This window comes from Mchenga conophoros, linkage group LG2 (genome assembly GCF_057382185.1).
Source record: "Mchenga conophoros isolate Kocher_MC1m ecotype Shallow Benthic linkage group LG2, M_conophoros_male_GT1.1, whole genome shotgun sequence".
NCBI lineage: Eukaryota > Metazoa > Chordata > Actinopteri > Cichliformes > Cichlidae > Mchenga > Mchenga conophoros.
The window spans coordinates 24,905,155-25,049,333 of record NC_140527.1 but is presented as its reverse complement, the minus strand read 5'-3'; the positions used below and the strand labels follow the sequence as shown (position 1 = coordinate 25,049,333).

The 144,179-nt window shown below is 40.5% G+C and overlaps 1 protein-coding gene across 3 annotated transcripts; it reads left to right on the top strand.

Moving 5' to 3' along the window:
* The first annotated feature begins 53,751 nt into the window (after positions 1–53,751).
* On the top strand, positions 53,752–134,972 carry gria1a (glutamate receptor, ionotropic, AMPA 1a). 3 transcript variants are annotated; one of them, XM_085289734.1, is made up of 16 exons: positions 53,752–54,227; positions 54,380–54,514; positions 76,095–76,334; positions 81,461–81,645; positions 86,218–86,271; positions 89,542–89,700; positions 89,998–90,165; positions 91,084–91,188; positions 91,948–92,055; positions 99,661–99,867; positions 100,560–101,005; positions 116,551–116,749; positions 117,471–117,718; positions 121,439–121,553; positions 128,341–128,475; positions 130,338–134,972. In XM_085289734.1, the coding sequence occupies exons 1-16, from the start codon at positions 54,140–54,142 to the stop codon at positions 130,503–130,505; spliced, it is 2,760 nt and encodes a 919-aa protein (XP_085145860.1). In that variant the 5' UTR covers positions 53,752–54,139; the 3' UTR covers positions 130,506–134,972. The 3 variants fall into 3 exon arrangements, with proteins under 3 accessions (XP_085145860.1, XP_085145851.1, XP_085145869.1); XM_085289725.1 differs by lacking the exon at positions 121,439–121,553 and adding an exon at positions 120,594–120,708 and having other exon boundaries at positions 53,753–54,227; positions 130,338–134,971; XM_085289743.1 differs by lacking the exon at positions 121,439–121,553 and adding an exon at positions 120,594–120,708 and having other exon boundaries at positions 53,753–54,227; positions 128,341–128,630; positions 130,338–130,473.
* Positions 134,973–144,179: the final 9,207 nt, after the last annotated feature.

Here is a 144,179-nt window from a genome sequence, read left to right as displayed (position 1 = left end):
GTTGATTATTTTGGTATCATCATAGTAAAACATGAAGAAATATCTGGTTTGTAATAGCTTAACAGTGAATCCTATATTTAGAATTTCACCTTAATTGCTGTGACTAGCCGGTGACCACAGCTAACCCCATCAGTTGCTTTCCTTAGATCTTGCTGCTTTACTCCTTGGCATTTGTCATACGCCCTAATGATTCTTCTCAACCCAGCAGTTACAATCCCACCTCTTCTGTCACTCCTTTCTAACTGACAGTGACCACATGTTGTCAGCCAGCAAGGGACTGTTAATGAACAAACTCCTGTTAGACCAATAACTATGCTAAACTAGCTCACCGCTTGGGAAGTGGTGAAAGGCAGGAATCTGCGAGTTGTTTCCCTCCCAGCCAATATCCCTCCTGGGGTGGGAGCCAGGGCTTTCATCGCATCCCAGGCTTCCTGCCAACCAAACAGTGAATAATTCACCACCTTCTGGAGGGATCAACTGTAACAAACTCTCTGCCTATACAAGCCATTGATGTCAACATATGACAAAACATCTCCATATTTTTAAATTCTTACTAGTTTCCACAACATTAAAAAAATATATGCATTTAATTCATCATTATTTGCAGACTTTCAGTTTTTTAACACTAAAACCTTAATTGTTATTAAGCTATCTGTGCCGACATTTGCTCACACTTCTTTCAGTGAGTAAAAGATACCATTAGTTCATTCAACAGAGCTTAAAAACCTTGACTGTATTTAGTCAGTCCTGAAGCTACATAATTTTAACATTAGCTGTTTTTGACATGAACTTGCGACATAAGCCCATTTCATGTTGGATAACATAGAAGTCGACACATACAAAAAAAGCTGTGAGAGAAAATAAAAGATGGGGGGGGGGGGGGGGAATATATATAATTACTATGTCAGCACATAACCATATGCTCCTTGGCAGCATAAGGATGACATGCCAGAGATCTAGCGAGAAGAGAGTCAACACTGTGAGCCTCAGCAGTTGTGGCTGCAGGCAGTGGATGCAAACTTCTCTCTGTAAAGAACTCAGTGACCTTGCTGACTGTGGCTATAGTTTGGATTAAGAGTGGGCAAAAAAAATGGAAGGAAGTTAGGATGCCAGAATCAAACTACATAAAGTGACACAGCATTGTGAAAATCCTCCACACAGACAGATTTCATAGGAGCGCTGGGTGTAACATGATGAATGGGTTATGGATTACTGTTTTAGCAATGATCAATTCTGAGCTAGCATTCAACAAAAGAAAGATAAATGGAACTGAGAAAAAAGTAGCAGTACAAGAAAATAAGAGTCAAGACCCTTGTGCTGAATAACATTATGACAGAGCTGTGTTGTAGGGGTTGGTGGTCCTGCAGGTGCTATTCACCATTCCTGTTTAACCACAATTCTTCATGTTTAAAAATAATGTTTTGCGCATTGTTGCGAGATAGCTGACATGTCTAAATACCGAGGCATAGATCCTTAGCAAGACTGTAAGAAACTCAGCAAATATATGTTTAATTTTCAGTCATTTTCTTCACTGAACAACAATATTATAATTGCCATACTTAACTACACAGCTTGGATTAAGTGGGAACTGCTGGTAGTGGAAATCTTCCCCACTTCATAATGTTATTTTATAAGTTTGTCTTGAAAACATTAGTAGCTGAAAGTCCTGTGAATTATGGCTCTGCCACTTCTCAAACCTCTTTATGCAAACTGGGAACACTTTGAAATTGTATTTTAGGAAATCAAAAGCCTTGAGTGAATTAAAAAATGTCCTCCCTTGGCTTTGCAACTAGGTCCTTCATTTATTTTTTATTATTGTGTGGGTTTTTATTTTTCACTTACATAAAAATAGACAATTAATGGCCAGCGGTGTAGTCAACACAAACAAATATACACCACTGAAAAGGCACAATATCTTTAAATGTAATTTTTAAATGGTATACTTGACAATGTTTCACTATAAAATTCCAGTAAAGAAATGAAGGACTTAAAATTGTTACGGGAAGTAATTAGCATGAGTTTGTTTATCATTCTAGCTCGGTTGCTACGGCGTGGTTTTATTTTTCTTCATAAAAAATACCATAAAAATACCATAAAAAAACCTGTGTTAGCACAGAAATTACTCTGATTTTCAGAGTAATTCTCTGCCTTTTGTTTTAAATAATGCCTCGTGCAGAAAATCTGTAACACTTTAATCTTTAGAAAGAGTAAGTTACCACTTGCAACTACACAGACGGTTCAAAATTATTTTTGTACCTGCCAATATTATTAATACAAGAAAAAAGCTTGATCGCTAACTGGAAAATGTAAGCAAGGGTATGTTTACTTATGTTTGGAAAAACATTAAATAGAAGACATCTAACTTGATCTACATTATAATCTGATATAAAAATGGCTATTAATTCTTCTAAGTTCACTGAGTAGATTTTGTATCAGTGCACAAAGTAAATTGAATTAGGTAGATCATATTATAAGTTTTCTTAAAAGCACACTCTTTAGCTTACCCTTGCCATTAGTGGTGCATTTTAGTTTCCTGTTGTCTGGATGCACTTTAGGATCCATGGCTGACTTCTTCCTGCACATTAATTTGTACCCCAGACTTTAATCTTAGAATCAAACATCTCCTGATGTAGTTGCTCATCCTTTATTACTGATGATTCAGCCCGGGGCTATTTGTGTCCATCCTGTCCAACAATAAGTCATCTCTTATTGTCTATGCAGAAAACGAACCAGGGGTGCTTTAAATAAGTCCTTCCTTTCATAACGTAAGCACCATCATTCTGCTTGTTGAAACTGTCGCATAAACCATCAACCCCTTCATGCTCAACCCCCAAAAAAGAAACAATTTGTGTCCATTTCATACTTCTCACAATGCTAGACAGGGGAGGGTTCGATAACATCACATCTGTCCATGAACAGTGGTGAGGACCTTATAAACCTGAGCCAGACTCCCAGATAAATCAGCACCTAAATGTCAATATGGCCTTTGGAACATAGTATTTATAGCCAAGCTACGTCACAGGACCCACTCATACTCTGTCTGCAGCTGGCTCTCTGACCTTACTTTTCTCTGAACTTCATGGAAGCATTAGCAACGTGAACCCAGTTGTACGTAAAGACTCTTGTTTTCTTCTTTGTTATTCAAGCACCTTGATTTGTTGAGTGGAAAAAGGAAAAATGCCCTGCTAGCTCTCCATTTTCATGTGAATAAAAAAAATCTGTAAGCCTTAACTAGCAATGATCAATTCTCCAGTTATTAACTAGGATGAACTATTTCTTTCTTAATTTTTTTTACTGTTTTTAAGGAGGTGCTGACTTTTGCAGTGATCCAAAGATCTGCTCACAAGTTGCTAATACTTTATATGGTCTAATGCAAGGGCCAATCCATGGAGACCTCTAATGAGGGGATGGGGGAACTCCAGGCTTCAAGAACCAGTGTCCTGCAGGTTTTAGATATCACTTTGGGTCAAAACACCTGAATCAAATGATTAGTTCATTACCGGGCCTCTGGAGAACTTAGAGCCTTTTAAATTTAGAGCCTATTGCATCAAGCTTTACATATAATTATAAAGCCTTTCTGTGATTGTTGTAGCTTAGGTTACATGATGGCTTGCTGTTTGCTTCCTTGGCTAATCTTAGGAGAGGAATGTGATTTTGTCAAAGTGTGAATGGACTACAGGTCATAAACAGCAGGTTTGAAACAGATCAGACGACAACTTTGAACCCTAAAACAGATTGAAAGGCCAATAAAGGTCAGAGCCATGTCTTTGTGTACTGAAAACAAATTATGTGTTTACCTCAGCTGTTTTACCACAGCTGGTTAAATTGTTTCCATGGTTAAGATTTTTTGAAAACAACATAATGTGGCCAAATTTGAGTGTGTGCTTGAAGAGCTTTGGCTGATCTAAACAGACCCCAGGGCCAACAGAAGTTTTCCCAGATGGGCTGCCTAAGGCTAAGAAAGAAAAGAGACGCTGCCTTGGCCAAGATGACCACAGAAACAAGCAAGGAGATTCATCATGCGTATGTGAGCAACATGATAAGTGTAGCAAAGTGACACAGTCCTCCTAAAATATCTTTGTGACTCTGTGTAATATTGAGGGGGGCTTATCAGGAGTAAATCTAGACTTATATTTTTGCCCCTGAAAGTGTTATCGATACGTTTGTTTTATTGTAGTATACATAAGGGAAATGGAAATTTAACAATGAGCTGTTTCTCTTCTTTGCCATATTTTCCCTTACCATCATTCTAATACAGGTTCAATTTTATTTGTCTAAAGATTTTTCATATTCAGAACTGGCAAGACTATTTTTAATATTTGGCTTTATTGCTCTTGAGTGTAAGCAGTGTTTTGCATCTTTCACCTTTCTAGGTTCCCACTCATGAAAAGGTCTCCTCATCGTTGACTCTGATGATAACACACCTACTTCGTTAAGAGTGAGGCTATGGCACTGCTTGTCAGTCAGTTATTTTGACCCTATGAAAATGGGAGCAATGTATAAAAATGGTCGTAATTCCTAATGCATTATTTTTGTTAAACCCCTTGTATTAAAGATGAAAACTTGCCCTTAAATCACATCTTGATTGATTGATTCAGATCCACTCAGGTGGTGAAGAAGGGCAAAAATTACAAAAATCGTGGCACTGCCAGATACTTTGACGTCACTGTATACAGTACAGACTTGATAGGTTTATGTATGTAGGTTTGAAATGTCTGAAACTGTAATAAAATTAAATGAAAATAGATATGATTTTTTTCACCACCATTGGTCTTTGTCCACTGCGGAGCAAACACTGCACCTGACCCCTATGACACGTCCTGTGAGTTGTGGGCCTACAGGAGGATAGGCCAACGTTCCTTCTTCGGGCTGTGCCTGGTCAGGCCCCATGGGCTAAGGTCAAGCCACCAGGCCCTCATCCTCCCCAGGCCTACCCAGGGCGGGGGCCCGGTAACCCTATCCCAGGAAGGTTAAACTGTTCCCTTATGTTGTATTCATGGGGCCATTCTGAATTGCTCTTTGTCTGGTCCCTCATCCAAGACCAATTTGCCATGGGAGACCCTACCAGGAGGCAAAAAGCCCCCTGAAAACATAGCCCCTTGGATCCCTGGAACACACAAACCCCTCCACACAAACCAGGGTAGCAATTCATGGAGGGAATACAAGGAGCGGAAAGGATGGCTGGCCTCTTCTTTAGAGATAGGTTGAGAAGCTCAGCCATTCGGGAGGGGCTCAGAGTAGAGCTGCTACTCCTCCACATCGAAAGGAGCCATTTGAGGTGGTTTGGGCATCTGATAAGGATGCTTCCTAGGCACCTCCTGGGGGAGATGTTACGAGCATGTCCCACTGGGAGGAGGCCTCAGAGCAGACCCAGGTCATGCTGGAGAGATTATATCTCTCGGTTGGTCTTGAAACACCCAGAAAAGCAAGAGGAGGTGACTGAGGAGAGGGAGGTCTGGGCTTCTGGGCTTCTGTGCTGCTGCCCCAGTGACCTGGCCCCGGATAAGTGGAAGAAAATGGATGGATATGTTTAGGTTGAGTTAACATTACATCATAGACAAAAAGAAAAGACGAAACAAGGATGAGTGTAAATGACAAACTAGAAATAAGCATATTATGGAATGGAGTCAGTATTGATAAACCAACAGAAGATTGCATTATAAAAGCCTGATGGCTAACATGCCTCTCAGAGAAAATAGTGAAATGAGTAATAACCTAAAAAGAGAGGACATCCTTCATTTTAGTCCCTTGGCACGCGGAGATAGGAGATAAATCTTGTTAATGTTTCAGTATTCACTCAGGTTCAACATCTGTCTTGTGAGAAGCCCTATTCCCTGGGGAAATTGTATTCATATAGAAGTAGCTAGAGCACTGTGTTGATTTAGAAGAAGAAAGACATAGTTTGAGCTTGGACTTTTAAATACTCTTTTGTTCTAAACACAGAAAAAATTGTCAAAGAAAGAAAATCAAAGATCATGTACATTCAGACTCACAGTAGTTAATGAAAAAAATTTTTTTTTCATGTTCATGGACACAAATTGTGTGTGTGTGTGTCAGCGAACATACATTTGTAAGGAATGCATTTCAGCAGGAAAAACATTTCATATCATGAGCACATCATTTTTGGAGACAAAATTACTTAAACTTCGGTCTCTGTCATTAATGTGTGAAGCTTTTGTGTCTTTTAATCACCTACATATGAGAATGATGAATTGTTGTGTTCAGGGACAAAAAAAAATCTATTTTGAGAAAGTTGGAAAAGACCCTGGAAATCCATATGCAGTTAGTATAATCATTAAATTAAACTTTGTTTCCAGTCTCGGGCAGGTTTGATTTACTTTAAAAAGTACTTTTCATTTTTACATCACAAAATTATTCAATCAAGTGAGATTTAAATTAAACATGGTTATAATTTTAAGTGTGCAGTATTAAAATATTTGTTCTTTCTTCATTTCTTTGAATTTCTCACTTTATATCCAATGCTCAGAGTAACATAGTGGAATTACACACAAATGTAGTTTAACTGGTTGACTGATTATTTACTCTTGTACAAAGAAAATCAAATCTTTTGCCCGAGTAAAAGCTCTGTGTTTTGAAGTGAGTTGCCAGAAGCAACGTATTTAATAAGCGCTAAACTAAATAAATACACAAAAAGCCAAAATAATGAACTCTTATTAATAATTAATAATGCTTACACAGCCACACACATTCCAACAGTATCTGGTTAAAGACCACCCTTGATGAGTCTGACTCATAAAAAGGGCTAATTATTTACCTTGAACTCTGACTTACTGCATTGCTGGCTCTTGAATTGACAATAATGCAATTTAAAACCCCTTCAAAAGGTTATCTCACTTAACCCTGAAAAAAAAAATCCACATTAGCTATCATTACAGTATATCAGCTTCACATAAAATTCTAACTGGTTGCTACTGACAGAAAATAAAATTGCAGTATGATACTGAGTAATATTCACAAACACTACAAAACAACGCTCTGGAAAAAATGTCAATTTCTTTCTCTCTATTTTCAGCTTTTGCTTCACCTTTGTTTCTTCTTTGTTGTGCCATTTCAATCTGATGGTATTTGGCTTTTTTTTTTTTTTTTTTTTTTGCTGTAATCAAACACACAGATTCATCTCTGTCATCCTCAGACATGACCTAAATCAATTTCCCAGCACTCTCACATCATGGAGGGTCGCTGTCAGGGATGGCACCTTACAGCTGAGACACACCTATATCGATACACCTACACAGACACTTTCCATTTCATTCACATTCACCCACACGGTTGTTAAAGTACAGAGACGGGTACCTATCTATCCACATACACGCCACACACACACTCATACTGGTGATTCACCACATCACTGTTCTCTAATGTCTTACTTGCTTCATCTTTGCAACTTCCATTTGTCACTGCTGACAGGTCCTGGCAGCAACATCTATCCATCCTACCTTTATCCTTACTCTGTCAGCCCACACTGTTTCTCTCCACCGTGACCTCAGTTTCTTTCTTAACTTGGAGGAAGAATTGAGGCTAGTACACAAATGCCACACTGATGCAAGGCCAGAGTGGTGATACCAGTCATTGTGTTTAATCCCAACACGGGGCTTTGTGTTGAGCTGTAAGCCAAGCGTCCAGTCGGCTGTGATCAGTGGCGCAGAGGAAAGCGTGTGATGCATTAGCAAGGAGGACTCAGCATAGGATGGCACCTTGTTGAGAATCACTTAGACATGGTACCATGATTTGTGTCCGTGTGTGTAAGTGTGGTTTATAAGGGGCTATTGTGGCGCTTACAATACTGTGCAAAAGTATCGAGCCACCTCTCATTTCTGCATATTCTGCTAAGAAAACGGGGAAATAAAAGATTTATTGAAAAGTACAAACATTAATGCAAATATAGTAAATCATTCAGAGTTCAATTCAGTTCTAATGAGCTTGAAGTCAATACTTGGTACAACTACCTTTATTCTTCAACACAGCTTGAACTCTCTTAGGAAAGCTTTCATGTCATTTTTTGAATATTTCTCCAGGTTTTTCTATCCAAGTATGCTTTTATTGTATTGGCTGTGTGTTGGGGATCATTGCCATCCTGAAAAATTACACTGTTGCCAACCAGAAGCTTTCCAGACAGTTTTACATGGTAGCTCAACATCTGATGGTACTTTGCTGTGTTCATAATTCCACCAATTTTGGCAAGATCGTCAACAACACTGACTAAGATGCAGCACAAACCATAGCAGAGATTTACAGATGTCTGTAGACAGTTGCATTTCTTTCCGGCGCACCTGCAGAAAGCAAAGATTTCAAATTTGCTTTCATCACTACAGAACACCTTTTACGGCTGATTTTTAATCTACTTCTTGCGTAATCATTTCCCTTCCTTAAGATATGGTTCTTGACAGAAACCCTTACCCTGAGACCATTTCTGATGAGGCTTTGGGAAATGGAAGGGCCAGCGGCCTCTCTCAGGTCCTGTACCAGGTCTTTTTTCCAATTTCTTCTGGAAGTGACTTTGATACTGTTCACCTGCTGTAGATATCTAGCAATTCTATTGTCCTCCACCTGTTTGGTTTCCTTAAATTTATGAAAAATAGTTCCCCAAGGAAACACGTTGTTAGTGTAAAACCACTCTTTTATAACTCTGTTGTCATTGGTTATCTTTCATAGATTCAACTATAGAGAAATGGGAACAAATTGTATGTTTACCAAACAAACTGCAAGTAACAAAGTGCCTAAAATACAGTTTAAAATTAATTTTCCACTAAGTTTACTTTTATGTGTAGACACAACACTGGTTTGTCCCTTAGGATTAAGACATTCCTCTGAAAATGGTAAAAGGACTGGACTGAAAATGAAATAAGAAAGCAGCAAACGCCCACGAAAAAAGAAAAGAACTGGAATTTGCAATCAACTCTGTCAATAGGTCACATTTAGAGGTGAGTTTTTAAATAGGCCGCCATCTTTTTCTAGACAGGAAATGCAGATCTGATGAATCATGACATTTTATACCAACATTCATAATCTAAAATGAGGAATCTAGTTGCATATTCATATTCCCTTTAGGTTAAGCAGTACCTTAACCCTTTAAACCGTAACTCGTCGCCAGTGATGGGTTAGAGTTTAAAGCACGGGCGAGCAACAGGCCTCGAGGGCCGGTGTCCTGCAGGTTTTAGATCTCACTCTGGGTCAACACACCTGAATCAAATGATTAGTTCATTACCAGGCCTCTGGAGAACTTCAAGACATGTTGAGGAGGTAATTAGGCCATTCAAATCAGCTGTGTTGGATCAAGGACACATCTAAAACCTGCAGGACACCGGCCCTCGAGGCCTGGAGTTGCCGACTCCTGCTTTAAATGGTAAATTAGGTTGGGGTTTAAAGGGTTAAATGATTTATTTGCTTTTAATCTACTACACATCATGAAAGCCATCATTTTACTTTGTCCCTTACGTCAGTCTCTGAATAACAAAACAGGACCTTTACTCTGTGTTAAGATTTAATTTTCAAATATTAGCACATTAAATGGATATGGTATCATTAGAATTGTCCTAAAGCATGGCAGGCCAACTCCAGGCCTCGAGTGCCAGTGTCCTGCAGGTTTTAGATGTGTCCTCGATCCAACACAGCTGATGAAATTTGCTAAACGACCTCCTCAACATGTCCTGAAGGTCTCCAAAAGGTAATAAACTAATCATTTGATTCAGGTGTGTTGACCCAGGGTGAGATCTAAAACCTGCAGGACACCGGCCCTCGAGGCCTGGACTTGGACACCCCTGATTTAGATCAAGCGTAGTAACTTTCAGGTGTGATGCAATCCAAGCAGTATGTCCATGTGCTTATGGCAACACAACAACAAGCACACGCCATGCTTTAGAGCAGAAAACATAACCACCCACTGCATGAACTGTTTTCAGAGCAGCTAGATAAATGAATTTGCATTTTAATGGGGGTACAATTATTTTTTTAAATGACTTTCAGCGCTTTAAAATACAAAGTTTTAATTTATAGATCCCATGAGTTGTACAAAGTCATTAAAGTATTTGTTAATTAATGCATTGTATGGCTAAATGAATGACCTTATTACCATAGCTGATTAGGTATAATATATCATGCTGATTATGCCCGCACATTAATAAGATCAAAATACCTTGTTAGGTTCATGTACAGGAGGTGCATGATCCTGGAGAAAATACTGTAAGCAGAAAGGGATTGTGTGAACAGATAGTGAAAGATGTTCAGTTATCTGCAGTCTGGACCAAAAGAGTAGTCCCTCTCTGCCAGCTCATCTATCTCTTCCTAGTTCTTCTGTTGTTTGCCCGACACTGCCACAAACAGTGTGTGTGTTTGTGGGAGTGTGTGTTTGTGTGTGTGTGTGTGTGTGTCTCCACTGATCCAGCTAGACTTCTTATAATCAAATATTGATCTGCAGATCAAAAGCAGAAGGAGGTAAAGTTATGGCTTTACCTATACTCATTCCATAAGTCAGCATCATGGGCAAATAAAAAATGTAATAGTTCCTTTTTACTTTTTCCTAGTCAGCAAGATAACAGATGCTGTATTTTCCTTTCAAGTTTTAATTCCATGTTCAGGCCTTTCTTGGCTTTTGGGTCTCATCTTTATTGATGTATGTTTGATTATTTACTGCTCTCCATGGTTCTTTGCAAAGCTGGTGACAGTTGCTTTGTCTTGTGCCTTGCTAAGGTCCTTTTAAGTATACATGGAGGCAGTGTTGTGGTTATAGTTGCCCTCACAGCTTTGAACAGTTTCAAATGTGTGGCATCAAAATTCACTTCAGTAAGCCAGTGAGTCATCAGTGTGTGCTGAATGAAATCTGTCTACATGGCTTTTCAATTCTGCTCACGGTCATAATACTTGTCAACAGTGGGGCATTTAACAAAGGAGCCTTGCCTCTTTCTGACAGCAGGAACAACAACAGGGTACTATCTAGTCTTTCTGAACACACTGCCAGCCTGCTATGCAAATCAAATATATCATTTTTATATGAGAGCTGCTGCTTTTCAAATATATATGTCAGAGTTTTCATGTTGATTTGGATCGGACTGTATGGCGTATAAAGGAAAAAGAAAAGCAAACATGTATTTAACCTGTCGAGGGATAGGCCACATGCAATGCAAAGTAGCGGCCAGTTATTGTGGTAATCGTGTTGACAGTTATTGATAGCGATGTGTTGAGGCATAGAAAAATCCATCAATCACATGTGACAGTAGTCATGGAGCATGGCTGAAAAACGCACAAGAATGAATGCATCTCATATCTTCAGATGCTGTTGGGCAGTGTGCTGTTTACCCTCTTTATTGCAAAATTGATCCTGTGACCCATGGAAGCTTTTTGGTACCAATCAACAGGAATCTCAGTTCTTGTTTTTTTGTGCTGATAGCCAGAAGTCTTGTAGCTCTGATGTCAAAAGTCTGTATTCTTTAGTGTCAACAAGAGAAAGGCATCGTGAAGAGAGCACAATTCAGATTCAAATTGATGATTCATCCCGATGTTTTTTTCCTCGTTGGCAAAGAGGCTGGCAATTTAAGTAAGCACATATTTGTACTTATTGTTTGTGTTTACAAACCTCAGATGGCTGGCAGATGAATTTCTCTCTGTGTGTATAGAGTCTCCTGTGTGGGAGAAGGATACACTTTTATCCTTGTTGTTAATGTAACAACAAGATTATCAAGAAGCGCTGTAGCATACTCGTGGCTCAGGCTGCCAATGCGGTCTGTCCCTCCACGTATGCTTTAAGATAAAAAAAAGTCACCAAACTCTATTCTACCTCACAATCCTCTCATCCCCTGTAAAGCTGTGCTCTGGAACAGTGATCAAGATAAGTCTGGCAATTTTACACAGCAACACTCCAGCAGAGCCACAGGAGGATACATTTTTACATGTTGTCTGACCAATGTTCTCCAAGGACTGAGAGCTGAGGAAACTAAAAGACATCTGTGAATTAAGTATGCAGTTCTCTTTAACTTATTAGCTGAGGTTCAGGTCTAGGTTTTTATACAACAATAATATAAAGCACACAAAGAGCTTTTGTGGTGTGAGTGATAGCTCTCAGAGCTATATTTGTAGTGGTGACCTTGATGTGAGACTATTATTCTCTATTGTGACTGGAGTATTTTAAAGGGCTCCAAAAGTTTTAATGCCTTAACATGCAACTGGTGCATGAAACCTTTCTCTTCAAAACCAGATGATGTGAAAATGCTGCCTCTTTATTATCAGCTTCTCCATTCATGGAATGGGACTTGTGTGCCTCATTGTATTGCATGGCAATAGACGTTCATGGGTAATTTCACACACTCATAAAAATGTTAATCTACAATGATAATACTGCAAATGGAGCTCAATAATTTGATGTGGCACAGTAAAACATCTTTGTCTGCTCAGCCTTCCCTTCTGTCAGTTGGTGCACTCCATTGCTGGTTGCGGTCTTTTTCTCTCCTGTTGTTATGTTCCCTTAAAAGAATGTTAAGGAAAATGTGTGAGGTTAATGTTTCCGGGTCCTGAACTGAGTCCCACCCCTCCCTGCTAATGGTGGCTGGTGTCCCTGTGTTTCATGTCACTGGCTGAAGTCTGAGTGTGGCAGCCAGTGGTTGCGCTCCAAGGCCTGTATAAGTTGCTTGAAGATACACTTTGGGGCCTTTGGCCATTTTTGTGTTTGTTAGAATGTCACATGTTTCTGGGGGCGCTGATAGCCTTGCTTTGTTTGCCTGTCTTTTTTCATTAGGCTTATGTTTCTGGCTAGCTTGATTTTGGTTGTACCCCACTTTGATTTGTCATTTGTTCTCTACCCTCTACGCTCCAGATTCATCAAATGGAAGCTTTTATGCAGAGTAACTTTAGGGGTTATTTAAGCTGTATATACAGGTTAGCCAGGCTCTAAACATTTGGCTTACAAGGGATGATGATCATAGAGAAATACTGTAAACACTTGAGGGCAGTCAAATAAATAAAATATTGTTTTCTACTAGTACATGCCTATGCTACAGACATTTAATCACAATGAGAAAAGTGTGAAACAATGCTTGATATATGTTGTTTATACGCTAAAAATCATCAATCAGGTCATTTTAGCCTGTTGCTAGATAGTTGCTTGGGAAGTTTCATCCAGCTTTTGTGAATATAAATTAGATGCGGTTGCTCTGAAATTTAAACTATATGACTCTCTTATAAGTTGCTAAATAAATAAAGGCACAAAACAGGTCATTTTAGTACATTGCCAGTCAAGTCAAGTCACTTTTTATATAGCACATTGAAACACAACAGGCTTTGATTAAAGTGCTGCACAATGAGTAAAATCTTTAAAAAAAACAAACAAAAAAACAATGCAAATGATTGAAGAACAAATGTGCGAAGTTTGGATACTGAAGTCCTGATGGTCTAGGAGACATTTGTGGGTAAAGAAATAAAGACACAGACAGAGACACCGTGTAATATGATAAAAAAAAAAAAGTCCTTTATATTTGGATAATTTTTTAGAGACATTGAAAAGTCAGTGGACGATTATTGCATCGTTCATAGAGCAGTACAATGTACCTTTATGTGCAACATCTGCGATGTGGAATGTTCCGTGTCAAAGGGACCTAATGCTTTACTTCATCCAAAAGAAACAGTTCTCAAGCCCACCATATAAATATATGAGGGAAATAAAAACATGCAGCCATTTAATTTAGTTACACAGTTTCTACTGCATTAAGTTCCAGGTTACCCAGTGTAGTATATTTTTGGGCTACATCCAAATGTCATAATATATCTTAAATTTGGTCCATATAAGAGGTACCAGTGGCTAAGTGATATTAACTTACTGTAGATTCACCTGGAGTTAATGTCATCAGTCAAAACCATATGTAGCCCAAACACTTGTATCTGAGTACTGTGTTTGAAGCTAGGTCAGTGGACCGATAGGGTATTCTGCATTATTTGTTCCTTTAGTGAGTTAATTCATTGTGACTCACAGCCAATGGCATCAAGTGAACAGCTCTATTGATTTACTTCCACAGAATAGCTTGACATAACTGAATTACCTAAGAGAATATGTCCTCCCACTTTTAGACATTAGCAAGCACTGTTGTTTATGTTGAGCACACGGACAGCACAAGGCAGCAGCACATTATGTGGTGTAATAGACAATGAATTGGCCCACCAACAACATGCTTTCATTCCCTGTGTTTGTGTCTGTAGATGAGTCAAATAGACATAAAGTTCTGCAGAGACTGAAGGCTGAGAAGCACATCCAGTCTATCCAAATAATTTGGCATTGTTTTTAGTCACAAAGCAAAACAACAGAGGTAAACCGCACCTCTTTGGATTACACAGTAATGAGCTAATCAGGTTTTCTCTTAATTAATTATTTATTGTGCTTTTTTGACATCTATGCAGAGATTTATTTTCATGACATTGCTGTCACAGTCAGTTATTCATTTAAATCACTGGTCCGTAAATGATAAATGAGCACAGGAACATACTGTAGAGCTACAAGTGAAAGAAAAGAAAAATGATGCTTCTCTGGTGATCTTGACTGCCACATTAGATGACAGAAGGTAAGTATTTACTATTGCTGAACATTAAAGGCAGCAAGAAGGTCTTGGGTTCAATTCTAGGAAGGGGTCATTGTGTGTTGAGGTTTCATGCACTCCCCGTGTCTGTGTGTTCTCTGTCTTCCTCCAAAGACATGCATGAGGTTAAGTTAACTCGTCATTTTAAATTGGCTGTAGCTGTAAATGTGATCGTGAATGGTTGTCTTTCTCAATGTGTTAGTCCTGCGACACATTAGTGACCTGTCCATCTGTACTGGGTATAACCCGCCTCTCACCCTATGAAAGCTGGAAAAAGCTCCAAGAATATGACCCAAGAATAGTTTTGCTATTCTTGGATCATATGGTTCATCCATAAACTATGGACATGGATGAAGTCATTAGTCAGTGAGAAACTTTGAACTAGACAGTTGTGATACTGAAGAGATTATAAAGGGGGGAAGATGTTAGATGTTTTTCTGAATACCAAATTTTAATTTGACTCGGGGAATTATAGAAGTTGTATAGAAGGACGCACTATGACTAAGTTTAGCCACAGAGTTGGCAGTCTCGTCATTTGTATCTTTTTTAAGTTCTCATGCATTACTGTGGGTGAGCCCTCATGTCTGAGATTGACTGAATTGAAATCTTTTCGTCTGGCCAAATATTGTATGACATACTAAGATTGGCTGTGAGTCACCAAGCTGTCTTTCTTCCTGAGAGGTTGGATTGCATTGCTTAATGAAAGCTTCTCCAGAACTCGGTGTCTAGAGCAGCAGCATGCCATAGAGTCACAGGTGTGTGACCCTGGCATACAGCGGACTTGTAACTTTGGCTTTCAAAAGGAAGAAATTAAGACTCATTTTCTCAAGACAAAAGAGGAGACGTGTAAAAAGAAACAAAAATACAAAAGTCAAGAATTGGAAATATTTTGCAAGAGATGATTGATGAGAGAAAGGATGAAGGACAGACAATATAAATTTTATCTCCTTCAGTCTGCCAGTGGCTTGCAGAAGAGAAGTGAAGCTACAGGGTTAAAGAGGTGAGAAGTCTCCCATTGTGACAAGAGTGCGGCTATTATCACGCAACAGCCATGGGTATTAAATTGAGTTATTTCTACCACGTCCAGCTGCCAGCTGGAGATAAGCACTGTTTGGATGAACCTGTGAACTCACCAGCAACTCTTGGAACCTGTTCTTACCATGTTAATTGATGTATCCACCTTCAGCACTGCTGCCTCATAATAATGCAACAAAAGCGAATGGGCAAAATGTGATTTAAAGTCAAAGTGAATTACTGTAATGTATTGGTAATGCATATTAGGATGCACTGAGAATTTAAAAAATACAGACACAAGGAAAGAATCAGGCCTCCAAGCATTTTTGTGTGGCAAAATTGAAGATAATTGAAGGGTTTTTATTACTCTTGGAAAAATCCATGTACTTTATATCTACAGTGGGGCAAAAAAGTATTTAGTCAGCCACCGATTGTGCAAGTTTCCCCACTTAAAATGATGACAGAGGTCAGTAATTTGCACCAGAGGTACACTTCAACTGTGAGAGACAGAATGTGAAAAAAAAAATCCATGAATTCACATGGTAGGATTTGTAAAGAATTTATTCGTAAATTAGGGTGGAAAATAAGTATTTGGTCACCTCAAACAAGGAAAATCTCTGGCCCTCACAGACCTGTAACGTCTTCTGTAAGACGCTTTTCTGTCCCCCACTCGTTACCTGTATGAATGGCACCTGTTTGAACTCATCATCTGTATAAAAGACACCTGTCCACAGCCTCAAACAGTCAGACTCCAAACTCCGCCATGGCCAAGACCAAAGAGCTTTCGAAGGACACCAGGAAAAGTATTGTAGACCTGCACCAGACTGGGAAGAGTGAATCTACAATAGGCAAGCAGCTTGGTGTGAAAAAATCAACTGTGGGAGCAATCATCAGAAAATGGAAGACATACAAGACCACTGATAATCTCCCTCGATCTGGGGCTCCACGCAAGATCTCATCCCGTGGGGTCAAAATGATCATGAGAACGGTGAGCAAAGATCCCAGAACCACACGGGGGGACCTGGTGAATGACCTGCAGAGAGCTGGGACCAAAGTAACAAAGGTCACCATCAGTAACACACTACAACGGCAGGGAATCAAATCCCGCAGTGCCAGACGTGTTCCACTGCTGAAGCCAGTGCATGTCCAGGCCCGTCTGAAGTTTGCCAGAGAGCACATGGATGATACAGCAGAGGATTGGGAGAATGTCATGTGGTCAGATGAAACCAAAGTAGAACTTTTTGGTATAAACTCAACTCGTCGTGTTTGGAGGAAGAAGAATACTGAGTTGCATCCCAAGAACACCATACCTAGTGTGAAGCATGGGGGTGGAAACATCATGCTATGGGGCTGTTTTTCTGCCAAGGGGACAGGACGACTGATCCGTGTTAAGGACAGAATGAATGGGGCCATGTATCGTGAGATTTTGAGCCAAAACCTCCTTCCATCAGTGAGAACTTTGAAGATGAAACGAGGCTGGGTCTTCCAACATGACAATGATCCAAAACACACCGCCCGGGCAACAAAGGAGTGGCTCCATAAGAAGCATTTGAAAGTCCTGGAGTGGCCTAGCCAGTCTCCAAACCTCAACCCCATAGAAAATCTGTGGCGGGAGTTGAAAGTCCGTGTTGCTCGGCGACAGCCCCAAAACATCACTGCTCTCGAGAAGATCTGCATGGAGGAATGGGCCAAAATACCAGCTACTGTGTGTGCAAACCTGGTAAAGACCTATAGTAAACGTTTGACCTCTGTTATTGCCAACAAAGGTTATGTTACAAAGTATTGAGTTGTATTTTTGTTATTGACCAAATACTTATTTTTCACCTTGATTTACGAATAAATTCTTTACAAATCCTACCATGTGGATTCATGGATTTTTTTTTCACATTCTGTCTCTCACAGTTGAAGTGTACCTCTGGTGCAAATTACTGACCTCTGTCATCATTTTAGGTGGGGGAACTTGCACAATCGGTGGCTGACTAAATACTTTTTTGCCCCACTGTACTTAGTTGATGGGGCTGCTTACGGATTATATGTTTGCTAAAAGAGTATAATATATATACTCCTATATAAAAAGGATCAAAGGCAAGTCTGTGTTTTAACTGTTTAAACTGCAGATTCTGTTATTACATGATGTTGAACAAAATGTATACATACATGCTCATATTTAACACATTAAAGTGAGTTATACTGTCTTTATGTTAATTATGCTATGTGGAAATTTAAATTTTTTTACTCCATAAAAACATGCCAACAAATAAGTATCGTGCAAAAGTCTTGAGGCACACATCAATCGTTTATAGTTTGCTTCAAAGGAGGGGGGGGGGGGGGGGGGGGGGGTATTTAAGCACTCAACATTGACCCAAGCATAAAAAAGAAACCTAACTCAAGGGATGGACCACATAACAGGCAACTTAGCAAAGAACTAATTTTAAATTGTATCTTTCAGCAGTATGTTAGAAGTGGACTGTCACAAAAACATATAATTTGTCCCCATTTCTCTAGCTGAATCCATGAAAAATGCCAAAGATAACACAGTTTGACAAGCATAAAACATAATTTTCAACCAACAAAGTGATTCCCAAAGAGCTATTAGCCAAAAACTTGGCATATCTTAGGAAGGTGTGCAGCGTATCCTTAAAATTGAGGAAACTGGACAAAACTGAAGAAAAGTAGAATAAAAGCTTACATGGATAGAAAAGCACGCGATGGTCATGGATTGGCCTCCCCAGCTCCAAATTATTGATGCATTGTGGGAAGCCAACATCCATCGATCCAACTATTCCTGAGGACTACTTAAAGAAATTATAAGAAAGCTTTGACTGTGTTGAAGAATAATTTTGGTAATACCAAATATTACCTTTCAATAGAATTTGAGAAACTCTGTTTTTGCCCTATATGTTATAAATTGGAACATGTTTCAATAAATCCCCGCACCTATTTCCCATTTCCCTACAAAAATATCGACACATTTAATTTTTTCGTTTAATACTGTATAAACAACAGTGTCTCCCTAATGCAGCTTGGGTAGTCTGTAAAAAAGATTTAATGAAAAATGTATGGTCAAAGTTACATTACTCATTACTATAGCAATGAATGACAGGACTGAATGATTTAGGTGCTAAATTCCAACAATATCAACACTGGGGCTGAGTCAACACAAGAATTGTGATACTGAACCATCTATAATCTCAATAGCAATATCGAATTTTCAGTTAATTTTTTTTAAATCTACTTTATATCCATCCAAAAGGTTTCGTATACTTGTGTTTACTAAGCTCTAAAGCATCACAGTTGATCTGCTAAACAGAGATGGGCAGTAACGCGTAATCCGATTACTTTTTTCAAGTAACGAGTAAAGTAAGGGATTATTATTGCAAAAACGGTAATTAGATTACTTTCCCGTAGGAACGCTGCGTTACTGCGTTACTAAAACCGTGATTTTTTTGCGAGAATGTCTCATGACAGTGACGTAAGCGAGTGCGACGTTCGTGACAACAGCTGTGTGCAGATCAACAATGGATAATATATTGAGTGCGGGAGAGAGTATGAGGTGCAGCGTTTAAAGCGTGGAAGTACTGACCTTACTTTGAGTTTGATTCCATAAAAAGTGACAAAAACATTAGCGTCCATTGTGCGTGGGAAGAAAACTTCTTTTTACAGCGAAAAAAAACCCCTAAACTTCCAAGCAAGCACCGAGAGCGCTACGACGTAATGGGAAATTCACAGAGGAACTCTCAGATTCTTCAACTGACCGCTGCGGCACACCTGCACCAGGGTAAACCTCCGCCTACCCTACTCCTGCTTTACAGGTGAAAATAGAGCAACAGGACCGCTGAGTCTTTGACTTTATTTATTTTCTGCTGTGTTTTACTTGCATCTATTTGAAAGACTGAGTGTAAACACACACAAAAAAAAAATCTTTTATGTGCTGGAATGTGCAGAAAATAGGTTTAAATATTAAACAAATTTCTTCCAGTCAGAGAATGTTGCATATAATTAAATTTTTGCTTGATGCATGAAGTTAAACGATTAAAACTAATAAAACAAGTGTTAAAAAGAGACTTTTCCATTTGATTACATTTTGTATGATGGATTATGCAGAAAAAGTAGAATTGGGCTGAAATATCTATTGCTTTATCACCTATTCAGGTTGTAAATCGTGTTTTTAAAAAGTAACTAAGTAACAAAGTAATTAATTACTTTTTAAAATAAGTAATCAGTAAAATAACGGGATTACGTTTTTGTGGAAGTAATCAGTAACTAATTACTGATTACTTTTTCAAGTAACTTGACCAACACTGCTGCTAAATACACTATATGTTACATGTGCAGTGTTTCCATCTCTTAATTTTTTGGGATAATGGTGTGCTACTGCCTACTGCGCTCACTTCTCAGAGTTACTGGCCTGTAGCAAGCAATGTGGATTAACTTAGTCATTACATTTTACAGATATGGTTCAGTGGAGAGTCCTGCGCTTCATGATACAGAGAATATAAACTCAGTTGTAAGTAAATTTACATCTAATTAAGGGGGATTGATTGATTGATTAATAGTTAGTTAATACATGTAACAGTGTATGCACTTATGTTTGTGATTATCGATTATTAAACGCCATAAAAATAGAAAAGTAAGTGGTTTCATATATCAAAGTAACACTATTTTAGTAAAATCCCTTTGGCCTCCACCTCAGAACGTATCCTTGAGTGTCTGTTACTTTAAAGGCTACATGGCTTTTTAAAATGTAATGAGGCATTTATCCTTTCTGCCCTGATTGGTGTTATATTTCCTTGAGTTAGGCTGCACTTGATTTTCAAACAGCCCCTTGTTAAAACGCTACACTCACTGGGTTATAACCTTCACTCCCTGCTGTCAGCCTTAGAAGACAGACATCAAAGTAACAGTTTTGTTTTTAATTTCCATTCTATTAAACACCCTCTTGATTGGCCCTGTACAACCAGCAATTACAGCCATGGCTTCAAATACTATTAACTATTTCATACTTGGTTAAGCCACAGGGAATAGGAATTTGTGAATATAGTTGGTAAGTAAAACAATTTAGGTCTCAGATCTGTAATGTGTGCATGTTTGAAATTATTCTTAAAATGGTTTGAGGAACAATGTTGCTTTTGAGGTTTGAGGCCAAGGCTAAGCCTCGGGATAAGCCAAGTCTAGATTGAGGATTTTCTTGAAAGCAAGCATAGCTATGAAGTTAGTAACCAAGGCTAGTTCAAATTAGAAGAGAGCAATTAGAAGCTAAAAATAAGACTCTAATGATTATAAGGTTGAGTTTCAGCACTAGCAACATTAAACTTATTTATGGGCCGTCATCAGAAACACTACAGGGCCTAATAATATTTGGCAGTGATTTTTTGGCCTAAATGCTTGTTTTCTTGTTTTCCTCTGCACTTGAATAATATGCCAATAAAATGGTGTAAGTGTTGCTAAGCAATCTCTTGACCTTGATAAGGCAATGAGCCATGATGAGGGGCTAGAGGGGATTAAAACATCAGCTTATCTCAACAACTCACTACTGATGGTTTTCACAGAGCTAAGAAAGGAGGAAACAGAGAAAGGAACGCAAAAATAAACAAAAAAGTGTAAAAGGAAGCATAAAAAAATAAAAAAGAACACATCTGTGCATTTAAAAAGACAATGGAAAAACAAAGTCTGTGTCACTGCAAACGCTTCTTAGCAGTGTATTACACTTGCAATGTGCGATGTCAAACTTTGGGGAAAAAATAGAAGAGAAACAAAGAGAAAAGACTGAGGTATGCCAAATCACATAAAAAATAAACCGAGAATCAATGGCAACAGCTCTTCTGGAGTGACAATCCAAATTAGAATAAAAAAATAAAATGTGTCAATATGTATAGAGCGAATCAGAAAAGAAGTAAAACAGTGAGCATCTTCAGTCATGTGTAGGGGGCTGCAAAAGTTTGATGAATGTAATACCACATGAAATACAACTGACCCACATCTGATCTGATGATCACCAACACTCTGCCAGTGCAGTATACATACTGTATATCTGGATAGAAAAACACACAATGGAACATTATGAGTTATGGACTGGCCTCACCAGAGTCCAGATTTCAACATTATTAAAACAGAGTGGGATAATCTTGACAAAACAGAATAAAAGGCATGTAACATCCACAAAGAGCTTTAACTGTCCTTAGAATTGTTAGAATTGTACAAACTCTGTGTAATCCTAGTCATGACATGTAACACTTGTGGTGCTTGAGATTTGTTTTTATTTATACTGAACAGAGTTTTGTCTTCGCCGACGCTGTGGAGCAGCTTTCCAGCAGACTCCACACACATCTCTTGCTCCAGGCCCCGGTGTCACTGAAGGGGTAAGAGTGTGATTACTGGATGCAATGCAGCTGTCCTACCACCCTCCCTGGCACTGCCCCTCAAGCCTGCTGCACCACCCCTCCCCTGCAGTGGAGTAATAGACTACACCTCATACCTTATTTACTGTTTTTCCATTTATGTTTGCACATTTCAATAAATCACTGCACTCCTTTCCCCCATTTTCTTAGCACAGTATAAAGAAACGTGGGGTAACTCAACATGTTTGCACACTACTCTGTGTAATAGCATTAATACATAATCGTTTTTAAGAGTTCATTTGAAGTTATTTATTTTGTTTTTTGTTTGTATATGTTTGCACGTTTCAATAAATTTCTGCAAGTATATCTCATTTTTCTAGCAGAGTATGAAAATGAGGGGTGCTCAAGGCTATTGCACAGCACTGTATGTGTGAAAGTGATTTTCAGGAGTGTCTTCCTAAGGCATTCAGCATGGGCATTTTCTGGGTTGAAGTCTAAAACCTTTTCATGGCTCTTTTTCTTAGGTATGAAAAATATATATTTATTGGATTGTGTTATTATGTATTATGTACTATTATGCAAGAAGGTCCTGAGTTCAATTCCACCATCAGGCCGGAGTCTTTCTGTGTGGAGTTTGCATGTTCACCCCATGTTTGCGTGGGTTTCTTCCGGGTACTCTGGCTTCCTCCCACCGTCCAAAGACATGTAGTTTGTGGGGATAGGTTAATTGATTAATCCAAATTGCCCATAGGTGTGAATGTCTCTGCGTGTTAGCCCTGTGACAGACTGGTGACCTGTCCAGGATGTACTCCGCCTCTCGCCCCATGACAGCTGGGATAGGCTCCAGCGCCCCCTGCGACCCTGAAAATGATAAGCAGAAGAGCTGAAAAGGATGGATGGATGGATTATGTTAATTAGCATCAGTGTATAGTAGTTGAATTTCCAGTAAAATGGCACCTAATTTATCAACATGAGAATTTCTGGGAATACAAGAAGACTAGGAATCTAGAACTGAAAACTCTTATATATCCTTCTTTATTACCAATTCCAGTGGCTTAGACACTGAAAGCACAAAAGAGACTAGATTTAAATGAAGTGTAATACACCTATACAAGCGACCAATGACCCTTTCAAGCTTGAGTGGCCTTCTGCTTTAGTAGCACTGTAGAAAAAGGAGTGGACTGAGGGCTGTTGGCGGACAAATTGATCTCTGTAGGAGGGAGAGAAGCTGTAGCTTTTTTTCATTCAAGCTGTAAATTAAATGTTCAGAATATTAGGACTGTTTATCTGCTCAAGGGCTGAACACTCGACATAAGAACCTTCAGATTTAAAAGAAATAGATGTACTGAGAATTATTTAAATGTACTGACACTTTCTGGTGGTTTATAGTTAAACTACAGGGTGGGCCATTTATATGGATACCCCTTTATAAAATGGGAATGGTTGGTGATATTAAAGTCCTGTTTGTGGCACATTAGTATATGTGAGGGGGCAAACTCCTCAAGATGGGTGGTGACCGTGGTGGCCATTTAGAAGTCGGCCATCTTGGATACAACTTTTGTTTTTTTAATAGGAAGAGGGCCATGTGACACACCAAACTTATTGGTAATGTCACAAGAAAAACAATGGTGTGCTTGGTTTCAACGTAACTTTATTCTTTCATGAGTTATTTACAAGTTTCTCTTTGTTCACAGCCATTGACATGTCGAAGAGGTTAACACGTGAGGAGCAGATCGAAATTGTGTTGATATCTGGTGAATGCAGTAACCGGGTCATTGCAGCAGATTTCAATGCAAGACACCCTACGAGACCACCCATCTCCCATGCTACAGTCAGCAAACTGCTTGCTAAGTTTCGTGAAACTGGTTCAGCGTTGGATATGCCAAAATGTGGACGCAAGAAAACTGTCACTAATGAAGAAACATCAGTGGCTGTCCTAGCTTCATTCAGCAAGAGCCCACAGCGTAGCACTCGCCGCATGTCACTGGGGAGTGGCATTAGTGGAACATCCCTTCAGCGGATATTAGCTACTCACAAATGGCACCCTTACAAACTCCAGCTACTGCAGCATCTCAACGAGGATGACCCAGATCGGCGCACAGAATTTGCCGAATGGGCAAAACAAAAACTGGAACAGGACCCTCAGCTCACGCAGAAGATTTTGTTCAGTGATGAGGCAAACTTTTATGTGAATGGTGAAGTTAATAAACAAAACCACCGCTATTGTTCTGACACTAATCCACATTGGATGGATCCCTCCAAGACTGTTGGAACAACAAAAGTGATGGTTTGGTGTGGTATATGGGGTACAATGATAGTGGGTCCATTCTTCATCAATGGAAACCTCAAAGCCACTGGATATTTGAAATGGCTACATGATGATGTGTTTCCCTCTTTATGCACTGACGCTGGCACGTTCCCTGAGTTTTCCAGCAAGATGGTGCACCACCACATTAAGATAAGATAAGATAAGATAAGATAGAACTTTATTAATCCCTCGGGTGGGTTCCTCTGGGAAATTCGACTTCCAAAAAGCACAGCAACGACCGAAGTTACAGTTACAGAATTGTTATATATATATATATATATATATATATATATATATATATATATATATATATATATATACACACACACACACACACACACACATATATAAATACAGAGACAAATATAAATAAAATATACAAAGGGGATAAATAGAATAAATAGGTCCGAGCATTCCTAGATGAACAGTTTCCTGGAAAGTGGATTGGTCGTCGTGGGCCAGTTGAATGGCCCCCAAGGTCTTGGACTTTTATCTTTGGGGTCATCTGAAGGCAATTGTCTATGGTGTGAAGATACGAGATGTGCATCACCTGAAACTACGGATACTGGATGCCTGTGCTGGCATTTCTCCTGCGGTGTTGCTTTCAGTGTGTGAAGAGTGGGAGAAGAGGATTGCATTGACAATCCAACACAATGGGCAGCACATTGAACACATTTTATAAGTGGTCAGAAACTTGTAAATAATTCATGAAAGAATAAAGTGACATTGAAACCAAGCACACCATTGTTTTTCTTGTGACATTACCTGTCACGGGCTGAAAGCAGGGACTCAAGCGCAGAGCAGGTTGATGTCTCAGAACACGATTTATTTACACACCCGTGCAATAATATATACAGTGACGGGAAATTCAGGGTTCCAGGGGATTAGGGGAAGGCACTCTCTCTCTCACGCTCGCTCACGTCCTCACACACGTTCGTACCGCGGGGAGGTCACAGGTCCGGGAAGATAAGCTGGAACAGGGAAAGGGAGAAATCACTCACAAATCACGAAGGCATAAAGGTGTAAGACCACGGGAGCTGGAAAGGTAGACTAACGTCAGTAGCGCAATCATCCCGCGATGAGAGGATCTGTGACCCAGCCTCAAATAGAAGACGGATAATCAGCTGATCGCCAACAGCTGTGAGAGCCAAGGGCGGGAGCCAGTTGTGAGCTCCGTCCAGGCAGAGAGATAGGGGGAGAAAGAGAAAAAAAACACAAGTGTAGCCTTGTGAGGCCGGCTGGGCAGGCACGGGGACCATGACAGTACCCCCCCTCAACGGGAGCCTCCCGGCGACCCACCAGGCTTACCTGGATGCCTGCGATGGAAGTCCCGAAGCATATTCCTGTCCAGAATAGCCGCCCGAGGCACCCAGGAACGTTCCTCTAGCCCGTAGCCCTCCCAATCCACCAGGTACTGAAAACCCCTGCCCCGGCGCCGGGAGTCCATGATGCGGGAGATGTCATAGACCAGCTGACCACCCACAAGCCGGGGGGGCGGCGGGGGCCTGGCAGGAGGACACAGCGGGCTGGAGAGCACCGGCTTGACCTGGGACACGTGGAAAACATTGTGAATCCGCATGGTACGAGGCAGCTTGAGGCGAACGGACACAGGGTTGACAATGGAGTCTATGGAAAAGGGGCCAATGAACTGAGGTGACAGCTTCTTAGACTCCGTCCGCAACGGCACAAAACGGGTAGACAGCCATACCTGTTGACCGATGGAGTATTCAGGGGCCGGTGTCCGGTGACGGTCAGCGAGGGCTTTGTTGCGCTCCTTAGTGCGGCCCGAGTAACACGCCAGGCCCGGCGGCACCTGCGGAGGTGAGCCTGAACAGAGGGGACAGAGTGCGCACCTTCGACAGCTGGGAGCAGGGGTGGTTGGTAGCCCAGGGATGCCTCAAAGGGTGACCTGCCCGTGGCGGCGGAGGCGTGGCTGTTGTGGGCGTACTCGATCCATGGCAGCTGTTCACTCCAGGTTGATTGATTGTGGGAGGCAACACACCGGAGGGCAGCTTCCAACTCCTGGTTAGCCCGTTCGGACTGTCCGTTGCTCTGTGGGTGGAAACCGGAAGAGAGGCTGACCTTGGCCCCCAATGCGGTGCAAAACTCCTTCCATACTCGGGAAGTGAACTGTGGTCCCCTGTCCGAGACGATGTCCTCGGGGATCCCGTGGAGCCTGAACACATGTGAGGCGAGGAGCCGAGCCGTCTCCAGAGCCGTAGGGAGTTTAGGAAGGGCGACAAAGTGTGCGGCCTTAGAGAAACGGTCGATGATAGTTAGTATGGCGGTGTAACCTGCAGAAGGAGGCAGTCCAGTGATGAAGTCCAGCGCGATGTGTGACCATGGTCGAGCCGGCGTAGGGAGAGGTAGAAGATGGCCCGACGGAGGTTGGTTTGACCGCTTGTTCTGGGCGCAGGCGGGGCAGGCGGTCACAAACTCCCTGGCGTCCCTCGCCATGGTGGGCCACCAGAAGTAGCGTCGAAGGAAGGACAGGGTACGGAAGACCCTGGGGTGGCATGAGAAACGGGCAGTGTGAGCCCACTGGAGTACCTGGGAGCGGACCGCCGAGGGGACGAAGAGGCGGCCCGTTGGGCCGGTCCCAGGATCCGGTTCAGTCTCTTGTGCCTCCTGAATGAGGGATTCAATCTCCCAGGAAACGGCTCCAACCACCCAGGCCGCCGGCAGAACTGGTTCGGGTACCGACTCCTCCTCCGTGGTGGAAAACTGCCGGGACAGGGCATCCGGTTTCACGTTGCGAGATCCGGGCCTGTAGGTGATGGTGAAATCAAAGCGAGCGAAGAACAATGCCCACCTGGCTTGCCGAGAACTGAGGCGTCTGGCCGAACGGATGTACTCCAGGTTCTTGTGATCCGTCCAAACAATGAATGGGTGAGCAGCCCCCTCCAGCCAATGTCTCCATTCCTCCAAGGCGAGTTTTATGGCCAAGAGTTCCCGATCCCCGACGTTGTAATTGCTTTCTGCGGGTGAGAGACGGCGAGAGAAGAAAGCACACGGGTGAAGCTTACCGTCCTCCTGTTGTGAGAGAACCGCCCCCACCCCGGAGTCAGAAGCGTCGACCTCCACCACGAACTGCCTTGTGAGGTCCGGCTGCCGGAGGATGGGCGCTGAGGAAAACCTCTCCTTGAGCTGGACGAAGGCTCGCTGAGCGGCAGGGTCCCACAGAAAAGGAACCTTCGGAGAGGTGAGTCTAGTGAGAGGGAGAGAGATCTTACTGAAATCGCGAATGAATCTCCTGTAGAAATTAGCGAATCCCAGAAAACGTTGCAGTTGGCGGCGATTAGGAGGGACTGGCCATTCAACCACCGCACGCACCTTCTCAGGGTCGGTACGTAGATTTCCGTTCTCAACTATATAGCCCAGGAAAGCCACCGCAGGCGCGTGGAACACACACTTCTCCCCCTTCACAAACAGCCGGTTCTCCAAGAGGCGTTGCAGGACCTGTCTCACATGCACCTGATGCTCCGCGAGTGACTTAGAAAAAATGAGAATATCATCCAAGTACACAAAGACACAGCGATTAACAAAGTCACGAAGCACCTCGTTCACCATGGTCTGAAAAACAGCGGGAGCGTTGGTGAGGCCGAAGGGCATAACAAGGTACTCAAAGTGCCCCTGGTGAGTATTGAAGGCCGTCTTCCACTCATCCCCCTCCCGGATGCGAACCAGGTGGTAGGCGTTGCACAGGTCCAGCTTAGTAAAAACAGTCATGCCCTGGAGCAGCTCAAAAGCAGAGGAAAGCAGCGGCAAAGGATACTTGTTCTTGACAGTGATCAGGTTAAGGCCCCGAAAGTCGATACACGGGCGCAACGAACCGTCCTTCTTGTCCACGAAGAAGAACCCAGCCGCAACCGGGGAGGAGGAGGGACGGATCAAGCCCGTAGCGAGCGACTCAGAGATGTAACGCTCCATAGCGACCCGCTCCGGCTGGGAGAGGCTGTACAGGCGGCTAGACGGCAACGGAGCCCCCGGAAGGAGATGGATAGCGCAGTCATACGGGCGGTGGGGGGGAAGGGACCGCGCCCGATCCTTGCAGAACACGCCACGCAAGTCATGATAGACCCGCGGAACCGCCGAAAGATCTGGGGGGTCAGACGGCGAACCAGAGGGCAGAAGCGGAATGGGCGCCGTGGCCGCCCGAAGGCAGGACATGTGACAATTAACACTCCAACCCAGGACGTCACCCTTCTCCCAGTCAATGTGCGGGTTATGGAGCACAAGCCAGGGGTGACCGAGAACCAGCGGAGTGAGTGGAGCCGTGAATGCAAAAAAACAAATCCTCTCCGTGTGATTGCCCGAGAGAGACAACGAAAGGAATTCCGAGACATGAGTGATATCGGGCAGGCGGTGACCAGAGAGCGCGTGCACGCGGAGAGGGCGTGACAAAGGCTCCAAAGCGATGTTCAGCTTGGCGGCGAGCGAGGTGTCAATAAAGTTCTGCTCAGCCCCAGAGTCAATGAGTACTGAAAGCGAGTGAAAAACAGATTGTACTTGAAGTTTGGCCGGTAAGAGAAGTCTGGGGAGAGGGTTTTTACTAGACAGATCGCCCACCAGCACCCTCTCAATCACTGGCGAGCGCGCCCTTTTGCCAGCGTCGGGCACGAGGAGACAGAGTTACCCTTACGGCCACAATAGACGCACTCACCGGCGGCCAGACGGCGCTGGCGCTCTGCAGGCGTTAGCCGCGAGTGTCCAAGCTGCATGGGCTCCTCCTCATCACCGGCGTCAGAGTCGCGCGGCCCGCGGCCGGCTGGAGAGGCCCCGTGATAATCCAGTGATTCCTGTCCCGTCCGTGTGTGCGCGCTCCGGTGTGCACGTACTCTGTCATCCAGCCGAACGCACAGGGTCATAAGCGCGTCTAGGGAAGAAGGCAGTTCACGAAGCATCAGTTCTTTCTTTATGTCTTCGTTAACATTAGAAAGCAAAGTACTCTTTAAAGCCTCCTCCCCCCACTCTGTCTGTTCAGCTAAGGTGAAGAAGTCAATAGAGAAATCAGCCAAACTCCGCTTGCCTTGTTTGAGCGCGAGCAGGCGCTGGCCGGCTGTGAGCGTGGTGGATTTTCTATCGAAGACGCCTTTGAACTTATCCAAAAAGTCAGAATACGTTATGTCAGGGTTGGCGTGAAGCACAGCTTGAGCCCAAATCAGAGCCCGATCCTGGAGTAGTTGAACTATATATGCAATCTTAGCACCATCGTTAGCAAAAGCTTGCGGTTGCTGACGAAACTGAAGGGCACATTGAGTGAGGAAGCCAGCACATTTATCAATTTCTCCGGAGAAAGCTTTCGGTGTGGGTAGAAATCTGTTAGCTTGGGTAAGTGAAGAAGCAGGAGGTGTGGCACTCACTGCTGAGGCCGAGGCTTCCTGGAGAGGAGCGGCGGCAGGTGGAATTGCCGGCAGGGGTGTTCGTTGGGCCACAGCCTGCGTGAGAGCAGCGAGCTCGCCACGGAGATGAACAAACATCTGTTCGTGTCGCTCCAGCATTGCGGCCAGGGTGGCGAGAGTGGGAGTGGAGGCCGCCGAGTCTGCTGAGTCCATTTCCTGGCGGGATGATTCTGTCACGGGCTGAAAGCAGGGACTCAAGCGCAGAGCAGGTTGATGTCTCAGAACACGATTTATTTACACACCTGTGCAATAATATATACAGTGACGGGAAATTCAGGGTTCCAGGGGATTAGGGGAAGGCACTCTCTCTCTCACGCTCGCTCACGTCCTCACACACGTTCGTACCGCGGGGAGGTCACAGGTCCGGGAAGATAAGCTGGAACAGGGAAAGGGAGAAATCACTCACAAATCACGAAGGCATAAAGGTGTAAGACCACGGGAGCTGGAAAGGTAGACTAACGTCAGTAGCGCAATCATCCCGCGATGAGAGGATCTGTGACCCAGCCTCAAATAGAAGACGGATAATCAGCTGATCGCCAACAGCTGTGAGAGCCAAGGGCGGGAGCCAGCTGTGAGCTCCGCCCAGGCAGAGAGATAGGGGGAGAAAGAGAAAAAAAACACAAGTGTAGCCTTGTGAGGCCGGCTGGGCAGGCACGGGGACCATGACATTACCAATAAGTTTGATGTGTCACATGTCCCTCTTCCTATTGAAAAAACAAAAGTTGTATCCAAGATGGCCGACTTCTAAATGGCCACCACGGTCACCACCCATCTTGAGGAGTTTGCCCACTCACATATACTAATGTGCCACAAACAGGACTTTAATATCACCAACCATTCCCATGTTATTACGGTGTATCCATATAAATGGCCCACCCTGTATACTAAACTTAGCAGTATAAATAGGGAATGAAGAAATCCTTCATACAGCTAAGTATCAGCATCATTACTCTACAACCAATGATTTAGAGAATTGTGCAATATTAGTAGGCATCATAAGCCAGGAGCATTCCACAAACAGGACACCAAAACAATCATATTAAACACTTTACCGCTGCTGAGACTAAAGCTGACCAAATATCATAAGCTCTTATAAAAAAATGCAATAATCTATGACTGCCATATCATAATAAACTAAAAGGTTATCCTACACCAAATAAAATGAATTGGAAATCAATTTTTAACTATTACTCCAATTTCCCTCATCTGCTAAATACGTCAGGGCTTTGGTAGGTAATTTGAATTAAACCTCCAATACTCTGTGAGACTGTGTAGGTTCTGAACATGCACATGGCTAAAAGTAACCAGTATACAGCTTGTGCAAGTGTGTAAAATATTTGACAGTCATGGAGTAAAGCAAGAAACTAAACTGATGTACTGTGAAGTTAAATTAAGAATAAATGCACATTTCTTGTTGCTTTCCCTTAAAATCATGTCCACATTACCACAAAACATTCATCCATCACTCTAGGAGGTGGTTGCGTATCAACAGAATGCTTGTGGTTGGCAAATGAAATAAAAGTGTAATTGATGAGTTTGCTGAGAGACAGTGGCGCAGGAATCTACAACATTTGCTCTTACAAACCCGCTGATAACATCTCTTGACTATTATCATATAACTGTGAGACCATCAGTTTTATTCAAGCAACAGTGTTTTGTAGCTTCAAGACACAAACCATGAAAGATTTCTAGATGAAAATGGTTGTTGCACACTAAGTTATCTTTATGTCATCTGATGGGGACATACCTTAATTGACAATTTCTGCATATGTGGATTCATCTTATATACACGTATGGACACATTCAGCATTTCCTTATGTATGAAATGCTGTGTTTTTAATCCCATATTCTGCTTATACGTCCTCCCCTGGTTTGTGATTCTTTTCCTCTGAGGCCCAGTGATATTATCCATCAATAGTGTTCTTTATCCAAACTATACATGTAATGGTAGCACCAACCCCCAAGAGAAAAGGCAATGAAACAACCCCCCTCTGCAGCTTAAAAGAGAACTGTAGTTTCCATAGGAACAGCTATAAAAGCAATTAAATGCGATGTGCAAAAAAAGAGCTTGATGAGCCATCATTTAGGAATGGCCCTCAAAATTCCATCTGAGATGCACCAAATCCTACGCATCACTCCCCACCTTTAATTTCCCCCTCTTCACTATTCGTGTCTCCTTTCCTCTCTTCAACAGATGATAGTTTAAAGCACGCTTTCTGCAATGAATCTCATCTTTACATCATAAGAGGCCCTATTCATCTTTTGATCAGCCAGTTTGCCTGAAGAAGAGATCGATGACACAATCTCGCTTTCCGAAAAGGAGAATGGGAAGATTAGGATGGGCCGGAGAGGCAAACACAAGGATGTGTTTAGGTGGAGGTTAGGAAGCAAAGGAGAAAATTGAAAGAGATAGTGGGAAGGGAAGGTCACAAGCAAATTGGACAATGAGGCGGACAGAGAAAGAGTGGGATCGCTGGAAGAGGAAAAAGGAGAAAGAGGGGAGATGTGTTGATCGGTGACCCTATTAGGGCTGTAGTCCTGGGCCCATTGCAGCTCATCTCCATAATGTTCCTCCTGGCCTCATTAAAGATGAGTAGAGGTGCTGGGAACATTCTGCCAGGCAATACAAGCGATACAATCTCCTCCTCCTTTCCTTCACCCTCTCACCTTATTCCACCGCTGCCTTCTATCTTCGATTCTCGGCTCTCGCACCCTCCAACCTCCCTCCAATCTGCGTATCAAAAACGCATAAGAGAGAGAAAGGAAACATCTGACAGTCTGCAGTCCTCTGCACCTCTCATCCATCATACATAAATGCTTCCCTCCCCTCCTTTCCACCACCGAGCTGCCACCCCCTCCTCATTTGTTAGTACATGTTCTGCCTCCCTTTCTCTCCCCTTCAGCATATCTCTGCCTGCTTTGGGCTAAAGCATGACTGCATGTCATCCACAGTTTAAAATACTACACATCTTTTCAGGAAGAAATAAATGGATTGCATCTCTATTTTTTGCCTATGTCAGTCGCTCTTCCTGATTGGCATAACGCAGCACGACAACAGCTCTGGCACCAGCCTTAAAGGCCATCGCTAAATGGATAGCAAGTTGAAAAGAAATTCAATTAAAAAATCATTATTAACAAAAAAAATTGTGGACACCATCCAACAGCCTCCAGTCGGCGAAAATCTGTATCGCATCAAACACCAACCATCACGCTCCTCTCCTTTATTTCCTTTAGTCTCTTGACTTAGAGAATAATGGCTGCTGTGGCAATCAATAGATTTCCTCACAACTAATGTCACTCTCTGTTCTGTTCTCTCCCACACACCTCCTCACTTGTTGAGGCTGGAAAGCGCAGCACAGATTTTTTTCTCATTTTCCGCTCACACACTCCATTTGTTTTTACATCTTTGTACTTCTCCCCATCTCTGGTCCTTTTTTTTGCTCTCTCCAATTATGTTGCCCCCTCCCCTTCTTTCTCTGCTTCCCTCTCTATCTGTGACAGCTGTTGTTGCTTTGCTGTGTTTGCAGCCTACGCCTTATCTGGGCATGAATTCATTTAGCTGCCATTAGATGCCTCCCTGCCCAGAGCTCTTCTAAAGGGGGGGAACCCATTTAAACAGCATAATTCATAACACAGAGAACAGTGGTACAGATGGAGGAGTAATGTGCTTTAATGCTGTCTACTGTGAGTCGACAAATAGCTGGTCGTTAACATCCATATCAGTGCACGAGGGGGGGAAAGTAGATGCTTCAGTATTGTTATCATTTACATATAATGTTTTACAGTAAGCGCTGTGTTTCTGACATCAAAGTGTTCCCCCAGCAAAATGACACATTTCACTGGATTTGTGCTGAAATGTTGGGTCTTATTTTGCACCCACTGCCTACATATGCAAATTTTACTCAACTTTTAAACCTTTTATCCAACTTCCCTGGATTCTCTGGCTCTCATGCATGCTGTCAGCACATTTCTCAAATCACCTATCCAGCTTTGTGCACCATATGTCCTGAAATCTGCATGCCTTTTTCTAGACTCACCCCCATTATTTCTCCACCTTCTCCTCCCTTTTGTTCTTTCTTCCACCATATTAAAAGAGAGACAAGGAAAGTGGGTGAGACTACATACCCCAGTGATCGTGTTAGATGGAGAGGAACTTTTTCATGGCAATCAAGTGTTTAAAAGTTGCATGCAGAATTTCCCAAGGCTCAGTTTTTGGGCATCTTCTGTTTAACATTTGCATGTTCTGAGTGACTTAGATTGGGTATAGCCGCTAAATATTTTACTATATTTATCACCAGCATCTGTAGTTAAACAAAGATGAAACAAATAACACATTTTATGATTAACTGTAGTCAAATCAGTAAAAAAAATCAAATCAATAGTATTCATTCATGCCTTCACACATTTCATGAGTAAGCTGTTATTTGTATTTCCCTCCTTTATCTTATTCTCTTGTTTTTATCCCCAGTAGGGATAACATTTGATCCCCAAACCCCTTCTGATTTTTAGTGCTGCATCTTGAAAGAGTCTACAGTGCAAAAACAATCAAATCATAAAATGGCTTTTACTTTCAATGCTGCAATCCTATGACAATAGAGATGACACCGTGTAGGGGGTGTTGATCAGGATCTGTTCTACTCCAACTTTCATTAAGCCACCGTGCCAGACTGAAAACTACTGTTATCGAAATAAAGGAGAAATCACAGTTTTTTCATAGCAGACCCATAATACAAATGTTTCAGCAAGTTGCCTCATTGTTGAAAACTCCATACAAAGGTGAGTTATGCAGCTCTTTCTTTCAAGTTGTTGAACTGCAGTTATGCACCAGGGCTGTCTGTGGTGGCGTGCTGCTTTTAGAAACTCTTCCTATGAAGGATGTCTCTGAAAAATTACATGCACGGTTTGTTGACTTTGCAAGCAATGATGCAGCTGCTGTTTTGGGATGATAGAAAGAAGCAGCAATATACCCCTAACTATAAAGGGAGACTGTGTGGCAAGGGTGGCAGACTTTCATTTTTTGGGAGTCCACATGGAGGAGAACTTGTCCTGGAGCATAAATACCTCTGAGTTACTGAAGAAGGCCCAAAAGCGACTGTACTTCCTGAGAATTCTCAGGAAGAGTAATATCACACAAAGACTGATGGTGTCCTTCTACAGAGCTACCATTGAGAGTGTACTAACTTATGGCATAGGCATTTGTTACGGCAGCTCAGAGGAAAGCACTCCAAGGGGTTTTTAACACCGACCAAAAGATCAATGGCTGCCCTCTCCCAATGCTGAAGGATTTACATGAAAGCCGTTGCTTGAAAAAAATTCAGAACATCATTAAAGACACTTCTCACCCCGGCCATTCCCTGTTGAAACTGCTGCCCTCAGGCAGACGGTATAGGATTGTATAGGACAATCAAATGTTTCCTCATTTTTCCGAACTCGTAATATAGGGACGTGTTGGGTGGCCGAAAGCGTAATATACTGATGATTTGTCACCTAGCATAAAATGTTATGCTTTGGTAGCAGTGTTGGTCAAGTTACTTGAAAAAAGTAATCAGTAACTAATTACTGATTACTTCCACAAAAAAGTAATCCCGTTACTTTACTGATTACTTATTTTCAAAAGTAATTAATTACTTAGTTACTTTTTAAAAACACGATTTACAACCTGAAGAGGTGATAAAGCGATAGATCTTTCAGCCCAATTCTACTTTTTCTACATAATCCATCATACAAAATGTAATCAAATGGAAAAGTCTCTTTTTTTTAACTTGTTTTATCAGTTTTAATCTTTTAACTTCATGCATCAAGCAAAAATGTAATTATATGCAACATTCTCTGACTTGAATAAATTAGTTTAACATTTAAACCTATTTTCTGCACATTCCAGCACATAAAATATTTTTTTTGTGTGTGTTTACACTCAGTCTTTCAAATAGATGCAAGTAAAACACAGCAGAACATAAATAAAGTCAAAGACTCAGCAGTCCTGTTGCTCTATTTTCACCTGTAAAGCAGGACTGGGGTAGGCGGAGGTTTACGCTGGTGCAGGTGTGCCACAGCGGTCAGTTGAAGAATCCGCGAGTTTCTCTGTGAATTTCCCATTAAGTCGTTGCGCTCTCGGTGCTTGCTCGGAAGTTTAGCAGTTTTTTTTCGCTGTAAAAAGAAGTTTTCTTCCCACGCACAATGGACGCTAATGTTTTTGTCACTTTTTATGGAATCAAACTCAAAGTAAGGTCAGTACTTCCACGCTTTAAACGCTGCACGCTCATACTCTCTCCCACAATCGATATGTGATCCATTGTTGATCTGCACACAGCTGTTGCCACGAATGTCGCACTCGCTTACGTCACTGTCGTGAGACATTCTCGCAAAAAAATCACGGTTTTAGTAACGCAGTAACACAGCGTTCCTACGGGAAAGTAACTGTAATCTAATTACCGTTTTTGCAATAATAATCCCTTACTTTACTCATTACTTGAAAAAAGTAATCAGATTACAGTAACGCGGCGTTACTGCCCATCTCTGTTTGGTAGTGAGAACGTGGTGTGAAGTTAAACGGCACAGCAGGCCGAATAAGTGGAATGGGGATTTAATTCTGATGCATTAAACCATTTGTATTGTTGCTTTTCATTGCATCACCTGTGTCTGAAGAGAAAAACATGAAACCTAGAATACTGCATCTTATAACTTTTTTAAGTATATCATTAATATATTAAATATTCTTGGAAATGCTGCGTTTAAGTTCTGAACTTTACTTGAAGTTCATGTTTAATCCATTAACGTTACACTGACAGCAGTAATGACTACTCTAACAGGCATCAGGTTTTAATTTGACAAACTGCTTAGTGTCTTGGTCGCTAAATGTTCATCCATGAGAACGTCTCTCCTTTCACATGGCGCTCTTCCACCCAGCTGCCAGAGACATAAAACCCTTTTGTCATATAAAATAACAGTTAAATGGACATACAACTTTCTATGTCATTCCCAACCCAAATCATGTTGTTCAAGAGCACTGTAGAAATAAACTTGACTTACCTCACCTTTTTCCTTGATCTTCAGTATCACTGGTGAAACCATTAATAGTATGGTCACTTCCCATTTAAACCGAGTCATCTGATAACTTTGTCATCTCTGCTCAGCTCCTTTAATGTGTCTTCATATCATCTCAGGTCGACTCATACATATTAATTGGAAATCAAATTGAAGAAGCTCCTCTGATCCCCCTGTCACTTTTGCAGAGGTATTAATGGAAGCCATTAACCTGTTAACGACCAGCACGCTGTATTCATCATTTGCATTTTTTTTCCTAAATTGTGTTTGAGAGTTGGTGCATTGCCATTTTTTTAAATGAAAAGGGAGGCTTTTCATTTGCAAAAATGCTGATATTGTTATTTGTAATTTATTGTGAGTTACAAGTATAATCTGAGAATGCATCTGTATGTGGGTGTGGGATGTGTGTCTTGACAAAACCCTACACTTTTCTTTCTAGCAGGGAGGAAAAAAACGAAGCTGTTCTCCTCGGAGATTTGGCCCTAGTTGCTGTTGTCATCACTTCAAACTGCCGGGTCATTACTGCACCACAAGCAGCTTGCCTTAATGTCTTTTGACTTAACGCTAATGACTGGCTCCGCATCTGTCCCTGCGGGTAGGAGGGGAGACGGGAATGCTATGAAAAGTCATGCTAACTCTTATTTGCGACAATTAAGGCAGTAATTCACATTTCATCAGTTTTCTTAAAGTGCTTCCATGATGATAGTTTGGTTTTCATAATGAAAAAAAATTATGCCCCATTAGAGGGGAAGAGAGAAGACCTGAGGAGAAGAAAGTGAAGGAAACAAAAGGGACAAGGAATTAAAGGAACAAGGAAGTAGGGGAATGGAAGTGGGAATTTCAGCTGTAGAACTTTAACAGACCAACCAGATGAGAGGAGAGGTGAAGAGCAGAAAGGCGATGAGAGGGGAGAAAAGGAAAAGACAGGATTTTTTTCAATCGTCTCCCTTCCTTACGTTCCTTTGTTCTCTCCTCCTCCTTTTTCCCCACTGTCACTCCTTTTCTCTTCTACTCCTTTTCCCCCACTCTATGTATGGTGTTGGATTATCCATGCATATTTAACATAGCTGCATCTTCAAAGCTATGAACTTATTCATTAGCATTTATAGTGCTAATGAAAGCGTGCAGAGTGCTAGTACCCTCGCTGTTTCCCTGCACTTATTCTCAGCTCTCTTCATCCAACCATACACCACCCTCTGCATATTGCCACCCTCCCACAGCACCTTTCTAAGACCCCTCTGTCTCCCTGTGTCTCTCTTTTTCATTGTTTTCAACACAAAATTCTATTACAGAAGGGACAGACTTAAAAAGTTTAAACAGGAAGATGTGGGAGAGGTAGAAAAATCCCACAGGGTTTTTCTTCCTTCATCACCCACTACCACTACTTCCACTCAGCATTGCTCTATTCATATTTCACCCTTCTCTTTCTCTCCTCTTTCCTTTTGGTGCTTGTCTGGCCTGATGTGGAGGGAGGAGGAGATGCAAGGAGTTCCCAAGGGTCAGGAATGTGTGTTCTTTCACATGTCCTCATTCTCACAGTCTCTTTTCTAATTCTTTCTTTCTCTTTTATCCTCTTGCTACACTTTCACAAAAAAGACAGCAAGTGAAAAGTCACTTGGCTAATTGGACAAAAAAAGAAAAAACAGTGGCCCTATCCATGTAAATCGCGCATGCACAACATTCTCAAATAAGCAATTTATCAATATTTTTGTCCCAAAACATATTTGCAACAAATTTGTATATTACAGCTGATCATCCGTATAAAGAAATGAACGCCTGGTTGTCTCAAATGTAAACACGAGTCTTTAAAATGATTACTACTGCTACTAATTATTATTTGTATTATTATTTACAGTTTCCCCAAACACAATATGGCACAAAATCATATGACACAAAATGATCAGAATCACAATTAAATAAAAATAAAAAAAACTACATTTAAAGAAAACAAAATATAAATGAAAATTGTTCCTTAAATGTATTCCTTATGTCTTAGATTATGTCATCTTTCTCTAAAAATGACTTATTGTTGGATGGATATCACTTACAGTTTAATTTCTTAGCATCAGCACAGCTGTTGGAGAATCTGGGTTCTTTTTTTCATTGCAGTGAGTTTCTCGTCTCATCTGACAGATCACATGCACACGTTTTTTCTTTTTTTTTTCTTTTTCTTGTAGTCTGTTTGTTTCTTTTGTATCAGTTTTGATTGTTGTTTTACTACAGTTAGATTTTTTTATTACTCCACCAGAAACACTTTACAAAGCTGCACCCCTTTCCTGGCTTCCTCTTTGGAAACAATTGCATTTCTCCTGGTTTCTTGTCTCAGAGGTTCAAGCTTCTCTTTTGGAACACTGGCACTACTTTTTCCATGCACCATGAAGCAAACATGTTTCCTTATATAGAAAAATAAAGGCATGTCATCATGCAGATTGTATACAGATTGCACAAGCCTTCTTCATTTCATTCATTTCATTTATTTATTCATTTTCAGGCACAACAAATACCTATATTGAACATAAAATACACAAAACAAAAAACAAAACTTGCCTGAAAAAGGAGTGGGACGAAGAAAACTTATTAAATCCCACCCCTATACTCTGGCTCAGAATATTCTAATTTACAGTGGCAAGAGCAAAATAGGCCGGTGTTGCATAAATCTGATGGTAATTTTATGTTTATACTTGTTTTTCTGTATAGGGTAAAACATTTCCACACACATATTAATAAATGAGAGCAATATTCTCCTAATCCATTCCCTCCCACTCACTGAATGAAGTGAAAAGTGGGCGCCTTTTTCTCAGGGCCAAAACCAGCTCCTGGCTTTGTCTTTTCTCAGCCTCTGGTCTCAGTCTTGGTCTGTCTCCTCAGTGTGTTCCTTGCATAGGCCTTACCTGAATAAAGAAGCTTTAAAGACCAAGGCTATTGACTCAAAATGGGGGTGCATCTCTACACCGCCTCCAGCTACAGATCCATCACTCTCCCACACAAATCCACAGCAGCCCATGTAGGTCTCTGATTGACAGAGAGCAAGAGAAAGACCGAGAGTATACAGAAGCAATAAGGCCGGAACTGGAGAGAGTGATGAAGCCGCGGAGAGGAGGGAGAGAGAGGCAGACGCTGGAGATAGTGGGTGTTTTGGTGAAAAGACGGAGCCTGGAATGAGAGAGTTAATCTGCAGAGGAACAGATTGGCTTCCCGGGCCTCCTTCCTTGTCCTTCAAAGCAAAGCACAAATTCTGCAGTCTGATATACACACATACACACGTGCGCGTGCATACACACAAATACACACTCACAAACCACGCACAAAAGGAAAGAACTCCACATGGTGAACACTCAAGCATGCAGCTCATGCTGTGACTGTGTGGATGCAAAATTTACAGAGATGCAAATAGTAAGAGAAAATGATCGAATTCCACTCTTATGGATAGGTACGGATGTGGAGCTGCATACTGCCATTCAGTGGTCCATTTCTGGCCCTCAGACACTTGGAGTTGACCAGAGAATAGGGTTGGCAACTTGAAAGATATGGGTCAATAAAACACAAGGGACATTTTAGCTGAAAAGGAAATTGATTTCTCAGCAGCCAGAATGTGCTGTGACCTTCACAAACCTTTTTCTCATGACTTTATGAGGACTGAGCTTCATTTTGTCCTTGTTTGTTTCAAACAGGTCTGACTGCTGCAGCCGTGGCTCCATCAGCATTTCAGAGTACATTACATCAATATTCTAGACTCATAACCTTATTGAGGAGCTAAAATTGTTTCGACTGAAGTTAAAAACATGGCATTTGTATGCGTAGCCAGATAATCATGGACTTGATTTACTTACAGTAACCAACTAGTAAGAAACCCATGATCATTAATAATTCAAAAGATTTCAGTTAGAATTTTTATGTGGAAAATATATTCATGATTTGAAATGAATGTTATGTTTCAACAGCTTAACGCAGGACACAGGAGGCAGGTTGCACGATATCCAAATGATAGAACAAAAATATAGGAACAGATCTAAGCAAACTGAGAACACTGGAAGCATGATGCAAGCAAGAAAGGTGAACTGAAAAGACACAAGTGGAAACAGTGTGAATTAACAATGGAAGCATGGTCAAGAACAGGTGAAAATAGTCAGGCACACACATAGGCTGGACAGTAAGCAGAGTTTTTATGTTACTCATAGTTTACTGTGTGACATCAGGAAATATGCTCTATAATAATCACTGTAAAGCTTTGTAATTTGTGCCGTGCTCGTGGGCTAAGCTCACATGCTGTCTTACAGTGACACCCTTCTTGTTGTGCATTCACCCTTGGCCTGGGGGATGCCCGATACTATGCCAGCTGTGTACCGTTGGTCACAGTGTTTGTTGCGATGGTGTTAGTTTTAATTAAAATATGACGTTTGGAAAATAAAGATTTGAACATGGCTCCTAAAAGCTTCTTTTTTTCAGCCTTATAGTCAACAAATACTCTAAATTATTATAATTGCTATATTTTATACTATGTTTACATCATATCCAGTGCTGTCACCTTAGTTGGCACTCAAAAAGTCATGTTGCAGTGTTTATTTTGTTTTTTTGTTTGCAAGACATTAATCAGTTTTGGAAACTTTTAATTTACAGTAGAATATTTAAAAAAGAAAGCATTTTTCATTCTGTTGTGGAATATAAGCATTTACACCATGTAACTGCATTACACCATGTTAAAAATTTGTTATGTTACCTTATAGCATGACCTTCACAGAAAACGGACCATATTGCATATCTGTAATATTTATGCAAAGACTAAGACCCTACATAGTTAATCATGATATGTTTAACTATGTAGAGCATCCATAGTCACATCAAGTACACTCTACATATCTCATACACCCAAATTAAATGCAGATTAGCTTAGAGGAGCAATGTCTTGTGATCTCAAAGATGAAGTTGAATATTGTGTGAGCAAGCAATTGGCAACAGTGGAAAGGAAAAACTCATTTTTAACAGGAAGAATCCTCCAGCAGAACCAGGCTCAGAGAAAGGCAGTTGTTCGCCATGACTGGCTGGGGAAGGTCAAGAAAAGGTAAATATACTCGCTAAGCGTACCTACAACCTTCATTATTAACGCTGTTTTACCCAGATCTTTCAATCTAACGTTTAATCTTTGAAAGGGACGACAAATAGCTTGCCTGAGTTTATAATAAAGGAAATGATCAGTGAGCTACAGTACAGGTTATTCTTAGCTGTGGGAGTCACAAGAAAGAGGACATCCCAGTCCGCTTGTATTTGTAAATGCACTAGGTGCGTCAATGTGTGTGACCTGGTTTGCTGACCCAGTAACTGTGGGCACATTCACCTGTATTACTCACACTTCTCTGATTTCCACGTCTCGCGCTGCCCAACACCAGGCGGCTATCTATCGGGCTCACTACTGAATCATAACTCTGCATCCAAGCTGCAGGACACCTGGGAGCAAATGCTCTTTGACTATTGCTGTCAACAGTTCTGCAATGTGATCAAAGCAGAGCGATGCGCACTGCCAGAGAGTGGTTTCAGTGTTTAACAGGCAACAAGCAAATGTGATTTCTTTTTCCATGTGATTTCACTAAGAGTCAGGTTGTGGAGAATGTTGCTTCATAAAGTTTTCAGCTGAGAATAGGAGTGCTAAAGGTATGCGCCAGAGTTCAGACTTCATGAAATTCCTTTAGTTCTTCAGTTTTATTTACTGTGTTAAATCTCCTTTAGTCTCATCCACAACATCAGATCTGCCCTTTCCACCTTTGCTCCTCTTTCCAGTTTCCTCTGCGATAATAATGTCAGTCAGACTGCATCAGGTTGCCTTGGAGATCATTAGAGCTGCTGATTTAACATCTCGCAGCAACTTATGCAGAGGTACCATTAAAGGTTACGTTACTAACCTACACACACTAACAAATGTTCACACTGATTAGACTGGCACTGATTTCCCTGGACAAATATGCAATGCATGATTACTTTCACAGGAAGGCGATGCCATCTCTGTTGCCTGCAATGTATACTGAAACACGTGAGTCATGATATTAAACTTCGTGTCTGTATCCATGTGCGTATGAGACAGAGAGAAAGAAGGGAGCAGAGTGCTTATTCAAATGAACCTCAAAGGTTTCAAGGGGATTTCATGATTAGAAAATTAATTTAACTGCATTCAAATTCTTCCCATTTTTTAAAGATTTTTGAGGGCCTTGGTGAATGCAACTACTTAACATTCAGACCACTGATTCGGCAGCATGTAATAATAACGGTCAACTGTTAAAAAAAATAATTTAACATTTTCAAGACTGTATTCGCCCACCGGCTAAGTGACCACTAAAATTAACACATGCACTCATTTTAGCCTGAAATGGCTATCCTATTAAAGGAGTTCACTATGAAACACAAGCTACTAAGCTTAAGATTGACTCAAGGCCCGTTAAGCATTCATTCTTCTTTAACTGTGCCTTTGAGTGTGTCCAATCTCATTTGAGCTGACCCTGGTAGCTGCTCAGAACATTAATTTGTTTTGATGGATCCTAAATGCTTATTAGCAAAGGCAGAATATTCACACAGAGACAGCAGCCTTGATATTCTAAATTATTAGGTAGTGAGGTAGTTACGTAACATATCCATTTGCGCTGTACAAATTTACTGCTGTTCGTAGACATTCACCTGAAACATATCTGCCGTCATTAAAATAATGTGCAGTAAACAGCTCTGTTTATTGATTTTTTTACTAATTAGTGTACCAGCAGATGGTGGAGTAAAAGGTATTAGTTTCTTCAGGTAGTGTGCAGTTAAGCAGTGTCTTTGTGTAAAGTTCCTAACTAGTTTGTGATATACATGTTTGGAGATTAAATAATGAGCCGTCTTTCTTTCTTGTCAGTATAACATACTGACAACATACTGCACATACAATGTGTAAACCCGACATTCATGTTCCTGATATTGTGCCAAATCTACTCAGGCTTAATCCCAACTGGAGACATTATAAGAGGGAATCATGGAATCAAACATAGAGCTGTTGTTCTGTGTCTCCAAACAAAAAGCCAGTCAACAACTGAACCAGGAAACATATACAGTCATGTGGAATATAAAGTATGTGTTTTGGCAGTGAGGTTAATGTACGCCTCATGAGGAATGATAAATAGCTGGTTTAGACTAGTGTGACTGATATACCAGCAGGGCAGATATATTAGCCAATATTAGCTGTTTGCTGATATATTGATATCTGCATTTAGAATGACAGGAGAAACACCCATTAACCATGTTATGAGTGTCAGTGTTATTTAGTTTGTCTACCAGACAGCACTCTGTTGTGTTGGCAACACACAGTCAGCTGATACAGGCATAGCATAAACCAGTAATCCACAACTTGTTAAGTAAAATAAATTACTATTTAAAATGTATTGTCATTTGATCTCATCAAGTACTCATAAATAACTAATAATAGATATTTAAAAAATCTGTTTATGCATCAAATGTCTAAAAGAAAAAAAGATACCGGCCGATGTGTCAGGGTTTAAAATTTAAAATCCAAAATCTGTTGGGTCTCCAGTTAAATTAATGAAAAAATCTGTGTTTGTTATTTCGCTTCATTTCCTTGTTTTGTACACACAGCACTCATCATCCATATTTCTTTATATAGAGTTTCTTCTGCAAAAGAAGAAAGCTGTAAAAAAAACAACAGATTTTTGGCTTTGATGGTTTTTCAACTCTAGAACATAGTTTGTCGAGAACCTTTTTAGTGGCCACTCAACACACTTGCTGCATATTAAATATCATATCTTAAGAGAAAACATTCTGGTTCTCACTCATTTCTAAGCTCTGTCTCTGTCCTTGGCAGGTTTTTAACTGACGTAAATGCAAGTCCAAACATTAGCACTGTGGCAGGACATTGAGACTCACAAGCATCAATGAACTCAAGCAACAAAAACTATTAAATCATATGGAAAATGATTCGTTCAACTTATTGCTGCTAAAACTGGTTCTATAAGCTACTGAATCATGGGGTGCACTCAGTTTTTCACACACAGCTTCTGCATTTTTGTTTCGTTTTTGTTAAATAAATTATGACACTGTTTAATGTGTCACGTGTGAGTGTGAATTTACCTCATTTTAGAACCAGGTAAATACCGGTTGATTTTTTTATATTGTCCTGATCTTCTTTTGAAACATGTCTGTAAGCTCCTCTAGTTGGGAGTGGGAAGTGAATGTATTTATTTATTGTTTTTCTTATTCATAATTTGAGTTAGCACAGTTCTTGTTCAGTACTCTGTTGAATGAGCTGTACAAAAAAAAACCCATTAAAAACAAACAGAAGAAGCATCTCGGATGAGAGGTGAAACGTTTTCGAGCAACTTAAAAAAGTCCAGGCCTGGATGACTGAGAACCTTCACAGACAAACAGAAGTAATGCCGTGCAATTCTTTGTAAGTCTTACTCGGAGACAAAGTGACCAACCTTTCAAGATTCTGCTAATCCTCCTTGGTAAATAACTAGCCATAGAAGTTATCAAGATGGTTGCTCATTGTCATGAACTTTGCCACCACTCACAAAACCCAAAACTGATGTGATTCCAACACCCTGTTGCCAGAAACCACAAGACAGTCCCATAATTCCCGTTATCCACCATTGCCCTATAATATTAATAACTTGATATTGGCATCTTATGCAACAATCCAACATTAGTCATGCTTTAATATCTTATTTAAGTTTCTTCACATGTAAACAAACTTGTATTTAGGTGATTCTGCAGTGTTCTTTATTTACTACACATTACTCTCTTTAATCTACTTTCTGGGTTGTGTGATGTAAGTGATCAAGCTGTAAATGGATGTAGTAGAGATAACATGGACACACCATTTTTATGCTGAATTACTTCTGTGACCGTGATAACAATCCATAACTATTCTTTTTCCTCAAAGCTCACACTGAGCTCCTGTAAATCAAGAAGAGAACGCAGAGAGTGAAAATGATTTCTTAGCTAATCATAATGCAAAAAATCTGAATTTAAAATCTGTCTGATTAATCATCTGATAACTCCTTCGAGCATTGTTCGGCAGCCCCAACCATGAATTTCCTCGTCGTCATCCTTCCTCCCGTCTGTACAGCTAGACAATGGTTACAAAAGCGCCTGGAGTCTGGTCTTATTGTAGAGCTCTATGTCCTCTATGAGTTCGTAGGTATTCACAATATTTCCATTTCCCCAGAGGGGATAAATCATGATGCGGGCTATTATAATTTGTTCCTCGAAATTTGTCATGTCTGTGTGTGGCGATGCTCGATGTTCTGGAACCGCACAAGTATCGACTCCATCAATCAGTATTACCACGGTAACGTTGTGAGAGCTCCACTTCCCCTGCGGCCAGTGGAGGGGAAAGGCAATTATGCAGGTACCATATGAGAGCGAGGGAGCTAGAGACAAAGTTAGTGAGAGAGAGCAAGAGAGCACCTGAATAGCAATAAACAGCAAAACAGGAGTGCATGTTTATTTCCCACACCACTTAATGTTTTTTCTCTTTGCACTGTATGCCTGATTGATAATTGGCATTATCTGATTGACTGTGTTCTTTTTGCATAAACAGCCTCTCTGGGTATACGAGGCTGAATGTTTCCAGTATTAAGCGTGGCCATCTGCAGTTCCTTTCCATAGTTTGGTAACTGAAAACTGCACTGGGGAAGGTATTAAAGCAGCACACTACTTTCTCCGTGGTGCAGCTCACTGACCACAATACACCTTGTTCCTGTGTGTTTATGTTGTCTTAGTGCAACCATTAGGTATCAGTGTGATACCTAATGCTTTTATTTTATTTCCTTAATTGCTGTTTAATGATGTCAGCTGTTATGAGAATGTATCTTAGAAACGTTAATATCATGAAAATGAATGAAAAGGTGTGTCTTTAAATATGACAGGTAACCTTGATCTTAGGTAAAATGTGTAAGTTCTGAGAAAATGTGCCCCAATATATGGAGTGTGAACATTTTCACCAATCTTCTCCTGTTAGAAAAGGCACGCTTCGTCTTTGGCATCCCTGGTAAATAAATTACCAGGGCAAGTAATTAAGCTACATGTCAATAACTCATGCCAATTAAAGTACAGAGCAGAAATCAGGTATGCATTGAGTCCAGGACAGTTTTCTTCCTATTGATTCTGTACTAATGCCAGGCAGTCGTCCAAGGCTGGTGTAGTTCCACAGTGTCTGTCAGTCAACAAGTGCCAAGCAAAAACCATTGGAATGCATTACTGTGTTCTGCGTGTGACGTGAGGTCCAATCAGTGTTTCACAACTGTTAGAATTCATTGGGAGAGACAATTTTCACATTAGCACTTTGTGAATTCTGTTCTACTGTGATTTTTTTTTAAAGGAAACAATCACACGCTTTATTTGTTTGCCTATTACGGATCTGTTTAATGTTTTCAAAGGCAAATAGGATGAAACATCTTGTGGGATTCATAAATGTCTTATGATAATCTAGATGTGCCTAAATTCATCTTCCTGTCTTTGCATACAGATGAGACCAGACGACTGGATTAACTGTTAAATCTTTATTTTGTTTATTTACAAAAAGAAAATATTCTACAGTTTTTGCCTCATGGAAATGTAAAATATGTTATGTTACTTATAAAATCCCACAATGTTTAAAAAATACTGTTTTTCAACATTAATTGTTAGACCATGTCAGGGACCAAGCAGTAAAGCATAAAGGACACAGGTGGTTTTAATTCAAAAAATGGGTTTTATTGACCCAAAAATATGAAAATATATTTAACAAAGCCAAAACTTAAACAGGCAGACCAATAAAAGAGGTCAACTCAATAGACTAAACTCAAGATAATAATTAACAGAACCTCAAACAACCATATGACAAACTGACCTGCTGAAATGACACACACGGGGGGAAACAAGATGGCTGCCATATAACCAACTAATACAAAACATTTAAACAAACATGAAACACCCCCCAGGCAATGAAGCATGTGGTGCAATCCAATTAGGCTGTCAGCAGTACTTCAGGTCTCCCAGCCCTTTGCCACACAGGAGGAGACACCAACCCCCAGGTAACTCAAACAAAGAAAGATGTATTAATATAACATAAAACAGAACTTTGACCTTGCAAGGTTAATATGTGTGCACGCCATATAAACATTGGAAGGTGTGATGGAAAAATGAATACATTTAATAAAGAAACAATATTGAACAATAAGTAGAATATTTTAAAGTAGTGACTGTAAATTAAACTAAAGTGAACAGTGGGTGGTGAGGTGTGGAGCTTACCATGTGTGGCATGCCATCACAGACCAATAAAAATGAAGAAACTGAAAACCCCACGTGTCTCATCATTTGTCAGCAAGACAAATGCTGTGATACAGAAACGCAGCACAACTGTTTTTATATATTAGATATTTTTTCTTTTGATTAAGAAAAGAAAAGTTTTGTTTAGTTCAAATAACAATAGCAACACAAAGTGCTTAAGAATGATTGAAGAAACATCAAAAATGTGGGCATGAATCAAGAATCAAATGAGGATGATGTCATTTGTTTATAAATAATAAGATAAAGTAATAAATAGGTTTGATATCAACAAAGTCCCATGCAGCACAATCGTCCCAGGCTTTCTTTGTATTTTGCATCCAAGAGCTTGCTTTCTTTCTTTCTTTCTTTCTTTCTTTCTTTCTTTCTTTCTTTCTTTCTTTCTTTCTTTCTTTCTTTCTTACTTTCTTTCTTTCTTTCTTTAAGCCACTTAGAACTGACCTATGAATCATTCAAACATACAATTGGTACCTAACCCAACAGACAACTTAGCAAAGAAGTAATTTTAAATGATATTTTAGACACTTGGTTACTAGCAGCCTGTTGCCAAAATCCATCATTTATTCCTTCTTTAGTGGAATCTACAAATTCTTTTTTGAAGATCACAGAGTTTGACAGGAATAAAACAGTATTTATACAAACACACACACAAACTAACTACAGCAAATGAACAGCATCTGAAAGTCATGCCCTTAAGAAATGAAAAAAAAAAATCCAGCAAAGACCTGACATATGACTTGAGAGATGCATGTGGCCCTTAAGGTGATCCACATACTCCTCCCTGAAGCCAAGGAGGGCCTCAGTGGAAGGGTGGCTGTCAAGAAGCCATTGTTAAGGAAGAAAAACAGGGAGAAAAGGATGAGGTATGCCACATTACACAAGAACTGGACTGAAAGTCAGCTGCAACAGGTCTTATGGAGTGATGAGTCCAATTTTGAAATTTTTGCTTCAAATTGTCAAAGTGTAGAGAGGATGTCAGGAGAGAGGTGACTATAGCTGCTGCATTGCAGCCAGTGGTCTTGTGGATCCTGTCAAAACTGATGAACTTATGAACTTTATTATTAATCCATCACACAACATCATCTGGAAACCTCTTGATTTCACCATGACAATGATCCCAAACACACTGCCAGTGCAGAAAATTCAAACATAATATCACCAGAACTCAAAATTATTAAAGCAGTGTGAGATCATCTTGACAAAATCCAGAGCAAAGGGCAGCCGACATCCAAAGAAGAGCTTTGAATTACCTTCAAGAAGCCTGGAGAACTATTCCGGAAGTCTACTTAAACAAATGACAAGCTTGCATTAGAAAGTTCAGGCTGTGTTGAAGAATAACGGTGGTGTTAGAATTGTAAAGACTCCGTTTTTGCCTTTTTGTACTGCATTACCATTTATGGTTGCATATTTTAGTAAATCACTGCAGTCATTTCTCCATTTTCCTAATGCAATATAAAGAAATGAGAGGTAACTCAAGATTTTTGCACATAATAGCATAATAGGTTTTGAGATTTCATTTAAAGTTATTTATTGTATCTAGTGTAATAATCTCATTTGGATAGCTGTTAGAGATGCCAATAATACAGAGTCAGTATCTCTAAATGTCTTCGTTCTACTCTTTATTTAATATTTTAAAAAAAAACAAAGTTAGAGGATCTCAGGAATCTAGGCTGAGCAGACTAACCAATGTGCTAATAACTGCTAACACTAATCTGAAGGTAGGTAGCATGCAATGCTTTACCTTGGGTCTGCTGATGAGAACTGCCTTTGGAGAGCGGTGAAAACTTTAATCATCGTGAAAATGTGAAAAAGCTTTGGCCAAAAAAAGTCACCCAAAATAGAAAGAAAGTTTTTTCAAGCACTTTAACAAGACTTAGAAAAACACAAATATTGATTTGAGTTGAGTAGGTATTTATACACTGGCATTTATACAGCCAGTGATAAAATTATTATAGGAATATAATAGTCTGGCCATTTACTTTCTCATACCTTACCGGTGTTTTTGCCCTCACTATCATTGGGTTCTGTGGTACCAGGAGAGAAGCAGGAGGTTGGCATTTTGATTGCTAACAACTACTCTTCAGCTCATTTGATATATTTGTTCCCTTATCTTTTCTGCAACATTACGTTTTATAGTTTTGCCAGCAGCCGTGTGACGCACACAAGTTCTCAACAGCACAAGAGTGGTAGCTCAATTATAGGAATAACATGCAGGGAATTTTTCCTTTTTTCTCTCTCTCCCTCCACACTCAAACTGGAGTGGAACCAGCAGATTTTGACAGATTAGGCCCATTATACTCTTCACATAGATTTCGATTAAAACCCTCCAGACAGACGCTCACATTATGATCTATGGTGAAGACGTCCTTAGGAACAAAAAAGACAGCGTATGTCCTTTTTTCTGTTACACAGACTCTGTCGAATGGTAATATTTTTAACCTCGAACAACAAGCGATTCCATCTGCGATAGTTACTCCTCTACTTAGCACCATAGAATATTTAGCCATTGCTTATAATGCTTTTTTAAGATCTCTTTGTATTACTTAAAAAAAGACTGCCTGGCACTGATCACACTCGGGGCACCGCAGGCAAACACATTCACACAAAGAGAACAGAAACACTGACATGAACACTGTGATGCAAGATGAATATTGTGCATAAATCAGGCATCTTCTTGGTCATACCCAGAGTTAAAAAAAAAAAAAAAAAAAGTAGTGGAATGAATGCCTGCACAACCATCTATGTTTGAGGTAACCCCTTATCATTTTGATCAAAGACAAGGAAAATCAGCCATTCTGCCTGTATCTATATACAATTTATCACTCAGAAATTAGATAACCTTTCACTTCCTGCAATTCTATTTCTCAAGTGTTTCAAGCACAGCCAGAAGTAGTCAGCCACAGTCTTTTAAATAGAAAATGTTTCTCCTCAAATGGAAACACTGGAAATCTAATTCAAGCAAGCTTCTAATCTTCTAAATATAATTTTCTGGGAGCGATATGCCTGCTATTGTTATGGAAACAATAAGTAGCAAAATTGAGTTTAACTTAAGAAAGTATAGCTGTACTTAGTGTGATAAATGGATACCTAATTTGCATAATTTGCCAAGAAAAAACACTTCATTTTCTAAACTACTGCCAGGGCATCACAGCATAATATGATTTACAATCCATCTCATGAGAACATTCCCAGTGTTGGTTAATATTTCAGTGTGTACAAAACAATACCTGACTTTAACAATGCATGGTCAAAGTCATAACCACTGTTGTACCAGTCCTGCACTATGTGTGTGTAAGTGTACTAGTGAATATTTCACACTCATTTATTTGTTATTAATAATAAACAGCACATCCTACTAACTACTCATTCATTATCGAATACTTGAACATTAGTTTCACTTTTTTGCTCCGTGTAGTAAAGAAAGTATCATACAAAGTGCCCAATATGTAATTCTTCATTTCTTCTGGAATACTTTACCTTTTATTTTTGTTCTTTATGTCCTGAAGTAAAGTGAGACAATTATTCTTCATAATTGTCACAAACATTTGCATTACCGTAAATGTGAGAAGCATTGACAGCTATGCTATGACAGCTAGCAAAGAATCTAGTGGTTAAGAAGATAGATTGGAGACTGGAGAATGGATAATCATCAATAAAATATCCATAATATACATAAAAACATTAACATTGCAATACAGTAATAATATCCTAATATACTAAAACATCAGCCAGTCAGTGTATAAAAATTCTAATACCATCTAGCAGGTCATCACATTGTTAGCAAAATATTACTCTGCTGTTACTAATTGTTTTGCCTCATAGGTATATGTTTGTTTACACATTTGTACCCCTAGTCTGTAGTCTGATTTTACCCAGTTACATGACTTTTAGTGTAATATTACTCAACTATAACTAATGTTAACACAATATGATTACTTGTACATTATCTTGGTAATTAAGTAATAATAGCTAGCCATATAACTTTGTATATAATTATATTATCATTCCCCCCTTGTCTCCAGCTTATTACCCCACTATTATCACAGTATTACCTGGCTGTAATAGAAAGTACTACCCATAAATGTTTGCATTCATTGTTTAACATTTGGGATGCAGGTGACTTGTGATGCAATGCGCGTATCTTAAGCTAAAAGATTTGATGTTTGATCGTTTTATCATAATATTGTTTGAATTTGGATTTTATTGTTTAAAAGTATTATATTTTGGTTATAATATAATGTAACATATTATAATATTAACTATTCATACATGAACTAAACTGGGTTTTATTACACACACAAACACACAAAAAAGAACTAATGTTGAAATAATCAATAATGAATGTGTAATTACTGCTTTGTGCTGCTCTGTGTTTGGATCACCTTAACTAGGAATGACTCACAAAGAAAGTTGCAGTATGAATAATTTATGGATAATAATGAACTAACCATTAGGTTACCTAATGATTCACTTATCTCTCAGCTGGTTCTTTTGCGAGATGTCATTGTCTATTGTATGGTCCTGGATAGGGAAGTAAGTGATGCTAAAAAAAAAAGAGTGTGTATTGTATATGTGAAAAGTTAATTAATCCTAAATTACCAACCAAGCAAAGTTGACTCACCTCACTTTCAAACCTCTAATTGTTCCTCCTCCAAATGTCAGCGTTTTATTATAATGGTTTACAGTAACATGGTAATCAATGACAGCAAACGTCAGAGACTGTAATATGCTTCTGTAATTCTAACTATAGCCTACAGACAACATTGCTCCAGCTGAAAAAACACTTGTTAGCTGCATTGTCTTAGTACCCCATCAAAACACATATTATACACTAATACAGTGTCATCTTGTATTCATAACTGTACATACTGTAGAGCAGGCATGAAGTGATTTAACACGACTTCTTTAACAAAGTAAGGCTGTCAAAATAAAATGAAGTGCAAACAATGCTGAAAATGTCCTTTGTGGTTTTACGGAATATCATTTACAGAGTATCTTATAGAGTTATTATATGGCGAAGAAGATGAGAAAACAGCCTCACCAAAGTGTTCATTAGCAGCAGGACTTCTTTACCATGCCACATGAGCTTGATCAGTGCAAGGACTTAACACTGTTTTACGATGTTACATGCTGAAATATCTTTTAAATTTAGGGACTTAAGGAATAACCAGTCATGTCATTTTGGGCTTCCTTTCCTTGTTAGACTGTATTCTTTAAAAAGCAGACAGATATCAAATAAACTTAATTCTTGTTCGCATTCACCCAATTTAAACTTCATTTCTTAAATCTTTGAAATACGCTTGTTTTTAGATGTTATATGGGTTATACATTTACTTTTTAATGTAAATCTACAGACACAAAAATTATTACAAAATAAAAGTGACATTACAAAAACACTGTCTTGTCAGTGTTGATATATTTGCTCCACAACGAAACGAACGAATGTCTAAACCCCGTGCGTGTCTTGGGGGACCTGTGTGTGCGCTCCAAAGGCGCACACTGCAAAAAATATTTACCCGCAGGTCATTAGTCAAATAATGAGTGTGAAAATTTCCATTTTCTTTTCCAGCTGTAACATCCTCCTATCGAGTGACACATTGCTACTTGTTTCCTGTCCAAAGCAGCCTTTTTTAAGTAATGCTCGCTTCTGTCCTTGTGTCATTTCCTTTACTATTGCGCGCTGCCCAGACTTGTTGCAGTGACACTTGCTCTCGAAATATTTCTTTGAAAAGCCAAAATTTGCTCTATATATCAAATAACTGAAGTTATCTCGCTATATCGTGGAGGGGGGAAATCCTTGTTTAGGGTAAAAGGCAATTAAAATTGTCTTTAGGTTCAACAGTTTTTTAGGTTGTTGTTTTTTTTCCCAAAACGGGTTTATTTTTTGCAGTGCGGCTAATGCTGAAGTCATTCTCCGTCTCATACAGCAGCAACCAAGGACAAGAGAGCATCAGCAGTGAGAGGGAAAAGAAGAGAGAGAAAGGTGCCTCCTCTCGCCATTGCGATAATTGTCTCGCTGTTGAATCGATGTCGGTGCAAATGCTGCTCTAAGGGGAGGCAATAGGAGTGGAGGAGAAGCGGGGGGATTTAACTTCACACACGGACAAAACCTATGCTTGGATTTCGGCTCTTTTTCCCTTCGCCAATGCAAAAGGAAATATGCAGCGAAGCTTCACCATCCTCTACACCAGTTTACTGGGGATGTGCTTGGGTTCAAGCTCAAGTTTTCCAAGTAACATCAATATAGGTGAGAATGGCGCACACACATCGTCACCTTTTGTCTGAGAGAAAAAAACATCAACCTCTGATTCAACTTAAGTCGGTGTCTCTTTTTAAATTTTTTTCCTTTTCGTGTCCACTGTGTACTACATTAACTCCTCATTCTTTGCTTCTCAACAGGAGGATTGTTCCCAAGCGGATCCCACGAATATGAGGTTTTTCGGTTCGCCCTCTCTCACCACCAGGACATCCCCAAACTGGTGCCGCAGGTGGATATGGTCATGATGGGGAACAGCTTCTCCATGACATATGCCTGTAAGTATCTCAGTGGAAACTGATTACATACTAGTCCATGTAGTCCACCTATTGAACCTAAATCTTTAAATCCGTTTATTGACTTTGTAAAGAGCGCTTGCAACTCCATTTGTAAGAGAAGAGAAGAAGGAGGAAAAAAGCCTGTGTAGGCTGTAATTGCTTTTAATACAGGCCTACTGCAAAGCGTGTGTTCGTAGGTTATCTTATTAACTGTTGCGTGGGACCGCAAAGGACTTGTTTCCTCTACATGATTGCAGCGTGGTTTGCGCTCTGGGGAAGCCGCGGGGATTCGAAAGCAACCTATGCGACAGCGACAGCTTTCCTTCAGTCATGTAACAACAGGTTTTTTGTTTTTATGGCTCCTCGTATATGATTTTTAAAACGGCTGCCAATGATCCCAGAGCGCCTTATGCTTCTTTTATAAAGAAAACAAGGAGTCAGCGCAGATCATGGCTCTCCAAACAATGAGGAGGGTAAAAAAAAATACTCCAAATGCATTTCTAATTAGCCACGGATCACAATCCGATTATCTTTTCCTGGCAGAACACAGACTATTAAACCCTCCCACCCTGAAAGCTTCACAAACACCAGCACACAAAATAAACGTTTTAACTTTTGGGACTTCACCCTCCTCCTTCTTTGTATTAATATGGATCTGGAACAGGCAGACGTATCCTCGGCTAACTCAAGTGAGAAACTGTGCCAGATTCTCTGACAATGGGATGCAGGATTTATGGTCATCAAGCAAGTTTAAAAGTCCTGCTGGTGAAACCCAATAGTCAGAGCAGTGTGAATGCTATTCTCCTGTTGGTGATAATGTGTGTCATTATGCCAGCACCAACAATTGCTCCGTGTCTGAGCTGTGCAAAAGAAATGTCAGTCTAAATTGTTTCATCTTTGTTAGCCCTGCTCTCATCCTTCCTTTGTATTCTGACACGATTTTGTCACCCTTGAGGCTCTTCAGCTGTGTTTTTCTCATTTCATCCTCGACTCCTCTGAATTTGCCCATGGCTCACTCGCACTCTCTGTAGTGAAGTCGCACACTTCCAGGAGATACCCTTTGACAACCCTGTCTGTCTGTCTGGCAGGTGTGTGATACTGCTTCATCCACAGACATTTACTCCTACTCCCACTTTGAGTCGTTGCTTTTTCACTCTGAACCCTCCCCGCGATTCAAAAACCGGTCTTTATGACTTCCCTGCCGGAATGTATGCAGCAATGATATAAGTGAAGAGAAATTAATGTTGATTTATAAAGACACGAAATGCAAGTGTAATGGTATTCTGACTCAGAGTTTTAATGTAATGTGGTTGTAGTCGTTCTTATGAGATTCGGTTATGAGCTTAAAATTGGATTGGAAATAAAGCATTACTTGCAGCGGCACTCATGTAGATTTATAGACATCAGGTGCTGGCTGCTGCTGAAAGCTGAACACAACCACTGAAAGGACATTTACCCTCATCTGTCAGAGTCTAACAAAATATATCATTAAGCTTCATGCTGTGACTTGTTCTCAAGACCACACGCTTTATGAATCACAACCTATACAGAGACATCCATCTGCAGCGTGTCTTGTGGGAAATACTGCAAAACCTGCAAAGTCCACAGCAGATATTTCAACCATCATCCCCCTGAACTTCCCCCACCCTTCAGCCATTTAGGCCACAGAGCCAGGGAGCGCTGTGTAATGAAATGTAAACACACCCAAGATGCCCTCATTAAAGAGACTGTCCTCTGCTCAGAAGGGAGCGTGATGTAAAATATAGGAGGCAGGCTGCTGTTGAATGTTTGCAGATTTCTCCAGTGGATCAAACATGGATCCTATCGCAGTAGGGAGGCTGCTGCTGCTGGTGGTGGTGGTGTGGTACATTAACGTCTTTGTCACCGCGTGCAGCCAGTGGCGAGACATCAGCACAAAGAACAACTCAGATGGCTCTCGCCTGCCTTTTTTCTTAGATTTTCTCAGTCTTTTTTTTTGACTATTTTTGCCAGAATTGCTTCCAGAAACCATTTGATTATACATATTTTCTTAAAAAAATATATATCTTAGATATCCACAGACATCCTACCAAGCAACACACATACCCAGAGCTTAACGTTTTTGGTAATTTGGTGCTAATAATTCAGTCAAGGGTCATTGCTATTATCCAACTTTTCCCAGAGGTTGATTAGATCTATTCTCTTTTAGCTGCAGATGATGCAAACAGACTTTCCTTTTCTTTTCTATCTACCCATCCTGTCCTGTCTTTGATGTTTAAATTTGACCCCCCTCCCACCTCCCATGTCATGCACATCATTGCAGTCCATGGGTATGATGATGGGCTACGGTACAAGCGTGTCAGAAAGATTTGCAGTGGAAGGAGATGACAAAAATGAAAATGACACCTCTTCCTGCTGTGTGTCACTTGCTCTCAAAAGTGTTTGGATGTGAAGGCTATAGAGACATGTTTGAGAAGAAAAAGGAAAGGCTCCGGGGCTTGTTTATAATGAGTCAGATGAGAAACGCAGCCTATTCCTGGATTTCCATTTTGTGTGGTAACGTGGAGGAATTTTGTTTGCGTGAATCTACATCTGGGTGCCCTTTCTATTTAGGATGTCTCGGGTGACTGACAGTTCACCTCTGTAAGCGTGCGACTGTGGGAATGTGCCCGGGGCTCTTGGGGTCCGTGAGTGTGAAAAGCAGAAGGGTGAATGGGCCCTTGTGCACGGGGATGAATGGAGCTCCGGATGAGGGTGATGCTCATCAGCTGGCTCTTATGACCAGCCACTTCCTCCAGAAGCAAGTCTACACAGCATCCACAAACACATGCTCTCTCTCTCTCACTCACACACACACACACGCACACACACGCACACACACGCACACACACACACACACACACACACACACACACACACACACACACACACACTCGCTGGCACCTGCCTAAAGAGCAAAGGAATAGGGGCGGGTGGCTGGAAGTAGGGCAAAGGTGACAGAGAAAATGAGAAGAGATAAAGAAAGCCATAAAACGCTGAATGTTATGGGCAAAGTGGTTCATTTTATTTCCTGCATGTGGAGTCATCGGGGTAGTAATAATAACGATGGCATCACTGTCTGCATAATGTGAGGCTAATTTGCATTTCTCTCCTCTTCCATCTTACGTTGACAGGCAAAAGCGAGTCAAAAAGTAACAGAATTAGCAATATTGCCTTTTTACTGCTGTGTTTTCACATTTCCAGTAAAAGTGCTTGCTGGACTGTTTCCTTGTATACGTTTGCATCGTTTAAAATAGCTGCCAGGGATGCTCAGCATAGATAGAGAATGTTAGTCACCCAACAGTTAGATATCACATTACCATAATCTGCTACTGGTTTATAATGCAGATGTCTCTGATTCACTAGCTTCATGTCAAAGTCTCTGCAGGCTCCCGCCTGTATGCTCTGTTTCTCACTTTGATGTGCGGTAAGACTTACAACTAATCTTTGGCTATTTTTGGTTAAAAATGTAAAAAGAAAAAAGAGGGCAAAAAATCAAATAAAAAATAAATGAATTAAAAACATTGCACTTAGCAGCAAAGCTAGACTGTGGAATTTCCAATAATATATGTTTTGCTTCAGCAGCACCTAACTTACATTTGATTTTGTGTCACGTTCAGCCATCTTGACAATAAACCTTTCTTTAGGACTAATTAGTGTTCATGGAAAACACGATATGCGTTGACAGTGTGATGTAGATAGCAGTATTTTCCCCAGCTCTCTGAGGGTCAGTTAAAAACCTAAAGAGAGTGTGAGTGTGAGGCGGCAATGATCAATGAAGTGAGCGCTCTGTGGTAGCCTGCCTAGCTGATCAATAGAGCGTAGATGGGGGTGTGGGTTTGGGGTGGTGGTGGTGGTTGAGAGAGGGGGGGGGGGGACTGGTCGTGTGCTGCTTGTAAATCACATAGTATCACATAGACAGTAAGGAGGTGAGGATATGAGTTATGGGAAGAAACTAAACAGGTACTATACCGACATGGGTCGTGGAGTAACAGTCTGACATGTACATAATAAGGACTTACCAAACAAGCAAGTTTTAATTAACTGTAGCAACCACTCCTCAGAAAAAAAACATCAAAAATTGGTGATTTATTGTTTCTTTTATTGACTATTATTAGTTTATCCATAATCACTGGCTCCTCCACACCATTTCTTTGCCCTGTCTTTCTCCTATCACCCCGAACTGGTCATGGCAGGTGACTGCACCTCCCTGAGCATGGTTTGCTGGATGTTTCTTCCTGTTAAAAGGGAGTTTTTCCTTTCCACTTTTACCATTTGCTGGCTTAGAGGGGGTCATCTGATTGTTAGGGTTTCTCTGTATTGTTGCCTTACGATATAGTCGCACAACTGTTTATAGCTGTTGCTGTGACTTGGCACTATATCAATAAAATTGAACTAAAGTGGACTAAAACAAAAAGGAGGGCTGTTTTTGACTTCGTCTGGATAATTTCTTTTTATATGCCATAAGAAGTGAAAGCTTGTGAAATTTGTCACTATAGGAGCTTTAATGGAAGTGAGGCTGAGAGGTCTGGCATGGGAGGAAATATAGGGTGTCTGTCAGCCATAAAGAAAGCACGTCAAGGAAAACAAAAAGGAGAACTCTGAGTGTAGTAACCACTTCTAGTCACTGATTGAAATTTAGTGTGTGGTTTCACCGTTGTGCAGGTAAACATTTTTTGCCTCAGTGCAAAATGCAAAATATGGAAATGTAGATCAATATCTACCAAACATTTTGGCTTGTGACCCCTAAACTAAAAAAGCAAATTAAAAGAATTAAAGTCTAACATGTGATCCAGAACACTGGGGCTACAATCCCATGTCAAACCGCTTATATCAATAGGAGTTACGTTCCAGTAACCAAACTGGTGGACAAAATCCTTTACCTTGAGATAACTTTTGCCATCATGTTGTGTTTTCTCATGTGTATGCGCTGCCACATTTACATGGCTCAAGTTTTCCCCATCAGTGTAGTACCATGGTCTGACTATAAAAAAGAAATGTGTGCGAGCATGTGAGACTGCTTTCTGAAATCCTCTGTTCACACCCTTGCGCGCACACACAATAGCTAACAAGAGACAGAGCTTGAACAGATGCATTTAATGTATTATTCAATGCAGCACATCCAAAGCTATCACTCCGTGGAGTTATAAGCATAAATATGTAATAATAAGCCGACAGAAAAAAGAGAATTCAACCAACTCTGTTAAACACTATAATGCTTAGAAATGTTCAGCTTTCCATAGGAGAAACTTCAAAAAAGAAAAAGATGTCATCCTTTATTCTTTTCCATTTCTAGGTGCAAACCGACATGTTTCAGTTGGGGTGAAAGCAATGAGTGGAAGAGGGTGGTGGTGGGGGTGTAGGGAGTTAAGCTGCAATTTCAAGCCCGGTGGCTGGTGTCAGTGAAACTCTGGCTGGTTGTATTTGGGGTTGTTTTTTTTTCCTGTTGTAGCAATTGTATCAGTCGTTGAGGTCCATCTGTGGTGACTGACTTCCACAGTGCATGCATGTTCAGAGGGATTACAGAGTATTCAATTTGCTATTGAAAATGGCAGACAAAAAGCAGATCACTGCTCCCTTCTGACTGTTTGGGACATTACAGTTATTTGTCAAGAAGAAAACAAAAGGAAAACAAATAAGAAAAAAAACTTGTGGCAGTTCTCTTGGGCTAGAGTCTGGCAGGTGCTGGTTTGATGAATGAGAAGACTCCGTTTTTTTGTTTTTTTTTCTTGCTACAGAGCACCAGGGATAGAGAAAGACCCATAGCAATCAATGCAGATCAGCCAAAACCTCTCCCAGAGCAGCAGACTGATAGGATGCAGAGCAGGAGGGGGGTAGATTTTTTTCCCCATGTTCTGTGCGTGTGTGTGTGCGCTTTTGTTGCTTTGTACAAGGAAGACAGAGGGAATGTACACATGGGGCAGGGAGGGAAGAAGAGAGTAATGGCTGCGAAACAGAAAATAAGCAACTTGTCATTTAATATCTTCGCCCTCATGTGACTTTTTCTAAGAAAGACTTGCCACATGAAAGTGAACTGACCAGCCAGTTCTGTTGTGAAGACAAGACCACAGCCTTTATCACACATCTTATTTAGCCCAGAAACGCACACACATTACTGATGATTGTGTCCACTCTGTTTCAGTTTGTCCCCCTCATTGTCTTTCAAAACCAACTCCAAATCCTCCTCTGTATTCATGCAAGCTCACCAAGTATTTAAAAAAATCTGTCGCCTCTGGAGGTAATGGGAGCTGGGACGTGGAGGTCTGAGCTGAGACATCTGGGGCTGGCAATTAGAAAACAATGTGTTCGCGGATGAGGACCAGGATTTGTGTTGCAGGGTGGAGGGACGAGCGCCTGATGATGGCAGCTGTCATGTTTTTGCAGCAAAGACAGAAGCGGAGTCCCTCTTTTGTCATACAGTGCATTATAGGAGCCTCTGTGTACTGTAATGAGGAACAAAGCCTACAAGCATATTAAGCAGTGTCACACAATACAACTGCTGTTGTTGTTGGCACAGTTGCACAGATTACACAAAAGTGACACAAGAACTGCAACAGTTGTTAAAAGTCGCAGAAGCAGAAAAGGCAAGAAATGAAACAGAAAATCATGCATCATCACATATTTTGCCTTACAGCTTAGACTGTTGTGTATATTTCCTTATGTGTAGTCGCATTAACTTGTGTGGCTGAAGTGTTATAAATCAGACAGATAAATGCATTGCAATACTAGATTTAACTTTTTGCTAGCATAAATTAGCATTATAACTGATACCTGGATGGTCATCATGCCTGTCAGTCTTGGCTGTCAAACTTAGCCAAGCGTGAAAAACCCACAAGATAATGTAATTATAATTACGTATTAACATTACTAATTTTGATACTATGGATGTCAAACTTGATACTAAAATAAGTATCTAAATAAACAAATGACTCTAATAATTGCTACTGAAAATTACTGTTGGAATGGATATGCATTTGCAACATTATTGATGCAAGTATTGATATCCACACTGTCTTTGTCTCTTCCAGTTGACACACAGCTTTACACAGCAGACGGGCAGGCACATAGCCCCTCCCCTCACTAGCAGCTAAACACATAAAATGTGGTTGATATTCACAACGCTATTAACTATTAGCAATTATCCGATACAAATAACCATCTGTTATCATTATGTAGCAGCTAGCAGCTGTGATCAATAATAAGATTGTAACGGTAATGCTGGAGCTAGCGTTATATGTCCTGCACATCTGTAACATTACAGTGTTAATTTAAAAGGATAAAAAAATTTGTGTATCTATCTATGTTTCTGTTAAAGTCTGAGATTTAATTCTGAGAAAAGACTACCAGCAATTAAATAGAAACATCTGCAGCACCATCTCAGAAAACATAGATAGATAGATGTGTAGAAGAGCATCATGAGAGATAGGTCCTTGATGAATAAGAACAACATGATACCACTATTAATATTGATATAAACGAGCCTCTAGAAACTGCCAAACAAAGGCTCACAGCTCAAGCCAGTAGGCTGAAGAGATATAGCAAGAGAAACAGAGGCCAAGAAAATAAATGCCTTGTTCTCCAAAGATCCGTTCAGGATGTACTCTCGCAGAGCTAGGTGGGTCTGCCTGCGTACTGCTGGAAGAACATCTGGGAGGAAAAGGTTCCATAATATCAAGTGACTAGTGGACCTAAGAGCACACCATGAAAGCCTGGCAGCACAAATAAGGGACTTGCTAACAGCAGGTACTCATCCACTACTGGCTAACACAGGGCAAAACAATCCCCACAAGCATACAGTATCGTCAAACTACTGTCCAATTACCTGTCTCGCCACAACATGGAAGATCCTCTCAGGCATCATAATATCCAAGCTGAGTGAAGACATGAGCACAGCTCAGAACAGCATTGGGAATAATACCAGAGGGTCAAAGCAGAAGCTGATGGTTGACAGAGCAGTACACCAGCCAAACTAACCTGAGCACCACATGGCTACACATAATCCTATAACTCTTGCCCCACACATGGATACAGGAGTGCTTTGGAGTATACAAGGCTAATAGTGTAATAATAGTGTAATAATAATGTAACATTCATCTAGAACTGTAAAGTGTGAATGATCATAATGTGTGGAATATACCAAGGTGATACGCTGTCCCCACTGCCATTTTGTCTTCAACCCCTTAAGTGAGCTCCTCACTAAGAGTTGATACAGATATACAGGGAGTGCAGAATTATTAGGCAAATGAGTATTTTGTCCACATCATCCTCTTCATGCATGTCGTCTTACTCCAAGCTGTATAGGCTCGAAAGCCTACTACTAATTAAGCATATTAGCTGATGTGCATCTCTGTAATGAGAAGGGGTGTGGTCTAATGACATCAACACCCTATATCAGGTGTGCATAATTATTAGGCAACGTCCTTTCCTTTGGCATGGTGGGTCAAAAGAAGGACTTGACAGGCTCAGAAAAGTCAAAAATAGTGAGATATCTTGCAGAGGGATGCAGCAGTCTCAAAATTGCAAAGCTTCTGAAGCGTGATCATCGAACAATCAAGCGTTTAATTCAAAATAGTCAACAGGGTCGCAAGAAGCGTGTGGAAAAACCAAGGCGCAAAATAACTGCCCATGAACTGAGAAAAGTCAAGCGTGCAGCTGCCAAGATGCCACTTGCCACCAGTTTGGCCATATTTCAGAGCTGCAACATCACTGGAGTGCCCAAAAGCACAAGGTGTGCAATACTCAGAGACATGGCCAAGGTAAGAAAGGCTGAAAGACGACCACCACTGAACAAGATGCACAAGCTGAAACGTCAAGACTGGGCCAAGAAATATCTCAAGACTGGTTTTTCTAAGGTTTTATGGACTGATGAAATGAGAGTAAGTCTTGATGGGCCAGATGGATGGGCCCGTGGCTGGATTGGTAAAGGCAGAGAGCTCCAATCCGACTCAGACGCCAGCAAGGTGGAGGTGGAGTACTGGTTTGGGCTGGTATCGTCAAAGATGAGCTTGTGGGGCCTTTTTGGGTTGAGGATGGAGTCAAGCTCAACTCTCAGTCTTACTGCCAGTTTCTGGAAGACACCTTCTTCAAGCAGTGGTACAGGAAGAAGTCTGCATCCTTCAAGAAAAACATGATTTTCATGCAGGACAATGCTCCATCACACGCGTCCAAGTACTCCACAGCGTGGCTGGCAAGAAAGGGTATAAAAGAAGAAAAACTAATGACATGGCCACCTTGTTCATCTGATCTGAACCCCATTGAGAACCTGTGGTCCATCATCAAATGTGAGATTTACAAGGAGGGAAAACAGTATTTAGTATTTATTTATTTATTGTCATTGTCAAGAACAATGAAATTGCGTTTGGGGCTTCCATACAACCCAAAAAAAAGAAGAAAATAATAAATACCCCTTAAAACCCAAGTGTACATATTTAACCCAGTGTGACTCCAATGCAATAAGACAATCCTTAGCAATAATGTTCGTAGAAATTCAGACAAAGACCTGAGAAACATGACAAAATACAACAATGCAACCCATTCAATATTATTGTACTGTGAGATATGATATCAGATATGATAGTTATCTATTTAAGAAAGAGGGGGGGGGGGGCAGGAGGGGGAAGAGAATAAAGATATGATGCACCAATGCAGACCAGTTCATTGCTATTAAGAAGTTGGATATGGTTATTGTCCGTGAGAGGGGGGCAGAGAGTTCAGGAGCCTCACAGCCTGTGGATACAGGCTGTTGGCCAGTCTGGATGTTCTGGCCTGTATAGACCTGTACCTTCTCCCTGAGGGCAGCAGATGGAAAAGGTGGCACGCAGGGTGATGTTGGTCCCGCAGGATACTGTGCACCCTCCTCAGACAGCGAGTGGGGAAGATATCCTCTCTGAACAGTGTCTGGGAGGCTGTGGTTGCTGCTGCACGCAATGTTGATGGTGAACAGATCAAAACACTGACAGAATCCATGGATGGCAGGCTTTTGAGTGTCCTTGCAAAGAAAGGTGGCTATATTGGTCGCTGATTTGTTTTTGTTTTGTTTTTGAATGTCAGAAATGTATATTTGTGAATGTGGAGATGTTATATTGGTTTCACTGGTAAAAATAAATAATTGAAATGGGTATATATTTGTTTTTTGTTAAGTTGCCTAATAATTATGCACAGTAATAGTCACCTGCACACACAGATATCCCCCTAAAATAGCTAAAACTAAAAACAAACTAAAAACTACTTCCAAAAACATTCAGCTTTGATATTAATGACTTTTTTGGGTTCATTGAGAACATGGTTGTTGTTCAATAATAAAATTATTCCTCAAAAATACAACTTGCCTAATAATTCTGCACTCCCTGTAGAGTCAAGAGTGGAGTAGCCATAACCCACCTCCCGTACATGGATGACATCAAGCTGTAGGTGCAGTGCTGTCCTGGTAACAGCAAAGATACTGTGAAATACTCTCAAATTCCCAGGTGAGTTTGAGGAACACACATACCAACCTCTCAAGGAAAGTGAAAGGGAGATTTATATGTATCTCACCCATCTATCCATCAATGGAAATTGATGGATAGATGGGCGAACTCCCAACTCTTGAGCCACAATCGCCCCATGGTATCAAATTTGAAGTATTTTCCTGAGTATCTGTTGCAAGTTTAAAATTCCAATATTGTGACTAACACACACAACCACAACTTTATATTTCGACAGTAATGACGTTACTTTATTTTTGTTAAGCACTGGAGTATCTCTAAATACTCGCGCATGAGCTGTCTAGCCTATACAAGCTCAAATTGCCATTTTACACAGGATTCACATGGTAACATCAGACACAGCCACCACAATTTCTAAAAAAAAACATTCAGGGACATTTTAAAAGTAATAACCAACACAACACCTTACTCTGTGTAACTCTGCAATGCCTCCGTTTGAGATGATGGAATGAGTTTTGAGGTGTTCGAAATTCTTCTGATGCCTGTTACTAGTCCTCAACCCCCCCACACACACTCAAATGCAAACGATCTCCTTATATTGCTCATGTTCAGCTGATTCCTTTTTACACTTTCAAATTAATTCCTTGTGCTTTTGCTTTTGTATTCTTGTGTTAATGATAGAACTCATCTGTCAAACCTGTGAGCCGCATACATTCTGTAGTGTAACTGCATGTGTACACAGTTCCTCAAACGCCTGAGACTAATCCACTCTACGGAGTTATCGATATCAAGATTTAAATACATCAGGGTAGCGGATTTAATCCATGAATTATCCATAGGTGCCTTGTCCTGTACTGTTATTGATTGTCTCTAGTATCTGCAAGTTGGAGTCAATGGCTCAATTAGTTAGCTGAGAAAAAACTGGCTATAACATTATTCATTTATCAAGCACTAACAGTCAAATGTTTGCTAGGTGTGTTTTTTTTTTTCAAATAAATACATTTTCTACTTTTGCAGCCCTAGATAGAAATGATTTTTTGCAGCGCTCATAAATTCTGCTCAGTAACCACAATCATTTCCCACGAGCTCGGCTGGAATCTGTTGAAGAAGGTTTTTAATTCATACAGAGGTTCCTAGTGAATTAGCTTGCAGGTTGTGAGTTTGGCTCTCCTTGCCCCTCATATCCACTTCCATCACTTCCCCTGTCAGAGAAATGAAAGCGTGTGAGCGGGACTGTCCCTCTGCACCTGTCGACACTGATACGCAGATGGGGAGATAATTGCGAAGGGATAATTGTTAAGGAGATAATTGGAGTTTCCATACCCCCTGACAGGAGCTGGTCTGGGCTATGTTTCTGACCCGTTGCCCAGGTAAGCATTTGTTCAGCAGGCGGCAGGGCTCCGCAGCAAACCAGATTGGAGACGTGGTGAGAAACAGTAAGAAGGAGAGACAATAGCTTGGCGTGAAAGGGTTAGAGAGTGAGACACCAGAAGAGAGAGAGATGTTCGGAGCGGAGGGGAGTGCTTTCACACCCTCGATTACCCATTTAATGAGGCGATGCGGTGCCATTGTTTTATTACTTAGAGGAAATAGGAGAGATCTAGATTTCACTGTGTGGTCCCTTTATTTCCCACTGCTAGGCTGGCATCTGTTCTCTTTGTTCGCAGCATTCTCCTTATCATTTCCTCTCACAGACACCCGTGCTTCTCTTTCTTTGCCTTCTGTCTGCTGTCACCTACATTTTCAAGACTCACTTCATTTTTTGCTCATCCTTATTAACCTTCCGTGGCCCCGTTTTCAACTAATATAAACTCTCATGAGTATCCAGTGCGCCCTGACTTACAGTCTAAGTCCTGTTTGGTTGTTCAACTGTTGGTCCCACATCTCCCCCAGAGTTCAGTGTCTTCCTCTCTGGATTTAGTCGATATTTTCCTTATTTTGCCCCCTTTCTTACTCCTTCAGCCACTCTTTTTTATCCTCTATCTCAATTTTCCCTTTTTCTTTGTTGCAAAACACAATTTTATTGCTTTTGTTGAGGAAGTACATCTCTTTTGAGCTTGGGAAGGTAACGCTGTTTAACCTGGGAAACAACAAATCGCTGGAGCAACAAATTGCCGTCTGTCAAAAAACCAACGCCCTTTTTAAAACCTCTTGAACCAGTTTTGACTCCCTTAACTCTTAAGTATCGATTTTCTGGAACATACATGGATCAAAGAATTACCACTACAATGCGCTATGACTAAAAATACTCGTTGGCAGATTTTTCAGGATTTTTAAGGCGATGCAACTGAAAACTGCTTTGACAGCGAAACCCTCCTACGCAGTCATGTCTGGAGACTTTCATGCAGATCTGGGTTGGTGCTGTGTTTTGGTCCCCTGGGTCCCTGTCCTCTGCGCAGAAGGAGATTGATTGCACTGTGTGAGTCATGCTGTGTTGGAGGGCTCGCAGAGTAGGCCACCTCCACCCCATCACCTGGGGGGTTCTTTACAAGCACGATCTGTGTGTGATACGCTGTCTTGTCAAACCCAGTGAGACATTATTGTTATTTTTTATTTTTTTTATTGAAATATTTTTGAGCTAGCGCTTAACGTTTATGAAGGGGTATTGTTTTTTACCCTTAAAAGAAAAATCAGGTCTGAATGCTTGCATACAAATGTGCGGTCTGATTGAATCGGTTATTGACTTCTTTTGCTCGTCCTTTCATTAACATAGCTGATTAGCTCTCCTGAAGATGGATGAGACCAGAGGGACCACAACATGCTCTCTGTTTTTATTACATACATTATCTGGCAGTTATTAGCCATGGGTGGCTGAGTGGAGGATAACTGTGCGCCGAGCAGTGTCTGGTGTCAGATGTGTTTATCTCCCCTCAAAGTGCTCTGTGGTTGATTGAGTGACCCTTCACCCTTGTGAAGGTGGTGTATTTTGCTGCCTCATGTGACAGCTGCCTTCCTGCTGGTGTCATTCCACTCATGTTTCCAAAGGATACTTTAAACTAAGTGCAGAAAAGTACCAAACCCTAGGATTACCAGTGTAAGCCAGCAAAGAAAAGGAAGTTTACTTTTCTGAAAACAAAAAATTTAAAATGTTTTTTATATAGATTTTTCGTTATTTTGTGAGGAATTTAAGGCTTTCATTACAGAACCAGGTGCAGAAAAACGGGAAATGGTATCCAACTAGCCTCTCTGTTGCTTTAGCTACTAGGTTCATACCTACACTGCAACCAATACATTCACTTCTAAAAGGAAATGTTTGACAGCCTAGTGGATTGCTGCTGATTTTGTCCCCCCCTAAATTTTATATGAAGGCCTATAAAATCTATTACATGACAGTTCAAGAATCAAAAAAGTATCTTCGCTTCCAGTAATAAACAGTGTAAGAAAGATAAGAAAGACATCAACCTGCTAGAATCATTTGGGTAGTGACTGTGCAATGCTGTACATATCTCAACACTAGTTTTACCGCAGCCTAACACCTGCTGTTAGAAATGATAGAACTGGGATATTTGGTATTTCGTACTAAACAAAAAGTCCACAGGACAGTGATAAATTGTGCAGGTGCTTAGCAGGATTAGAACCTATTGTGGACACTGAAACTATACTTGAGGTTTTCAGTTATGTGATGTTGTTTTTACCTGACATAAATAGGACTATTGACAGATCATTCCACTGTCTCGAGTGTTGAGAACCACTTTGTATCACTTGGAAAAATAGGCCAAATAAGCAGTGTGTCCCAGGGCTAATTATAAAAGCGTCTCATTATCATCATCAGGATTTTATGTATAAAGACATTTTAAATGAAAATATATTTAAATATAAATGATCTGAGGATTTGATTTTGTGTTGATATGAACGATACATGTAGGAATCTTACCCGTAGTTGTCATTTTGGGGGGCAGGATTGGAAGCATAAGATCCACAAGAAACTTGACTTACCTTGAATTTTGCGTACCGTTTCTATAAAATGGTGCTACAGGTTCACAGCCGCTGGTCACTGTGCATTCATTCCTTTATAAAATGTAACTGTGCTGATTAATCAATCAAACCTTAATAGCTTCATTGGAACTACAGGAAATCTCTGCAGTTTTATATCCGTGCAGTAGTTTCGGAGCTCTTTTGTAACAGATCTCGATGTTCATCCCTTGATTTTATGATGTTGCTCCAGGGTTGTGAGGGGAAAAAATTAGACAGGACCTTTAAATTTCTCACACTGGGCATTTTTTGTTTCCTAATTTCTTATTTTTTTAATTTCCTTTTTCAAGAATTCATGAATAATTGAATAATGTGTTTGGTTTTCCTCTTTCTATAGGCTGAAAAGGGACTAGTTGGAAAATCGTGATGACGTAAAGGTGTAGGATTGGATGAGATGACTTTATGAATCAGTCTAGCAACAGTATGCTGAGCTAGAAGAAAGCTGGATTTAGCAGCTTGCAGCGCTCAGTCTTAGTCTAGTGATGCCCGCAGGAAAAATTCATGATTTCATAGCATTTGAAACAGATTTCTTTGAAGTTTCACAGTAAATAATTCACCAAACTGAGAACGGTATACAGTCGACCAGAGGATAAGATGAGCAACCAAATCGGATGTCCTATTTTATGGAGTCATCTGGCATGTCACTTCTCAGTAGTGAGGCTCTATCAAAAAAAAACGATCTTTATGGATGACTGAACAAGAACTCTCCAATCAGTATGCTCCCTCCAGCTAAACCCAGCTTCCTGTTGCTGTGAAATTTCCTGTCTACCGCTGACCTTAATGTTGCACATTATAATAGCATGTATAACCCAAGGGAGGAAAATAGTAGATACGTGTGTCCCTCCTGTGTGTGTCTGCGTGTGTTTGTGATTCTGATACACATATCAGAATTTGTGGTTTGTCTATGGTCTCCGTAAACCTGTGAGTCCAGATTACATCAATTACTGATTTAGCATTAGGCACAGCACTCAAATGACATTTGTTATACAGTATTGATTCTTTCAAACCTGTTTGTGTGAAGCCCTAAAAATACATTTGTGAGGGCTCTTGGTACAATTCAATTCAGCTGCATTGATTTTTTTTTTCTTATTTATTTCTTTTTGGCATGTCAAGCAAACCCGGACTATTGAAAAAAAGAATCACATACACCCACACAAAGAAGCAATTTTTTAATACCGCGTTTCTGTACACAGGTTAGGGAACAGCTGATGTGGAGCTGCTGGGAGGCAGGCATGTGCAAGGGCACCTTGACACCTCTGACTATATATATATATATTAGGGCTGAACGATTATGGAAAATAATCTAATTGCGATTTTTTGCCCCAATATTGCGATTGCGATGTGATATGCGATTATTTTTTAAGGTATTTGTCTTCTGTATTATTAAACAAAGACAAGCAATACATCATATAGTATGGCCAATACTATATTACATTAATTTTAAACTGTTCTTTCCTGGAAGACAGACCTCTGTTATGATGACATGAGGTGATGCATGAATTGATGACTGACATTTTTATTTAACTTCTTCAATCACAACAGTATATTTGAACATACACAATAGTTTATTTTTAGCTTACAAACATCTGAGCATAAAGTGCTGACAAGGAACCCTGGTGTAAACATTAAAATGAAAGTCAGTACAATGTGCAGATTGCAGAAATATACATAAACAAAATCAGTGGCTTTACCACACTCAGTTTTTCGACATCTGTGAACTACTAGACAGTCATTCAATTAAAAAGTAATATTAAATAAATAAAACTAATAAATAAAAAATACACACATCTTACTGATCTCTGCAGTCAGTAACATTACACATAAAGTGCAAACATAATAGCAATTGTATAAACACACACACAAACACGCCTTTAAAGTTTAAAGGCGTGAAATTGGACGGTCTAGTTCTGATTAGCTAATCAGAAGGCTAGTTCTGATTAGCGTCACCGCTGTCTCGGTGGAGTTTAATAAACTCGGCCGTCTGCTTCTTGCTATCTAAAATATAACCAGACACTGGTGTAAATTCTCGACTGTCTCATACTTCTGTTTAATAAGTTTTCTGTTTGACGTTAGTCAGCTGTGTGAAAACCAAGGAGGAACCCACCCGGGGGATTAATAAAGTTTTATTTTATCTAATCTAATAACTTTAATCTCAGCCAAACCGATTTACTCACGAACAAACAAAACACTGAAAAAAGCCCAACAATAACATTTTTAGGTTGTCTAAGTGACTTATATATTACGTTTAACCCGAGCAGCGAAACTCCGCGGTGATCTGAAAATGATGTGCCGGGAGTTGTGCCGTTCTCGGCCGCATCAGTAACCCTCGAGCTCCCGGCTAGCTGTCGAGCTGGTGGGTAGCAGACGCCTCTGAAAACGTCGAAGCACTTTTGCAAATATGGGATATCTTGATAAACCGAGCAGATATTTGATGTTTACACAACTACTTTCTCGCCTGAAAATATGTTAAAAGTTTATTTTGTGACCCAGAAAGATTAGTATGAGTAATTTTAAAACTTAGTAGCGGCCGCCATTGCTGGAAACTGGAGTTTGGCTGGGCCGCGCTATGAATTCTGGGATATGGTAGTAATTTGGACAGCCTTCGGCGCGTCGCTGTGACGTAATCGGTCTACAAATGTGGCCTCAGGAGGATGCAGCCCATGAATTGTATAATATAATCGCAGTATAATCGCAGCCTTTGCGGTTAGAAAATTGTACTTGATCATGTCGCGATATTATCGCAAATGCGATATATCGTTCAGCCCTAATATATATATATATATATATGTATATATGTATATATTTCCGGCGAATACTGGCATATCCTTAAATGAATTTCTTTTGTTTTCCCAAAAATCTGTCGAATATATTTTTTTCCTATCCATCAAAACTAACAGGATGCTGTTTTAATACTTAAAGTGTACTTTTTTTAGCCATCAAGTCGTCTATCCATATTTCTATCGTAAACCGTTATGGTCACTATTAAGGAGGCACCTTTTCCAAACACCGGCCCAATAGCCCGTCAGATGCAGGAGCAACTGTCACAAACATCCCTCTTTCATGCAGCCAGCATAGACACGTCTGTCATTTAAAATTTGGCTCATGCTAAGCAGAAGAACAGCTGCAGGGCATAGGAAACAGAGAACAGGGAAGACGTGAGTGCGTGAGTTGTTTCTGACAGTTCCTCCTGTTGCGTGAGTATCAGCCCCTTTAGGAATTGAGTTTCTCTCACTCTCTTTCTCTCTTTCTTTCTCTCCTTTTTTCTGCCGCCCAAAGCTCTTTGGCCACAACAAATGCAAATCAACATCTTGTTCATTCATAAGAAAAGCCTGGTATGGATAAAAATGTCAGCTCGGTTCCAATGAGCTTTCCTGCAGCTGTATGCAGTAAACAATTAGTTGCTGACTTTTTGGACATTGTTATGGGTAATTGGTGGTAATGCATTTAAACTTAACTTTGTGGGGTTCTCACATATTTTTTTACAGTGCTGCCATCTTAGGGAGGAGCCACCAAAACAGGCAAATGATAGTCACTCATAATAATCAGGTTGATGAATTACATTCATTTAAAATGAAGCACAGTTACAGATAGGCACCATTAGACAATGTTAAGATTTCGATAGTAAACACACACAGGCCTAACTGTAAGAGTTAAGAGGTTAGTAATGAAACTCTCAGAGACTGATTGCAATCCGCTGTGTGTATGAGTTTATCAAATATCTGCTAACTCCCACATTTATCATTTATTTATCCCACAAAAAGAGAAAGTATAAAGAAATCACCAAGGCTGCTATCATACACCGCAGGTAATTTGTCACAGTTTTACAGTTAAATCATTTGTTACATGGATGCTTGGCTTATACACGGCTGTTGAAATATTATAATTTTAGCGTTTAGTGGTGGGCAGCCGATCAGGAGCACAGAGCTTTAAATTCTTTTAAACAGTTAACTTCACGAGCAAAAAGTCACAGATATTTCTCACTCGCATAGTATGATCCTTGGCACACAGGAGCTCACTGTCTAACTGCTTTTATGCCGACAAGGCCAAAATGGATGAAAAGGAAAGATGAAGCAGAGAGAAAAGTATCCTTTAGTGTTTTTGTTTTTTGTAGTTTAGTTACTTTTTCCAGATGTACCATCCTTCACAGTAAAAATTTTTACCATACCAGCCCCAGTGAAGATGACTGTGTAGCTCAGCCAGGGAGATTCAGAGAGACTAGTTTTTTAAAACGGGCACTGACAAAGTTATGAGTAAACACAAATCATTGTGATATCTGCTAGCTAAACTCACACACTGGTGGCCACTGACAGCTCAGAAAAAGCAATGGCTAGCTTTTATTGTGGCTAAAGAGTTCAGTCTCTTATTGGTGATGTGGTGGAGGAAATGCTACCAGTGTCAGCTTGATATGAAACGGGTTAAAGTTAATACATGGCATAGATGATAGGATATTCAATACTCTGACTGAAACTGCAAAACCTGATGTAAACAGTGTTCATTTTTGATAAGGCAAAAATATGTTAATGAGTAATTCTCTGTAGGTAAGGCTGTAATGTTTATTATCATTTGCAGTTGATTTTTAATGGCAGTAAACTTGTAAATTAACAAATTCCATTTTAATGACAATAATTTTCTGTTATTACAAGTTCATTTCTAATGGACCTCATAATGTAACAAGATCCATTTCAATAACAGTAAACTCTTCTTGTTTCATGCTTATTTTTAATGGCATAAATGTTTTAATGTTACAAATTTCCTTTTAATGGCAGTAATTTTGCAATTTTGGATGTTTTTTAATGTTATAATGTCACAAAACACTTCTAAAAGTAACATTATTATAAGGAAGTGTAACAAGTAGAACCTGAATTCTGGGTGCTGGTGTTTCTAAATTGCTCCCCCCGGCATTAATTTGTATGTATAGAGAGCCTGAGCTGAGCTAAGCTGGAGATGTTGGAACTGGGGTTATTTATATAATCAATAATAACAACCTTAAAAAAGGATAAATAGCTTCTAAATGAGAATCAGCAGAGCTTTACCTCGCAGTTATAGCAAGTCAGAATTTGTTGGGCATTATCCCTTTCTCGTTTTAAGTGATAATAAAAATGGGATGCAGTGAAGCCCTACTGTCTTTCATTATTTCAGAAATTATCTAAGGATTTTTCAAAACCAAGTCACTTTTGCAAATTTGCTAATTCCTCGAGGTGAAAACCCTAATTATGACAAAATGTCCAAACACTCCACAATTCCCACTCCATCTTACGAAAGTCCTTTAGCAGCTCTGAGCTACTGTAATCCCTGCCAGAGAAACAGACTGTTGCCAGGGCAACCCCAGTCCTGCCACCATGGCAGCTGTAACTGTGGCGAGGAGATACGCAGTGCCAGAGTGGACAGGTGTTGCCGGGGTCTTTGAGATCAGTTTAGGTCTCTCAGCCCTGCGTCCAGTGCCGTTACACATGTGGAGCAACACTAACGAGCTGCTCACACACAAACAGACTCAACATGCTACCGGTGTGTACTGCTATCAAGACTCGGACTGCTGAGCTACGCTAATGCTTATGTCGAATTAGACAGGCGCATGGTTGTCTTGCCAACTCGGAGCAGGAGGTCTCTGTCGCATGGTTTTTGTGTTTTTTTTTCCAAACGCACACACTGAAGTGATGAGAAATGACTCATATTCTGTGAAACATTGTAACCTGCTGTAGGGCAGAGTAATGGGGCACTGCACAAAAAGTCAAACAAGCTCCCGTTACCTTTTATTCAAGCAGAACATGGAGGACACCGCATCAAATTGGTCCTAGAAAATTGTAAGGGGATATATATAATGTGTGCTAGTGGAAAGCAGTAGCTGAGAGAGTGTCCATTTATTAGCAAGAGCATGAAGAAAAGATAGTTCTGTTACTGAGTCAGTGTGGCGAGGCGCAAAATGTCTATTTCAGGGCTTGCTTTAAGTAGGGTGACTCACCAGGCTTTGGAGCACTAGAGGCTGCATATGTGTGTGCGTGTTCATGGCGTGTACGCGCGTGTATTTTTCTGTGATATCCCTGTTTTTTCTCCCACTCTCGGTTCCTCACTCTCCCTCTATCTCCGTCACACACACGTGCCTGACCGGAGGGTGCAGGTCTGTGACAGGTTAGGCATTTTGGGTATGGGCCATCCTCGCTCTCTGTCTTTCCCTCAGCTCCTAGCTGCAAGCTGGCCTTCGTGTGGGTACAGGCACCGTCTTCAATCTGTTTGGTAAATACTGAGATAAGTAAGGCCCACCCATCGCCATAGCAGAAAATAGCCCAGACCAGACCTGGAAGTGCAAAGATACCATGCTCTACTGAGAGCACGGTGAGGATATAAAGTGCCGAGAGAAGATCACGAACATAAATTAGCTATTTTAAGAATTTAGGGGGTGTGAAAGAAATCAGAGTGACAGACAGACAATGAGAGAGAGAAAAATGAAGGGACTGAGGGAGAAAGGCAAATGAGAGCTGGAAACCGCCTCCTGCTGCTAGTAAAATGTCAGTGGAACCCTGGGGATGCATTGATTAACCTCTCTACACCTAATCTGCCTCCACCACCTCCACCTTTCACTGAAGGCAAAACACACAGATTAATGCTATGCAGCTGGACCAGCAGATGAGCCCTGCATAAACATGCTATTGAGTACTAGTTAATAGCTCAGGCTCTAAAGACTTCACAGCACCCGGCATGCCACAGATATTTATTTCCTCTTTCTCTCTATCCTCCCACTTTAAAAACCAAAATTTAATCCAAACCATGGATTCAATTGATTTTAATTCAGACAAAATTCTGTTGTGGGATGTGATTAGTTCAGTTTGACTAACCACATCCAGTGAAATGATTATTTTTTTCGATTAGCCTGATCATTTCTCAATTTCCTGGATATTCATCTTACTATAACCTTAGACTCAGAAAAGCTTCAGACCTGCACACGATAGCTCTACAGGCTAATTACGATAATTGCCTATTGGACCATATCACTCTTATCCTACTAGCAAATGTAGGCAGGATGGCGACAAAGTTTAATTTGTCGCTTAATAGACGCTGTGTAACAGCAATGAAAAGATAATTGGATTGATGTTTTTGCTGATTTCATTGTTCAAAGGTTTAAAGACTAACACCCTGTATATCTGCTTGTTTTTCTGTTCTGTCCCTTGCAGTTTGCTCCCAGTTCTCCAAAGGTGTGTATGCCATCATTGGCCTGTATGACAGGAAGACAGTCAACATGCTCATGTCCTTCTGTGGAGCACTGCACGTCTGCTTTGTGACACCATCCTTCCCCATTGAAACAGCCAACCAATTTGTGATCCAGCTCAGGCCCGAGCTCCAGGATGCGCTGGTGGGAGTTATCGAACACTATGGATGGTCCAAGTTTGTCTACATGTACAGTTCCAACTCAGGTAGGAAAGCTGCTGGCTCTCTGTTTGACTTGATGTTTAGGCTTGCCTCCATCGTTACAAAAAAGAAGGATGTCAGAATCTGACGGTGGAATTTCTCTCATGAAAACGAGCATGCGTGCAGACGAAGACAGCCAGTACCAGTAGTTAGACCAGCCACCAGTTGTCATCTTTATATTGCCATGGCGACAGCAGCAGTGTCAATTTTAGCCATTGTGCAGCAACAAGCAGTCATCAGAACGCTTATTTTAGACCACCACTTTTTTACAGACAGGGAGCACCGAATAGAAATATTGACCTGCACTGACTATCAGATAAATCGCACAATGGTACGAAAGATTAAGCTTTTTATTGAGCGCTCCTCAACAGAGACCAGGGTTGCTGCAGTTCCTTTGTCCGTCCGATGAAAGAAAAAAAGGAGTGCTGTAGCATTTAAATTGAACATTTTAATGACACTCCTGCATAGTCAGACAAGAATAAAGTGGCACACCTGTCAGCCTCCTGCTTCTTCCTCTCCATCTCCCCCAGAGCCAAACAGCTATAGCTTTCCCCATAATGCCAGGCCATCTGTCCCAGGTGTTGTGGGTTTTGGAGCATGACCATGATTTGTGTATTTTTTGTGTATGCCCAAAAGCAGGCGCACTTCAATACATTTAGGCTGTATGACAGCGTATTGCAGCTTGTATCTGCTTATGTGTTTGACTTGTGTGTGACAAATAGCAGATTTAAGTCAGCTTTAAAAGACAGATGCCATTATGTCATTCCACACAGCACACAATCAAGCAGTGACAGTAGAGATTTCACAGCAGTCTTTGGCCTGTCAATGCATGATGACCGTAGCGGCCACACATGCCCCTCAGATTATTATTATTTTTTATCTTCTGTGATCCATTTATTAACTACTCACGAATTCTGCGTATGCCTGTGTGTGTGTGTATATTTGTGTCTGAGAGGGTCACCCCTGTGAGTAGTGGGATGGAGCCAGCAGAATCCATATCAGTCGTCTCTGTTGCTTGGATACTATACTGCAGTCACTCTTCCTACATGGTTATTTAAAGCCTTTAAAAGAAATCGTATTTAGTTTGATCAGTTTGTGTAGTATGGTATAGAGCAGCTGTGTTTGCCTCTTCTAAATGTTTCATCAAACTATGTTTTATTAGGTACACTGCATCAGTTAAGTTGACAGTGCCTTCAGGAGATGTTGTGAATTGGCACTATATAAATAAAACTATATTGAATTGAACTGAATTGAATTTTCTAGCATGAAACTCTCGTACACTCTACAGTGTATCTCTTGTAAGTTACAACAACATATTATGGTACAGTACAATTTAAAGTATAAGGTTTACCATAACCATACAAAACTATTTGTCATCATTTGTCTGTACTCTGTCTTAAAATTCATTATGAGGAACAAAGTGCAACCATATGTCGATAGTCTATGGACCCTAAACTCCGTGTCCTTTTTTTTTGGAACTATAACAAGATCTCAGCTTTTGTAGGAATGTCCTCTACATGAAACAACACTGAGTATGAACACTGGCCAGAACCTTTACTTTGTTTCAGGAGCTTTGGCCACTTCTAGCTAAAGATTAACATAGCTTAACAGGGCTAGCCATCATAGCATAGGCTGTAGCGGTGAGCACTGTGTGTGAACTTTCTGTGAGGAGGAGCCACAGTGCATTTATTTCTGTGATTTTCTCTTATGACAACAAACAAACAAACAAACAAACAAAAATGCTAGATTATTGTTGCCTACAATGACCCAGGACACAAAAACAAATTTTGTGAAGTTTCACTTCCTGGTTTAAAAAAGTCCAGTTATTGGCAAGGAATCAAAGTTTAAACACAGCATAGCTAAACATTAACATTTTAACACTATTAAATTGAGAATTTAAAAAAATACAGTATTTTACTGTAAAATTGGTGTGTTGCTCACTTAGTAGATGTACTTTCAGACCAGACTGTTACTGTGTAAACCTGCATTTTTCTGATTTAAAAGACCAAAAGCTCTCTAATTTCTAGTCTAATACATTCATATTCAATGTCTACCTATGTTAGCATTTTTCCAGTGTTTAATCCATTATCCAAAGCAGTCAAGGACATACAAATATATCACATGCATTATCACTCTCCTGCCACCTGAGAGGCTTTAGTATTTCCCCCCTTTTCTATTACCATTTGTCTTGCTCTCTTACAGCATCCCCTAATAAATGTGCCTATCATTTTTATTTTCAGAAGCCAAGAATGGGAAAACAAATTTGATAGCCCATTAAACCTATCATAAACAATATTCAGGAAATAGTTTGCTAAAGTGTTATTTTCTCTGTTCTTGATTGTCTGTTGCCCTGGTCGCCCATGTACTGCCTCTGGCCAAAAGGGTGCTTACGACAGCCAGATTCCATTATGATATCATTCTCTCTCAGTATGCCTTTGAGGGAACATTTTTGTGAGTTCTCCTGTCAGACTGACTTTGATTTAGAGGAGTGCATCAAGCACATTTAAAAATGCGAGAGGATATTTGAGGTAAATCAGTCGGTCAGTGAGGCAAGCAATCAATACATCTGTAACAAAACAAATGAAAAATAAAGAAAACATTAGAATCCATTAATGAGATTCAAACACTAATTTTAGCACACCTTAACTGCTAACCAGCTGTATTCCAAGGTAAAATCAGATTAAGAGCTAAATAAGTATATTAGGTTTTTAAAAGAAATAGAAGAATTTAAAATAAATAGCAAAAGAATGAAAAGATGAAAATCAATTAACTTCTGGGTTCAATGTGTCCCAGTACTAAAAGTAGCTGCTAATGAAAATAATGAGTAAATTCACAGAGTTTCTCTTAAAGTCAGGATTATACAAAGATTTTACACAGTGGCTGTATGGAAATAGGTAAAGCTAGAAATGGTGTGACTTTTGGAGCTAGTGTAACTAAGTATTTAAATTTCCCACCATAATAACAGTGACTGCATAATAATAATAATAATAAATTGTGCATTTGCATGTGTGTCAACTCCAAATGCTGAGCTAAGATAATGTTTGTGGTCGATCTCATTTAAAATTCACTCACATCTTCCAGCCAACGCAATAACACTGAACTGAAAAAAAAGAAAAAGAGCACAGCAGTGCAGCAGTGCAGCAGTGATGAGTTTGGTCGGTCCAGCTTTCATCAGCTGAGTGATCACACAAACAATTACAGCTCTTCCACGGTCTCGTATTATGATTCAGTTCATTTTATTTTTCACATCTCAGACTTGCAAAAGCATTCACAGACATGGCGAACTTCCCGGCGTTGTAGGTGTAATTTGTAAAAGCTGAATAATTTTCACTGTTAATAATTAAGCGCAAAGTATGCCAACATAATAAACTGGTAGGTCCGTGTTTTCAAATATTTCATAGACTAAAGTATGGCTTCAGATTTATGCAACTAACTTATTTATTACAATTTTATATTCATGTTTAAACCATTTCCAGAGTAAATTATATGATTAGGTCTGCCGATTTTGCCCATCATTTTCACTGAACCAAGCACAACCTTTGAGAGAATGAGTTATACCTGGCGACAGGGTCACCACCTTTCTGTCTTTTGAGCTGACTCAGTCTTAAGCTGGAACTCTTTGCTTATAGTTTTATTTACAGTTTTCTTTATAGTTTTTGATGAGCTCTCTGGGAGGATTATCATATTTGGGAACACGGGTCCTGGTTACAATGAGTGGTGCTGTCCATGGTGCTGAAACACTTACTACAGCTCGACTCCATTAAAGTACAGCCGGCCTTGTGACTTTATTCACAGCTCACTATCTCCTGTCTCCCCGTGCTCATCACTCTATCGTTCATCTTTCTGTTAAATGCGTCGGCACCATGAGGTAAAAAGGAATAGCCATGTACCAACCCCTCTGTATCAGTTCCATTCAGCATTCTCACATTCGTCTGGTTCCCTAATTTATTTACATGTGCTATATTGTGGTCATATATAGAGGTGAAACACCATCCATCTTTTTATTTCTTAATGACCTGTTGTCAAAAAAAGCAGCGTGAATTGCCTGGAGAGCAGCTGGTGCGCATTCTAATAAGACCAAGCAATCATCTTTCAGAGGCTGTGACTTCATTTCTCATTCTTCTTTTGACAGGGTCTGTGTTGTTGCTGCTGTTGCTGTTGTTGTGGGAAAGCCAGTATTTGCGTGCATTTATCGTAGAATATATGTGAACCGCGTGATGTGCGGAACGAAGGAGTCTTTAACAGCGCTTGCCAGCTAAGTAACATAGAAGCAAACACAACTACGTCGTGTATCAGTTTGCAATTCTAAATTTTGTGATTGCTATAATTCATTTGGGTAATGGCTGCCAGTCTGCCGTGGGTGAAATTACTTTATTTACTCTGTGGAACAACTGCGGCTGCCAGCTTGAGAGGAATCTGATTGGTCTGCTGCCAGCAGCAAAGAAGTACAACAGTGACTCAGGTTGTAAATCAGAGCTCAAGATCAATGTGTTCCATAATCACCTTTTATATCCTGTCTTAGCATGAGCCTTTAGCTTTTTGGCTGCTCTACCTGCTTCTCTGTGATGCTCGAATGAGTCAGCAGGGTATTGGTGACAGTGTAATTGAGTAGAGCCACCTGTAATTGGGGCTTGGAGGACTTAAAGCTTACTGTGAGTGTGTCGTCTAGCTGATTGTTTGTTACCATGAAAATGGTGATTATTTAGCCCGGCGGTGTGCGAGTTGGAAATGTGCACCTGTATATGTCAGTGTGCTTAATGGACTATCGCATTCGTTACACTTTATCACCAGAGCTACAAGGGAGATTCTGATGGATAAGCTTATCAGGGGCAGTTTGGGTTTCTGTGCAGCTTCTGTTTGGCTCACAAGTTGTCTTAATTTATCTTGCAGTTCATAATATAACTACACAAAGCATGAGGTTACCCCGCATGTAATTTATTTCGCATGCTGTCTAATAAGATGTAGACACTGTTGGATTGCTCCCAGTAGATGAATACCAACTAGTCATTCATCATCTTTGCAGAAGTTCTGTTACAGGTGCCCACACAGTTACCTCCAGAGCTTTCTTTGCGTATTTCAGTTATTCCGTACACTTGGCAAAAACACATGTTCTCATTTGCTTGTCTTCCAGGTCTGTCTGTGCTGCAGAAGGTTCTTGACACGGCAGCAGAGAGGAATTGGCTGGTGACCTCAGTCAATGTGGAGACCATATCGAGTAATGCCTTTGCGAAGGTGTTCCAGGATTTGGACAAGCGAAAGGAGGGCCAGATTATCATTGACTGTGAGACTGAGAGACTCAACAACATACTGCAAATGGTAAAAACATTCACTCTTTTTTATGTTTTCACAATGTATAATCAAATTTTAGCATAAAAACGTGGCCTCATAGCACAACAAAAGCATACAGCTGTTCTTTTAGACAGATGTCAAGCTAAGTATTAGTTATGTATGTGGCTTAAGTTTAAAAGAATTCGTCGGACATACAAAAAAGGCACAAACATTTCAGGACAAATTTATACACATTTTTATCAGATAAAGAAAGGAGGGGATATAAATTTAATGTGGTGGTTGGCTGTTGGTCTATTGTGATGTCTCGTCTGCTGGAGCATCAAGGACAGTAAAAGATAAATAACGCAGCTTTGGCATTTGAAGCCAGCAGTTCTCCCATGATAGGATCATCACTTTCTCACCTCCGCATTGTTAAAAGGAAAAGGATCCTATCATCGCAATTGACTGTTCACAGCCCCTTCCATCAAACACAGACTGTCCAACCATAGCTTAGCAACTGTAACTAGGCAGAGCAGGTCCCTTGAACTCCAGATTATATCACGAAGGCGGTGTCTCTTTGTTGTTACCTTTATAAAGGGTTATTAAAAACACAACAGGGAGATAATATGAAGAAAATGGTTCTGACTAATTATTCACAAAAACAGTAGTTTGGCTAAAGGAAGATATCACAGTAACCACCGCAGTTTACACATGATCCAGTACTAGGATGTTATGTTGGCAGTTTCCTTAGCAACTGCTAAAAATAGTGTTTAAAAATATGAAAAGTGAATGTTTATACGCTTGTAAGAATATTGTGATGGACACACACACTGTGTCATCACCCACTGGTTTTTGAAATGGCGTTTTTTGCAATTAGGTTGTTTGGAGCCATAAATGAATATAGCTGGATGAGAGGGAACAGCGCTACATTATGGGCTAATGCTAGCTAGCTTTATTAGCAAAGTCCACAGACAGCTGTATGGGTGCATTTCACCGACAGTAGCTACAGTTTGTTTTTCTCTTGTTTAAATCACTAATTTGTTAGTCGTGTAACCAAGAGAAAAAAGTTAGACTAGTGTAAAAGATCCTAAGAAAACATTTAAACTGAGTCCACATTACAGCAAATATGTTATGTGTGTTACAGGAGCAATATGAAATTGTCAATCGTGTTCCTTGTTCAATATTATTTGGAAGCCGCTGAAATGTGGGCCATTTTTTGTCCTTTATAAAGTTACAAACACACAGCATCAGATTAGATGGCAGAGTATGTCTAACCTTTGTGATACTAACAGCAGCCGCGTTGGTTTACGCTTGCTAGCATTCACATCCAGAACATGATTACACCTGGCTATGGATGCTTGGTTATGTTCCTGTTATTCTCCAGGTTTTATACATCAGTGCTAGTTAGGACAGCTGTCATCAGTTTATTTTTCCCCAGCTTGTTTCCACTGGTAGAAAGAACGTGAGTAGGGTGCTGGCTGTGTGTCAGGGCTGTAGCCCCAGGTAGTCGCCAGTGGTGTCATCTTTGAACCATCTTTGAGCGAGTAACTGCCTTTCTGCATTAATTAAAGAAAAATAATCCATTAAACAGACTATTATTTCTGACACAGACTAGCAAATTTGGCAAACATTCAAACATCTAGCTCATAGGTGTCAAACTCTGGCCCGCGGGCCACATTTGGCCCGCAGCCTGATTACATTTGGCCCGCGAAGCCATACCAAATTACTATTAGAGCTGGCCTACTGGTATTATACAGCTAATATATATATTGTTTAGTATTAAGCTTCCAGTTTTGAATTTTGGCCCACTGTGTATTTGAGTTTGACACCCCTGATCTAGCTGACTAGTCAGGCTCATCCCTCATTTGGTTATTGGAATTAGCTCAAATGCAGCCTAGCAGACTGTGAACAGGCTTCCATAACAATGTTAATTCAACTCAATGTAGTTTTAGCTTTATAACGCCAAGTCAGTGGTGCTGTGAAGGTGCTGTTATGGTGTACAGTGTTTTACATTCAGCATTGTTAAAATCTGCTAAAAAGACCAGAACAGAACATTTTTATGCTGTATAGTTTCAAATTTTAATACTGAAGGGGATTAGTTGCTTTTGGAGACAGCCTCAGGTGACAGTTTAGCTCTTGAGATTTTAAGGGCAGATTATTAAGTGTTGTTAATAAGAAGCAGTAGATACATTAAACCAATAATTTAGGATACAACATCTACACTTTATTACTAAACTGTTACATTTCTACTATTTATTAGTCTTCCACATTAAACGTCACCTCTGTGGATGCCCTGCCACGGACAGTCTTTTATCATGCACATTATCATGAATGAAGTACTTAGGTTCAAGAGACCCTTTTCACAGGGTTCTCAGTTTAAAATGAGCAAACTGGAAACATTAAAATATATTTTTCATCTAACTCATGTACAGTTCCCGAGTTTAATTACCAGGCTGCTAAGAAAAGCTGTCTTTCAATCAGCAAAATCAGTGGTTGCTGACTCAAAATGAGCTGCTTTTATTCAACCGCTGTCTGAAACCAAGAACCCGTTATTTCAAAAACTTTTGTTCACTTTGTTGTTTTTTGTGGGGGGGGGGGGGTTTACTGCCTTTTACAAGCAGGCATTCTGGCATAATATGAAGGCACCAAGGTGTAATTTGTTTTGCTTGCTGATTCCACGCATGTTATCAGTCTGACTGTCATAGTTCTTTATGTTTGTTCCAGAGAAGAAAAAAAAGTGCACACACATCCCCATCTGTATTTGTAGGCTATCACTGCTCTGTGTGAATGTTATTGATGGCCTGGTGTCTACAGTTAAGGTTATTGCATCAGTTCTCACCAGTTTACAGAAGCTGAGCCCGAGAAGTTCTCCATTCAGACAGCCACCATCAATCACCGACATCTGCTCCCTGCCTCCACGCTGCCCTGCCTGTGCACCCATCCAGCGAGAAACACATATATACACAACACCTCTGCTTGGTTTGCCCTTTAAACTCACAACTGATCGCATCTAATTCATCTCATACCGTACAGATATTGTCTTACAATACAGCCACTGACAGTATATCACACAAACCGAGTGTAGAGGCAGTTTCATAGAAAAGCCACCGCAGAGATGTTTCAGTGGGTTTGCCAACTGAGAGACAAAAAGGGTGACCTGCTCTTTTTGGGCTGAACTCTGAATGACTCTTAAAATCTGCATGCATTAAAAAAAGCTACTCAAAGCCAAAACTTTTCCATTTGACAGTCCAGTGTGGCTGTGTGTTTCCCCCTGTTGTACGGTGTATTGGTGTCAGTACTGGTTCGTGTCTCTCCTCCCTCCTTCTTGTTTTTCCTTGCCTGAGGCTTGGCCGCAGGGCTCCCCTCGTGTTGAGGTCATCATTAATAACAAATGCCACCTTCTGTCATGACCTACGGCATCATTAGACGCACACGCGAACACCACACAAACAAATGAGTGCACTTTGCACTGTATACACAAAGCAAAATGCTTGCAAAGAGAAAGGAAAAACCATGTTTACCACACTGCCTGCATGGAGAGCATGAAGCAAACTTCATATCCACCGGGTTAAGGCTGTTATTAAGCTTTAAATTAATGCTGCTCACTTGACCTTATTTTATGCGACTGTTGTCAGGACACACACACACACACAACCAAATTTGCTGTAGCTATACACAACAGCAGACTCGTTATTTAGCCAAGAAAAAAAAATAATTTAGCCACCAGCTAAGCATGACATTTTTTTCTTTTTAATCATATACTTAATCTACATTTAGATTTAAGTAAAAGTGACGCTCGGTTTACCTGCTCCACTCATAATATAAATAAACCATCTCTTAAAGTGTCCTGGCCCTTTGTGATTGGCCGACCTGCGACGCCTGCAGTGAAAGAATTATGACAGCGCAGGCAGGACAGAGATGCAGAGTGTAAGCGTGGGAGAAGGGCTGGCACAGTTCATCACTAACAGCCTGCATTATTTCATGGTATTGTTAGACCTTGATGGAGCTCCAGGGAAGTAGAACTCTGTAAAATATTTAAATATCAGATCAAAGATCAAACCAGAGCTCACAAGGGAACAATACTGAGAGCAGAGAGAAGACTAGTAGGATTAGGAAGAGTCTGCCTCATGTCTTAAACTGTGTATATTTCTCCGTCTTTGCTTCTTTTTTTTAATATTTAATTTTTAAGTTGTTCCCTCTTCGGGTTATGTATCAAAATTTTCTGTTGATACATTTTGCTTGGTAGATATTGTGCCATTTTCTTTGGAACAAATATCTGCATAAAGACAGCAGTGCTGTAAGAACACTTCTTCCATAGCAGAACCATTCATCACTGGCAGGAAAGGGAGGAAAGGACATTCTTTGACTCCAGAACTGTCATTTTCTCAAAGCCAACATGTTCAAAGGCCAGTCCCTTTGCTCTGATTTCCTGTTAACCTACTTTCTGCCTGTCCTGCACAAGATCAAATGCTTTACACTGTCCTGTCTGTGGTGTGATGCCGAGAGAGTGTCATATCCTTCCTCGCACTTTCTCACACATGAATATATTCGAAACAACCTTGTGTGCTCGTGTGTGTGGCACGCATTTTATTTTATGTCTCTTTTGTTCTTATCTTTCAGATTGTAGATCAAGGAAAGAATGCAAAGAGCTACCACTATATTCTGGCTAATCTGGTAAGAAAGACTATTTTCATTTTTTTAAATTTCTTAATAACCACCAATAACCAATTATATTTTGCTTCCAAGAAGCCAGATGTTCTTGTAATTTTTTAAGACGTCTTGAGCAATAGTTCTCTAGCATTTCCGAAGTTCTTTGGTTGCTTTTTCACCCATTTTCAGTCCACTTCCTGTACCTGACCATTTCCAAATATTTTTTTTAAGCCACAGTTAGCGCTTACCTATGAATCATCTAATCATATGTGCTGACACATAACAGACACTTTAGCAAAGAATCTATTTTAAATCAAGTCTTTCAACAGTTTATTACTAGCAGTCTGTCACAAAAACATGTCATTTGTTTCCATTTCTTTAGTTGAATCTACAAAAAATGCCAAAGATAAAACACTTTGACAAGCATAAAATAGTATTTTTCCTCCAACATGTTGATTCTTAAAGACTTACTAACTGAAAACTATCTGGACACTGTTTACTTTAAAAAGTTGAGGACAACAGAAGAAGTGGCGGGTCTTAAAAAATACTAACTATAGCAAATGAGCGGTATCCATTTCCTTAAAAAAACAGGGGAACAAAACCAACAAAGACCTGACACAAGACCTGAGAGATGCCTTAGTTGGTCCATTTACTGTTCAATGGAGATTGATTGGAAATTATTTAAGTAGACGGGTTAACAACCATCCGTAAAACACAGTGGAAGCTCTATCATGATTTGGGGCTCCATTATAAATGCAGAAAAGTACCGTCAGATTTTGATGTAATATTATTTGGAAAGCATATGACTGGAAACAACGTAACATTTCAGCACAACAATGATCCCAAACACACTGCCAATGCAGTAAATCATACTTGGATATAAAAATACAGAATGGAATACAATCAGGCATGAAGACCACTTAAAATAAAGTTAAAAGAAAGCTTGTGTTAAAGAGTTCAGGTTCTGTTGAAGAATAAATGTTCATATATGTTGGCAGATTTCAGTAACTCACTGTGCCTATTTCTCATTTTCTAAGAGAAAGAGAGAAATCAGGGGTGGCTCAGGACTTTTTGCACGGCACTATTCTTCTCTGCATTCACACTTTATTTGAATTTATATAAATGTATGTAAATTGTATCTTTTGTCTTATATTTCATTTCATAACTGGATTCCAAACTTTCAGTAGTTTATTGCCAATTCAATAGTTGTGTTTACCCAATAGAATTGTCTGGTTTTACCCTCATTCCATCTGCAGCTCAGCTAAGTCAAATATCCTTTCACTGCCACAGCTATAGAAATCACAGCAACACAAGTGGGAGACTTGCGACAGTGACAGAAAGCTGTGCAGACTCACAGCAACAGAAAAAGGTCAGGCAGCCAGTGTATGAAAGCATACATCCATTAGCTCTCTTTGTCTGCTGCCTTTTCCTCGCCACACACATGTTAGACCCTGACAACACTCGATAAATGTGGCTAAATGAAAAGAAAACTGGCATCAACAGAAGCTGTGGTAATAACAACATTAATATGCAGATGCTGGCTTGAACAGTTTCTCACTGCTGGCGTTTTAGATTGACTCAATCTCCCTTGTCCAACCGGTTTGCCAGATTTAAATTTAAACGATAAAGCTTAGACGGTAATAACAGATGATATACAAAGTGGCCACAGTCATTTATAATGGGCCCGTTAAAATGTTGGACCAAAAAAACGGGGGAAAAAAGAAAGAAAATGACTTTATACGTCCTTGGACCTTTTAGTTAATTTACTTACCTCAGTGCACATGTGTGCTTGTGTGCGTTGATTCTGAGCACAGACTGAATTTCAGTAAGTACTTAAATTGTGGTTACAATTCTGTCGGGAACATCCCCCATCTACGTCCTGTGTTAGCAAAGGCTAGTTTCTATAGTAACCTCCTCAGCTGACTGCACAGCATTAGCTCATTCATGGAGCAGAAAAAAGACATAAGTCTGTCTGTTGAGCTGAGAAATATGGACACCTGGCAACACATACAGGTACATTAAGGGAAATGCGGCTGTTAAAGCAGACTGAATGCTGCCCCTCTTGGTTGCCCGCATATGTTTGGGGTATTTTTCTTCTTCTCTTAAATGAAAAAGGGCAAAAAAACCAAAAAAAACAATTCTAGATAACTTTAGGCTAGGGAACAGCAAGTCCTCTTTGTTTTTCTTCAGTTCTTTTGACTGTATGAAAATCAAAACACAGTAAACAAGCGCGAATTCGGAACGGATGTGATAAAAAGAGCCAAGGCTTCAAATGGCATGATAAAAAACAACAACAACATCAGAGCAGAGAAGAAAGAAAACGGATGGTACGCTGGAGACAATCCAGAGAGAGGCACCTTTTCTCCTCATCAATCAAAACTTTGCTTTTAAACCTCAGACAAATCACAGACAAATCTTTTTTCCTCCTCTGTCTCCACTCCCACCCGGTCCCTCTTGTCTACCTCCTCCTCTCCCCACGCTGACAGGAAGCCTGCTGAGAGACTGAAACTGTCTTTCCTACTTTCTACCTCTGAAAAACAGCCCTCTCCACATAATAGTTTTTTTTGGGGGGGGGATACAAGAAGGAAATACCATTACAGTAAATCGCTTCTTCCTCCATTCTTCTTTGCCTGAGGCTCGCCTTGCATTGTTCACAGTAGCCTATAAGGTTTTGATCCTGCTGTTGTTAACAGTAGCATATGAGGACTCCGTCTATCACAGATTAGTGCCGGACTGCTCCTTCCATGTAATGAGGTTTTCTATTTTCTTTCTCACTACTTCTGTCCCTCAGGAAAGACCTAAATGAAGTCTGCTCAATGGGATGATCTCCCTATGTAAAAATGAAAGATTTTTTTTCTTTATTAAGAAATTAAAACCTGAACTTGTGATGGCACAGTTAAAGCAGTACTTAAAATGTAATAAAGTTAGCTAAATTACCCAACCAGCGGCACCAAATGTTAGGTGCCCTGCTGCTGGTTCCAAAACCTTTTTGGACAGTGTTCTTACAAAATGCTCACCTGCTTGAAACCCTTTGATGCAGTTTTTAACAAGTTATGATAATTGATCCATTCATCCATTTGCTTATAAGCTAAACTGCTTATGAAGCTCAAAAGTAGAGGCGAGATCCATTTTACATGTGGGTTTTTTTCTTGTGACGCCTGGATAACCAGAACCCCTGTTTGCAATCCACTGCTGTAGAAGAACATATCAGCTGGATTTCACAGGGAGTTAACATATCCTCTGTACCTGTGTGAGTATGTGTGTGTAATCTGTTTCTGTCTGGTTTCCTCTCAGGGTTTTCTGGACATCGATCTGACAGATCTGAGGAAAGGCGGGGCAAACATAACCGGCTTTCAGCTCGTCAACAACTCAGAGCCGAGTGTGAGCCGCATCGTCCAGCAGTGGATGGAGTTTGATAATAAGGACTCCAAAGTGCCCAAGCCTGGACTCAAAGTACTACCCCTTAAATTTCTGAGTTACTTTCTTCTTCTTCCATAAGTCTCTAAGCCTAGTGTCTATATAATAGGTAACTCTTACCTGAATATGCTTTTTGGATTTTGGATTTCTGCTATAGCAATTATTTATCTATACCAAGCTGAGAGTGATACCATATCAAGGTATTTGTGTATTTACAGGCATAAGAAAGTAACCTAAAGTTTAAGTTATAGAAATGAAGTCTCTGATGTTTAAGCAAAGCGCTTCTAGTGTTTGTGACATGAAATGTAATTGAATTAAACTTGCTCTCTGCAGTACACAGGTGCTCTAACATATGACGGGGTGAAAGTCATGTCCACAGCCTTTCAGAATTTAAGGAGACAGAGGATAGACATATCTCGCAGGGGCAACGCTGGAGAATGCCTAGCCAACCCACCAGCTCCCTGGGGACAGGGCATAGACATCCAGAGAGCCCTGCAGCAGGTCTGCACACGTGGAGAGGAACACACTAATGCACACACGCATAAATACATAGATCCTCGTGCACACTCACACAATTTCTTGAGTGGCACATTGGCTAACAGCTCCTGAGTTTGGGCTGGCTGAACAAATTAGGTCTCATTCTGTCGTGTAAAGTTCACATTAAGTCGTTGGAGAGCTCTCCAGTATCAAATGTGACATCATAGCTAGTAAACACAACCTGCAGGCAATAACACTCGACTGTGATTATCATGAAATATGACATCAGCAATTGAGTTTAGAAATGTAATATTTGGCGATGAAAATGCTGGACTGGCTGTGAGACTCCTTAATGTCACAGAGACACACGAACGCCGACCCGCATGTGCATTGAGGAACACGGACAGTTATTTGGATTAAATTTAGAACGCTAATAAAAAAAAAGAAAATTTAAGTTCAAGCCATTCAACACCATTCACGCAAAATATGGAAATATAAAAACTGCTTTTGTGTTCATGAGGATTTACGTACAGTACAAGTGCTTGTGTGAGTGTGCTGCCCAAGGCGCTGTCTGCAGAGTGGCTGCGCAGAGGCCTGTTCCGAATCAGTCTCGCCATCTGCCTGCAGATAGACTGGAGATTGAAGCCGTTCGTGTTCGCTCAATTAATTCCATCACACAGCCAAGACAAACACGGTGCACTCTGCACACATACGTGCACACCGTCTGTCATTTATGTCCACAGTGACGCGCGGACACTCACAAATGAAAACGACACAAAACATGCGAGTTGCGCTTAGAATGCATGTCATGTTAGCATGATGTGCGAGTGCTTGCTCCTAGCACTGAAACGCTGGTTGAATATCACGTTACGGGGCAGCCGTACCAGCCAAGGAAGTGAGAGGATCTGAATTACTTATTCGATATCTTTGACTCCATTACAGGTCCGTATAGATGGATTGACTGGTCACATTCAGTTTAATGAGAAAGGCCGCAGAACCAACTACACTGTTAGTGTCATGGAACTGGCCCCCTCTGGACCCAAGAAGGTGAGCCTGAGGGTCCAATTTAAGATATTCATTCTTGCCCAAGGGCCCCCTTTCTAAAAAGACAATATGTATGCAGTCTTATTACATGTGTCTGACTAACCCTGTAGCTTATTTTAAAACCTTGTACTGTAGTCAAACGAGTGAATGCTCCAAAGAGCCAGTTTCTAATTTAAAAAGTTAAGATTCACATTTAACAAGAAATCTCCTACTACCTTCAGTGAAGTGTATGAGTAGCTTTTTACTCTCACACCTCACTGAGCAGCTCCCAAATGAGTACATCATTACTGCTGCAAATACCTTAAGGGTGAAAGGTAAATTAGAGACATGGATTTACCTTACTTCTTGGTATGTTTTCAGTCTTGCAAATGCAACTGAATGTTTATTTGAAATAGCAGGAAATTCATATTTTCCTCTTGCGCTGGAGAAGCTATCCAGTGAGGAGACTTAAGTACTTGAATTTATCTGAAATGCCTGATAAATTATACATTTTTATTAAATACAGCTCATCATTTCAATTAAATTTTGTGCACTCCACATACATGTCTCTTTTGGGATTTCAGTCATTCACAGTAAGAGCTGCTAAATCAGCTTGATAGGTCATTGAGCTGGACTTAAATATAAGCTGAAATATGATAAACTGCCTTTAAGCTCGAGTCTTTGAGTGGGAGTAAAAGTTATTTTTCTCTCATATAGTCAGTTTCACTTTAGGCAGTTAATTAAACACGGGCCCTACTTTGTGACACATTCTCCTTGCCTTAGGTCGGCTACTGGAATGAAGATGAGAAGTACGTGACCACAGCCAGCCTGAGAGGGAGCAACGAGACTTACCCACTGCTGAACAGAACTTACATAGTCACCACTATCTTGGTAAGTATGAGTTAAAAACAAAAAAACTCAAACAAACAGAGGTTAAGGGCTTTTTTTAGGGGACGAGGGTGTTTAATTTGAGAGACTGAAACAGATAAAGTAATAGTAACATATTTTCTATCATGGTAGAGTTCCTTAAATTTCACGACCCTGAAAGAATTCAGCAGGCGTCCGCAATTGTATCTTGCTCTCTTGTTTCTTTTCCCAGCTACATTTTCTAACTGCTCTCATTCTGACTGAAGCCTGCTCAGAATAACAATGAGTATCAGTATAACTTTATTGCTCCGTGTACATCTGAAGTGCAGAATCTCATGCCTGACATACAGTGTTGATGACTGTTAGAGTTGGTATAGTACACATTTATTGCACTTTTAAAAGCTCACAAAAGGTCAACATAATCTCTGTGGTAATGTCAACACACATAAAAAAAACAGGCAGACTAGAAAGAACCAGCAGAAGTGTCTGTGCAGCATTAGAACTTCTCATGAAATAGACAAAGTAACTGTTATATATGAGGCTGTGGTATGTCAGTGCATCCTTTTAATTTTTATTTTTTTATTTTTTTTACCATAAATGTCATCATTAGGTCATCCAACATGTCTCAGGTTGTATTTATTGGCAGTAACACAAATGGTCTGCAAGTGAGGTCAGATTCGACCTAATCCATTCTTGTGACACGTATCATTATATTTTGTAATCATAGCTGATAATATCTGACTATAGTACAGTAGAGGATATTAAAGTTAGTACAATATATCCCTGGAGGTACAGGATGTTCTCAGTAGCTTGTCTATGAACTGGTTCCCTAAATTTTACTAGTGGTATATTTTTAAAGTGAAAATGTTTTTTTTTGCAGTGAAAAGTGGCTTTAATGGCTCTAATGTATATGTGAAAGGTATATGCACACCAGAATTAGAAATTAAGCAGCTTAACTTATATGTCATGTGAAAAAAAAAAGTTTTCACATGACTTTCTGCAGTCTTGTGAAAAAATACAACCTACATCAGCAAGTATGAGCATCTCTATGAAGGAAGACATTTTGGCAGTTTGCTGCTCTGGAGCTTTCAGGTGTATGTTAACACAATTCTGAGGAGGGAAGACACCAGCAATATCTAGAAACAATTGTTGCTGCCTATCAATCTGTGGAGGTTTATAAGACCATTTGCACACAGTTTGAAGTAATCATTCAACAGTGAAAAAAAATATTGACAAGTTGGCATTCAGGACAGATTACCAATCCTCCCAGGAGTAGAAGTCGCAACAAACTCACCTCAAGATCAGACAGTGCGACGCGAAACTGAGAAACTGCAAAAATTTCCAGAGCGACATCTCAGACTCTGCAGGCCTCAGTTAGCATGTTAAATGTTGCAGTTCGTGACAGTACAACTAGAGGAAGGCTGAACAAGTATGGCTTGTTTTGAAGAGTTGACAGGAGAGACTCTTCTCTCTAAAAGGAACATGGCAGCATGTCTTAGATTGGTAAAGATCCATTTGAACAAACCACAAGGTTTCTGCAATGATTTCCTCTGGACAGATGTGACCAAAGTGGAGATGTTTGACCATAATGCACAGCACTATGTTTGTTACAAACTGAACACAGCATATAGGCACAAACACATCATACCTACAGTCAAGCAGTGTGGTGAAAGGAGTGATGATTTGTGCCTGTTTCACAGAGACAGGACCTAGAAGTCTTGCATGCTCTTTATAGCAAAGCATTCTAGAGTCAAATGTGAGGTCATCTCTCTGACAGTTAAAGCTTCGGCGAAATTGGGTCATTCAGCAGGACATTGTTCCCATGCACAGCAGCAAATGTACAACAGAAGAAGAATCAAGTAGTTCCAATGACCCAGTCAAAGTCCACACGTCAACCTGATTTAAATATTGTGGGGAGACCTAAGAGAGATGTGCTTAAACAAATGCTCACAAGTCTTTATGAACTAAAGCAAATTCATAAATAAGAGTGGGTGAAGATTCCTTCACAATGATGTGAGAGACTGATAAAGTCATAGAGAAAAATAGTAATTTAAAATTATGGTGGCGCTACCAGCTACTGAATCATGAGATGAGCCTCATTTTTCACAGGACTGTATAGAATCCTGTGAAAGCTTTCTTTTTTGCATACAATACATTACAGTTTTATTTATATAGCACATTTAAAAACCCGAAGGCACACCAAAGTGCTTCACAGTAATATGGAGAGTCAACATAAGTTAATAACAGGGTACAAATCGGGCACTAGCATAGACAGGATAGAGGCACTAACAGACCAGAAGAGTTAGATAAATACAAAATCCGCTGAGACAAAAACAGCAGTAAAATTAATAATAAAATAATAAATTTTATAAAATTTTATAAAAGATTTAAAAGTTTAAAATTTAAAAGATTTAAAAGGGTATTAACTGGTGAGGAAAGCCAAGTCAAACAGATATTCTTTCAATCTTGAGTCCAAGGCTCGAATAGAAGCAGGGAGGCTGTTCCAAAGGTTGGGTGCAGCTGAAGCAAAGGCACGATCGCCTCTGGTCTTCAGTCTAAACTTAGGTTGGGCCAGGAGTAATTGACCTGATGATCTTAATGTACAGATTGAGGAGGTCAGTGAGGTAGCTGGGCGCAATGTTATCCAGGATTTTAAAAGTGAGTAGCAAGATTTTAAACTCAATGCGATATTTGATTGGTAACCAGTGTATATCAACAAGAGCCGGAGTAATAGGGTCAAATTTTCTAGTTCCAGTAAGAAGGCGAGCCGCAGCATTCTGAACGAGTTGCAGCCTTCGAAGAGAGAAGGCTTGGACACTACAGTAGAGAGAATTACAATAATCTAACCTGGAGGTCACAAAAGCGTGGATACGTTTTTCCAGGTCCCTGTGTGATATAATGCTTAGCTTTAGAAATCTGGCGCAGTTGAAAAAAAACAGATTTAACTACTGATGATACTTGTTTATCAAGCTTAAAGGAGCTATCCAAATAGACACCCAGGTTACGCATAGAATCAGAGAGAGTTAGCTAGGGGCCCCAGCAGGGCAACAGGCTGGTCTCGAGGAATATGGCTGTCGAACACCATAACTTCAGCTTTTTTCTCATTTAAAATGAGAGAATTATCTGACAGCCAATCTTTAACCTCTCTCAGGCAATCGTACAGGGAGTTCAGTGATGCTGACAAATCATCAGTCAGTTGACAAGAGATTGAATGTCATCAGCGTAAAAGTGATAAGAAATATTGTATTTTTCAAATATGAAGCCCAAGGGTAGCATATACAAAGAGAATAATAAAGGGCCAATACAGACCCCTGGGGCACACCACAGCAGAGAGGGGCAACAAAGGAAGAGTATCCTCCCATCACAACAGAGAAGGATCTATCTGTGAGGTAAGAATTAAACTAGTTAAGGGCAGAACCCTTGATGCCTACAACATGCTCTAGCCTCCTCAAGAGTATATTATGATCAACCATGTCAGAGGCTGAAGACAGATCCAATAAAACTAAAACAGCAGGGCGACCAGAGTGAGCAAATACAAGAGGATCATTATAGACTCTTAGCAGGGCCGTTTCAGTGCTATGGTGTGGCTTAAAGCCAGACTGGTATTTGTCAGTGATATTATTTGCAACTAAGTAAGCCTGTATTTGGAGAAAGACGGCTTTCTCTAAAACTTTTGATAAAAACTGAAGTTTTGAGATTGGCCTATAATTGGCAGGGTCTTTCTGATCGCAATTACTTTTTTTAAGAACAGGGTGCACTACCGCATGTTTAAAAGCAGTCGGGACACAGCCCACTAACAATGATAAATTCATTAAAAATAAGATGCAAGGCCCAAATTCCTCAAAACTTTCCTTGATAATTCGGGATGGAAGGATATCATGCACAGAATTTGAGTTTCTCAATTGTTCAATTATTCCCTTAAGAGTGGGGAGTGATAACAGCTCAAAGTGAGAAAAGGTGGACATGCATCGTAAAACCGGAACAGGATTCAGCACAAGAGAGTGAGAGTGTGAAGCCTTCAGTAATAAAACTTTTCCACTAAAATGAATAAGAAATTGCTCACAGAGAGCCTGAGAGGCCGAGCTCGAAGAGTCCGGACAGGAATTTATCACTGAATTAAAAATTTTGAATATCATTCGCGGGTTGTGGCTATTAGTCTCAATAATATCTGATAGGAAAGCTGCTTTAGCTGCCTTTACAGAGTTCTGGTATAGAAAGACTGCATGACTGTGGGATTTTTGTGGGACACGCCTTCCTTCAGATGACTTCAGTGCTCACCAGATAAAAGATTCTTAGTGGAGCTGATGAAGGCAAGAAACAATGTAATGTAATTGCAAGGAGGTATTTCTGTAGTCTATTGATACTAGATAGTGGAAAAGGGGTGGGATTAAATAAGCTTATGCTTCTTCCTGCTCCTTTTTGAACATGGACGTTATTTGGAGTTGTGGTTGCTCGTTTTCCTTTTGTTTGCTTTGTTCATTTGTCTCTTTTAATTCTATTTTTTTTTATACTTTTTCAACATGTTCAAAATAAAGATTCAATCAATCAATCAATGTAGAATAACAGAAAAGACATCAGTACACATCAACTTGTGCACTCTTTTTAGAGCCATTGGCTGCATATATAGACATCATTGCCAGTGAGAGGAGAAAAACTCTTCCAGTCAGCCTCCAAGTTGTAATTAAGATAAAGAAATTTTCAGAAGCCAACTATCTCTGCCACTTAGCAGATATAATTATGTTTAAACAAACTAGTGCAAAATGGCTGCAGTAGTCAGTTCAGCTTAAATGAAGCCCAAAGTGAACCCTAATGCAATCCATTCAGCTGCGAGAAAAGGAGATTGATAGCTTACATGGTTTTTTTGTACCCAGTTTTCAAGCCTTTAGGCTATTTTTCAGAAAAACAGAGTGCATAATCTCAGAGATTAGACATAGTTAACTAAACACATTCTTTGTTTGAAAGTAACTCTCCAACACTCCAGGAGAGAGAGGCCAGAGGGCAGCCACTTGGAGCTTGCCAAAAGGCACCTAAAGGACTCTCAAATATCGAGAAATAATTCTCTGTTCTGATGAAATAAAGATTGAATTCTGTGCCCTGAATGCAGTGCGTCATCGGCAACATCATGCTCTGGAGATGTTTTTTGGCAGTAAGAATAGGGAGTCTAGTCAGGGTCAAGGGAAAGATGAATGCAGCAACGTGTCCTTGATTATAACAAGCTCCAGAATGTTCTGGTTTAGCCCCAGTTTTCCAACAGGACAACGACCCTTTGCACACAGCCAAAGTAACAAAGGAGTGGCATCAGGACCACTCTGTGAATGTCCTAGAGTGTCACAGCCAGAACCCAGACTTGAGATCTGAAAATGGCTGTGCACAGACGCTCCCCATCCAACCTGACATAGCTTGAGAGAAGATTGAAATATTGAGCCAGGGCTTTCAATACTTATGTAGTTGTTATATTTTAGTTTTCAAATTTTACTACATTTACAAGAATTTCAAGAAAACTTTGTCTTTATGGGGTAATATGTTTATAATTTGAGGTAAAAATGAATTGAATCCTTTGTGGAATGAGGCTGTAACATAACACAACGTGGAACATGTGAAGTGCCGGGAATACATTCTGCATGCATGTAGCTTCTGCCACTTCAGCTGTCTGCAGTACAACTGGAAGACCAGAGATCCTGTTAGAATCATTTTCACTGAAAAGCCAATCAAGTGGTTGTTGTAGTATTACTATAATAAGATTACTGAGTTAAATATAAGAAAGTAGCCACTAATGTAGCTGCAAAGGAAAATCCTGACATGTAGTCTATTGACATCTACTTTCGAAAGTATGCCTAAAATCCTTATTTAAACCCAAGAGTTGGAGTCTCCGGAGTAAGCCCCCAAAATAACTCTCTCTGACATAATCTCCTATCAGTGTCCTTTTCTCCGGGAAGATAAATTAGTTTTCTGTCTTGGAAGCTAAGAGAAGAGATAAGGTGTGAGGAGCACAGGCGCAGGAGTTTTTACACCTTCTAACTTCTGTGCTCTCTGATTCGTTGCCTACGGGTGGGTGTTGTTTTGCTGCTGTGTTGATATCACATAGTTCTTCACTGTAGTCCCTGCTGTCCAAGCCTGTGCCCACAGACTAGGCCTGGAGATGTGGAGAAATGAGGCACAACTGGTTTAATGGGGCATCAAAGCTTCCTTTGCTGATGACTGCGGCTTTGCACTGAAATCAGACAAAGAGTGAAATGTGTCTAATCTTAGCATGCCTGATTTTTGTGTTATTGTCGCCTTTAGTGTGTATAACCCTTAAAATATATTGGGTAATGTCAGCACACAAGAGAAAATGATTGAATTTTTAAAACGTATTAAAAATATGAACTTCTACATGTGTAGTTGCATTTGTTCAGGTGCACAAGTGCTCTTGTGTGTATAAATGTGCAGCGAATGTGTCTGAGTATTGTATTTAATGTGGTTGAGTGACAGCAGATCTCAATGGAGCTGTTCGAGGTCAATGTGATTCAGTCCTGGAGGACCTTTTGTATGCCTTGCCACATCTCCATGTGCACATTTGTACATGTGTGTGTGTATTTCTGTGTGTGTGTGTGTGTGTGTGTGTGTGTGTAGTGGGCATGGTCACAGTTGCGTGTGCCCTGTCTTTGTCTATGACTGCGTGCGCCAGTGCGTACACTGTGAAAGCGCTGCACGCCAGTCCTTTCTCTTCACTGCCTCCCCAGGGTGCCATTTGTCTACCAGCCTCAAGTTATGTGCAACAATGATTACCTTCACCTGGATCATAAAGAGCGGGAGAATACAGATAGCTGTAACACATATAGGAAACCCTCTCCTCCCTACACCCCGCCTCCTTATCTAGACACTGGTGAACACGATGGAAGGATTTTCTAAGCTCAGCAGAAAACTCTCGCTTAAAACAGGAACACATAACAACTTGTGGGAATTGAGGCCTTCTTAGTGCTGCTGGACAATTTATACTGAGGCGACTTTAATTCTGTATGAAATACATATTTCTGAAAGTGGAGCCCCAGGTGTAGTGCCAGCTGCAGTTTCTCAGGCAAGTCAATCAGTGTGAGATGTGCAGTAGTCGATGTAACAAGAAGAACAATGTGGCCCTGGAGCAGAGGTTATCCTGGTTTCAGAGAGCTGTCAGCTTCATTGTCTTCATGCACGCACTTACACAGGTGCTCGTTTGAATCATACCTCATGTCTCTTCGGCTCTAACAATGCTGCCCAATTCCTGTTTTCTTGCTGCATGCTATGTGCTTTTCAGTGCACGATTCAGTCGCACTCATCCTACTTAGAGGGTCTTTGTGGATGAATTGCATACCTACCTTCAGGGAACAAAGCTAAAATAATGCCTTGTAGTTCCATTTAATTTTCTTTTCTTCTCAACCTTTAAACCTACAATTATATCTGGGGGCCAGAGCTTTTTTTTCCTTTTTTTTGCCCTAAGCCTCGGTTTAGAACAAGAGATAGCACTTCATTTTCAAAGTGCACACTAATTTCAGGGAAATCATTTCAGAAGCTGTTGAGTGAGTTCCTGTAAATGATTTTTAAAACTTTAGGAAAATAAAAAGAAACACATAAAAAATCTGTTTTTACTCATGGCTGCCCCACATCCAACAGGAGTCTCCATACGTGATGCTGAAGAAGAACCACGAACAGCTTGTGGGGAATGATAAGTACGAGGGCTACATCGTGGAGCTGGCTGCAGAGATAGCAAAGCATGTGGGCTACCAGTACAAACTGAAGATCGTCTCAGATGGCAAGTACGGAGCCCGAGATCCCGAAACCAAGATGTGGAATGGCATGGTCGGAGAGCTGGTGTATGGGGTGAGTCGGTGGAGCTTCTTCTAAGATTTTCTTTTTGTTTTCCCCACAGTCAAAGCTGGAAAATTAACTTTTAAATGTCTTTTGTGAATACTGATTATTGAAGGTCTTAACACATTGAAAACCGCACTGGCCCCAAGCCTGTTAAGGATGATTACCTATTTTGCTTTCTTTTTATTAGTATTCTGCGCTGCTTATTTAAATATAATTTTAATATGTTAGACTTTGGGCAAGGTTCACTTTGGAAGAAACAAATCCTTACAGTTTGCTGCTAGAATAATTTGTGATTATATGATTACTAAAGGTTCCTCTGAATTGCAATTTCGACAGTCTAACCACTTTGTTCTTCAGAAGTCTGAAATTGTGCTGTGTTTTTAATTTGACCTGGATCGTTACCGACTAACTTTTGCTGTGTGTACCAACTGTGCTGTGATGAGGGGGAGGAAGATAAAGACACCATCTTAAAACTGAAAGAACTGGTCTTTCTTTTGCTTTCTCGTTGTGCAATACACTTGGATAATGATCAAGAATACATTTATATCTAGACACGGTGTAGTGCACGTTGAGTGGTTGCGGTGATCCTCTCAGACCTTTGCTGCAAACAAGGAAACACAAGTATCATTCCACCTCAGAATTTCAATGAAATGCTACTTTATCCAGCACTGTTTACACCTGCCTTTGTGCTCTTTCCTCAGAAAGCAGACGTGGCTGTGGCTCCGCTCACTATCACCCTGGTCCGTGAAGAGGTGATTGACTTCTCCAAGCCCTTCATGTCTCTGGGTATCTCTATAATGATCAAGAAACCAACCAAATCCAAGCCTGGCGTGTTTTCCTTCCTGGACCCGCTGGCTTACGAGATCTGGATGTGCATTGTGTTTGCCTACATTGGCGTCAGCGTCGTCCTCTTCCTGGTCAGTCGATTCAGCCCGTACGAGTGGCACGCCGAAGACTACGAGGAGGGAGCCGAGCCGCAGACTCCCACCCAAGCGGCGGCTTCCAACGGGGTGCAGCAGGGCCAGACACCGACGCAGCAGAACACCACCCAGCAGAGTCCAGAGCAAACCAATGAATTTGGCATCTTCAATTCCCTTTGGTTTTCACTTGGCGCCTTCATGCAGCAAGGCTGTGATATTTCACCACGGTAAGAAGCTGAGGCCACAAATTTTGAAGCTTTATACTCCTCTGAGTCTCTGCTTTTATTTGTTGGTACACAAAGAGACATTCAGTACCACCTACGTGTAGTACATATCTATCTGCCACACCAACGCCTCAGCATGCTGACTTGCTTTCTTTTTCAGCTCACTTGAGTTTTGTTTATTGAGATTTTGTTGTGTTTTTCTTAGCCGTTTGTCATACAAAGAAGTGATAAAACTTTGATGAAGGGCAGAAGAGCCAGCTTATGATGTGGTCATGTTGCAGACTGTTGTGGTCTCATTCAGTTTCCAGATAATTCCCATAGTGCTAAAAACATGGCACAAATCTAGGACAGTCAAAACTGGTAGTCAGTAGAAAGCTTTAGTATTTTATAAAATTCAAAATTCCTGCCATTCTGCATCTCACAAGTGATTAGCCAGTCGGTTGTGCAAATATTAGAGCCTTAAGAAGCTGCTATGAAGGATCCTGGTGTGAGTATTGAGTGTTATATGTTGGCTTCCCTCAAGTGCTCTCATGAGCTGTGGTATGAAACCGTTCTCAAAAGGTCACCAATTAAAAATCTCATTAAGTGTCTGAAATTAGAGACACTGAGGTCGACTTTCTGAGCTCTCCAGAGGCGCTAACAGGGGGAGATGAGAAGATAATGTCAGTGTTATCACTGTAAGCTCTGAACTAGCAGAGACAGGTTAGGTCACTCGTAGACAGAGCTTCTTGTCTCTTTAAACATTAAGCTGCATACATTATGTAGCAGCTACCGTGAAGTTGGAGATCCCAGCGCTCCGTCTTGAAAGTGTACTCGTAAGCATCGTTGCGTTCCATCTCGACTTCCTTCTTGTGGCAAATTAAAGGGTGTATTTTCACTTTGGCCTCACCCTGCACAAATAACAGAACGGAAAAAAACAAAACAACTTTGCAACCCACGAGCCTGCATGCGGCACATAGGTGCTCAGCAGTACATAATGTAGGTAGTGAATTCCTCCTCCCACAGGCCTTCATCTGACATTTACTGTTTTCTGCCTGCAGACTGTGCTGTGCTTCATGTGAGATGAAGCCTATTGTCCAAATGCTCTTCTCTTACAGGCAGAAAATGCATTTGGATTAACTATTGATTTTCTTGTATGCCACACAAAGAGAGAGGGCCAGGGAATGTCACGGTGCTTCCTTAAAATTGTCCCTTCTTTGAGCTGTGTGTGTGGAATGGTGTGTACTTTGCAATTTAAAAAAACAAAATTAAGAGTATTTGCATTTCTTTTGCTCGAGGAGCGAGGGGGACGACCTCCGCGGATGCAAGACCTTTCATTGACTTCGGCTAAAAGGACAAAACAGGCCATTCCTCTCTACTTTCTTATGTTCTGTGTAAAATAGGTTTGAGGTGGAACCGAATTTCATTAGTGTTATTAGTGAGGTTGGGCTTTAAGGGCGCTTGTCCTCTAAGGACTTCAGTCAAATACCTCTCTTTGTCTTGGAGTGTCCTTTCAAGGTGAGTCTGAGTGTTCATTTTTGGTTCTTGGTAAAAGATTTTTTGGGGGGGGGCGTCAGGGGAATTCACAGACTTTTTTTTTTCTAAAAAGAAAAAACTGCACATGTCACAGCGTGTGCAGCAGGACATGCTGTAGCGATCAGCATGGCCTGCTTGGTGTCTTGAAAAACCAACACAGTGAATGTTTCACCCCGCTGAATACTGGCCTGAAGGAAACATCTTCCCCTTGAAAATTTGGGTGACCTAGTTGCTCTAGTTAGCACAGTGCATATTCACACACACTGGTGCATGCTGATGTGTCTCCTAAAGCATTATGAGTTCTTCTGCTAGAGTTAAAGGACATACTGTACGGTTTGTCAGATGAAAGCAACAGTGCTTGTAACATCACAAATTCACAAGAACAGAGTATTACACAGCGTACGCAGTTTTACTTTTATCAAAAAAATTCTTTCTTGAGAAGGTTTTGTTCTTGTATTAAAGGTAGGGTTTGACCATCTTCTTTTTTTTTTTCTTGCCTAGCTGCAGCCTGTCTTTCTTTTTCCACTTTATTCATAGACTGAATATGTCCTGTCAGTGTGAAAAAGGAAGCTAGTGCGGCTGTGCCTAAAACCTCCATACTTCTCTCTCCGGATTGCGAAAAGAAGGCGTATTACAGGGACGTCCTCAGTAAAAACTCTCTTAACAGTTTATATTCTAAGGCACTACCTTCAGGTCTTTTTCAATATGGCGTTATGTTCATTTTGTATGTTATGGTCCCATTTAGAGAGAAAGAGACAATAAAATAGAGTGTGCTTTAGAGCGAGGATACCTTGTCAGGCACAAGTCACTTTTTTAACATTTTGTATATTCAAAACTTTGCTAAAGTACAAAATAACACTTCTCACTCAGAATTGTGCGTGTATTTTTTGGAGCAATGTTATTGATGTCTTAGCAAATACCGCTTATGAAATCCTAGATACTCACTTGTTGGTTATTATGTAAGCACATATGTAAGCAGCACAGCCAATCAGCATTATCCTTGCCGATTGGCTGATCTTAGGTTAGTTTTTTTTAAAGCATCAACAATATTGATTTGTCTGATGTTGTAGCTCTAACTAGTTAATTAAGAACTTGTTAATTTGGTAGCAGCTGATATACAAAGTGACTATGTGGATATATATGACTATATGAAATAATATTTGACATAAAGCAGATTAGGGTCCGTATTGACATATTACATCACAGAGTTGCTGCAGCTGTGTTGGTTACACATCCATGATATAAGTGTGCTGTTTAACCACATTCCAAAGGTGATCTGTTGAACGGATATGATTTGTATGACTATGGAGGCCTTGTGAGCACAAGGAACACATTGTAATGTTAGCAATGATTTGAGCTTTTCGACACGGTGCGTTATCCTGCTGCAAGCAGCCATCAGAAGATGGGCTGTGGTCATAAAGTGATGGGCATCGTCACCAACAATACTCAGTTTGGCTGTAGCCTCAGTTTCCGGTTCGTAGCTGACAGGAGGGGTACCTAGATCCTCTCCTGCATGGCTTGGTTTTAACAAGTTTAATAACAGAGTTGCTGTTCCCGTTCTATCAGCTCAAAGCAGTCTGGATATTCTCTTCTAACCTCTGACATCAACAAGGTATTTTCACCCAGAGAACTGCCGCTCAATGGATATTTTCTCTTTTTTTAGACCATGCTCTGTAAACCCTAGATGTGGTTATGAGAAAATTACAGTAGCTTTTGAAATACTCAGACGAGCCCGTCGTCTTGACCACTTCTACATGCCTAAATGTAGGGTTGAAGATAGATAGATAGATAGATAGATAGATAGATAGATAGATAGATAGATAGATAGATAGATAGATAGATAGATAGATAGATAGATAGATAGATAGATAGATAGATAGATAGATAGATAGATAGATAGATGGTTAATTAATACATTTCAGAATAAAACTACGTAAAAGACATTATGTTTCTGAATTTGCTGACATTTCCCAGTCAGTGCCTGTAAACCTCTCATCGCTGTGCCTTTATTACTAATAGGTGAGAACAGATTGTTCTAGAGGTGCATTCAGCTCTGTGGTAGGCAGCCTGAAGCACTTCTCTCTTCATACTTCTCCATTTAATCAGAGACAAAAGGCCAAGGAACAACACTGATGATCCACTCTGTCCTGGATTAATCAGTAGGCGTGTTTAATTTTCTCGTCAGCCTGTATCTGTGTGTGTGTGTGTAGCCTGGTTCTATTAAAAGCAAACACTTATTGCCATTTTCTTTGTCAGCGCTCTAATAGTAGGCTATCAGATTGGAACAGTCTACAGTGTACCTGTGCATCAAGGTGTACATGCAGCTCTGTTTCTCTGTGCACATGCATAGACTCACTTGTATTAATTTATGCTTCAAACTGATGCGATGCATTAATGCGTACAGTACGTGATTGTGTGTGTATTGGCCAAACTGCTCCCCCTGCTATTTATTCTGTGCAAGGCCATGTTTACTGTGCTCTTTCTAAATGTCAGCACTGTCAGTCAGGCCCTCCCATAAGCCTCAGTCTGTGCTGTTGGGCCCTTCTTGTGTTTATCTCTGCAGACAGGTGGATTCCAAGACTGACCCTCACCCTCACCACACACAAACACACACACAAACATAAACACCCAAAGAATTCTCCATTCATCTGTGCACCCGTTAACTTCCTCGTTCTTTACTTCTTCTCAGTCCTAGCATTCGCTAATAAACTCTGTTCTCCATTCTTCAGAGGTGAAAAACCCTCACCTCTCTCATCCTAAACAGTCGCACATCCATAAAATGTGAATAAAACACAGGGCTTTGGTTAACCCTGCAGTTGTCTGCCTTCTGCGAACAGATTCAAACTAGCTAATCGCATCAACATTGAGCTGTAGTATTGTTGCAAGGCTTGGCCCTCACTCTTCATATGAACCCTGCCAAAGTAATGGAGGCTTAAGTTAACGCATCGCAGGCGAAGTCAAAATCTCAACAGATGATCCAAATAATCCATGGAAGGCACGGAAATAATGAGCACTATACTTGTGTTACAGTGAAGAGCTAGTTTTTTCCTTGTACTATATTTTAAGCGCAGCAGGGAAGATGCAATGAGGGAAATATTGAGTGGATTTGAGTAAAAGAGCGTAGTGTTCTTCAGGTGAATGTGTTTGGATATGTTTAAGTCAGCATCTGTCGTCCGTGTCTCCTCATAGGTGCGCGTTTGTCTGAAATGCATGGCCCCGTGGAGTTCACTCTGGTCCTCAGGTGTCTGCGTTCCCTCCGTTATATGACTGTAGACTGAAATAAATCAGCCCTGTCACTCACACCCTTCCTGCCAGCAGCAATGTCTCAGGCTGGCGGTCAGAATCATTCAATAACGGATTGTATACGAGGCGTATAATGTAACCCCAGCAGGGTCAGTATTTATTTTTTTTGCTACTGCACTAAAAAGGAGAGTTTAACAGAGGTGGGACCAAGTCATTGTTTTGCAAGTCTCAAGTAAGTCTCAAGTCTTTATCCTCAAGTCTCAAGTCAAGTCTCAAGTAATGTCAGGCAAGTCAGAGTCAAGTCTCAAGTCACTGGTGTAAAAGTCCGAGTCAAGTCACAAGTCTGAAATTTTGAATTTCAAGTCCTTTCGAGTCTTTAAAAAAAAAAAAAAAAAAAAGTATGTTGCAGTTATGCTAAATGTAAATATTAGACCATGTAATTTTTAAATCTGTGTTTTTCTCAACACATGACAAAATAGTGAACTTAGAAAATATACACAAATTGTGAAATTGCACCTCTTTAAAATGCAGCTCAATTAAACCTAGCTCCAAGAATAATTTTCACCGACAGTTCTGAGATAAGCTGCATGTTATTCTTGGATGCGGTTGTAGGACCAGTGTTGTGCCAAAAAGTGATTGTCTGCCAAAAACTGATTTCCGGTATTTGCCAAAAAGCGATTGCTCATATTTAAAGTGCTATAAGTAACTTGTTGGGCTATAATATGTTAAACATATGTCAAATGCATCCCTTATGGATGACATAAAGTCATCTTGAGCCACAAACAACATTCGTGTAGCAAGATACAAGCCGCAATCAGTTTTTGGCAGCGACTTTTATATAACCTTTATTTATGCAGTAAAAAAAAATCTCATTAACATTAAAAATGTATTTTGTAAGAGTAAGTTGCCCAACAGGACAGCAGAAATGGCAGCAAATATTACAATAGTTCTGTAAAAATATTTTAAGTGGGGATAAAGGACCGGATTGGTTATAATGTAAGTACAAGTTGTAAAGATACTTAAAAAACAGATAATTTTTTAATTCTTTATGTAACCCCTTTGTATCCCCTGTTCACCGAAGTCTATTTACGAACATACGTAAAGATATTACACATAAAAAATACACAGAAACACTGGAAATCACTTTTTGGCAGACAATCACTTTTTGGCACAACACCGGCTTTAAAATCGCATGACAAAAATATCATATACATTAAAAAAACTGCATCACCAACGTAGCCTGGACAACATTTGCTAGTTAGATGAAGTCAGCTATCTCATCGTAGCATATTTATATGCATATTTATAATTATACGGTTCTTGGAGTGAGTGCACACACTCGTGAAGTTTAGTAACTTCCGGTCACTGCAACAAGCCCAGGTACAGTTTACCGACGGATGGGTACAGGACCTTGAAATGCACCGTGTAGAAAGTAAAGACCGTCGTACGTATCATAAGTTTACCAGTCTCACAAATCGTCGTCATAAATACACAATCGTTAACCGTTTATTAATATAACCTTTGAGCTTAACGGTAATTAATTAGTAGTGGAAATAATTTCTGGTACGCCTTACAGAAATGTAGCAGTGACAATAATATTGTATGCTGTAATCGCACTGGACAATTAGTGATACAAAACAACAGTTTTATCCTGTGAATAAAAGTATATGTTTTTGTCAATGTACCATAATAACAGAAGCGAAACGCAATATTGTGTCAGGACAATTCACTATTTATGCACAATAAATAAAGGAGCATAGCGCGACAATTTCTGTTCAGCGCCAGACTTGCTTGTAACCTATATCACCAATTATGTTATGAAAATGACGTATTAACTACTAAAAAACACTGACCTTTGTGGAAATGCTTGGAGCAGACTAACCTGTGAGCTGGAGTGTTCTGGGACGTTATATTTGATCTTTGAATGGCTGCAATCCAGTCGCGTCTTTGTTACTTCGGAAACATGGCTCGAACAATTTCTCTTCAACGACATAATCCGATAACAACCGATCTCTTTACCCGTCGGCTTCCCGTGGCTGTCATGCGACCGGCTATTGTAGTTAATAATACAACGGCTTCTTGACATTTTTGTGTTTCTTTTTATCGCTGTGTGACTGATTTCAATTGAAAGCCTGCGTGCGCTAGTACCGCTTGCCACGAGTTCCCAGAATCCTTTGCGGTTCTACCCGTGAATGACCTCACATTTTCAATCTCTATATAATATGCATGTTAAATTTTATATTTGGGGTAAAATATCAAGTCTTTTCAAGTAAACCGGTTCAAGTCCAATTCAAGTCCCAAGTCATTGGTGTAAAAGTCCAAGTCAAGTCACAAGTCTTACAACATTTTTTCAAGTCAAGTCTAAAGTCATAAAATTAATGACTCGAGTCTGACTCGAGTCCAAGTCATGTGACTCGAGTCCACACCTATGGAGTTTAAACACTCAGTTTTCTCAGGGAATTTTTGATTTCTCTGTTCTGCATTTCTCCAGCATTACGTGAAGCAAAAACATAACAGTCAAATTTTCAGATCAAGTACTATGTGTAACACAAGCATAGTGTTCATTATTTCCCTGCTTTCCGTGGATTATCTGGATCATCTGTTGAGATGCTGACTTTCTGCCGTCAATGTGTCAACTTAAGCCTCCATTACTTATTTGTTGACTTATGTAAGCACAGACAACTTTTATCAGAGTCTCATTGAAACCCGACCCAGATCGCAAACAATAATTGAAAATATGTTAAATCAAAGTTTTAGTGTCAACCTGAATTCTACCTTTGAGTCTTGATCATTTTTGCAGTTTAATACTGACACATTGTTGAATTTATGACTTCTAATCAACTGAACTTCTGTGGTATTTAAACTATAAAATCCACCACATTTCAATATAATTTCCCGGTCAGCTATAAATCCATGACTTTTCAACCTCATTGTCACCTGATCAACTATAGAAAGATCATCATCGATCAATTATATTATTGTGTTCTTTTAATGTCATTACTATTACATCGTCAGGTTTTAACATTGTTGTAACATTGACTCAACATTTATTTTGCATTGGGTCACTTTTTTCCAGAACATTTAGGATGTGATCACTTTATTTGTTTAGATATAGATACCCTATAGGTTTGTCTTCATTCCATTTTGAGAAGAGCTTTCAAAATGGCTCACGCTTCAAACTGAATATTGTACGTGTTCCTTTCCTCTTCCTTTCAACCCAAACACAGACTCACCTGCAGCACACTGCACTTGAAATTAAAGGTTTCCCACATAATGCAGGCACACCCATTATTTCTGACATGAAAGCTATTGTTCGGCTGCTAACCAAACCCTCAGTGACGAACCAGGTGAACTCTTGTGATCAAGGGAATTATTGATCTTGCACAGGGATCAAGCGGGATGTCACACTGTGTTTATTGTTGTTATTAATGTCGCGAGCACTGAGAAAATAGACTGTGTTACACGCCACCGAGTTACATAATTGTGGAATAAGTTAGCTGCTATAAAGCAGTTTTTTGGAGAGAGTGGGGGGGTGGGGGTTCAGGAAGGGATGATTTATTCATAAAGATACGGCTCGGTTTAGTTCACGGCACAACTTATGTTTTATTTATTCGGAGATCGCATGAAGGCAACTTTTTGATCTTACATGCATGCACACTCGCCAACAGAAACCACCGAGGCACACGCACGCACGAGCCCATATACACTCCCCACTGGCGTATCACACTTTGTACCACAGACAAAGGCACCATCGCCTCTGAGGCGTTTTACTCTGTCACATCAGTCACACATACATTTCCACATGCAGAGAGGGCTTTTTTTTTCTTTTTGCTGTAATCAAGCTGTGACAGTATACGGATATATTTCTTGCAACCATGAATAATACACCGAGCTCGAGGCCACATGGGAAATCTACCTGGGCCAGTGTAAACACTGCCAGTTATTTGACTGGAAAGATGCGATGCTGTGAGGCTTATGAGAGGGCCTGCGAGTTGATGAGAGTTTTCTCTTTGTGATGGCAGGCCCACTCTACTATAGGGGTGGATGCCCTTATATATGTAGTGAGAGGAAAAAGAGTGAGAGGAGGAGGAGTGAGATGACTAAAATCTCTCTCAGCTCAGCTGTACTGTTTTAAGTGCAGAGTGTGTCACCATAGCAACCGTAAAGAGATTTTTTTTTTTTTTAAATCATAGCAGTTTCCCTTCAAGTCTCTCTGATGTGCAGAACTTCACTCAAATGCACACATACAGCATCTCCTTTTCTTTTTTCTTTTTTGTATTAATGCTCAGAAAGCCTGAACGCACTGTCAGTCCGCTTACACGCGTGTTGATGGCATTGATTTGCGGGAAACAGTTGTGATGTATTTGCCTGTTTTTCTAGCTGGAGTGACTAAGAGGCTTTGCGTATGTGTGTGGGCGCGGAGCTGAGCACTCTCACAGATTGCCAGAACTGTCTTTTCTCAGGTTACTTGAGGCTAAGACAGCAATCCGCAGCATCATTCAGCAAACAAGTGTGCGGACACAGATATAACGATTAGAGTTGCATCTCAATTATATCGATTCCCCTGCACCGGCAGCGTGCGGTGGCTGCAAGCTGAAGTTTTGTTTTGTTTTGCATTCACGCATGACCGCTCCAAAATGAGCCATATGTTGCAAAGCAGCCTGTTAACTTTACTGCTTCTTATTGAAAGAAACATGCATTAAATAATTACAAAGCGTTTGAAATCATAATGTTTTTGTCAGTGTTGTTTTGTTTTTTTCCCATAGTCTACTTGAATGAGTATAATTACAAGCTTGTGGTGTGTTTGCTTCAGGCTGGTAACATTACCATAATATTCTCTTTTCAGCTCAATGGCATGGTAATGCTGACCTTTAGATGGAGATGGTCTTTGCAACAAAAGCGCAAGCACACAAAAGCAAAACCTGCGGCTTTGCAACAATATCGGCCGTAGTGTGTTACTGTTCCCCCGAGGCTCCTTTGGCAATATCAAGAACACACTAAAAGCGTCAGACAAGTGTGCGTCTGTTGTCTTTCTGTGCACTAAAAGCATCGTGTGTGGCACATCAAGCCAAAGCTGCCACGTCTGCGCTGAGCTCTGAACCCGTGACCGGGGTCGTGCATGTGCTTTCTGCAACTGCAGCGACCTATATTGAGGCAGCTTTACATAAAAAAGTTCAGCACTCATAAATATACTATTCTGGTTCATTATCCCAGCATACCTGTGCAATTAGGCATGATTTGAGCCGCCTGTTTTTTGTTTGTTTTTTTTAATTTGCTAAGGAGACTGTGGAGAAAGCTTAAATAAAATTTTATCAACCCATAACATTTACAAGCAGTGGAGGCATAGTTGGGGAAAAGGCTCATTAACAAAAGCCCTGTGATATACAGTAAGTGAGTAGAAGGACTCTTAAAGGAAATATAAGTAGAATCATTTAATCCTCCAAATAAAAGAATAAATTATGGAGTTATTATTTTTCTTCTTCTTCTCTAATTTCATTCAAATGTAATGCAGGCCATCATCCTGTGCCAGCACTGTGTGACAAACGCATCAAGTAAGGTATTAAAAATGATTCACCTCAGTTCTCACGGCCTGTTCAAACCTTCAGCTCCTTCAAAACAGAATACAAATAATGTTTACACACAACTCGGAATTATGACTGTAGAGCCCTGTGTGCTATATTATGCTAGAATAACTAATGGAGTAACCCTTGACTTGGTTGTTGCACCACACACACACGCACGGCCACTTTATCTTCTGCAGTCTCATTGTGTTGATTGAATAGTGGTCCTTTCTTCTTTATACCGCTTTCTTCATTTCCACGTCTAATGAGTTGTTTTTGCTAAGGATGTTTTTCGCAGTTCACCAGAGCAGGGGATGATTAGCTCAGATATAATCACTCTATCTCGGATTATATCTATATATATATTTCTGCTTAGTGGCACAATAACCTCACCAGTTCCACTTTGCTACTCTCTCACTCCCTTTTTGCCGTTTCTGTTGTTTCATGCCGTTGCATGTAAGAAGGCTCGCCTGTGGAAACACACTGGGAGTGGCCGTTCCCAGTCATTGAGAACATACGGCTACTAATTTAGAAGAAGGAAACAAGAAAAAAAAAGCTGCATATCAGAAAACTCCTGTACCATCCCTGATTTGTCTTAGAATCACACCATAATTAGAGACCATTTTCTTTCTCATTTAAACCTCTGTAATTCCTAATCCATTGTAATGTGGCCATTACTGGCTCATTTTTTACACTTGCTAAAGTCATTAGTCATTGCTAATTACCATATCGAAAAGAGGAGGCCAGCCAGGGGAATTCTAATGAGAGTTTAGCGCTATAGCAGATTCCCGGGGAACTGTGGGTGGAGATCGCGTAGGAAACGTCAAAGCCAGAGATCCGGTCTGCCGTGTGTAGCTTTTTAAGATGATTTTTTTTCTGACAAGAGAGTTTAACATCTGCTTTCCAAAGGTAAATACTGTACGTGAGGTCACAGCCCAGTCCTCTTCCAACCACTGCAAGCCAAACCTGAGGGACCCCATCACTGTAAGCAAGAAGCTGATTTAGGGAATGCTAAACTTGGGTAGGTGTCGGGTGGTGAGTCCTGGTGGCCGAGGGGGCTTTAAGAAGCTGTGTAATCAGTGTTCCCGCAGACCTGGTGCAGTTCTTGATTGCATGACATGTTTTCTCTCCATCACTATGAAGCTGAAGCAAAACGCTCCAGGAAAGACTTTAGAAAAATACACAAACAGAACGAAAGGCTCATTTGGATTTGATACTGAATTTAACAACACCAATGAGACCTGTTTCCTTTTTCTGCTCCTAAAATACTTATTATATTATTTGGTTACTGTATTTTTTTATTTATTTAAATTTAATATTTAAGGTAATAGTGAGAGAAGCCAAAGAAGGTAAATAGATCTTTAAGGTTAAGAGAGTTTGGTAGGTAAGTGTGCGCTATATTTGCTCGATCACATGTCAGTGGCTGGACACTTTGATTGATCGTTTAATCATTTCAGCACTAACGATGTGCATACACACAAGTATTGTATTTCTGCCTGTGCCGCTGCGGTTGAGCCTGTGCTTCTGCTGCTGCTTCCATTAACATTCATTTTCTTCTCAATACAATAAAAAAAATTAAAGGCGGAGTGAATAATTGATTAATCGTTGCCTTAACATGACTATGAAATTACAGTGCTGCTCGGAAGATTTCCTTTACTGTAATAGGACAGCTTAGTTAATCTTTTACTGAGGCGCCAAGGTTGGCTGCTGTGCAATAATGTATGAGGGGCGGAAAGGAGGCTCAAAGGAAAGCAGTTCAAAAGGAAACAAACAGAGACAAACAGGTCTGTGTTTGCCAGTCACTTTGCTCAAATGGGGAGGACTGCTGCAAGAGGCCCAACACACACCCACTCACACTCTCACACACACACACTGAGGTGCACAAACGACCCTCACATCCACGCATGCACACACACAGCCCTTTTCTCTTCGTCCAAATGGTGACCCCTTTGTTCCCTTGCTCAGACACACACACACTCATGCCAGTAAACCATCCCCGGGAAGGCAGCAAATGCACATGTGGGTCATATGTGTGTTGTGTGTGCACGCACTTCTGTGTGTTTTCGTGCATACTTGAATTTGTCAGCATCAATGCCAAGGTGTAGGGTATTGTTGTCTCGGGCCAAACCCCTGTCACCACCCCTCCCCCCACCCCCCAATCGCATCCCTCTCAGCACATGAAGAGACAGGCAGGCGTGCACAGCGGAGATGGAGGGTGAACGGAGAGGAAAGGGAAAAGAGAGGAAGAGAGGAGGCGAGAGAAAGAAAAACGAAAGGAGAAAAAAAAAGGGCAACTGAGGGGGAAGGATTAGACAGCTGTTTACTGCCATCTCTGGAGGCCAGCAGCAGTCAAAGCTAAGGAGTTTGTCTGCCTCTGGTGGTACTATCCAGTTTACTTTTCATCTTCTATGCCATTTGCCCCCCCCCCCCCACACACACACACACACACACACACACACACATTCCTCCTTCGTTTCACTTGTTTCAGCCTAGAATAACAGACTTAACTTCTTCTTTTCACAATAAAATGTGTGCCGTGTAGTTTGAACGCTAACATAAAGGATTGAAAATAACTTATTTCTACAAGGACTCTGAAATTCTTGAACATTATTTTCATCATTTCTGCTCTTTATCTCTATGTTGTCACGAATAATAGGAGATGGCCAGTTTTATAGTGGATCCCGGCAAAGCATAATCTAGAGCTTTCATTTATTTTAAAGAAAACAGCTGATTGGGAACATATTGGTGGAATATTAGATCTTGAATATATTTGTTAGCGGGCTTATTTGAGATTTGTACTTTCTTGTTTTATCAATTAATTTTTTAGACCGTACTGATCTGCCTTTTTAACCTATACAAATAGGAAATAGTAATACATTGCTCGAGATATAACACCTATTTAGTTAGACTTCTGGGATATTGATCTGGTCAGTTACGTATCAGAGGGGGCTGTTAATCAGTTTAAGCTGCTTTGGCGTTGATGAAATTAACAACAGGTGCACTAGAGGGGCAACAATGAGACAACCCCCAAAACAGGAATGATTTACAGGTGGAGGACACTGACATTTTTCCCCCCTCCTCATCTTTTCTCACTGTTTTTCACTAGTTTTGCATTTAGCTAGTGTCAGTGTCACTACTGAGGTGATACCTGAAGCCCGCAGAGGTAGCATAGTTAGTCACACAATCAATACATGGCATTGCCAGATTCCAGATTTCTTGTGAAAATTCAAAAAGATCTTATAGGAATCATACAGACACTTCAGTAACCATAATGTGATGTATGGATGCTGGCTGGCTGGCTTGCTTCTTGACTAATGTATAAATGACAAAAGGGTTGTTCACTTCTATGAATATCACCTGAAGAACCTTAGCATATTATTGTAGGAGGATTATTTGCAGATGTGCAGAAAGTTATATAACTGTATCTCAATATTTGTGTGTATTGTGTATGTTAAATATATGAGTGTGTTGACATATCTGTAAATCATAAAAATAGGCATCCATCATCGCTTCCATTTTCTCCTGCTTATTTGGTAGCAGCAGTTTGAGCATAAATACCCAGACCTCCCTCTTCCACCTCCATTAGCTCTTCTAGGGTGACACTGAGGCATCCGTAAGCTGTACCTAGATATATCCCAAAATTCCCTCACAGTCGGACATGCCTAAAACAGCTCCATGCAAGCACATCAGCCAGCTGCTTTCAATGTGGAGGAACTGCAGCTCTCTATTTTGAGCCCCTCATGAATGACCACATTCCTCACCTTTTCTCAAAGGATAAGCCCAGATACCCTTCAGAGGAAGCTCATTGCTTTCTTGTATCCATAATTCTTTGGGTCACTACCCACACGCTGTGGCCACAAGTGAGGGTAGGAAAATAGATCAGCCGGTAAATGGACAGCTTTGCCTTCATGCTCAGCTTTCTCCCCATCAGGACAGACCGGGATAGCATCACATCTGCATTGCTGCAGACACTGCAGCAATCTGTCAGTCTTCCACGCCACTCTTCACCTCATGAATGAGACCCTGACATACTTGAACCTCTTCACTTGAAGGCAGCAACCCTGAGCGAGCAATCCGCCCTTTTCTGTCTGAGAACCATTGCCTCAGGTTGAGAGGGGGTTATTCTTGTCCCCAACTCACCTAGGTACAAGTGTGTGTATATATATATATATATATATATATATATATATATATATATATATATATATATATATATATATATAGAGCCCTGCATCACACAACACACATGCTGCGTGCACAAGATTTCACTGTGCAGTCAAAGTTTAACCTCACCTACACCCATATGATCTTTGAGCAGTGAGCAAGTCAAAACACACACACACCACACACACACAGACAGCCTCCCGACTGATTTTTCAAAGGCTCTGCAACCGTTCTGTGTTTGCTCTCGGCTCGCTCCATGGCTGCTCTTTCATCATCTGCCCGTCATCTGAAAAGCATCTTAAATGATTACGTTTCGGCTTCTCTCCCTGTCTCTTTTTTTCCCCTCCATACTTAATCTTGCCTTCATGTTCATGCTCCATTTGAGTCGTGGGTACAAAGGTGAATCACGAAAGCCTTTTATTTTTTGTTTCAGATTTGTGTCATTTTCACTGCAGAAGCTCTGCCACCCTGTGCCTCAGTGATTTTTTGGGAGGGGGTCTGATATGTAATGCAACATGATTTTTGCTGCTGCTGCTGTTCAAACTGGGTTCTCTTGAGGTGAAGAGATACAAGGAAACGAACTGCACAGTGCAGGCATTTGAATTTGGCTTTTTTTTTTTATTGGAAGTGCAATTAGAGCAGTGGCTAAGTGTTCTTGTCTGCCTCTTAATCCCCAACAATTAATGTGTATGGCATAAACCATATTGGCGACTTTCTTAAAGTGAGATTAATTTGGCAGGGAGAAAGCTGAGTGGGCCTTTGTGGAGCTGGTTATCTTTCCTTAGCAGACCGGGGTATGATCTCCAAGCCTAGTGAAAAGAGGAATGATACAGTGAGTGTGATGTAATGTGGATCATTTGAATGGTGCGAACATCACCGGGTTCTTTTAGATAGCTCTTCTTGATTGCGTGCAGAATTTTCCATAAAGAGAAAGATGGATGCCACCTATTTATTTCTCCCCCACCTTAATGCAGAATTGGCTCTGTCTGTGAAAGATATGTGTGAACAGCATCTTTGCATACCTATTTTTGACAGACTAACAACATTCTGTCCTTCTCTTTTTAGCTCTCTGTCAGGCCGCATTGTTGGAGGCGTCTGGTGGTTCTTCACTCTCATCATCATCTCATCCTATACTGCGAATCTGGCTGCTTTCCTGACTGTGGAGAGGATGGTGTCTCCTATAGAGAGTGCCGAGGATCTGGCCAAGCAGACAGAGATTGCATATGGAACGCTGGATGCTGGCTCCACCAAAGAATTCTTCAGGGTGAGGAACAAAACCTGGCACACCCGGGGTTTAAACATTTTCATTGTGAGCTAGCGGCATTTGGGAAGTATAAGTTATTTTAAAGTGTTATAAGAGGACAGTAAATGTAGAATCACAAAAATACAGCTGTGGACTCTGCCAGCAATCTAACGGTGAGTAACTACTGACGAAGCAACACAGTATCACGGCAAAACGTGTAACAGACACGCCGGTCCACTGTGTCCATTTCACGCTTTGCCTCTCTAAAACGTGAAATGTACACGCTTACCAGCAGGGGGGATAATATATTTAAAGGCACAAAGTCGGTAGTGACTTCCTGGACATTCCAGGGTCCTTAATCACCAGAAACCATTAAGCTAGGCAGCTAATGTGTACATACATGTAAATGTGTTACTAATGTCTGTTTAAACGCTTTCCTGTGAATTATTTTCACTCCCTGTGCTGGTAGTGCAGCAACGTCTGCGTGTGTGTCCATTTCATGTTTTGGAGAGGCAAAATGTGAAATGGACACGGTGGACCTGCGTCTGTTACACATTTTGCAGTGATATTGGGTTGGATGAAAAGAGCATAAATAGTTAAATTGGGAGTAAAGTCCTGACATTTTTAAGGATTTTAACATTTACCTTTAACACTCTAAAGATAGATAATAAAGTATTTATATACTGACAGTCCCTTTCCCTGTACTTCTATCCCTTTTCTTATTAACATTTCTGGCTGTCAGAGGTCTAAGATCGCCGTGTTTGAGAAGATGTGGTCTTACATGAAGGCAGCCGACCCGTCTGTGTTTGTCAAAACGACAGACGAGGGTGTCATGAGAGTCAGGAAGTCCAAGGGCAAATATGCCTACCTGCTGGAGTCCACTATGAATGAGTACATAGAGCAGAGGAAACCCTGTGACACTATGAAGGTGGGAGGCAACCTGGACTCCAAAGGTTATGGAATTGCCACACCAAAGGGCTCCCATCTCAGGTAAACCTTTGCCACTGCAGTGGTTGGATAAAAGCCTTCATGTGCTTTTATTGGTGCCTGTGCATGAGCGTTACCCCTCACCTGTTTATTTGGAGGTCTGCATTTGCTCATTTATGAACATATTTATGTGCTTAGGTTGATTTTTTTTTGGTGCCATTTCATGCATTCTGAATGCTTTGTGCACGCACTACCAGATTAATTTATAAGTATAAATGCTCTGATCAGATATAGAAGGCATCTCATTATTGTCACGGTCATCCTCCAACTGTTTGCACATATTGCACTGGCATTTATAGCTCGATCCCTCCATTTTCAATTCTGATCATCTTTATTTGTGTCTGCACATCTACGTACGCAGCTAGATTATTCCCAGCTGACTTGTGAGCACTAGCAGAAGTATAAAGCAGGACGATGAGATCTCTTATCCTCTTTAAGTAGCACTTTGCTTCCTTGATGCCTTCCAATTATATTTCAAACTCTCTTTATATTCTTCAAATCATCCCCCTTAAACACAAACACACACGCAAAAAATAGAAACGTGCCAATCATAAAAATCCGAGCCCCTAAAGCAATTTTACAACTTAAAGAATCCCGTATAGCTGCTTTACCACTTAAGCCAGAGCTCACACCTTGAATGTGAAGTCAGCAGAGTGGAATTTGTATTTTGCGACATTTAATGTGATAATTGACATAATGAAGGATAATTCATCCCGGATTTACTCCTGCCATCGATGTCCAAGAGCAACAGCTGTCATTTCACATTACATTAACACCTTAACCAACTTCCCATTTAAATTTCTCCCGCAACTACAGAGAGAGTGCAGAAGCTGGTGGCATCTGAAGCTTTTAATCTATTTCTAATAGGCCTCATTCATTTTAATGAAAGGAGCCATATGGGAAGATTTTATTCAAACTCGCTGCGGATTCATATGGGTTTCCTCCTTGGTTGACAGCCAGAGGTCAGAATGCTGAGTAGAACTGCTTCTAAAGCCTCGATCAGAAGCTCCTTTTTAAAATTTAATACAAATTAGATTCCGCAAATGAAGTTTAATGCTGCATGAACGATAAGACAAGAGGTTGATATAAATCTGCTTCAGAGTCATGTAGTCGGGATTGGCCCAGACCACAACATAGCAGTGGGACAGAGTGGTGAACAGCTAAGGGTGGCCCCCGTTTGATCTCGCTCTCTTTGTGTTAATTATTTACTTAGCGATGTACCTTATTCCCAAGTTGTCATTGTGGTCACAGATGTCTGATATGGAGTTCCATTAACAGATAACAAACATTTGCGATTGCATGAGTGGTATTAAAGCATGGCAAGTAGAATGACTCACGGATTTTTTTGGTTTTAAGGAGGAAATGTATTCAGCTCATCCGGAATGGGACATGAATGAGTTACCCATGAATTTAAAGAGCTGAGTCCAATCGCACCTGCAATGCATTGATAATGAATCAGTTTGCACGGACGACTGGATATTAGAGAAGCAATAATCTGACTCTTTTTTTCTCATCGTGTTTAAATTTCATAGAGTATCTGTGCAGAACTACAGAACTGATACCCGTTCCAATAGAAGTTCCTAATTAGACATTTATATACTGTCATTCTTTTTAGATTTTTGCATAAGTAGAGATTTCTTTTCTACACAGTAAATGAGACTAATAGCGCTGATAGCGCTAATATTGCATTGCAGGCCTGATTGAAAACAGAACTTTTGAGGAAAAAAAACCTAAAATAACTCTTCATTTTGCAGGAATGTCTTCAGAGATCACTTTCTTGTCAATTGCTCTGACGTTCTGTGTAAATTCTGATCTTCATTTCTGACATATACAATCTTCAGGGTCTGCACCATCCCGCTAACATTCAGTAACCTCCCTGACATCTGCTCACGCTGAACCAACCAAACCATGACTCTCCACAACATCCATGTCCACTTTAATTCTTCTCGTGACTTCTTTCTTTTTTCTCTGAGTCTGCCAGGCTAAGAAAGAATTTAGAGGTTTTACCAGCTCCAAAAAAACTGTCTTCCCTACAGCTGTGTGATGTCCTCCAGGTTGGGGGTAGAGACTCTTCTGTGTTCAGTGATGAGAAAGGCAGGATGCCGACAAACTAAATTGTTCCTGTGCAGAAGAATTGGTGCTGATTTGAGCAAAAAAAAAAGGCAATCATGTAAAGGCTGTAATCTTTACTTTTATATGCAAATTCTGATTGCAGATTCTGGCATTCTTGTGATTTGTGGATGGATAGTCTTTGTCCTCAACCTTGCAGCTTTAGGAAATACACAGTGACCAGAGAGAGACAGAGCTACCCATGGGGAGGTGCTTTGGGTGATGTGTCTGCAGTTGGTCAGGCAACATCTTTTTCAGCCAGTTAGAGAAATAAAGCTATCGTGAAAGTGATCGTAGCAGTTAAAACCGTCGAAGCTTCTGCTGGAATTTGTTTCTGCTGTTATTTATAAATTAATCAGTATCAGCTTCTATTCACAAGAATGCTGTTATGGCTTGAATATTGATAGGTTAGTTGCCATAGCAATTTGTATGCTGGTGCAGCTGAAAGGAAATTACCATCTGTAGTCAGACTTCCGCATCCAAAAGCATCTCCATTTATAGTGTTTGCTCTGCCTCTCTCTGAGGCAAGCCCCTCCTTGGTAAAACCCACATTATTGGCACTCAGTGTTTAAGCCCCATTGCAGGTATGTGACTAACACGTGCATCCTAAAGCCAGCGCTCCTGCTTAACACCAGTAGCCAAACGCAGGAGTGCTTCCAATTCTAAGTCAGCATTTCATTATCACCACCACCACCACCATACGACCAATCTCTTTATATCTGTCCCATAGAGTGTCTCCTAATGGTTATCGTTTTATATTATTTTCAAGAAACCCAGTAAACCTGGCAGTGTTAAAACTGAACGAGCAGGGCCTCTTGGACAAATTGAAAAACAAGTGGTGGTACGACAAGGGAGAGTGCGGCAGCGGGGGCGGGGACTCCAAGGTCAGAGCCAGTTTGATAAACCCTGCGGGTAAACCCACCACCACTGAGAGTGGGAGGTGGGGTGGGAAGTGGGGGAAGGGGAACAGAGGGGTAACTGGCAGGCCTGCGCTGCACCACCACTCCAGCAACACTTAATCTCTCTGTGTGGTGTGGGGAAGAGCAAAGGGAAAGGACTGAGGGGGGTGATTGCTTGGTCGGCAGGGGATGAATTTGAAATGCATAGAGAGGGGAATTTTTGCATCATGTCTCCCTGCTCAAACAAAATAGCACTGATTTAAAATTGATCAGTGCTAATTAAAACGGCAAAGTTCTTTGTGTTGTGGCTCCCACGCATCCATTCTGGGACTATAAGTTTAGCTGTACAACATGGTTGATTTCGAATAGGAAAAGATCAAATTAAGAAAGCCTTGTGGCATAAGTGAGTGCAAGCAGTATGCCGGTTACCCCAAGTGATATAGTAATACACATCTACTGCCTTAGGGAGCAAACTAACCGAGCTAGATGGAGTATTAATTCATATCACTTTGATTGATGTTTCTAATGATGTTTCTGCAATATATTTGTGTGCACGTGGGTGTGGTTTGTGTGACATTTTTCTGTTGTTTTGTTTTTTTGACAACAAGCAAATCCAGGCATGTGTATCTATTTGCTGCTCTTTATGTCTCTGAATTAATAACATAAAATAACATGGTATAATATGTTATTTATGTTATTCCCTTATGGTTGGAAGAATCCCAGTAAACCTAGCGGTGTTGAAGCTCAATGAGCAAGCCGTCTTAGACAAACTGAAAAACAAATGGTGGTACGATAAAGGGGAGTGTGGCAGCAAGGACTCCGGAAGAAAGGTTAGTCTCCAACCCGAACCTGGCACCTCACAGCACCTCGCAGCACAACCCTCCTTTAATACTAGACCAGCCCAAAGTGTGCTGCACTTAGCAGCACTCCCCATGTGGCTCTGGCAGCTCTACTGTATTGGCCCAAATATAAGATGATGATTAAGGATAACTCTCACCTGTTTATGGTTGAAAAATGCATTAAAATAGACAAACAAAATTTTCTTATCAATGTTTTTCCATGTATCATTACCTTTAAAGAAGAATATAATAAATGTCAGTTTAGCCTGAAAGAATTGTTATTGCAATCTCTCTACAGAAACAAAATATTTGGATTTAATTACCTTAATTTTGAATTAATAGGAAACCAATAAAAATGCACAAATCAAAGTGAATGAAAGCCACTTTTTCTAAAGTTTATCTACTTCAGCTTTCACTCTGGAGAATGAATTCTAAACACTTTGCTACTATGTAAGTACACAGCGAAGAGATTGTTACATCTGTCCATCCATTCATTTTCTTCCAGCTAAACTGTTACATTTGTAGTTTAATAATATCTAACAATGTCTTTATGGGCTGTCCGTGATCAAAAGTGGCACCACTTGACCGCCTGTCCAATCCACTTCTACTGTAACATTAACATTAACCTTTGCCAGCAAAGAAAGATTGTACTATTTAAACTAAGCCTGTGCACATATATGAATGGCAAGGAAATGGCATGGTAATTTTAATGTCACAAAAGGGCCATAAAGTCTGCAGTGTGAGTCATTAGCATCGGTTCACAGCATTATCTATTAGACTTTTGCTCCACTTGCTCCACAAAAACATGACGTAAATGTTAATGTAAAGGTGTATCCAGGACAACAAGATGACTTCATTTTATGTGCATTAACTGATCAGATCTTTTTTAGACCATATGAAAATTCATTAGCTACACTATACAGACAAAAGTACTGGGCCACCATGAGCTGGAAACCCATACCATGAAGCTCCTGGCACACAGCGTTTGTGCTGATGTTAATGCTGCAGTTAAATAACTGCAGCATTACAGTTACATTACAGTTATGGATCTAGGAGGGATAAGATTTCATGAATGGACTTAGCCATGCAGTACCACACTGCATGGCTAGGTACTTGATTTTATACACCTGTTGCAAAGGTACTGAGAACAGGTGATTTCAAAGATTAAGAGGTGTGGCCCAATACTTTTGCAAATATTTTATGAATTCCTGTTTGGACTAGTTTTACAACAGTCATCAATTTATGATAATTATACTGACAGCTCCCCAGACTGCCATCAGAGACCACCTTGTGGTCTTGCTACTAAGTTTACTGGATTGATCAAAAGTTTTGTTTATTGCATAAAACACATTTGATTACCAAGGGAGAAATGAGCTTATTTTTGTTTGTTTCAAAATGTACATATTTTCACTTTGAAACAGGCCGGCTGGGGTGTTGATCAATACTAGTAGATATATGCCGAGGGATAATTTCAATCTCGCTTTCTCAGCAACACCAAAGCAAATGAACTCAATGCAGCTTACTGTGCAAGTGCATCGACAGTTCCATTATTCAAAGAAAAAAAAATCTGCTGTTTTGATTACGAAAAGTAAATCTTCAAATGTGAAATGACACCCCCCCCACCACCACCACCACCACCACCACCACCACCACTTTGAAAAATGTACTTACCAGAAATACTGTCTTATAATTGGGCCAGTACTCTGGTGGTACTCTGCTGTTTATTTCTTCCTTCTGATGAGATTGTGTTGTCAGAGATTTATTGTTCGTTCCCAGTGTGTAAATAAACAATGTGTGGTGGATTAGCAAGGACTGTTAAAATTAATTGTTAAACATTTGGATCTGGGTAGAAGGAATCCTTATAAAACGGTTTGTCCAATCCTGCAAACAAATGTACACACACAGTGTTAGGATAACATTATATTTGTGCAGTAGATCAAATATGAATTACTCAAGCAGGCTTTTTGAACATAAATCTTTTTTGTCGAAAGGAATGAGAAACACAAAAGGGCATGAAGTGAGAAAGATGAAACATGAGCTATTGGCCCTTGCCTTTATATATTAGCCTTTATAATAATCCTGGCATAACGCTTTTAATTTAAGGTATGCATATATGGATGCCATGTCAATTCATATTAACCCGGAGTTGTATCAAGTCTGCCCACTGCTCTTGCATGCATTAGAATTTTGTTATCTACTGTAAAAAAAAAAAAGGAGTTTCTCCCGACAGAAAAGCTTTAGCGCATTACTTCAGATACCTCTTTATGTACCTCTATGTGGCCCACTGAACTCTCCCATTGCTTGTACCGACAGTTCTATTGGTAGTTTATGCAGAAGTGTCAAACTATGTGCCATGAAGAGCTCAGTCTACAAGGAGCATGTTACAAACAAAATCACAGTAGTTGCAAGGAGTTACATTTGAGGTTAGGCTTTCTGTAGAGTTCAGAGTGGAGCTGAAGCCTATCCCAGCCATAAACTGTATATAAACAATAGTGTGTTCAAGAAAAGTAAAGTAATTGCAGAAAAGCCATAAACCTGCATTCCCCCCAGCAGGAGACGTCTCCTCTGGTTGAAAACAGACCTTAGTAAAAACTGTTCTGATGGAATTATAGGTTCAGTCGATAGTTTGAAGTCATATTAAATACACCATTGTGATCCATTCGTTTTCTTAGATGCTTATATGCTAGTCATCGTCCAGGTGAATGATCAATCAGGGTATGCTACCTTTTTGTTGCAAGCCTATGTTCATCCAGTTCCTCTGTCAAATCCCCACCTCACTTGTACATTTGGTTTCAAAGACATAGCAAAAGTGGCAAACTTAAAGAGTCACAGTGGGACTTTGCTAAGCACTGGGTGCATTCATAGTGACATACAATTTTTATATCCAGTTTGACATTGGGTCAGGGACAGGGTTAAGATTCAACAGGTTGCTGGTGTCTCACAGACAGAGACTGCAATTACTCTAACAACAAGGCACCCTGAAAACCCCCCACACACAATCAAACCCAGATGTGAGATGACAGCCACTGAACCACCTTGCCACCATACATATAACAGACTAATTAAAAGCCTTTATTGTAATATATGCACATATGTACTTAAATTAAGTGATCAAGTTTTTTTGCTTGATCGAATTCAGTGATTAGTTTGATGCTGCTCTCAGATCTGTATGCTAACAATGTAGCAAGAGCTAACAGCAGTTAAGCTAGCACTCTCTTTCCAAAGCTAACAATCCTAGTAGCACCCAGAGGGATTTCAAACTAACCACATCATACTTTATTTGTTTTCTGTGGCCACAAAATAACCTGGAATGGTCCAGTGTTAATTATTTAGCATTATCTCTATACAGCATACTTGTAGTACTTATTCAGCTTTTTATTTCACTACACTGTAATCGTCTTCTTGAAAAACTCAGACTTTAACTACCCTCTGCGAGCATATTTATACTGTAGAGTGGTAAAACACTTTAGCTAGTCATTAGGGTTTGTTTTTTTTTTTTTGGGGGGGGGGGGGGTATGTATGTATGTATTACTGTAAGTGAGTAAGTGGTAAAATTTTCTTCCAGTTTTAATATATCAAAACTAATAAATTGGAAGACTTTCAAATTCAGCTGACTGAACACAAATTCAAGATTTAGTCTAGTGTGTTTGGGGAATAAAACAGCAGATTCAGTCCTCCGTAGCACATAGTTTGGCACATGTCACCTGTTATAGAGTATATCTACATATTTGGACAGACTTTAAACTCAGTTTTGCACTTTGGTTTAAAGTCAGTTTATCTGAGCAAACAAATTGATGCCTCAGTTTTATTTAGTTGCTAAAAACCACTCAACTTTCCATGTGTCTATTTGAGTGATAAAAAACATTCCCCACATAATTTCATGAAAAAGAATATTTAATATACAGAAAATATCAGTTTGGTAGGTTCACTAATTCAAGCCTTAATAATTAATGTCCTCTGTATATCATCAGCAGACACAGATGTAACGTTAGGGGCACTTGCAGCAGAGATAAACAAACCATAATATGAAATAATGTCAAACTAAAAACTTGTTTGTGCTGTTGTCACATGAATGCATGTGTTATGGGGCGTGTTTGTGTGTTTATCTATACCCATTTCCTCACAACAAAAAGTTATCATTTAAAAAGAAAACTGTAATTTGTATGTTTTTGACTTCACATTGTGTAAAATGTAAGTCAGTGTTAAATGCTATCTGGGGCCTGCCACACAAAGCGAGTCGCACATAGTCATGCACGCACTATCTTTATTCTGATTGAAAATTTGGGGTCAGATGCTGGAACATGACTTAATACGGTCTGGTGTTTACGCGAGGATGCACGTGCACTTAATCAGAGCGGAGTGACATGCAGAAGAAATGAAAATGTCACACATGCCTCAGTGGCTATCTTATTGTAGCACACGATTGATCAGCTACCCGCTGCGTCCCCACTCTTGGTTCTCGTGCATTTACGTCATAACAGAGAACGTGTGCAGGAAAAGAAAACGAGAAAGTGAACATTACGTGATGAAATTCTTCTTTCTGAGTGATTTGTGAAGAGGCGTAATCAGTTCCACCTGCTTATTCTAAGCTTTTTCTTTATTCAGATTTTTCCTTAATAGAATCAGAATATTAGCCTCCATATAAAGAAAGCCTCTAATATGGTTAACATTAGTTAAAAGTTAAATTCGGTCCAGTAAACAGTGGATAAACAGCAAAGTTTTGTTACAGAGCACATGCAAGAGGTGGGATTTCACGCAAACAGCCACTTACAATTTAATAAAAGTGTGAAATTTGACTTGACGTTCGCACAAAGTGGCAGGAAGTGAATTAGAGATACACGGCACTTGAAGGCAGGTAGAGTGTGAAATACTATAAAAAGAATATACACTTGTGTAGGGTTATTAAACAGGGTTCAATATCATTGCTGACATTTTAATGTGCTATGTAAGTCTGTTTTGGGAAATAATAATTTTGCCTTCCTCTCTCATGAAGACAACAATAAATCCCAACTTAGTCTAAGACAGAGCATAATCTCAAAGTGTTTTATTATGATGTCTCTGTAAAGTTTGATTTCTTTTTTTTAACTTAAGGCTTTTTTCAGTTTGTCTGCTGTATATGATAGTGTCATCAGATGTTACAGTTTAGCCTCAAATGTTCTGTTCCTGTAGCGACAGAATAAGTAAGTTATGTAAATCTAAGCAGTCACTAAAAGCTCATCATTGTAGTTAACTTGCAACGGCAGATTTTGTTTGTGGCTTTTGGAAGTACTGGCTTTGAGAGAAGACTAGCTGCACTACAAATTATTCATGATATCCTTTTTATAGGGACAGGTGATAAAATGAGCCAAATGTTGAGGGAGCGTTCCTAAGCCCGATTCATGCTTAAGGATGTTTTGATGAATCATAGGAGCCTGCAGTGGGCATCAGTCTGTGCCAACATAAATTCACTCGGGCCTTTTGACTGGAACACCATTCTCTAACTTTAACTCATCGTACCTTCAAACTGCCTTTTGAGTCCTACCTTCGCATGCCGAACATTTTTTTTTTTTGTAGTACCTCCCGTTTGTAAGGGCTTCTGTTTTGTAACCGCGCACACAAAGATCTTTCAAATATTTATGAGTTAACTTTCTCAGAAAAGCAAAGTCACTGAACCAGTTTCACAGAATAACTCTGTGCCCTTTGCACTTATCGTTTTAACACTTGCAGTATTTACTGCTGCTGCTTGTATCATATAAGAAGGTCCCCCCTCCCCTCTTAGGTCTCCTCCCCAAGTTCACCAAGATAAGAAAGCCAAAGTTAGATCCAAAGTTAAAAACTGCTTTGTGAGCCAGGCCTCTGAAATATATTGTTATCCCTGCTATTTTCTTGTTGTGTGGTTATGTGTGTCTTAGCTTGTCGACTTTTATGTTAACTTGTCTTCATGTGCCTTAATAGTTGAGGCGTTTTCTTTACAATGTGGGTTTCTACTGGTTTGGATTAGTGTGGGTTAAACAGTACTGTGCAAAAAAATCTCGAGCCACCCTCATTTCTTAACATTTTATTTCCAAGAAACAAGATTATTGTTCAGACTTCCTGGCCAATGGTTCTTCAGGCTTTTTTGTTCCTTTCTTTCACTCATTTTCAATCTATTCCTAGTTCCTGAAGCTGCTGAACAGTGATCTATGAATGATTCAAGCATAAAAAGACACCAAAGTCCAGGGTTGAACCAATGTTTTGTCTACATATAACGGTCAGCTTATCAAAGAACTACTTTAGCCAAAACACATAATTTGTTTTCAATTCTTTACCTGAATCTACAAAAAATGTCAAATATAACACAGTTTGACAGGCAAAAATTTTTAAAAGTGATTCTCAAAACCTTGGAATATCTCGACATGCAGAAAAGAAAAGTAGATTATATTCCACTGTGCAATGTCATCTTTTTTTTTCTTTTAGCATGATAATGATACCAAACACACTGCAAATGTAATATATATGGTATTTCAACGTGTGGTTCCACAAGTTTCAATAAATTATTGCACAATTTGTTCAGTTTTACTAAGAATATTGTAAAGAAGTCAGCGGTGGCTCAATATTTTTGTCTATAGTTGTCATTTTGCTGTACATGTACTCCATTTGAGTCGTTTCACTTATGATTTCTGTCTGTGAAACTAGTTTATAGCTAAATTTGTCTGTGTGTGTGTGAGAGAGCGAGAGAGAGAGAAAGAGTCCAATTATATGTCATATACTGCTGCCGCTATTGCCTCCTCACGACTTCTCTCCGCCCTCCTTCCCCCAGGACAAGACCAGCGCTCTGAGCCTCAGCAATGTGGCGGGAGTCTTCTACATCCTGATTGGAGGCCTGGGCCTGGCCATGCTGGTGGCACTGGTGGAGTTCTGCTACAAGTCCAGGACCGAGTCGCGCCGAATGAAGGTGTCCACCGCGCGAGCTGCTGCTGCCTCAGCCGCTCAGGCCTTTCACTGCTCAGCCTTAGACAGTGGTGCTAGCGCCCCCTACACAGAGCTGCAGAGCTACGGCCTGTACGCCAACAACACTGTTAAGATATAAGGGCAGAGCACAGCCACGGGGTAGGAAACGCTGTGATCAAGCCATGATGATGATGATGATGATGATGATGATGACATCTGCCTCCACACCCCCTCCCCGCCCATCTAACCGTGATCACAGTAGGGCCTCCCACGGCTTCCAGTGCAAACGCTCTCCTGTACTTCTCTCTACCTCTGCCGCTCCCTCGCTCAGTCTTTATGTCACTGATCTCCTGCAGTGTTGTTCAATCACTTGATTCCAAAATTGCCCTTATGCCTGTTTCGTCACGTTCGAGAAGTAAGTTTTCAGAGCAGTTGCTTAGAGTTTCATGTGTTAATGTGGCAGGATTGTTAGCATGTAGCATTTTTTTAATGTAGTTAGTTTTTGCCTTTGAATTTACATGTAGATGGATTATTTGTCACTATATGTTGTTCTCTAACTAATATTTCCTTCTTGACTGTGTGGTTAAGTACACATGTTGCTTTTCGATGTCACACTGCACAATGTTCCTCACAGGCCTTTTGTTAAAACCCATTACTTAACCCATTACAATAATCTACCACAGCACAGGTATAAAGGCAATTTGAATCACAGTGGTACATCTATCTACTTCTGTCCCTCTGAGCAATTCTCTGCCCTACTCCTTCTTCTCTTTTTGCTGACTGTCTCGCTAACGCAGGCCCCATTGTGGTGAACATCGTTTATATGTATACCATAAGGCAGACGTCGTGCGGCTCGCATGTCTTCCATCACTGCTTTGACCTCGAAAAGTCTTAACTCAAACTGCTGTTATGTTCACAGATCTAAAATGTAGAACTTGTTGCTTTATACTTTACTGGTAGATGTGAGGTTTGGTCTTCAGCAGCTGTTAGTTATCAGCTTCGTGGATCAATTTACAACAAACAGCCTCTGATTTATTCTTCCAGCTTCAAAGCCCCCCCAGGGGGGCGCACTGATATCGTTTTCATGTAAACAAAAAAAAAGGCAGGCTGAATGCGAGGAGTGATCGTCTACATGAAATCTCTTATGTTTTAATCAGCCCACAAAGGGGCCACCTGATCAGTATGCTGAAGAGAATGGTGAGGAGCCTATTAGTCCAGCGGTGCCTTTATGCTGTTTGACTTGAAAGAAACAACAACACCGTTCCAATTAGAGGCCGGTATAATTCTCCAATCCCCGTGCAGCACTTACTGGTTGCTCCAGATCGCACTGGCTTTGCCCGATTTAATCAGCTATAGAATGCGGACAGATAGCGAAGTGGCACGCATGGGCACGTGCACGCACACACACAAGCATCACACATCATTAAGTCAGCATTCGAGCCCAGTGGCTTTTATTGCGCTAGACTGGAGAATGAAGCTAGTAAACCAATGAGTGAAGCCTCAGCTCCCTTCTCTCTGCCCTCCCTTCACTCGGCTCCTCCTGCTACAAATTGGTACATTTGATGCACAATGTCTGGTACCCCAATTTTAACACCGGCAAATATAACTGATAAGGAATGTTTAACAGTTTACTTGCTCCAGATTTTTTGGGTGTGCCTAACATTCAAAAAGGAACATAGGTACATGCAGCAGACTCTTTTGTGCGTGTATTAACGTAAAAAAAAAAAGACTTCTCTGCAGACATTATCTGTGTGCTGCTAGCTCAAACTGTTGCATTCACCGTTTTGATTACAAGATATCGCATGTGTGCACAAATACACCAAAATCTGATCTGTGGGCTAATTGCGATGTTTTTGCTTCCAACAGCAATCCATCAACGACGCCATGCACTGCTCCACCCTGACCAGGATGAGTGGCAACGGGAGCGGCGGAGAGAACGGACGAATCCTCACCCACGATTTCCCCAAGACCGTTCAGACACTGCCCTGCATGAGCCACACCGCCAGCATGGGACTGGGTGCCTCCGGCATGTGATCATCATATTACTGTGCTGGCGGCGAGGGGATAGGCAGGGTGGGGCAGAAGAAGAAGAGCACAGGACTCTAATAACCTCAAAAAAAACATAACAAAACCCATGGCTGTCCGGTTTGACCCATCTATTCTCCCGGCTTTCCCAACTTGAACAAAAACTTACTGCCAAAACGGACTCTTAAAAACCGCTCCTCGCAAATGATGAACAGAGAATCGCAACTTTTTTTTCTTTTTTTTAGTAAGTGGGTGTTTGAAAAATAGATATCGAAAAAAAGAAGGGAAACGTGCTGCAATAAAGAAGTCGTCAACTGGGCGTGTTTTTGGACTTTTTTTTTTTTTTTTACCGTGTTCATTTATGTGGAAAAAAAAAAGAGTTTTATTCTTCAGTGTGACGCCTGCGCTGTGCCATTTCGATGGAGCTGTTGACGTTAGTCTGCTTGTGCAATATCTTCACCTCCACTGCTGACCTTGTACTACCTAGATGCTTTCCGATGGCTGATGGATCATGTCTTTGCACAGATGTGGCAGAGGAGGACAAACACTTGTGACTGCTACGATGATATGATGTTGTTTTCGGGATGTCCCCACCTTCCTTCACTTTTACATTTATACTCCATTTTTGAAGGACTAAGTGCTCAGAGTAGCATAGCCAATTTTTGTGAGATAGTGGTTTACGCTAGATTGATAGCGCAGATTAGTTCGTCTCACGTATTTTTGATTTGACTTGTGTTTCGATGACGGTTAATGATGTTCAAATCAGAAGTTGTCCAGGCTACGACAAACAAGCATTGCTGCTAGACGTCATTGAGCACATCATGCCTTGTCTTAGTGCCACATGACCATTCAAATGCGGAACATTGTACACAGATTGAGTTTGAGTACTTACATCGATCATCAAAGCAGTCATTGGGCACATTCATAAATGCTCACCTCAACCTACGTGAAAAAGAGAATGGAGATGACACAATGACACATTATCCTGTATGTACAATACTGAGTGACCTTAAACTGTATTCTGCTGTTGTGACATTTATAGCATAATCACTGATACACTGGACAGTCTTTTTGAAGACAAATTTAGAGTTTATCTACAGTTGTTGCAGCATTGATATGTTTTGTTCAGTACTGAGTGAAAAAGCCAGAAAGCCGGCTTCCTCGCTGTTGCTAGCTAGCACAGCAAGGAGGGGGTGCGATTGATACACTCGATGTGACTGACAGATTTGGAGTTAGTATTGCTATTGGAAGTCAAGGTTATGGTGATCACTGCGCTACTTGGCTCTCCCGAGTTCTCCCTTTCAGATCACATCAAGTATCAAGGAATCAGAGTGACAGGCCTGGGACATTAGAGGGCAGATGTGACAAAGGGCAGACATCCTAGGTTTGGCATTTAGGCCCTAAAGTAAGATTCCATACCAGAGCATTTCAGTACATTTAACATAAAACGACCGTCGGTGATGCACTTTGTATTTCTTGGGCCCATTTTGTCACACACCATGGTAATTTATATTCTTATGCATAAGTGGCCAACGGCAGAAAACAAACCTTTAGCTAATTCTGTGATTTAAAACGGAAAGATGATGTAACAGGAGGGAAAACGAGAAACACTGGCATGATTCTATAATTTTATTTTTTTCGTTTATTGACAATAATTCCAGAGAAGCGACGATACCAACAATTTTCACTTTTGTTTTTTTTTTCATTAGAACAATTTGAGTGTTTTGCTGCTGTCTGCACTAGTTTACTTGTTTTTTTATAGCCAGGAGAAATGTGTTGTCACATATTTCAGTATGAAGATGTTTTAATCAAAACGCGATGACAGTGTTGACCCCCGTCGCTCTCACAAGGCTCTGATCATCAATAAATCACAATGGGCCGAAACAGCTTTTGCTTAAATCCCATCTGACCTCAAACCAACATTTTACACACAAGTAAGATATTCATGAATATTCTCATGACAGTAGCAATTATAATAACAGCGCACATTTGTTTTCATGTATGAAAATAGTTTTCATATATGCAAACCAATGAATTGCCTCCAACCATGTACCAACAAATGACAGTCAGCTGTAATTTTTTTCCACAAAGTGCATCACATATTAAAACCTAATTTATATGTATTTTTTAAAGGTTTATTAGGAAATAATCCTTAAAGCAGTACATTCATTAATAATGTGGCTTTCCCACTTATCCAGTAACTACGGGGAATCACGTGTCCTTTTTTAAGCTTTCACCACAGACAGTAATATTTCAATTTTATTTTTTTAAACAACTTCTACACTTTTTCTATGATAGCCCTCTCTGCATTTTCTTTACATAGAAATAGATAGAAATAATTGGTAGCACTATGCTGACTGCAAATAGCGGGAGGACCTGTTATTTTAGAAAAACTGAGAACATACACATGGTGATAAGAAATGTATTGGATGTTGCGCTCTTATCATAAATGCACAAAAGCATATAAGTGGATAGGGTCCAGTGCTTTAGCTTTTTCCTTTTTTTCCTCCCCAGGCTTGCACATTTTGCGACAAATGCATCATGCCTTGATCATCCTTAGGAATTTTGTGTTTTGCCAGCCTCTCTGAAGCATTCAGTCCCAGTTTCTGGGTATTATTGCAGAAAAGGTGCAGGATAAAGTGAAGGAAATATGCAGTATTCTGGTTTGTTGTATCGAAATGAAATTTCAGCAGGGTCAGGTGACTCACTGATATTTTTTTAGGCAGTATCAGAGCAATAAGTTACAGTATCAGACTTTGACTAGTTCATTTTTGTTTTGAAAGATTGATAATCATAGCTGGTTTTGTTCTTTTCATTGGATTTGTCAACAATAATTTAAAAAAAAAAAAAAATATATATATATATATATATATATATATATATATTAGGGGTGCAACGATACACAAAATTCACGGTTCGGTTCGGTTCGATACTTTGGTGTCACGGTTCGATATTTTTTCGATACAAAAAATGTTCATGCATTTTTAATTTGTCATTTATTAAAATTATAAATATATATTTTAACTCGAAAGTACAGTTTTTAAATTTAACCCTAACCCTTGTGCGTGTTTTTTATTTTGACAGCGAATGCGCACCTGCGGACCACTTATGTGCAGCCCTGGTTATTTAGCTCATCATATTGCAGCCACAGAAATTCTTTTGTCCATGAAACCATAAAGCTGCACTTTCTTTTTGCCTTATAGTCTGATTTGTCATAACTTCTCCGTTTTGTGGTAAGCTTTTCTTTGGCTGTCACTTCTTCACCCTGACCTGTCTTATTTGGCTCAGCAGAACTGAAATGCTTTTACACATGCACTCACATAAGCTCAGCGATTCTCTGCGCGATCAACCTCTCACATGTTTAAGCTTGCTGCGTCATGTTTGCATAGTAAGCTAACGATTAATAAGACGATGTCAGAGGAATTGGTGCACAAATTATCATCACTCACAGATCAGTACTGTCGCTCTCTATACACAGTTCGCACGATTGCAAAGTGAAAGCAAAAAAACAAGCGCAAATTCAAACGCGACTTCAATATGTCACATATTGACAGTGGCTCACCGATGCCAATGACATAATTACCCAGCTACATTTCTGAAAGAATGCAAAAGCATTGACATATATTTTTCCTACAATAGCCCGACGGGCAGGGAAGAGATAGATTTTGGTAGCCCGACTGAAAAAATCGCTAGCTCCGGGACGTCGGGCTAGCGATATTGCAAGCCCTGTATCTGATTGAGGAATCACTCATCTTTGGAAAAGAGAGTTTATTACAGAGAAATGGCTCTTTCCAAAATAAAAGCTATACTATCCGCTTCTTCTGGGCTATATTCTCAGCAGCATAAGGAGAATCATGTGCTAACAGCTGTCTAAATGACTCGGCTAAAGTTAGTAGCATGCTTGCTTTTTTTTGTCTGCTTCCACTTGTCTTTGCACTAGGATGATGTCGGCGTAAATGTGCAGTCATATTCGTTGTGTTCCCACTAGTGCTTTCAGGTTAATCTCGTTGAAATGACCTTAACGCCACAACACGGCAAATCTCCGTTAACGAGCTACCGCCGATAGCTCCGTGCATGGGGCTAGACGGCCAACACGTTAACGAGCTAACTGCGCTAACACACTATGTAATTGAGCATTGCGTGGCACATCCAACATACTGTTTTACTTTAGTCCATGACTCGCTTACCTTCAGGGTCATACGTCACATGAAAACCAAAATAATTCCAAACGCCAGATCTGAATGAGGGTGGGAGAGGTGCCCTGCCCTCTTCCTTCTGACGATGCTGTCTGTGTTGAGCGCTCAGTGGATCTGCGCTGGACAGTGCAGCCTAGGCGGAGTAGTCGAACACAGATTCACTGAGCGCTCAACACAGACAGCATCGTCAGAAGGAAAATTGATAAAATAAATTACAAATGTTGTATTGTTCGATACATATGCGTACCGAACCGAAAGCACTGTATCGAACGGTTCAATATCGATACGAATATCGTTGCACCCCTAATATATATATATATATATATATTATATATATATATATATATATATATATATACTATTGCCAAACTGATTGTTTAAATGGAGTAGTCGTACAGCTGAAAAATGTGCCAGGAGAGAAATCACTAACAGTTTTTTTTTTCATAACACATCAGAGCCTGGAGCTATGTAAAGGATGCATTATGTGCCTTCAGCCAGCATGAACATCTTTTCCTCTTACATAGCTATCACTCCACCTCAGTCCACCTCCACAAATATTCCACTGCAGAGTACAGCAATTTCACATACCCAAATCGTTAAAAGGCTTTCAAGTAAATATAGGAAAAACCGAAGATTAAGCAGAGGGAGCAAGTTGAGGGAAATGTGAGTAAAAATTAAAGTTCTTTTTTAAAAAAGTGGTTCAAAATTATAGTCCTTGAAAAGAGAAGTCCTAAAATGCATCAACCATCACCACTGGCTTGATATCTGCGTGTCTTTAACAGTGTCCAAGGGGGTGAGTTTAGTCTAAGGTGACTGGAAGGTCGAAGCGCTTGAAATGGGATTTTCACTGCTGTTGGATGCCAGAGGTCAGCTTTGGATTATGTACTGCAGAATCTAGCTGACCTCTTATTTTACAGCCAAGCGCCTGTACAAAGGCAGCACTCATCCTCTGCTTCCACAAATGGATGTGCTTTTATTTTTATTCCTGAGTTTGTATCCTTTTTTTTCCTTTTTCGAGGGTACCAAATCTAATGTGGAACCTCTCTTTCCGCCATTCCGCCATAAGTGGGCAAGCAAAAATCATATGTATCTCCACATTGTTATGTATATAAAAGGATTTTTCTCTTCCCCAGTGAAAATGTTTGTTCTCCTTTAAATCAAGCCTCAGTGTACCAGAATTAGTTACCTGCCGTGTGAATACTTTTTTCTTTCCTCCTTCATATGCGTCTTCTTTTTTCTGATGATGTATTAATTACTACGACAGCACAGCACTCTTCTGTGGAGGCTTTATCTTGGGAAATATGTTTTATATGGCATAACAGGATTTGTAAAAAAAAACAAAAAAAAAATTAAACAAAATGAAAAAGTTTTTGTTTTTTTGTTTTTTTAAAAAAAGGGACATTCAGTGTTTGTATTGTAAAGGAGAATTAGGTGGCACTTTGAAGGCTATGAAAAAAGTAAACAACACACTGATGTTAATTAATCTGCAGACGCTTTTTGTTGTTCAAAGCCAGTTTAGAGTTGATTTTAATTTAATCTCCTGTTGGTTTTTTTTTTTGTTTGTTTGTTTGTTTTTTTTGAAGTGCTTAAAATCTATCACCATGTGAATATTTCTTCTTTTTTTTTCATGGTACTTTTACTACTGGAATCTAATCACCAGAAACACTGTCATGTTTTTTTTTAACTCTACAAATGTTAAAATTGAGTTTTAAAATTCAAAGTTCAATAAATGGGTTCAGAGTTTTAAAATAAATAAATATAAAAGAATACAGAACACTGTTAGGAGTCAGACTTTTGAGAAATCTTCTTTTTTTTCTAACCAAAGTGTCCTGGAAAGAAGTCATCATGCTTTTGTAACTGAATAAAGGAATAAACTATGGATATTTGTTCAGTTTTATTTCCACTGGAGTCATAAATCTCACTCCGTGCCTTAGGCAAATGGTATATGACGTTAGATATTACAAGCAGAGAAGGATAAAGCGTTGCCCAGGTCTGAAAGGAGTGCGCTGATCCAAAATAATAATAATAATCTGAGGTAGTCTGTTTTATTTGAAAGCAGACGAAGGAAGACTGTTTTACATAAGCTGCTAGACAACTGAACAGAAACAATCAGGGTCATCGAGATTAGTGTGTACAGACACTTAATCAAGCAGCAACTCAGTGTGCAACTCACTTGAATTAATTGGGATTTTGTAATATGCATCATTTCCTGTACAAAAACAGGCAAGTGCATATGCATTACCAAACAGCACAGTGTGTGTGTGTGTGTGTGTGTGTGTGTGTGTGTGTGTGTGTGTGTGTGTGTGTGTGTGTATCAGTGGATGTAATGGGAAGTAAGGGGAGTGTAAAACGGTGATGGCATGCTGTTCATTCTACTGACATGGCAGTCATTTTTCCCATTCTAGATATTTAATCTATAACAGCTCTTTTTTTATTAACACACTTTATTAGGCCAGCAGTCAGATAGTGTTTTTTTTTTCTGTTCCATGCACCTTTGTTATTTTTCTTACATGAAGTACCTGCGTTATGCTGTTATCATTCCTGCCCCACACGGTAGTACTCCAACCTGTTCAGCTGTTGTTATGTGAATCAATTCGATTCAGTCAGGAAGCTCGCTTAGAACGAAGCTATTGTGTGAAAGCGGTCTATGTTCTATGTTTGGCTCATCTCACCTCATCACTCCCCAACAAAAACAGCATGATCAGCACAGCAGGGGAGTCGTGGTAATAGCGTTCCCCCTTCCCAATGGTGAATGAAAACCCGAGCGTACAGGTGGATACTGATTGGAAGCACTTTTTGAGAAATTCTATATGAACAGTCATAACAAGTGTTACCATAGCTTTCGAAGGAGACAGCACTGCGGTAAAAGATCCAGCACTGACAGCTTTAATACTCCACAGTGATTAGCCCCTAAAGCCTTAACCTATTTTCTGAAATTTTCTCTTCAAAATGCATCCCAAAATCTGTCAATGAGAGCTCAACAACTTTGAACAACCTTGGAATGATATGCCCAAGGGACGCTTTGGAATACAATAGATCCCTGTCACCAAGCTTGTGGGAGATTTTATTACTTCACTTCTGCTAAATTAGGTACTAAGCTTGTCTTATAATAAAAAGCAGTAGTCGTTCTAAAAAGCAGAAACTGTTCATTTTTACCAGTGGCCAACTTTATTGAATGCCCAGAAATCTTCTAAAAACCTGCTTTTCAAGGACTTCCATGGGTGTTGTGTACCTGTGTGCACATTTAGAGAATAAGATTAAAACAAATGAAAAACAAATCACACTCACCAGACACTTCACCGTGTACATCTGTTCTTCTGCTTGTTAATACAAATATCTGATGAGCCAATCATATGGCAGCAACTCAGTTCAAACTGAACCAGAATAGAGGCGAAAGTTGATTTAAGTGACTTAGAACGTAGCATGGTTGTTGGTCAGAGTATTTCAGGAGTTGTTGATCTAACAGGTTTTTCTGTCTGAATAAAAAGAAAATATCCATTATTTTCAATATTCAGTTCTCTAGAAGAAAATGCCTTGTTTATGTCAGAGGTCACAGGACAATGGCCAAACCGCTTCAAGCTGATAGGAAGGAAACAATAACCACATGCTGCGGTATGCAGAAGTACATCTCTGAATCCATAACACGTCAAACCTTGAAGCAGATGGGCCACAGCAGCAGAAGACCACATCAGGCTCCAGTCCTGTCAGCTAAGAACAGGAAACTGAAGCTACAGTTCACACAGGCTCACTGGAATTGGACAACATTCATATTAGTGAATATTCACACACATAGTCAGACTTATGGAGCCTCTCACCACACTTCTTTTTCTCTTTCTATTTACAAACAAGGGATGTTTCCACATTCTCTCCACCTGTCTAAACGAAACACCCAGCATACCTCATTAGACATACACACACAATTATGGGCATGCTGAGGTTTGTCACATGGAATGTAAATGGAGCTGGCTCCAGAGGAAAGAGGTTAAAGATATTTAACCAGCTTAAAAAACTACAGGCAGATGTTGTTTTATTACAAGAAACTCACAGACCTGTCACAGGTTTAAACGAACTTAAAACACCTGAGTTTCCTAATGTGTTTGCAGCCTGTTATAATTCTAGACAACGGGGAGTAGCAATTTTAATACATAAAAATGTTAATTTTACAGTACTCGATACAGTTATAGATCCAGAGGGTAGATTTCTAATTATTAAACTATCAATATTGAACAAAAAACTATGTATTGTAAGTATATACGGTCCAAATGTTGATGAACCCTCATTCTTCCACGGATTTTTTAGTGCACTCTCTGAACACCTTGATTGCACACTCATTCTTGGCGGTGACCTCAACCTTGGACTAAATGAAGACATGGATAGGCTCAACACAACAGGAACTCAGCGCAATTGGCAATCCACAAATATAATCAAACAGTATATGAGCGACTTTGGTCTTTGCGATGCATGGCGCTCTCTTCACCCCACCAGTAAGGAATATACTTTTTTCTCGCATGTTCATCACTCTTACTCTCGTCTGGATTATTTTTTGGTCAGCAGCTCACTGCTGTGTGACATTTCAGACACTGAGATTCATCCTATAGCTGTCAGCAATCATGCTCCTGTATCTTTAACACTAATGCACAAGAATAACACTACGCCAAGAAAAAACTGGAGATTTAATATATCACTACTTAAAGATGAAGACTTTATTAAATATTTTAAAAAAGAATGGACTTCATATTTAGACTTTAATGACACTCCCGGAATATCTGCTTCTGTTCTATGGGAAGCAGGGAAAGCTGTGATGAGAGGTAAAATAATTTCTTTCTCATCACACAAAAAGAAAGAAGAAAACAAAAATATTCAGGAATTAGAAAAAAACATCAAATCACTAGAAGAAGCCTACGCGTGCGACCAAGATCAGGAAACATTGAACAAAATATGCAAAACAAAACTAGAATTAAATGAAATTATTAATAAAAAAACACAATTCCTTATACAAAGACTTCGCTTGCAGAATTTTGAACACAGTAACAAATCAGGTCGATTTCTAGCTAACCAGCTAAAAATAAATAAAGAAAAAACAACTATATGTGCTGCTAAAGATTTATCGGGGAACACAATATATGATCCTGGAAGAATAAACAACATTTTTAGGGATTTCTATGAAACTTTATACTCACCACAAATAAACCCATCTAAAAATTAAATTGATCTGTTTCTTGACAACGTAACTCTTCCAAAATTACTAGACAGTCAAGCAATGGAACTGGATTCGCCACTGACACCAGGTGAACTCCACGAAGCCCTGATAAGTATGCCCAATAATAAGGCTCCAGGTCCAGACGGCTTCCCTGCAGAATTCTACAAAGAATTCTGGATAATTTTGGCACCAGTATTCCACGGCATGTTGCAGGAAATCGAGGAAAATGGCAGACTACCACCAAATATGAATTCTGCCAACATTAGTCTCCTGCTAAAACCAGGCAAAGACCCTTTATTTCCCTCAAGCTATCGTCCAATTTCTCTTTTAAATGTAGACCTTAAAATAATCTGCAAAGCTCTCTCAAAGAGATTAGAGAAAATGACCCCCCTCTTAATTCATCCTGACCAAACTGGTTTCATAAAAGGTCGGCACTCCTCAACAAACACTCGTAGATTACTTAATTTAATAGACTACTCATACGATAAAAACATCGAAACCATAATATTATCTCTAGATGCAGAAAAAGCATTTGACAGAGTTAACTGGAAATTTTTATTCGCAACTTTACACAAATTTGGTTTTGGAAACTCTTTCATAAACTGGATAAGAATATTATACAATTCCCCAACAGCTCGTATCAGAACAAATGACCAGACATCCTCCAGCTTCTGTCTCCTGAGGGGCACCAGACAGGGATGCCCACTCTCCCCTTCACTTTTTGCAATTTTTATCGAACCTCTAGCAGCAGCATTTAGACAGGCTACAACAATTAAGGGCATAAAATGTAAGAACATAGAACATAAAATCAGTCTCTATGCGGATGATGTGTTGCTTTTTCTGCAAAACACACAAACCAACCTCTCTGAGGTAATTACTTTAATAAACTGGTTTTCAAGAGTTTCAGATTATTCAATTAACTGGCCAAAATCTACAGTTCTCCCCATTAACTGCTCCTTCCATAATTCTTCCTCTGCCCCACTGCAATCCGGAAATATTAAATATTTAGGTATTAATGTCTCTCCTAAGCTTTCAGACTTAACTAAATTAAACCACATCCCACTTCTAAAGAAAGTAGAAGGCGATCTGACTAGATGGAAATCTTTACCCATATCACTCATGGGAAGGGTCGCCACTATAAAAATGATGATCTTGCCAAAAATAAATTACTTATTTTTGATGATCCCTAACAAACCATCACAAGATTGGTTCAGATCTCTGGATTCATATATTTCCAAATTCCTTTGGAAAGATAAACCCCCGCGTATTAGCTTAAAAATGCTACAAAGAACCAAGGATAGAGGAGGATTAGATCTGCCTAATTTTCACCAATACTTCTTAGCCAACAGGCTTCAGTTCATCTCAGAATGGTTAAAACATACCTTCTTAGTTGAGCCCTGGCTAGATGTTGAACAGGCACTATGCAAGGATCTAGAGATTTCAGACCTACCATTTATTAGCTCAAACATCAAAAGACATGAATGCTTTAAAAGTATCAACATCAGCTTTTCTCTGACAGCATGGTGGGAGTTTCTAAAAATAACGGAGTCTTCATTAATCCCATGCAAACGTACACCTATCTGGAATAACCCTGACATATTACAAAACAATAATATGATTAATTTCCCAGAATGGAGTTGTAAAGGAATTAAATACTTAGAACATATATTAGAGGGAACAGAATTTATTCCATTTGACAGACTAGTTGCACAATATGGGATCAACAAGACAAGATTTTTAGAATATCAACAAATTAAATCCATAGTAAAAAAGAAATTTAACCTCAGTCAAGTTGAATTACAAACACCACTAAGTGCGGCACATTTTCTTACTCTTAAATCCCCCAAATTATTATCTAAAATATACAGAACACTTTCTAAATTAGATGAATCAATATCCCTTCCTATTGCAAAGTGGGAAGCAGATTTATCAGTCAGCTTAGACCAAAACTTCTGGTCTCAGATTTGCTTAAAAACCTTTAAATTAATTAAAAATCCCAGTCTGCAATTAATACAATACAAAATACTACATAGAGTGCACTATACAGGTCATCGGATGTTCAAGATGGGCTTTACATCTTCCAACAACTGCTCACACTGTCAAGGCAATACACCAGACAATTACATCCACGCTCTTTGGTTCTGTCCACGAGTTTAGAAGTTTTGGCGCGAGATATGTGAAGACTTATCAAAGTGTCTGAAATGTAACATTCCAGACACTTTGGAATGTCACTTCAGAAAAGAATATAGCCCATATGATTTTCACTGCCCTATGCATAGCCAAGAAAACAGTCCTCATGAACTGGAAAAATAAAAATAATCTTAATTCTAACCAATATAGAAATTATCTATTAGATTACATTAGTCTTGATACAGCCTCTGCCACCACATCAGATCAATTGCTCTGGACTCCTTTTATCAGCTCCATCACCTAGTGGGGGTGGGGGGTCATAGTTTGGTCCCGCCTTCACTGTTGTGATTGGTGTGGGGGTAGGGACAGGCTTAGGGCGTCGGGGGGTTCCCCGGAGGCATCTTCCTTGGGGGGCTCAACCCGGGGTAGCGGTCATGTCCGGTTGGGGGCTCTGTTGGCTCTCAGGTGACTGTTTCCTCGCGGCTGCGTGCAGCGGGGCTAGGGGAGGGTCTGTGCTGACGGACGTGGGTTACTGACCTGGTAGCCTGGCTGGCCCTGGGTGGGTCCGGGATGGGCGTGAGGTTCTGGGGGCGCTCCGTCTCTGGGCTGGGGCCCGGGCCGGGCCTCGGGGGCTTGGATCCTGGTTGGTGTGTTGCCGGGGTTGTGGGCGGGTGGGTGCATGGGGGCCCGGCCCTGGAGCAGGGTGCCGCCGGTGCGTCGAACCGCCTGGGGGGCTCTTCAACTGGTGGGGGAGATTGTCACATCTTGCAGGAGCTTTCCTCTCTTCAGGAACTCTCTCTGCAGGAGGGGGAGATACAGGAGAGGTGGAGGAAGATCTCAGCCTGGGCGTTTACTGTCTTATGTAGTCTGGAAGATGAGTGGATGGTGGGGTGGGTGCAGTTTTCTCTGTGGTGGGGTTTGGTGGACTGTCCCGGGCTCTGTGGGGCCAGGAGGCGCTGCTGCACTGGGCCCCGGTCTGGATGGGCCTGGGCCCCCTGTCCCTGGCGGGTCGCGGAGTGTGGGAGTGCCTACTGGGGTCAGCGGGGGAGCTGGCCCCAGGGAGGGGTTACCTACCCCTCCCTTCCTTCCCTCCCCATCTCCAGCTGCCTCCCTCTTCCCGCTCCACCACAACCACCCACACATGCAGGGCCTTGGAGTAGGGGTATGTCACCAGGGTGCAGAGGAGGCTACCCCCCCTGTCCCCTTCTGGCTGCCTCTGCCTCAATTTTATCCCACAAGACATTCACATTATTCACACTCTCATTACACATACATATAGGATCTTGGGGGTGGGCACAATCACGGAGTCCAAATTACCATCAGGGTGTACACCTCACCCCTGGCGTCGTTGCCCACCTCTCAATTTTAAATACACTTAGACATTGAGAGCTATCAGGAGGGACTATGCGCTTACCTGCTGCTCCTTGGCAGGTAGCTCCATGCCCTCCTGGGTTTTAATTGCACCTTAGAACACATATGCATCAACACTACAATGAGCGGGTGGAGGGAGGTTTGGAGTCTTCTCCCACCCCCATTCTCTGCGGCCTGCTGGAGCGGGAGGGCTAGGTGGAGTTGGCCGTCCGACTGCGGTCTGGAGTGTGGGGCCTCCCTGCTGCTACGGAGTCGGGGTGGTCTGCCTCCCCCCACCGCAGGGAAAAGGGTAACACCACCTGGGTCTGGGTGCAGTTCTCCTCTCCAGGGGCAAGGGTACCTAGACCCGGTTTGTAGAGTACGCTTGGGGAGTGTGATTGTGTGTACAGCGTCTCTTTATGTCTGTCTCCACGTTGGTTGAGTGTGGAGTAAGTGCATATGAGAGCATGAGGGTGGGAATGGATGTTTGTGTCTGTGTGTGCCTGTATGTCTGTGTCTATATGTCAGGCTGGGTATCAGACGCCACCTCTCTGGGGACACCTCAGGCCCTCCAAGGTTTGGAGGCCTATCTCCACCTACCACCACTTCCCCTGCCGGTGGCGGACTCCCTCAGGTGTCGGTGCGTTGGTGGTTCTTTGTGTCTGGGGGTGGGCGTCCAGGTACACACCGGCTCACTCCTTGGCGGCCGCTTATCGGGGCCTGGAGCCTGGGGCTCGCTCGGGCCCCTTCGGGGGTGGGGTGCCCCCGGCCTCTCGGCCTGGGGCTCGGTCACTCAGGCACAGCTGG

What these genes read in the sequence shown, in the direction of transcription:
- gria1a (XM_085289734.1), top strand. Translation starts at nt 54,140, where the DNA reads ATGCAGCGAAGCTTCACCATCCTCTACACCAGTTTACTGGGGATGTGC. An exon ending in GCAAGGACTCCGGAAGAAAG is followed by an intron (nt 121,554 to 128,340) that starts GTTAGTCTCCAA and finishes TCCTTCCCCCAG; the next exon opens with GACAAGACCAGCGCTCTGAG. An exon ending in CCGAGTCGCGCCGAATGAAG is followed by an intron (nt 128,476 to 130,337) that starts GTGTCCACCGCG and finishes TGCTTCCAACAG; the next exon opens with CAATCCATCAACGACGCCAT.